This window comes from Ananas comosus, linkage group 12 (genome assembly GCF_001540865.1).
Source record: "Ananas comosus cultivar F153 linkage group 12, ASM154086v1, whole genome shotgun sequence".
NCBI classification, from domain to species: Eukaryota; Viridiplantae; Streptophyta; class Magnoliopsida; order Poales; family Bromeliaceae; genus Ananas; species Ananas comosus.
The window spans coordinates 4396663-4511320 of NC_033632.1; the positions used below are offsets into that span (position 1 = coordinate 4396663).

Consider the following 114658-nt stretch of genomic DNA (forward strand, 5'->3'; position numbering starts at 1 on the left):
TTACGCAGTTAAACGAGAAACGTTCTATCGACCATTAAAATTACAAATTTTGAAACCCTTTGATCAGTTAGCAAATAATATCGAAAAGATTTTGAAATTTGATTTCTAAACATTCAAGTGGTTATAGATCATGTTCAACGGGACGCGATCGTCTAATTGGAAGTTTTATCATCGAAACAAATCGGTAGTAAAACAGTTTGTTTACTATCTGATAGTATTCTAGCTCAAACTCTCTCTCTTCTCTCTTCTCTTTCTCTCTCTCTCTCTCTCTCTCTCTCTATCTATATATATATATATATAAAAAGAGAGCGGGAGGTCATGTGGCTCCAGCGAGCATTCAGCCGCCCGTGGACCCCGTGACAACCCCATCACTGTGAGCCCCGATTTTTTCGGCTCGCCCACAGCCCGCGGCCGTGCCGCCCTGCCGCCGCCCGCCCCGCCCCGCGCCGCGCCCCGCGTCGGCTTGCTCGTCATGCCAGGGGGCGGCCGCTCTCGCAGGCCAGCGCCGCGCCGCCCCCGCCCCGCTCCCGGCTCCGCCCAGCGCCCGCATCGCGCCGCGCCAGCGCCCGGCGCCGCGCCCGCTCCCGCTCACGGCTCCACCCGCGCCAGCCCCCGCCCCGCGCCCTCGCCCGCGCCTCGGCCTCCTCGCGACACGTGTGCAGTTATTGAGGAATAATATGTAGTTATGGATTATAGATTATAGATGGGACCCAGGGCATTGTAGGCTTTACACACTTTCCACCTTTTATGTTGCTGGTGCTTTGAAGCATCTTTCAACCCATTTAGGGCATTCACTAGGAGATGCATGTGTCACTCACACAACATGATTACATGAAAATGTGTCCCTCTTAGAAACCTAGTTTGGCCTTATCTTCTAATTCTACTTCTGTTTACATAAAAGCTTCTACTTAAATAAAAGGCAAGAGCATAATTTTGAGGATCAGAAGCAAAAACTTAATCTAGAGTTTCTACTTTCCTACAGAGACAAGTGCTTAATGTTGTGATCTTTACCACCTTAAATACAAGCTTGCTTTACTGAACAATAACACACGCAACACCAAAGCTAAAACAGCCCTTAGCACCAAAGGATCTGATTCTCTGGAAGAAAGTTCCTTTACATCCCCTTTTATTTCACAAAAAAAAAAACTTTGTATTTTCCTTTTTTCCTTTTGACATTGCCACTATCTCTCATATCCCCAAAACACATCCTCAAAAACCCATAAATATTAAACCCCAAGCCTTAAACTCGAACCCCAAATTATAGCACACAGAGAGGCTCGAATCCCGTTATAGGCTAATAAAACAGGAATTGCTATTGAGAAACTACTGTAATCTTGATCTGATAAGGTTCTTCAATAGGCAAGCTCTATGAACAATAGAAAACAGTCACTAACCCTAATGTAAATAGAACTGTACATGGGAGGAAGAGGAAGAACAAAGATTTGAAAAAGATCAAGGCTTGCTACGTACAGAAGAAAGTGAGATATGAAAACAGATTTCAACCCAGAAAAGCATTTTCTGCACTTTTTCCTTGGATTTCAAGTAAGATCAGAACTAATCAGTTCTCCAGAGAATATCCGCGGAAACAAAAAACATGCAAACTTTTTCCTTGGAACCAGCTACGAGCACAACAAGCATGCAAACAATTTAAAGATCCTCACTACGTAACTCTACATTCAGAAAATAAAATACAACCTCCAACTATTTGGATAATCATAGCAGCAAAAATCGGGATAAACACAAGAATTGTCCAAAGAGAAATGCTTAAAGATCATTGCAACAAGAGATTATAATGGTAAAATATATTTTCACAGGAAACTAACATGAATTTAACTGTATTTGATCATCAGATGCTCAGATACTCTACAACTAGTTAACAAATAAACTCCAAAAAAATAAGAACTAACATTGTAATTGGTCTGAGATCAGCCATATTAATTAATTAACGGAAACGCTAGTAAATTGCTATATGTCTAATGAAGAATTATACAGCAACAATAGTGAAAATTTGGAATCCTCTAACAACACATTCAAAACACGATCTCTATGAGAGATTTACAGCAAATTTAAGGACAACACCTGTTATTCTTTTTGAGCTGCAAGCTACTACTCTCTATACCGACCCTATTTAGGTCATTAATTTGATCCTAATGCCATTCAAAGAAGGGCTAACTAAAAATTCAGTCCTCGAAATTTGACCACATTTCAGTTTCATCCTCGAAATTCCAGTTTCACCAAACCAGTTTCTAGTGTTTTGTCCCGAGTGCCAATTAAGTCATTCCGTTGTCTACCGTCCGACAATAAGACAATAAAACAAACTTCAAAGACTAAATTGTTGCAAACGAAATGCTGAGGACATGGTTGAGTTTTTGAACTTTAGGGACTAGATTTTGTTATTAACCCATCAAAGAGTAAAGGTGCTTATCCTTCTTTGGGTTCAACTGACCCGAGTTCTCTTCTGGCCGGCCTTGCAACCGGACTTTAGGGTTCCAGTGGAGTCCCCTTCGGAAGACGCGGCCACAGACCTACCGAGGGACGTGGAGAGGTCGGCGTAGAGGTCGACAACCCTCCTAATGTTACTGTTGAGCTCTCTAATTAAGCCGACATTCCGGCTGAGATTGTTGGGGATTCTCGATTCGTGGTTTTGATTGATCTCATTGATCAAGAGCCTGTTCTGATCCAATATGCTTTGAACTTGAACAAAGTTCTTTTGAAAGGATTGGATTACCTTGCAGTCCACTTGAGTTGCTCCACTGCCTAATCCTGAGAAAGTTTCACCTTCCATTTCTTCTCCCCCCTCCCCTTTCTCTTTCTCCTCTTAGCAAGGGCTTAGAGTTTACACCATGCCTGCAAAACAATGGTAGATTGTAAAGAACAAGAATTTAAATGCTTTTCTACAGAGCTGCTCGAAAAAGCAATAATAATTTTTGCACTCAAAGAGCAGAAGCTCCGTATTCGAGTCTGTGCTTTTCAAGCGTACTAGAGAAGCTGTTACAAAAGTCATGTCAAATAATAACCGAGTTGAGGAAACACCATTGAGGGAGAAATTATGATACTACTGATAAACTAATGGCTACCCACAAAAAGTACATAGGAGAGGTTTTTTAAAGCAAAAACTCAGCTACAAAACTGAGGATGTGATATAGAGAGAGATAGAGAGAGAGAGAGAGAGAGAGAGAAAGAGAGAGAGAGAATCTGTGGGGAGTTGCTTAAGACATCAGAAAGCATGACAGACAAGGATACAGAAGAAAATGATGACTACCACGTTTTCTTCTGACAAAGGGGGATCAGATGACAATCAGATACTCACATATTTCTATAGCATGATAAACATATATTCCTAGATAATATACAATTCAATTGGTAAAGATACATATAGAACGTACTTGAACTATCATCTAATTTTTTAAATTTTAATTTAATTTAAGCTTTTTGATGAATCTTTCAATATAAAATTTAAACCAAAAATTTAAGTAACTATCAGCACGAGTAATATCTACCGTACAAAATCGTGCCAACAAGATATTGGCACATTATGATCTCGTAACGATGGCACAGCTTAGAACTCTCTTTTTTTTTAATTAGTAATTAATTTACCCAATAAAATTCAAAAAATTGATAAAAATATATAATAAATAATTAAAATATTTTATTGCTAAAAAAAATAAATATTTTATATCATTATATGTAGGCACACATGTATTTTTCCTGTTTTCAGAAAGACCAGTGCCGTGACATTTAAATTCTTGATTTAAACCAATAATATGAATTACATAAAACAAGCTAGTTAAATCCGTTTAAACAAACGACGATGTCAAAGTTTGAGCTAAAAGTCATTAACTCCTTCAAATCACATAAACTAAAGAAACTATGTATTAAAATTAGAAATTTTGAGAGTTATAAATATTAAACAAATTTGAGCTAAGAGTCATTAAGTGACTCAAATCAAATGAATTAAAAAAAAAGTATGTACTAAAATTAAACATTTTGAAGGTTATGAAGCAAGAGCTGATCCTACTCTACAAAGATAACTTCTCTGGCTTTTTTTAGAAAAAAAAAAAACCCACATCAATAGGCCATTGTGAAATAGGTCCTTCAATGCTTTTCTTTTCTTCTTTTTTTTTTTAATTCACATTACTTTTACTAATTAAATTAGAAATTAAAGTAGTAGTAAGTAGTAACACTAGAGGGTGCTATTTCAGAAAATCGTAGAATTGAGGGGGGGTGTTGATACAATTTTCACTAAAGATAATTTACAAAGAAAAAAAAAAAAATTTTTTTCCCCTCAGTAAAAGGACCTTTTTGATTCTGGTAAAAAAGCAGGGGTAAAAGGACATAATTCTTTGTCTCCCTATTGATCCACCGTACCCCAAAAAAAAAAGAAAAAAAAAACTCTCACAAGTAAAAATAAAATAAAAAACCCCTAAAGTAGAAACTAAAAGCAACACCAATAGAGCAATAAAGCCCCAATATTATCAGAAGAAAAAAAAAAAGAAAAAAGAAGCAAAAGCAAAAGAAACCCTAAAGATAGCGAGCAAGATCGAATTTTGACGCGAGATGCCCAAAAAAAACTCTCGAAATTAAGAGAACCCACTTCGCGAAACGATCGAGGAGGAGCAACGAAGCATTGTTTTTCCCAAAAAATTGGGGGAAAAAATTCAAATAAATTAGAAAAAAAAAAGAGAAAAACCAAGAACTCATCTTAATTAATTGTTGGCGTACCTTCGGAATCTGGAACATTCCCTCAAAGCACGGTAGAGAGAGAGAGAGAGAGCGAACACAGCAACAAAGTAGGCGATTTAATCGAATCCGGGATTAACGAAGAGAGAGAGAGATGAGAGAGAGATGAGAGAGAGAGAGAGAGGCGAAGAGAGAGAGAAGAGTCACGCAAGAGCCTCTGCTTTTACGGATTGGATCTACTTTTTATTAGGTAAAAATTGCACTCGTAGCCCCTCAAGTATAGATTATTTTGAAATAGGCCTCCTAACATTAATTTTTGAATAAAAATATATAAAACTTACTTTAAAGATATGATTTTTTTGGCTGTAAAGAAAAAATTTCGTGTGTTTATTTAGCTATAAATTTTTTTTGGACAAATTATTTTTACAGATTTGAGAAAAATAGAGCGTTATTGCTTTTCGCTGATTTTCAACCGAAAGTGAAAATTCGAGCTGCGTAAAAAATTATTTATTTATTTTTTTCAACTAATCAAATAAAGTGTGAATTTATTTTTTTTCAACTCCGGCAAATCAAATATTACAAAGTATAAAATTTTTTCCACCAAATTATTTTTTTACAAAAAATTATTTTTCATAATTTTACGTGCAACCAAACACCCTCTCAACTATCTTACATTTAGCTTTGACAATCTAATCATTAAAAAATTTAATTTTATTACCTAACTTTTTTATTTGTAGCTTTTTAACTTTAAAATTTGAATACATCGTTTATCTTTACAGATTTAATTATTATATTTTATGCGATTTACGTAATTATAAATTAATTAAAATAAGAAATTTAGTTTAAATTTTGTACGAAGAGCTAGTAAATTATTTAAATTAAATAAATTGAAAGATTAGATGCGAAACTAAAATTTTGAAAGGTTAAATAGCTAGTTAAAATAGTCTATAGTTCAAATAAGTATTATACATTTTTACCAAATTTTTTAATAAAGCGACACCTACTGCCCTAAATAGATATCTAAATTACAAACTTCACCCATCTTATTATCTAGAAATGTGTTTAAAATAGTCAAATTTGACAAATTTTTTTAAAAAAATAAAAGGTTGAGAGAAAATAATTAATCACTAAAAAAATAGTTAAGGAATTATTTCAAAATGGTCTATAATTGAACGGATTATTAATATTTCTTCTCCGTTCAGTGTATTCCGATGGAGTTGACTAAATCCGGTGGCGAAAAATGCGGTCGCGCCGACTTCTATCACTGAGCTACTCGGCGCCGAGACATTACGCATTGCCGACTTCGATTTTTTCATTTTTTGAAGTAAGAATGTACGGAGACCCCCTCAGCTATGTGCTATTTTGAATTTCGCAACGGCCATTGGATAATTTTTGAAAAATTTAATTAATTGATTATTTGTAAAAAAATTAAAAATTTTATCAAGTTCGAGAACTTTTATTATTTTTAGTAAATTAATAATTAGACTAATTAATAATTATAAATAATAGAGAAATTTAAATTTTATAAATTCTTTTCTTTGTTAACTAAATAGGCCAATTTGCATAAAACATTCACTTATTTTGGGCTTTTGCAAAATCGGATCACCTTTTTTATTTTTGCAGATTCGTTCCGCTTTTTTAGCAAACTAACCAAAATACCCTTATACATTTTTCTCTCTCCTCTTTTTTTCTCTCGTTCTTTATTTCTTTCTCTTCCCAGAGAGCGGCGAAAGCAGAGGAGGTGGCTTATCCGGCGCATCCTTACCCTCGTCCGCACACCCCCGCACCTTCCTCGTCTTCGACCATGCCGAGGCCGCACCGCGGCTTTTTTTTTTTCCTCTCCGACTCTCCTTCACCATTTCCGACGACGACGCCTCTCTCGCCCTTCCCCGTCTTTCTCGTCCTCCGGCGCATCCTTACCCTCGCCTGCACACCCCTATACCTTCCTCGCCTCCGACCCTGCCGAGATCACGTCGTGACTCTTTTTTTTTTCCTCTTCGACTCTCCTCCACTGTTTCCGACGACGACACCTCTCTTGCCCTTCTCCGTCCTTCTCGTCATCTCCCTCTCCCTCCTCCTCTGCCGCTTCCGACGACGATACATCTCGGCGCCGGCGTCGACACCGTGGAAGTCACTGCGGCATTGCAGCCTCGGAGCGGTGGGTCCTTAGCGGCATCGTCGCCGGCGCCGTGGTCGTTGGCAGAGAGGGGTCACCAAAAAAATTATAAATGAAGCAAGAAAAAAAAATTAAAGATAAAAAATTATAGAAAAATAAGGATGAAGATGAAATTGCATCGTTAACTGAAAAAAAAAATTATAAGTTGTATTACTTAAAATATAAACTGCAGCTTTAAGATGAAAATTACATTTTTAAACAAAAATTACGCTCTTTGAAAAATATTTACACTATTTCTCCTCTGATTGCACTCTTTCAGATGTAAACTATATCCATTAAGATGAAAGTTACACTCTTTAAACGAAAATTATACTGTTTCTCCTATTGTTGCACCATTTTTTCTCTTGTTACACTATTTTTTATCTTAAACTGCACTCATTTAAGAGATATTTATACTGTTTCTCCTCTTGTTGCACTGTTTTTTCTCTTGTTGCACTATTTCTCCTCTTGTTACACTGTTTTTTCTCTTAAAGGGTGTAGTTTAAGATAAAAATAGTGTAACAAGAGGAGAAATAGTACAACAAGAAAAAAAAATAGTGCAACAAGAGAAAAAATAATATAAATATCTCTTAAAGATGTTAATTGTANCTCTTAAAGGATGCAGTTTAAGATAAAAACAGTGCAACAAGAGGAGAAACAGTATAAATATCTCTTAAAGGGGTGTAGTTTAAGATAAAAAATAGTGTAACAAGAAGAGAAATTGTGCAACAAGAGGAGAAATAGTGAAACTTTCGTTTAAAGAGTGTAATTTTTATCTTAGTAAGTACAGTTTATATCTGAAAGAGTGCAATAAGAGGAGAAACAATATAAATATCTCCCAAAGAGTGTAATTTTCGTTTAAAGAGTGTAATTTTTATCTTAAAGCTATATTTTACATCTTAAGTAGTGCAACTTATAATTTTTTTTTGCAATTAACGATGCAATTTTATCTTCATCATTCATTTTCTATATTTTTTTATCTTTTTTTCTTTTGCTTCTTTTATAATTTTTTTGGTCACCCCTCTCCACGGCGCCGGCGACGATGCCGTTAAAAACCCCCCGCTCCGAGGCTGCAGCGCCGCAGTGACCTCCACGGTGTCGGTGCCGGTGTCGGCGCCGGCGAAGATGCATCGTCGTTGGAGGCGGCAGAGGAGGAGGGAGAGGAAGAGAACGAGAACGGTGGAGAAGGGCAAGAGAAGCGTCGTCGTCGGAGACAGTGGAGGAGAGTCGAAAAGGAAAAAAAAAAGAGTCGCGACGTGGGCTCAGCAGGGTCGGAGGCGAGGATGGTGCAGGGGTGTGCAGGCGAGGGTAAGGATGTGCCGGCATATTGTCGGCGTCGGCGAAGATACGTCGTCGTCGGAGGCGGAAGAAAAGGAAGGAGAGGGAGAGGACGAGAAGAACGGAGAAGGGCGAGAGAGGCGACGTCGTCGGAAACGGTGAAGGAGAGTCGGAGAGGTAAAAAAAAAAGTAGCGGTGCGCCCTCGGTAGGGTCGGAGACGTGCGGGGGTGTGCGGGCGAGGCCGCTCTTTGGGAAGAGAAAGAAAAAAAGAATGAGAGAAAAAAATAGGAGAGAGAAAAAGGTATAAGGATATTTTGGTCAGTTTGCTGAAAAAGCGGACCGAATCTGCAAAAACGAATTTTCTTTTTTTCTGAAAACTTCAAAAACCCCCCTATAGTTTTGCACTTCTCACTTTAGGATCCTGCGGTTTAAGGTGCATCAAGTTAGTACCATGTGGTTTAAGGTGTATCAAGTAGTAGTGTAGTACCCCGTGGTTTCGCACTTTCTTATTTTAGTACCATGTGGTTTAATATTTCGTTAAATTATATAAAAAAACTTCAGATACCTTATCTCAGTTCATCGAATATTCATTTTAGTATCCTTTAATTTTAACTTTGTCAAAAAAATATCCCGAAATGAATAATAAAAAGAAAAAAATGAAACTATGGGGTATTAACTTGATACAAAAATAAAATCATAGAGTACTAACTTGATACACTTTAAACCACAAGAAACTAAAGTGAAAAATTGCGAAACCACAGGGTACCAACTTGATACACTTTAAACCACAGGGTACTAAAGTAAGAAAGTGCGAAACTACAGGGGGTATTTGAAGTTTTCCCTTTTTCTTAACTCTCCTCTCGCCGCTCATTTCATCTTCCACCTCTCTCTCTCTCTCTCTCTCTCTCTCTCTCTGCCCCCCCTCCGGCGCCGATCGCCATGGCCGTGCGCTTCAAGTTCCGGAGCTCCGCCGCCTCCGACACGGTGGACCTCGGCGGCGCCGCCTCCATCTCCGTCCGCGACCTCCGCTCCCAGATCCTCCGCCTCACCAACCCCCGCCTCTCCCGCGACTTCGATCTCCTCATCTCCGATCCTCTCTCCAATCGCCGTATCTCTCTCTCTCTCTCTCTCTCTCACACACACACACACACACACACACACACACACACACAGATACATACACACGCATACGCGCGCGCACACGCACAATATTCACCGGTTTCTTAAAAAGTATGCGAATAGGTGCAGAAACGTGTGAATTGGTCCTCGGGATGTGAATTGTAGGGAAATCGCAAAAGAACTATGAATTAGCTATGCTATTGTCAAATAATTCAGGAATTTTTGTTTCTTTTATCTCTTTGAAGGAATCATTAGGTATCTTTCGACTTATTTCACTCTCATAGTAGAAGGAAACAAGATAATTTTGCAAGAAACTTAAATTTTTTAACCATTTAATGTTGTTTATTTGTGTATTTATAACATGAACTACTCATATATCTCTAATTTTTAGCTGAGTATTTACATTTACACTGTACTGAATTAGTATGAACTTTTGACTAAGCTATTGTGGTCTTGTTGCAGCTTATGATGATGAGGAACTTCAAATTCCGGCTGGATCGGAGGTTATAATCAAAAGAGTACCCACAGGCCGATCTGCGTCTTCAAATGTGTAAGATAATCTGTTGACTTTGGTGCAAATTTATTTCTATGTCGAATAGATCTGTAATTTATTATAGTGAGCACTTATCACTGGTCTTTGTTATAACACAGTGATCTTGTTGAAGGACATGAGTTGTCACCTTCGGAGGTGAGATATACCACTTCCGATGGGAAGTTTATTTCTTCAAACAGTTGAATTAGAAATTATTCTGCTTATTATCATCTGGTTATTGTAGTGAAAATTCATGGCCTTCGGATTGTTTAGATGGATTTAAAAGTGGAGTGAAATTTTTTGTGATTTCTAATGAGTTGTTATAGTCAGCCATGTGTGCTTCCTTCAACATATCTATCTCTTTATTTTTCCACCTGTGCATATGTGTGGATTCTAAATAGCAAGGTGAAATGAAGGTGCTCTATTTTCCATAAAACTAGGACTCGACATAGAGCTTGTTTTCCATAAAACTAGGACTCAACATAGAGCTTGTTTGGCTTGATTTTTAGAGTAGTTTCTGTATTCCAAATAGTGAAAGCTTTAAATATAAGGTGTTTGGTACTTTGGCTAAAGGTTACTCTCAACTCTCAAGCTTTTGTGCTAAAATAAGCTTTTGAACTCCCAAAAGAGAAGCTTTAATTCGAAGCTTCTACTATTGATGTAGCATGAACATATGGACATGATTTTGATTAATGGGCTGTTCTTTGAATAGCTCTACTCAAACAACATTCATATGAAAGATCCAGCTTGGCTATATAGGCCCATCACAATCTTCTTCTAGTGGCAAAGTGTTAGTCTGGTAATAGTTATATTAGTAATATGTTATCTTCTCTCGGACCTTTCTTTTGACCCAAAATGATTTATGTTTAGTGTTGACTCTGTGTAACAAGGGTACCTGTATCATGTATTCACCTTCTATGAAAGATTATCACGGGACTTGGGGGATCCAATACTTGTAATTCTACCTGGTAACACATGCTCAAATCAGGTGACCTATACATGCCGGTCTACATAATGTTATTTGATTGCATGCAAATTTAGCTTAGTTCTTTTAATACAAGGTATATCTAGTCTGCTCTTTCTTGTGATATTTTGATTATTACTTAAAAGATCTAATCTATTCTTTACTTTCTTTTTTTTTCTTACAGAAAATTGATGTGGACAAATTTGATGATTTTCGCAATGATTTGAACCCTCTTTGTGAGGCATTATTACCACAGACACATGCTGATATTGTCAGTTCAGATTCCAATTCTGATGAAAAGATTGCTGCAGATCCAAGGTTTGAGACTTCCTGATAAAAATTATTCTGTAGATATCTGTTTTTGGGTATTTTATGTCAACATTTCGTCAGTTTACTTGCTGATCTACTCCTTGAATTAGTTTCATCTATACAAAGTTTCAACATTGTCCTTTCTCTACCTTTTCCTTTTTTTGTAAAGTTTCCATATTGTTTTTGCTGTGGTACTCGAATTAGTTTCTCTACCTGTGTCCATTTTGCTTTTGCTGTAGTTTTACTTGAATTAGTCTGTTCTTTTTGCTGTAGTACTGACTTGCTAAATAGATTGAGCGAGCGGTCCTTTCTTGTGTTGCGCCTTATTACGTGCTTAATTTGAATTACAAACTGTATGCAAATTGAACTTGCTATAACCACCTAAAAGTAGTCGTTGTAGGCTTAGAACAAATAATACTAGCTAGCGACACATGTATTTGACAGGATTATTGCTTTTTCTTTTTGATGTTACTGTTTCTGGTTAATTTTGGACTCGAGTAGATAACACTAGCAAGTGACACATGCAGTTCATGTTATTACTCTGTTTTTATGGTGTTACTGTTTCTTGTTAAGCGCTATAGTTGCACATTTACTTAAACTTTTAAGTCAATTCCTTTAACCGTGAAGTCTTTAAGATGATCTCTTGACCTCTTGATTTCTTACTTTATGCTTTCTATCATTTATTTTTGATGGTATAGATGCTCTGAGATTTCTATCTCAAGACATCAAAACATCAAAGGAAGTGATCTAGGTGAGGCTCAGTCAAAAGGTGAATAAATTTGTTGTTTTATTGTTTGACCTTCTAGAACCCTTGTTGTCATGTCCATCCTTTTCATTCTGTTTTTTTTCCTTGACATGTGTTGGGTAAGCAGAAATTGTTGGAGGTAATTGTAGTAATTTATCCAATATGGAAGAAGATAAGATGGAAACCCAAATGACGTCTAAAATCGAAGAACACAAGACGCTGGATGAGTAAATTCTTTATGTCTCTCTTCATTTTCTTTATGGGTCTTAGTCTTATATATATATGTATATATATATCTATATATAGAATTGAGCTTATGCTCTTAAAAGTACCAAATCATTTGTGCTTGTAGGTTTTTGGCGATGTGCAGTTAGGATGATAGTGGTCCCCTAGGGTTGAGTGAGTAGTTGATTGAATAGTATAATCTAACGGATGAAAATGGCCAAAGGGTAGATCTAACGGTGAAAAACTTACAAGCACCAAATGCTTGGTGCTTTTATAAGCACCATCTCCAGACTCTATACACACACATATATACCTACTAAATCATCTATTATATGTATGCCCTATAAAATCTGAATTGTCCCATATACCTGATAAAAGCACAGGCTTTGTACAAAATTACCCTTTAGTTGTGGAGTCATCCAGTTCATGGAGGGATGTTGATTTTGTGTAGGATAGTACAAGGATATTTATAGATAAGATACAAAGTTTCTGAAGGCATGTATACAATTCATATTTTATAGGGATGTTCATCCAAATTGATATTTTGCAGAGGGATATATGTAATTATCTCTTTAATGAATTAGATTTTATTCGTATTCAACTTTTCTAACATGCCTCTATGACTGTATGGTTGAAATTGATTACCACAGAGGGATTGCTAAGTGCTCTGCAATAATGCTGAACATTGATCCGCCAATGGAATTGAGATGCTCCCTTTGTAGCACAATATACAAGGAGGCTGTGATGATTCCGTGTTGCCAACATAGCTTTTGCGACAAATGTAAGATGTTGCTGAAGAGTCTTTATAGTGTCTCTCTTTTCAATATATAGTTCTCTAATTTGAACTTTGTAGTAATGTCCCTTTCTACGATGCAGACAGTTTTGTGAAAGTATCATACGCTTGGTGCTTGTTGGACCTGGCTTCTTGAGCAGCTTCTATAGTTCAGAAAGCAGAGAGCTTCTAGAAACCAGATGTTTAGCAAACAAATGGTTAGCAACTTATGCTTTCGTGAGAAGCTGAATTAAGTTTTCAGGTATCAACAGCAGAAGCTCTGATTTGAAGTTTCTGCTTCTGCCGTGCGGAGAAGCTGTTGATAAGATTTTAACAGTAAAGTTCATTATGGCTTTTTTCAAACAGCTCTATGCAAACTGAGCTTTTGCAGAAACTCCAGCTAGACCAAATAGGCCCTTAATAGGGTATTCAATTTCTACTTACTCTATCCAGTTGAACCAATACTAAAATTGGCCAACATCTTGGTCTTTCTTGAGTGGAAGAAAGAGTTAGGGATTTGAAATGTGCCAACACATTTTGATATCTCAGTTGATATAATAATTAAGATGTTATTGATTTTGGGGATATTGTAGCAGGTGGTTTGACAAATACTTTGAGCTTTCATCTTATATATTTTTGGTTCAACAACTCATGAGAAAGAAAAGACTGAAATTAGCATTTGCCATATTAATGAATACGTTTGCTATGTAATGATATATAGCTATTGGTTTATCTTGTCCAAAACAATAAAGACCTAAATAGTAAATTACTAGACTTGGTTTTGATAAATATATCTGTTTTGTTTGATCGTTGTGCTATCTCATTTAATTTTGAGCTCTGTGCGTAAGTAAAGAGTTGATAACCATGTACTAGTTGAGCATGCTATTTGTTTTGTTGATGTCGGAGTATTTTATAAATATATTTCTGTAGGTATTCGTTGTTCACTGGTTGAGATAAGAAAGTGTCCTAAGTGTTCCTCCACAAAATGTACAGTCGAGGACTTGTTACCAAATTTATCACTGCGGCAGGCAATTGAACACTTCCTTGAGGCACAAAAAGCAATTGATGGCTCAGAAAACTTAATGCCCAAGTATGCACCAGGTTAGATGAACATAGTGCCTTGACTGGATGTTGCCTGCTTTTCTATGATAAACTTTTGGGTAAAGTGTATGGAACAATAGATATTCCCTGTGCAGCTCGATGTTGTGACTTCCTCAACTTGTAACTAAAAGACTTCAGCCCCTAAACAATGTCATTCCGTGCGTGACTGTTAAAAAATCTATGTTTTTCTTAAATTTAACCTTTTCCCATCTCCTGTTAAATTTTTCTTGTTACAATGAAATTGAAATGGGGTAAAAAGGACATTTATAGGAAAAAGTTAATATGTGGTCAGATTCTTCTAGCGGTCATATAGATGAATCTGAATCTGCAATATAAGAGGAAAATCGGGGATTAAAGTGTTTAGTGAAATGTTGAGGAACTAACTACTAAGTCACAATATCTATATACTACAGGAAATACAAGAAATATCCATACATTTTACCCTTATATATGGAACCCTGTAGACTCTGAATTTTCATATATTTCCCTTATACAATTTTTTAAATATTGTTTCTTACAAAATTACCCGAGTCACTCATTTTCATGGCGGAAGTTGGTTTTATATGTGAGAACCAAGTTTTTCAAGGGTATATATAAAAATTTCGATTTTCAGGGAATAAATGTAAATAATAGGCAATTATATATATATATAGAGAGAGAGAGAGAGAGAGTTGAGCTAGAATACCATTAATAGTATTTGTCCTATTTTGCTATCAAGTTTTTAGCCTTTAAATCAATTCTTTGATCATTTCTAACCATTGGATTAAATATTATAACTTAGTGGGGACCACTCAACTCGAAGGAACTAATATTATCCTAACCCTACAATTTCTCATCCAAGGGCTAAAAACTTGCTAGCAAAAGGGACAGAATACTATCAATAGTATTCCAGCCCAACTCTCTCTCTCTCTCTCTCTCTCTCTCTCTCTCTCTCTCTATATATATATATATATATATATATGTAATATACAAACATCTCTTTCTAATATACTTGGTTTGGACAAATTTAGATGGAGAATCTGGAATTCAAGCGAAAGAGCCATCATATGCTGTTTCAATTCGGCAGCAAGAACTACAAGTTCCTTATTCTCCTGCTGCCACAGGGAAAGGATCCAATCAAATTGTCGCAGTATCTATACCTGAGAAGAAACGAGCTGTTGGAATTAGTATTCGTTTAGGTGCAGATAAATCTGTTAATGCCAACCAAATAAATCTTGGAACAATGCATGACGAAAATAGCCAAGCAGACAAGTGTAAGCAGATGGCTGGTTTTCAAGAAAGGGGTAATTCTGCAAAATTGCCTCAAAATCTTCCTCATAAGGTGGAAGGTACAACCTCTTGCCTTTTACCATTGTCTTTGATAAGGTAATTCCACACTACTACTATATGAAACTATTGGTTGTTTTGCACATATGCCTCTGTAAATATGCAAACCTCCATGGATGCCCGTGTCGTTGCTCTTTGCTCATGAGCCCATGAAAAAAAACTTATTTGTGCATGTTCCCCTGATTGGTTATCTATGCAAAATGGTTTTTTTTATATATGAACCTGACAACAGTATAAATGCCTTTTTTAGTGGCATGCAGGCAAATACCAATTCTGCAAGGGCATTTGCAATTTTGCTTGTTTGAAAAGGCTAAGCATATGCGAATTTTGATAGTTTGTTATTTTGACTATAGTGAAACTTTTCTAACATATAAGAGTGATTTAAATTGTTGGGCAACTTGAGTAGCCAAAATTCTTTAAATTGAAATTCTATTTAGCCAATACAGTGGAAGTTTTTTGTTGGTGAACTCTCTTTGTGTGCTAGCAGTTACCTTTGAAAATAGTAGGTTGGACAGCAGATACATCCATGGCTATAGTAATTGATTTCTGCAATCGTGGCTTCTATACATTTTTTTATTTGAGATATTTTTTTTTGAGTTTCTATTTTTCTCTGTGCTGGATTTCAATCATACACATCTTGTTTGTTTTTCACCTTACATTGTTCCAGCTAATTTCCCTATCCATCAAAGAAAGGGACTTGGCATAAATGCTCCAGGTATTGCTACTTGTTCTATTTGTTTATTTTTGTGTTTAAAACCTTCCATATCAGATAGTTTGACTTCATAATTCTTCATGATTTTTATCCCCCTCCCATTAGATGGAAGTGGAGCAATAGTGCCGCCCATCAAGCCTAGGAAGGTGAGTCATTTTTTGTTGTGCATACATAAATAACGAGGAAGCATGTGAGAAGCCAAGAGCATTCAAGTATAGTTTTCCATGTTCATTGGAACTCCAAATCATTACAAGCCAACCAATAACAAATGGGAAACTAAGCAAAATCAGATATGCGAAAAATGACCAAATTAAAAAAAATAATTGACTAAACCCTAACAAACCCGCATGAATATGCCCTGCATCATCTGTACTATAGGAAAAAGAAACCCACTAATTTAGTATATGCTGGCAACCTGCTGTTCTTGCCTCAGATGAATCTATTTTTCAAATTTCACCAAACTGTAGCAGTTTATTAGCTGCCCTCATAATAAGCTGATATAAGATTTTTTCATGTATTATTTATACCATGTTAGTCCTTCATATCTGGAAAAAATTTCCTTTCAGCATGGTTCTTTTTTTTGGCTTTAATCACTGTATTAATTACAAGAAACCGGTAGTGCTATCAGTTTTATGAACGAATGCATTATTTTTCATTGAAAAAAAAATCTTAATTATCTATTATCTATCCAAATCTCTGAGCTATCTTAAAACTTCATCAAATAAACAGGGTGAGCGAAATTGCTACATGTGTGGCTCCCCAGACCACTTGATTAGAGACTGCCCAGTTGCCTCTAATACATACCCAGGTAGAGAGTTTTTTTTTATTTTTTAGTTGCAATTATACCAAAAGAAAGGTTACCAAGATAAGCAATCTTTACCCTCTTTTTTCTGGGTATGTTGATCCAATCAATTGCAATATTCAGGAGATGTAGCATTTCCTGGACAAATTTCTGCTTATGGGCCTCCTTTTTGGTGCGGATCTCCATTTCCGAATTTTCAGCCATATGCAAGTATGTATGCCCCACCTGGGATAATGCCCTATGATTCTAGAGTCCTCCCAGGAGCACATGCAGCTCTACCTTCATATATGCCACCACTATACGGTGGCATGTCAGCACCCTAGTAAGCAATCCTCCTCTCTTATTTTCCTTTTTTTTTCCCCCTTTTATGTGTGTGGCAAAAATTAAAGGCCAGATCTCTAAGTCTTTTCAAAACAGGTCCTCCCAATTAACAAGTAATTTGACTTCTGAAGATTCCATCAGGTTTAATCAAACTTGTTCGTTTCCATCAAAGAAGGTTTATTAGAATTTTGTTGAAGTGAAGAAACCATGTTAATTGGGGGTCCAAATCTAGAAGGTCCGAGGAGCTTTTCCTGAATGATCTGTAGTTGGGTTATTGCTATACATTTTTTCTTTTATTTTATCGGTAGTAATTTTGTGAATACATAAATGTTAGGGTAATTTCTTTAATTCTTGGAACAATATTTTTTAGTAGTTTCATGAGAACGGGAGGTTTCCCATATCCCGTGTTTGATGGATCAAGCGGCCCTTTTACTCATGCTGACTTCAGGGATCCTCATGGTGGTGAGCAGCATCACAAAATTCGGAATGAAGGCACAGAGAGGTAATATGACTACATTTCTAGCAAAGTACTATAGACAGTTTTCATTTCATCCAGTTAATTAGTAGATAAATCAGAATTTTGAAACGTCACACTTGTTTATTAACCACTACAAATGGCCCATACCTTTATCTAAACCAATAGATGAAATTATAGTTTATACCGAAGCTACGCGTCATGGATACTGACACGGGACACGACACAGACTTGGGCACCGCAATTCGGCAGCTTTCAAAAAATTAGGACACAGACACGACATGAATGCTACTAATAAAATATAATATTATTAATATAATAATATATTTCTATTATATATAAATAAATTACGTACGGTAGGAAATTTCTTTTCTTAAAATATATAAATTATGAATGAAAATTTTACTAACTTTTATTCGTATGAGAAATATAACAATATTTTACCAAAATTAATATTTTAAGAAAAGAAATTCTCTACCATACATAATTTATTTATATTGTCAAAAAAAATTATATGCATTCATCGAAAAGCTAAAATATTTATCATCTTACATGATATGTCTAGAAAAAGTAAATAAAAATATGTATATACATTTTTTTAGTCGTATACGCTATGGATCAGCATTGAACGTACGTCCAAGGAGTGTCCACATCAGACACGTGTCCGACACGGACACGCAAGGCTTACAGAAGTGTCTGTGATACATAGTACCGAAGCATTTGGCACTGTATTGTTGCTATACTAGATATTTTGAAATAGCTTGAAACATTTTATCTAGATTTTAGCATTTGAGAATTAGAAGAAGATAGTTGATTGCAATAGCTTGAAACATCAGCTGCTCGGTTTTTCAGAGAGTTTGATTATGATGACCGATCAGAGGATTATCATCCTGGTGAGATTCGGAGAGAAACTTATGAGCAGAAACATCAATCAGGAAAGCAAGCTTCTAAAACCTTCTCTGATGATGATAAGCAAAGAGTACTCAAGAAGCACCAACAAGATGAATACTATAGTCCCGCTCACCAGAAATCATATAATACATCAGATGAAGATATTCATGGTTCAATTGATAAAAAACATGGGAATCATTCATACCCTTCAACTTCTGGTAGAGATCGAAGATCTTATTGCTCTGAGAAATCTATTTCCGAAGTGCACAACTCATCTGAATACTCCACTAAACATGGTAGAGAGAGAAGCAAGCACCACAATCGAAGTGGTTCAAAGAAGCACGGGGAGAATAAAGGAAAAGGTGAAAGTGGTTTTAGCAAAAAAAGTCATCGCAGGAGTGAGAAAGAGAGAACAGATCACAAAAAGCAGAGGCATAAGTATCGTAATCATTCTGATTCTCTAGATGAGACTGATTTTTCAAAGGACCATGGAAAAACATCCGAGGAGAAAGAGGTGAAGGAAAGTTCGACAGGTGAATGGTTTGAGAATGACAGATGGGAGATGGCTGATGGTGGTCTTGAAGATGATTACGGAGAAGAATACTATCGCAAACGCAAACGAACCCGCTAAAGTTTGGAAATCACAGTTTGGTACAGCAAATGCAGCAATATATCCTCACAGGTAAGTGTACATACATTCTGGAACAACTATCTGGTAACATATATTATTTTGCTATATTTCTAATCTCACATACATGAAATTTAAACTCGTTAGGTTTATGTTTTATAATTTTCTATTTGCTCGTCTGTTATAGAGGATTTAACTATATCTTGTTACACCCTGATGTTTTTCTTCTATAAAACACGACTACTGTTTACTTGACTAAATTAAATGGAAAATGGTTTCTTGTTGCTTCAATTCTATAAAAGCAGATACGTAAGTTGTTTTTCTTATCAGAGGATACGTTGATGTGCAGGCAACTCTGTTATAGGTTTATTTCAGTCAACTATGTTGTAATTTTGCAAGGTGTGTATTCTTGGAATAAACATTAGGGGGCTGTTTGTTTCACAGTTTGTAATATTCTGAAAAACGTTATTATTGTATATCTAAAATGGTAAGTTTGTCACTAAATTACCGTGGCACTTAGGTTGGTAGGTTGTTAAGAACTTCTTCTTGTTAATGGACTAATAATGGTTTATATTTAAGAATGTAAATGAGAGTACCTCTTCAACCCGTAGTAGTGTAATAATACCTACTAATTGGAAATTTATAATGATTTCACTACTTGTCTTGCACCAATACTTTTACAACTATCCGATAAGTTGCATGCGGTAATGATTTGAATATTTTTTATAAAAAAATAGAGGATTTTCATAATATTACAAATTGTGAAACAAACGGCTCTAATATCTTTTCAAGCGGTTAAAAGCTGNTGATTTCACTACTTGTCTTGCACCAATACTTTTACAACTATCCGATAAGTTGCATGCTGTAATGATTTGAATATTTTTAATAAAAAAATAGAGGATTTTCATAATATTACAAATTGTGAAACAAACGGCTCTAATATCTTTTCAAGCGGTTAAAAGCTGTTTTCTTTTTCTTTTTCTTTTTTCTTTTTTAATGTGTGAGGAAGGTCGAAGCTTCTCTGAATGAGCATTAAGAGCTTCAAATTGCTTTGGGACTCCAAAGCTCATTTTTGTTTCCTGTTGTAGCAAAAACTTGTGGCTGGTTATTAACCAAATGCGCAGTTTCTAGAAGGTTCTTTTCTTCTTCTTCTTCTTTTTTGCCGTAAAGAAGCTATTCTTGAAGCTCCTGCTGGACATACTGCTAGATATATAACATATAATCATCTATTTACTTACATATACATTTGATGTATAAAATATGCAGATTTGCGGGAACATAGTCAAATACATGTAGTAGAACTTAATAGTTCATGTTGTTCACGAGTTAAAGGTAAAGACAGTTTAAAAGAAAAGAAATAAAGTAAGTAAGAAAACCTTCGATAATGTAATGCAGTATAGTATGCATTGAATATTTGCAAGGTTTTCTCTTTTTTTTTTTTTAGAGCTCTCATCTATTGAGAGTAACAGATAATGCAAAAGACAGGATCAACCAAGCTAGGAAGAAGTAGCCAACAAGCCTTGTTGGTTCCACATCTTCAGGTTCCTGCACCCAACAAAAATTAAAAAAAAAAATCAATAATTGTATACTTTACTGTATTAAGGAAAAAAAAAAAGAAAGAAAAACAAACAAGATGTTTACAATATTGAACTTATTAGGAGATAAATTTATGTAATGGTGTGTGTACTGCAGTAGGGATCCTCAACCTTTTAGCGCAGTTTTCGTGTGGCGTACAATTTCTTATTAGTCGCAAATTAAACACGAAATGCTATAGAAAAAAGAAATAATCAAAATACTTTTTTTAAGTTTAGGGGTCTGTTTCCAGACAACAACTTGCTCTTCATAACCTCATTTATTTGGATGAGGACAGTCGAATGATATACTTATTAAAGAAGAACATGTTGATACATATACCTTAGGGGGTGGTGGCTGTGTTGGTGTCTCAGTAATGTCAACCTCAAAAGGCCACACATATCTTTCTGGCCTCTCACTCCTTGCCAAACTCCAGTCATACAGTCTTCTCTCTTCTTCAGATGAGAGAATGTTGTAGGATTCCTGACAGCAAATCATGAAAACTTAATGGAGCAAAATAATAACAAATGAAAAGATCAATCTGGTAAGAAATGACTCGGGAGCAGTCTTAACACCCTCACGCACATCAAGCGCATGCTGAAGACTAACAAACCATGACATGTGCACTGGAAAGGGGTGTAACAGAAGAGAGCTTGTAGAAGGGGCATAAAATCTCTGGGGTATTCTTAAACATGGTAAAGCTAAGAAAAACATCAGAGCCTTCTTAGTGGAGCACAGAAATAACCTTCAGAAGTTCTAGCTCCTTCTTGGCTTCCTCTTCATCCAGTTCCTTATTCATCAGTTCTTCCTGCTTCTTCTTGAAGGCGACGTTAACCTGGAGCAAGTTGAATTTCAGATACTGCATTGTGTCGGAGGAAGTGAACAAAAAGAGAACAAGAAGGAAAAGATTCCTACAATATCCAAACTTACATGTATTCATTCGAAAAAGAATCTAATTAGTATCATAAAAAGCAAAGAAATATATCTAGCAATTTCATGAGCAGCCGAGTTCCTGATTCAGCAGTAAGCAGATTCCAATTTCGAACAGAACAAATCTCTAAAAATCTGGAAGGTTGATTAAAACGTGAGTACAAACTTGTATTTTGAAACTCCTACTAAGGGATGCAAACATGAGTAAAAACTTGCTATCTTTTTCTTCATTGCATTATCACAATTAGCATCGCGTGTTTCTGTGTGGTCAAGCTAGATGGAATAAGAAACCTGGAAACACATTTAATCCACTGCTTACAAAAAGCTCAATGTGATTAGTTACCTTTCTCCAAAATAAGTAGATATAATCTTTGTGAATACCACTAAGTTTTCATGATATTCTTAATACCATTACAGGGACATGATTAACATGAAGTATACAATTCAAATTACTTGTTGATCACTTGATTGACCTATGTGTGTATAACTGGAAATGCAGTATCTTTAACTTTTGGTGCTTTTTTATTTAGAGGTACCATAGCTTCAGTAAGGCTTAAAGTATCTATCGGCACCAGTTGCATCCATTGTATTGTATCATGCCGACAAAGTGTTGGCATTATCTAAACTTTCTACCAATTGTACGGCTTAAATCCTCTCTTTTTGAGATTAGCAAATAGTTATCTCAATAAAGTGCTAAAGATTTGATAAGCATGTATAATAAGCAATTAGAATATTTTGGTGCCACAAAAATAAATATTTTATGTCATAATGTGTTGACACATATTTTTGTGACCGGCATATATGAACACTGCACAACACGCACCATATTATACCGTGCCACAAGTTCTCGGTACAACCTTGGATTGAGGGGACAACGAAATTGATTTTCTAGTTATAAAACCATATTGAAATGCATTAACAAATAGAAATCTAGCCCTAACGTATCATTTTAGAAAATAAATAACTAAATATAAATTTCCTACATTAGATTCTTATTCTTCCTGAGCACTCCATTAGCAAGTATACAAATTTTCGCAAAATGTGTAAACCCTACATATATTTTTGCTTGACGAAACAATGGGAAGAAAATTAACCTGATCATATGAAGTGCCTTTGCTGATTCCAAGCCTTCCATAATGATCAACATCCGTAATCGCTGAAATTAACAAATTCAGAATTGAAAAAGAAACTTTTTTGGTGAAAGCAAACCAAAATAAGCAAAATAATGAAAAGGGGATTATGATTGAAAGGGAAATGAAAGAAAGAAAATTAACTATAATTTGGTGGAAAAAAAAAAAACCTTTTTCCATCACAATTTCGGCCCACAAAGTCTGAATTGGCGCAGAGAGATCACGAATTTTTGTAATATTATGGTGAATTTTGTGCGCAACAACAGAAATTTTGTAGGCCAAATTTAATCAAAATTGACATCATATTTGTTAATGAATTTCCTAAAGCCAATCAACATTTCTGGGTCAAATAGTCATTAGTAAACACTAAAAAATTGGTGATACTTCTATGTTATTTATTCTTAGAAATAAAATAAAGAGTAAGGTAAAAATTGTAATGAAACCCCTCAACTATAGCCTATTTTGAATAGCACCCCCACTTAGTTTTTTTTTTATTGGAACTCTCTCAACTGACTAATTTTTCTGATTTGTATTCTCATAGTTAGTTCGATTAAAATCCTTGTAAAATTTAATGACTCTAATCTAATAATTCTATCAGCAATTAACTCTCAATTGTTACAGTTATTTTGCTAAAAAATAAAAAAAAAATTTACCAAAATTTTTTAAGTAAATACATCAACAAATATCAAACTAGTTAGTAAACAAAGATTTAGAATGTACTAACACTAAAAGATAGTTATTTTTTATTTATTCCAAAGCGTATCAACACACAAGCATTTTAGCAACTCTATGCACAAGGCTCGGCACGATCTCATGCCTCGTTACTTAAATCCTTGCTAAAACCGATTACGATCATTAACTTCGACAAATCACCATTGAATCAATCCAATCAACACTAAAAAATAAACAATTTCCACTCATTAAAATGAATCAACCCAATCAGCCCCAACATAAGCAATTCCAGTAATTGAATTTAACAAAATCACCACCGAATCGATCCAATCAACCCTAAAATGAAGGGATTAAGGAGTAAGTAAATGAGAGGGGGGAGTGGACGCACCGAGCCCTCGCAGGGCTTTTTGGACGTTTGCTGCGGAGATGAGGGAGTAGGCGGGGCGGGTGGCGGCGGCGGCGGGGCCGACGACTGTGCGGCGGCGGCGGCGGAGGTGGTGGCGATGGGCGGTGAGCTTCGTCGCCGGCGACGGGATCCCCACGGTGGTGGACATGGTGAGAAGAGAGAAAGAGAGAGAGAGCTTTTTCTAAATTGTTTTCTATTTGATTTAAAAATCAATTATTATTTATTTGTTTGGGAATCAATTTGGGAATGGGAGGAAGAGTCGAAGAGACGGATAAGGCGGGAAGGGGATTAATGATTGGTCCGTTTTCGCCCTCGCTATGCGTACATTTTTAGGCATCCCCATATACAGGGACAAAAATTTTGTGAGCACTGTCCCAAACTATTGCGGATGGGCGCTCCATGGCTAATCCGACTAGTGCTTTTTTTTTTTTTTTTTGGCTTAAATGGGCCAGCATCCTGCACTGTGGCGTGAGGCTCGATGGGTCGAGTCATATTCGAAGTGGCATAAAGCTGGTTGAGTCGAATCACAATCGATATTCGTGAACGCTGTATCTGTACGCTTTAAGTGAATTAGTTGCATATTTCTAACAGCTCGAGATTTTGGGATTACTGATCAGCGCCAATGATCCGATAGCTTTCTCTCTCTCTAAAAACACCGGGCAATTTTTTTTCCTTTCCATTGGTGGCCGTCGGATGGGCTATATGGCGTCCATCCACATAGTCCCCAAACTAATTAGTTTGGGACAATGCCCATAAAAATTTTGTCCCGTATATAGTGTCTTGGTAAGATCACACATTTATTGTTCTCAAACGGTGAGATGGTGAAGCATACGATCCTTTGGATTTCAAATTTTAATAATTTATTATAATTTTTTATTCGAATTTTTTTAATTATTGCAATCAAGTTTCAAATCCAATTTAGTTCGTCAAATACTAGGGAGTGTTTGGTTTGCTTCTTTTTCACCCTAGAATCGAAATCGAAATGGATAAATCCGTTTGTGGGTGTTTAGTACGCGGGAGTTCCATTCCGATTCCGATTCCCGAGTGGAATGGGAATCCCCCGATCACCTCTTTTTTCAACCCGGCCTAGGAGGCCGGATTGAAAGTTGAATCCGGACGGAATGGATATTTATTCGGATTAAATTTATTTTTTCAACTTTTTTAATTAAAATATGAGTTAAAATTTTAAAATTAAATATATAATTTTAAATTTTAATTTAAACTTAAATTAAAAATTAAAATTTAATCAAGTATTTCGAATCTAACTTATGAATTTGAATTTAAATTAAATTTTAATTTATATAAAATGTTATTCAAATTTTATTTCAAACTTAAATTAAATTTATGTATTCAAATTAAAATTTAAATTGTAATTTTAAATTTGAATTTGAATAAATCAAAATTTAGTTTCATATTTTAAATTATCCACTCAACTTCAAAGTTTAATTTTTTTAAAAAAAGTAGATTTAAAATTTTAACATTATTTCAAAATTTTAATGTAAATTTTTAATATTTAATTTTTAATTTGAATTTAAATTAATATATTATAAAGATAATGTTAGTATATTAATTTGATTACATTTTTTATATCCACCTGAACCAAACACCGACAATGGGAATGATTTATTTCGATTCCGATTCAGGTGATGAACCAAACAGAATTAGGTAATGAGTCATTCCGATTCCGATTCCGGCTTATTTTGATTCCGATTCCGATTTCGATTCCGACTTCGAACCAAACGCGCCCCTAATGTATTGCTAATGTAATATATATATATATATAGAATTGGGCTCCTATACTTTTAAAAGTACCAAGTTATTGGTGCTTATAGATTTTTAGCCATTGGATTAAGAGATATACGGTTAGGATGATGTGGGCCCCCTAAGGTTGAGTAGGTGGTTGGTTGAATAGTATAATCTAATTGTTGAAAATAATTCGAGAAGTAGATCTAACGGTAAAAAACTTACAAGCACCAAGTACATGGTGCTTTTACAAGCACCATAGCTGCCCTATATAAATATATATATATATATATAAGCATCTTAATTATTATTATTATTATTATTATTATGATGTTATCTTATTAATTATAATACTCTTTTATTGTGCAGCTCTAGATACCAAGCACGCACTTTTTGTCTTTTTTAATGAATAAAATTGATTCTATGCTGTCCACATAATAGGTGTCACGCCAGAGGATCATCTAAATATTTTACGTGAACATAATAAACTATCTATTGATAGTACATAGGGATAATTACTTATATATTCTTTAAAATTTTTGAAGTATGTTATGTATATTTTTCTTTTTTGGGTTTCAAATATAATTTTAATATATTTTTTTGTTATTCAAAAATAATTCTGTTGTTAGTACTCGTTAAATTATTTCGAATTAAACTCAGATTAAAACTCTTGATATTGAGGCCCATTTGACACTATTAGATAAAATAAAGTTGAGACAAAAGTATATAGAGATATGTTTCTGCGTTCTCCAGTTGGATCGCAAAAAAAATATTGTAACCTGCGATATGTATGTACGAAAAAAAAAAAGAATATTTTTTCTTCATACTTTCTCACTACACGTAACGTAATCTTCCTGTAATTCTAAACGGAGCTTAAAAATTTCTATCAAAGTTAAAAAAAAATAAAAATAACTCTTTTATCCTTAACTTACATATTTTCTTAATAGATATTATCCTTTTTTATAGGATAATTGTTTATATACCTTGAAAAGTTTCAAACTTTTTGATTAAGCCTGTTTAGAAAGCTAATATGGAAAATATCTTTCTAACTTTCTTACTACACATAACGTAATTTTTCTATAATTTTAAACAGAGCCTAAAAATTTCTATCAAAGTTAAAAAAAAATAAAAATAACTCTTTTATCCTTAACTTACATATTTTCTTAATAGATATTATCCTTTTTTATAGGATAATTGTTTATATACCTTGAAAAGTTTCAAACTTTTTGACTAAGCCTGTTTAGAAGGCTAATATGGAAAATATCTTTCTAACTTTCAAATTCTTTCAAATAGGACAGTTGAGTTAGATTCTATTAGTAATTTTATATTTAACTATGAGTTATGAAATTATGATACCGCGATTATTTACAACTGTGTGTTTTTTTTTTTTTTCTGAGAGATAGGTAGTACGCTACCCGCTTCGTTTATTTTATTTAAAAATAAATTTAGCTGGAAATGTGAATCAACTAGGATGCGAACTTGGATCTCGGGTATCAACTACCAAATTCTTTGCCATTTGCTCTAGGAACGGTCAGTTATTTACAACTATGTTGAATTATTTATTTAGCCACAGTAATTTTTTTTTAGTTAAGATTGTACTTTTATAAAAGAAGGTGAGCATTAGAATACAATCATTGGATCATAAATAAGAAAAATATTTGACATTTTAAGAGCAAATATAAAATAGTGGGTGAGAGTAGAAGAGTATATTTAAATGATAAAATTGTAATTTTATAAAAATAATAAATTTTTCTAACAGTTTACTAACCGAATCTAATTTAAAAAGGTATATATGAAAGAACTTAAAATTGTATTAGCCTTTTAAGTGGAGCAGGTAAAAAAGTTTGAAACTTTTTAAGAATATATATAAGCAATTGCTTCTGGTATTTAAATCCAATAAACTAATTATTGTGTTCAAGTAAAACACTCTGTGCTTTTAAAATTCAGAAGAATATGGTAAACCGTTTACAGTGTTTATGCAAAATTTTGTGTTCATCTTAAAATGGTGTAACCCATAGGATTATTTCTACAAATCAAATTTTTTTGGAGTCAATTATGAAATAAAATGTTTTAAGGGGCCAAATGCAAAAAGATCCCAAAAATTTGTCCTGCGTTCGGATATGTATCAATTGCGGATCACTCCAAAACCGACTTTACCCGCCCTGCTTGTGTTTTTTTTTTTTGGGGTAAACTTCATATACCATTTCGGTAGTTTTGCACTTTCTCACTTTAATATTCTGTGGTTTAAAGTGTATTAAGTTAGTGTCATACAGTTTCATTTTTATTTTTTCGTCAGTTTCTCCGTTAATATTTTGTTAAATTATATATAAAAAACTTTAGATACCCCACAGATTTATCGAATATTTATTTTAGTACACTTTAGTTTTAACTTTGTCACTAATTTATCGAAAAAAATTAGTGGAATCGGTAATAAAAAGATAAAAATAAAAACATAGAGTGCTAAATTGATACACTTTAAACTATAGGGTACTAAAACGAGAAAGTGTGAAACCACCGGGTGGTATTTGAAGTTTTCCCATTTTAAAATTTTGAAGGGTACTTATGAAATTGGAACTACTTGGAAGGGTACCGAAGAAATTTGCCCTTTCTTTAATTCTTTTTCGTCGTCTTCTAGGGTTTCTATTCCTCTTTGAGGAGGAGGGAGAAGAAGCGTGCGATCTCTCGATTCCCATTTCTCCCAAAAATTCTCTCATCGCCGATATGAGCAGATCCGGCCAGCCTCCCGATCTCAAGAAGTGAGCTGTTTTTTTTTTTTTTTCCTCAATTTTTTCTGCCTAAATCATCCATTTTGGTGCTTCATACTTCGTTTTTTTATATTTTTTTGGTGTTGCGTTTCTTGTTTTTTATCTTTATTTTTCACTGATTTTTTTGTATGGTGTATTGGTGTTACAGGTACATGGATAAGAAGCTTCAAAGTAAGTGATTCCATTAACTTCTATTAATTTTTTTAATAAGTTTTTATAGCTAAATAATTGTTAAATTTCTCTAGCTATTAGCAGTTAATTAATCTAATATTATCGGCTACAGAGTCGATTAAACTATTAAATGTGATGAATTATCAATCAATTTGGTAAAATCCCCAATTTTATTTTGCTAAAATCACTCAAATTTTGCAAACTTCGAAAGTTGATTATATACTATTGTTACTGTCCTTGGACTGCGGAGTTACTACTTTAATTACACATTCTTTTTTTTTAAACTGGAGCTGTGCAAGATAATGAGAAATGCAAAACAACGTGGAAATATGTAGATATGTAAAGAATATGAGGTTAAAAATACGCAGATATGTAGATTATTAATCTTATTGCCTGTGTCTGTGCAAACTAATCTTTTATTTTTGAAACAGAATGTTTGCTTTTGTTCTTTTATTAAACAAAATCAGTAATTGATCCTGAACAAGTCGATGGGAAAAACAATGTAGTAACTGTGAAAAAACTGACCACGAAAACTCCATCACAAATCAGATTTGATTGTTCTCTTTTGTGTTACCTTAGATGTTTAAGATTGCGCATTTATTTTTGCATTCTAATAGATAAATCTATGCTGTGACGGTGCCGTCTATTTTTAGCTAGACCATCTTTAGTCTTAACTTCTTCGGAATGGCTAAAATCTCATTTTTGTTTCCCTCATTACTAACCTGACACCGAATTAAGTGGTGTTGTTGAGACATTCGAGACATATACGGTCCTAAGGCCGCCTTTAGCAGGTGGAAGAAGCTAGCTTTCTCTATTTTGCCCTTCTGTGTTCCCTAACTCACAACACGTCTAACCTATGATGCAAGACAACTTGTTTTAATTTGCCGTATTTTTGTTGGGTAGGTATTTGATTTTGATCCTCGCCCCGTAAGTGTCAGGTACTCTGTAGAAGTATCTAACATAACTATTATAACATTTCAGAAAAAAATTCTTGATTTAAGGGGGATATGGGAGGGATATTTGAGGTATACAGAGAGTTGTGGACATGGGACGGCGTTTTTGGGGTTTAATTTAGTTAGAATCATCCTTAAGCAGCCGGTTACGGGAGCCTTATAAAATGCGGACACAAAATGGTTAGTTGGTTAATTGTATATGAGTTGTTTTCTTTTCTTTTGGCAATTTACTCTAATGCTTATGGTAGCTGCTAAGTATTCGATAACTGGAACAATTTGTTGCTTAGGTCACTCTTACGTAATATAATGTCTCATCCATTTAAAACTTATGCTAACATGATTCTGACGAACCCAACCATTACTACAGTCAAGCTGAATGCGAACCGGGTCGTCATCGGCTCCCTTCGCGGGTTTGACCAATTTATGAACTTGGTGGTCGACAACACTGTAGAAGTCAACGGCAATGAGAAGAACGATATCGGGATAGTGGTAGGTTCATTTTGTGACTAAATCTGTTTCATTGCATTATCGTTTCTTTCCTATTTATCATAATGCAAATCATGCTGTTTTCATTCTACAAATGCTTGGGAGAAATTCCCACTCTTCCTTTGAAATCTTTCGTGATTAGCGGTTATAATGTTCTTCGAGTAATTTGCATCAGGGGTCCTCTTTTGTCCTCATGAATTCAGTTATTAACTGTTGTGTCCCTAAACTTTGTAATTCGCCGCAGTCATACCCTTTTCGATCGGAGTCCATATATAATCAACTTCTGGACATCTGATATGCTGGTTGCGTTGGCATTTTACACCCAATTCAACCAACAAATTTAGCGAAATGGATGACGCATGCAATTTCAGGGACCATATTGCAGCAATCGGAATGCCGGGGACTAAACTGCAGAATCCCCTACTGCTCTTTTCTAAAGATGATTTGATGATTTTAATGAACTAAAAAATGTTTCACAGGTTATCAGGGGAAACAGTGTGGTCATGATTGAAGCTCTCGAGCCGATCGCAAGATCGCAATAGCTGTTCGAATTCGATTTATGATCACCGCGGTGGAACTGCACGACAGGGGCGATCGGAGAGGCATGTCTCTCTACTAATCTACTCTTTTATGAATCTAATAGATTTGATCTCTTTAATCTTTTTGGCGAATGAAAAATTCGGTCACCGTAAAGTATTAATCCGTGTTAAGAAGGTATCTTGATGTCTTTGTCTTTGTAGTATTTCTCTAACTAGCTTGGTTAGTAAATTTCTGGTAAGAATGTTGTGATGAAATGGTTGGTTTTAGTGTATTTATTATGAAAAATTCTATAACAATTAGGAAAACAAAATTGTGAACATCTTTTAATCCATTGTATTTTTTTTTTTGTTTTACTAGATTAGATCTAGAATGATCAATATATATCAATATATAGTTTTTTTCTTAAAAAAGTTGATCTAGATTTAGCAAAATAGTTAGCTCAGATCGAAACTCCTATATATTAATTTTTTTTTTATTTAACAAAGAGGGTGGTAACTCTACAAATTGTTTTCGGACTATGTGGACTTAGAAATATATATATTTCAAAATTTGGCCTCTAGTGTAACAAGCATTCACAAACTCGGCGTAATTTCGAGTTTGGAAACGTAACGAGCCCATAAATCGAAAAAAAAAAATGAAACAAAAAAATTAAGGCCTGTTTGGTGTCATATTCATTTTATATCTTGTAAATAAAATATTTATATAAAAAGGTGTAAAAACGAAGTGGTTGTTTAGAGCCCTTGTGTTTATTTGGTAATAAAAAAATAAAAATTTTTAAAAAAATTTATATCTAAATTTTTTTAAAAAATTGGCATTTAGGTTTTGTTGGAAACCAACTACAATAAATAATCTTTCTTTTTCTGATGGAACATTAAATTGTATAGAATTAATGGTTTAAAAAGAATTAAAAAAAAATTTAATAACGATGCTCAACGTGACATGAGTTTGAAATCAATTATATTGTAGTGTGTGAATAAAAAGGTGTCAAATCATGAGTAATATAATAATTATATATTAAAGTAATACTTAAAAATTATATTTTTATATAATTAAATAATAGTTAATTAAATACTATTATAGTTTGTTTAAAAGAAGTGTGATTGCACAAAAAAAGAAAAAAATTCTAGCCCTCTTTTCCTGGTGGTCTTTTATGTTACAGTTGCTCACTTGCATCACATTATTTATATTTTAAATTAATTTAAATTTCTCCTCTTAAATAAAAGTATATAATTTTTTAAAAAAATATTATAATAAAATAGATAAACTTTAAAGGCATTATTTGTTTAGTTGCGGACATAGATTATAAGGGTAAACTTTCTTAATTACCTCTTTTAAAAGGCTAATACTAAAAATATTTTTTTAGAGTTAGATTATGTTAGTTAACTGTTAAGAATAATTATTATCTCTGTGAAATTATTATTTAGTCTTTTCAAATATATCCTTCTATTCTCACTAATTTTTCTTATATGCCTTTCATATATACCGTCACCCATTTTTCTTATTTGCCCCCAAGTCAAGAACAAAAGAGGTATATTTTGACTTTTTTTTATTCTGATAAAAATTTAATTCGGATCTTATCACAACCAGAGAATATTTTTAAATAATAAAAAAATATATCAAAAATATATTCGAAATAAAAAATAAAAATATATCAAATATTCAGTTGTTTTGAAAGGTATATAAATAATTATCCATAGGTTAGTTATACAATGCAACTGTAATTTTTTTTTTTCCCCTCTTATCCGTGTAGATAAAAATATGGATAACCTTATCATCACCCACCACAAATCACAACGCTCCACGTCACCCCCCGAGCGCTCCGACGTGGCACTTCCTCGCCCCTCAACTCTCCAACTCCCGACCCTTTCCCCGACCTTAATCCCACATTCCTATTCTCTCATACACCACCCAACTCCAAATCCCCTCAAATCCCTCTCTCTCTCTCTCTCTCTCTCTCTCTCTCTACATCGCAGCAACAACAATGGCCTCGCATCGGCGCTCTTCATCGCCGCCTCCGCCGCCACGAAGCGGCTCTCCGGCGCCGGCGCCGGCGTCCTCCTCCGACCGGCGCGGCCGATCCCGCGCGGGCGGCGCGGGGGCGGGTGGCGGCGAGGGCGTCGGCGGCGGAGAAGGAGGGAGGGAGTGGGCGGCGGGTGGGATGGTGGCGGCGGCGGCGGCGGCGGCGCTGGTGATACCGGAGGTGGCGGAGGCGGCGCAGCCGGGGATATCGCCGTCGCTGAAGAACTTCCTGCTGAGCATCGTGGCCGGCGGCGTCGTGCTCGGCGTGCTGGTGGGCGCCGTCGTCGCCGTCGCCAACTTCGACCCCGTCAAGCGGACCTAGACCTCCTGATCTCATGCACCGACTCGTCATCACCACCACCACCACCACTCCGCTCCCCCTCTCCTCTCTCCCCCTCCTCTCAAATTGTTCGGATTCGATGTGTAATTTGTGTAAGCTAGTTTGGACCCTTTTGTAAAATGCTGTTTCATTGTTTCATCTTCACGCGCCTCCTTGCACTCACCACAACAAATAAAATAACTAAAATAAAATAAAATAAAATAAAGAAGTTAATTTTTTATATAAGTCCCTGCAAATATAGTTAACGACAAATTTATTTCTATAAAGTTCAACTTTCATATATTTTTCTAACAAAAATTCTAATGTTTTCAATACATTTCTGCCGCTAGAATCCATTTGAAAATTTTAGTTAATCATAGGTTAAATACTTAATTCTAGTTTTTTTTTTATATTTTTATCTTTTAATATTATACTGTTATGACTTTTGGAGGGATATATTTGTGATGACAAAATTAAAAATATAAATAGTTCTCTGACGATTATCTAAAGGTAACAAACCATAGGAATATATTTGAAAATATCATGACAGTTGAACCAATTTTGCAGGAACCAATTTTGCAGGAACAACATATGAAAGTTGAACTTTGTAGAGATATATTTGTCATTCATTATATTTATAGTGACCTGTATGAAATTAATCCAAAAAAATTATTGCACAAAATTTTTAATTTTAATTTATTCGGCGAATTATTAATCCTATTCTAAGACCCAAAATTGGTTTGCTAATCTCTAGGGTGAAAAATATTTTATTTTCCCGGATAATATTTTTTTAAAAAAATAAAATTACTAAAAGCCCAAAAGAAAATTATTTTATTTTTTAAGTTAATATATGTATATACTTTTTTTTATGTAAGAGTTATTATTGTTGAGTTAGGGGGTCTACAAAAATATATTTTTTTGAATCCACTAATAGTCGAAAGAAAAAAAAATTCTTTAAATTGTCTTGACATGCGGGATCTAATACCTACATGGTGATGGCAATAGATTCTGACGTCTTAAATGAATATTTTAAGGAATCTTTTTGCACAATTTTTGTTTTTTTTTTTTTTTTGTTTTTTGCCTGAAAGTTGGCCTGCATAAGGAACCAACTTACTAACAGTAGTAACTCACAGTCACAGTAATAACTTTTTAATGAGAACCAGTCCACTATTCCATTAGATAAAGTAAAATTCATCTGACGAATCAGCCTTAATACCAAATGTAAATAATTTAACACGCGGCACAAAATACTTACTCTTCCACTCCCGGCATTTGTTACTATAGCTCTTGATCCTTATATTTTAATTCTGACTATTAGGGTGCCACAGCGTGGCTTTTGAAATAGCTTTTAGTTGAATATTTCATTAAATATACTGTAATGCGTAAATATTTCGCTTATTTTCGTACAGAAACTATAAGTTTGTTTAAAAGGAGAGAATAGGTTGGGTTATGATTTTTGCATTTCCAAAAAAAAAAAAAAAAAAAAAAATTGAGAGAAATATATCTCTATGGTCTTGTTTGGATATATGTATATTTTATTTAATATACTTCTTCACCTTATTCAAAAGAGTATATATAGTATTTAATAAAGAAGGCGTATAGACATCTTGAATGGATATTATATTCTGCATTCAAGATATTTTTTTGGAATCAGATAAATCATATAACGCGAATATTTTTAAGTAGTAAAAATCAAACTCCTAAGTTTTAATTATATAAGAATAGTTTCCGACAAAATAGCTTATTATTGCATATATACATTTTCACTTCGACCCCTCGTGGGCCAATAATGTTTTAGAGGGGATCTCAGCATTAACGTGTGAAACACACAAGCATCCCTTAAGGTACTTCTCATTTCTATCAAAAATTTTTCTTTACATAATAAAAAAAAACTTCAAAGATCATTCCCGTAGTTTCACATTTTCTTACTTTAACATCATATGATTTAAAGTGTATCAATTTAGTGCCATGTGGTTTTATTTTTATATTTTTATTATCGATTTCACTAATTTTTTTTGTTAAATAAAGTAAATATTCGATAAATCTAGATGGAGTATCTGAAATTTTTTGTACATAATTTAACAAAATATTAACGAAAAAAATGACGAAAAGATAAAAATGAAACCAGTAGATACTAACTCGATACACTTTAAACCATAGGGTACTAAAGTGAAAAAGTACGAAACCACAGTAATGGTATTTGAAGTTTACCCNAGGGAGTGGGCGGCGGGGATGGTGGCGGCGGCGGCGGCGGCGGCGCTGGTGATACCGGAGGTGGCGGAGGCGGCGCAGCCGGGGATATCGCCGTCGCTGAAGAACTTCCTGCTGAGCATCGTGGCCGGCGGCGTCGTGCTCGGCGTGCTGGTCGGCGCCGTCATCGCCGTCGCCAACTTCGACCCCGTCAAGCGGACCTAGACCTCCTGATCTCATGCACCGACTCGTCATCACCACCACCACCACTCCGCTCCCCCTCTCCTCTCTCCTCCTCCTCCTCTCAAATTGTTCGGATTCGATGTGTAATTTGTGTAAGCTATTTTGGACCCTTTTGTAAAATGCTGTTTCATTGTTTCATCTTCACGCGCCTCCTTGCACTCACCACAACCAATAAAATAACTAAAATAAAATAAAATAAAATAAAATAAAGAAGTTAATTTTTTATATAAGTCCTTGTAAATATAGTTAATGACAAATTTATTTCTATAAAGTTTAACTTTCATATATTGTTCTAACAAAAATTCTGATGTTTTCAATATGTTTCTGCCGCTAGAATCCGTTTGAAAATTTTAGTTCGTCATAGGTTAAATATTTAATTCTAGTTATTTTTTTATATTTTTATCTTTTAATATTATACTGTTATGACTTTTGGAGGGATATATATGTGATGACAAAATTAAAAATATAAATAGTTCTCTAACAATTATCTAAAGGTAACAAACCATAGGAATATATTTGAAAATATTATGAAAGTTGAACCAATTTTGCAGGAACTAATTTTGCAGGAACAACATATGAAAGTTGAAACTTTGTAGGGATATATTTGCCATTCACTATATTTATAGTGACCTGTATGAAATTAATCCAAAAAAATTATTGCACAAAATTTTTAATTTTAATTTATTCGGCAAATTATTAATCCTATTCTAAGACCCAAAATTGGTTTGCTAATCTCTAGGGTGAAAAATATTTTTTTTTCCTGGATAATATTTTTTTAAAAAAATAAAATTACTAAATGCCCAAAAGAAAATTATTTTATTTTTTAAGTTAATATATGTATATACTTTTTTTATGTAAGAGTTATTATTGTTGAGTTAGGGGGTCTATAAAAATATATTTTTTTGAATCCACTAATAGTTGAAAGAAAAAAAAATTCTTTAAATTGTCTTGACATGTGGGACCTAATACCTACATGGTGATGGCAATAGATGCTGACGTCTTAAATGAATATTTTAAGGAATCTTTTTGCACAATTTTTTTTTTTTTTTTTTTTTGCCTGAAAGTTGGCATGCATAAGGAACCAACTTACTAACAGTAGTAACTCACAGTCACAGTAATAACTTTTTAATGAGAACCAGTCCACTATTCCATTAGATAAAGTAAAATTCATCTGACGAATCAGCCTTGATACCAAATGTAAATAATTTAACCCACGGCACAAAATACTTACTCTCCCACTCCCGGCAAATATTACTAAAGTTCTTGATCCTTATATTTTAATTCTGACTATTAGGGCGCCACAGCGTGGCTTTCGAAATAGCTTTTGGTTGAATATTTTATTAAATATACTGTAATGCGTAAATATTTCGCTTATTTTCATACAGAAACTATAAGTTTGTTTAAAAGGAGAGAATAGGTTGGGTTACGATTTTTTGCATTTCCACAAAAAAAAAAAAAAAAAAATTTTTGAGAGAAACATATCTCTATGGTCTTGTTTGGATATATGTATATTTTATTTAATATACTTCTTCACCTTATTCAAAAGAGTATATATAGTATTTAATAAAGAAGCGTATAGACATCTTGAATGGATACTATATTCCGTATTCAAGATATTTTTTCGGAATAAGATAAATCATATAACGCGAATATTTTTAAGTAGTAAAAACCAAACTCCTAAGTTTTAATTATACAAGAATAGTTTCCGACAAAATAGCTTATTATTGCATATATACATTTTCACTTCAACCCCTCATGGGCCAATAATGTTTTAGAGGGGATCTCAGCATTAACGTGTGAAACACACAAGCATCCCTTAAGATACTTCTCATTTCTATCAAAAAATTTTCTTTACATAATAAAAAAAAGCTTCAAATATCATCCCCGTAATTTCACACTTTTTTACTTTAGCATCATGTGATTTAAAGTGTATCAATTTAGTGCCATGTGGTTTTATTTTTATATTTTTATTATAGATTCCACTAATTTTTTTCGTTAAATAAAGTAAATATTCGATAAATCTAGATGGAGTATCTGAAATTTTTTGTATATAATTTAACAAAATATTAACGAAAAAAGTGACAAAAAGATAAAAATGAAACTGGTAGACACTAACTTGATACACTTTAAACCATAGGGTACTAAAGTGAGAAAGTGCGAAACCACAGAGATGGTATTTGAAGTTTACCCTATAATAAAATTTATAGAGATACTTTATTTCTGCAAATCTAAATCCTATGTAACATCTAATATACTCTTTAAAACTTTAAAACTATTTAATATATGTCCGATTGATCAAAATATCCTGGCTATATATTTTTAAAAAATTTCTTCAAATATGTCCCTAAAAACTTGGGATTTTATAGAAGGATAAATTAAAAAATATTGAATAGTAGTGGGGGGTATATAAGCAAAAGCCTCAGTATTATTTGTATGTTGACAACAAATAGAACATATAACCATCATATTTAAAAAATAAAAAGCTTTTATTCAACTCTTACATTCTTATGATGTCAACTTTTCCGCATTGAACTCAAAATAATAGAGAGATATTGAATAAGATTAATCTCTCTTTTATTGTACAACAAAACTATATTTTAGTTGCAAAGTTTTGCGCAATTCTAGCAATTATAGTTGCAGACGCACGCGTAGTCGGTCGCACCGGCATTGGGGACGCAGATTCCGTTTCCGTTCTTCTGCTGATAGCACTGCTGCTTGCAGGACGCAAGGACGCAGCCACTTCTGCTCAGCACCACCGAGCATATTGCCGCCTCCGTTACTGGCACTGTCGTTGCAACTACAATTCATATGGTTGCATATACAAATTAGCGAAGTGAAAAAAAAAGAAAAAACAACACTAAAATGCTCTTTATCGCGAGATAAACCATGTTTTCCATAAAAACCCTTCAATATAAAGAAAAATTTATCATGCATTTTATCAATTATAAATAATACAGTAATTGCACTCATAAAAGGTTGATACTGATAAAACTTAATACTTTTCATCTAGTCGATTATTTAAGAAAGTTTTTTTTTCATTGAAATTAAGTGCTAAAACTATATTAATTTTTCATTCACAGTCTCCAATGATTTAGGTAATTCTAGTTAGCTAAGTTAAAAATAATGGTAAATGTAATGAATATCATAATTTAACAAACTAAAAACACTCAGATAAAAAAAAATAGAAAGTGTCAAAAAAAATAAATAAAAAAAAAAACTTAAGAGCCCTATTTCAAATTACTCAATATTGGAGGGGGATCTCAATGCATTTATTTATACCTAAAAGATGAGAAACACATACTCTAAAATAAAAAAGCAAGAGTTATTAGAATTACTTGAGGCAAAAACAATGAGCACCAATAAAAAGCAGGAGGAGAAGGAGAGCTTGGCCATGTTCTTCTTTTAAGAGGAATAATTTCTCTTTTATTCCAAGTTTTATTTTCTTTTGTTTGTTTTTTTTTTTGTAGAATAAAAGTTGCAAAGGTCATTATTTATAGTTGAATTGTGCATGCATCCAAAAAAAATAAAAAAATTGAGTGATTAATGATGCATATCAATGTTTAGTAACTATTAATTTACTGTATATGCTTGGATATAGTGTTGTTCATGCACGATTCCTTGGTGCAGTGTCTTTGGGCTATTAGAGGGTTATATATTTGGCTATTTACATTGTTCTCAAATTTTAATTTATTATTTGGTTTTAATATTAGTTTTTTAAAAGAATTAAACCGCGATTGGAGAGACGAAAACTTGGAACGTGAGGGGTGCAATTGAGTTGGGGTTGGGTTTGAGTCGGATTATTTTAGGTCTCGATCACTTTAGATTTCAGATTTTTTTTTTTTTAGAGAAAGGCAGCATACCCACTTCGTTTATTTCTTTTTAAAAATAAATTTAACTAAAAATGTGAGTCAATTAGAATTCGAACCTGGGATCTCGGATACCAATTAGGTTTCATATTATTTTGTTTCCGATTTCGACTTGCTTGCGTTGGAATCATATTGCATTTAGAATTCAATGCTCTGGCGTAGATCAAAATATTTAAGCTATAACTTTGATGATTTGCTTCTTCTTTTTTTTTTTAATGATAGTTTGATTCAACCGAAAAAAAAAAAGGAAAAACTTCAAAAACCCCGCATGTGGTTTCGCACTTTTTCACTTTAGTACCCTATGGTTTAAAGTGTATCAAGTTAGTACCCTGTGATTTCGCACTTTCTCACTTTAGTACCATATGGTTTAAAGTGTTACCAAATTAGTACCCTGTGATTTTGCACTTTCTCACTTTAGTACCATGTGGTTTAAAGTATATCAAATTAGTACCCTGTGATTTCGCACTTTCTCACTTTAATACTCTGTAGTTTAAAGTGTATCAAGTTAGTACTCTGTGATTTCATTTTTGGATCAAGTTAGTATCATGTGGTTTGATTTTTTTTTTATTATCCATTTCGGAATTTTTTTTCGTTAAATCAGTGACAAACATAAAACTAAAGGGTACTAAAATGAATATTCGATAAACCTAGGTAATGTATCTAAAGCATGGTACTAACTTAATACACTTTAAACCACAGGGTGCTAAAGTGAGAAAGTGCGAAACCACGGGATACTAACTAAATACACTTTAAACCACAGGGTACTAAAGTGAAAAAGTGCGAAACCACGGGATACTAACTTGAACACTTTAAACCATAGGGTACTAATATGAGAAAGTGTGAAATCACGGGATAGGTATTTGAAGTTTTCCCAAATAAAAAATCAATCCTTTTCTTTTTTTGGTGAATATTTTTTTGTCTGCATTATAAATAATTTATAAATACAATATAGTTTGAGAGATGCCTAATTAATAATGCATTATGGTTATATTTTTTTTGTTTGATTGGATACGATATAAAGTGCTATAATTATAAATAATTTTTTTTGTTGTACGCACTTAACAATTATGTAGGAGAAATTTTTTTTTAAAAAAATTAAAAGTTGACTAGGTAGGTTAGCTTATGTTAAGTCTAAAATTACTGTTTTTAACCGTTTCAATTGGAACTGCAGTTAATTTGAACAATTGAGTCTTTTTATACAGTTCCGATTGAGCGATAAAATTTAAATATATTAAATCAAACACTATATATATATAGAGAACTAGGCTGGTGTACTATTGGTGCTAAGTTGTTCAATAATGCGGCTTCCAAATCGATGATCGGCTACGTTAGACTTGATCTATACTATTGAAAGTATTTGAAAACTAAATTTTATGATTTTTCGATATCATTTGACTAGTGATCAAAATGTTTCAAAATTGACAATTCCAATGGTCGATGTGATGCGTTTATAATGTAACAGTGTAAAACAATTCAAATCTGATAAAATTTTTACAAAAAATTATTTTCACTATTTAGAGTAAGATCAGTATCTCTTATCTTAAGTTCAAATTTGTTTTATAATTTTTTATAATAATTTTTATTTTCAATCCTTCATTTTTAGTCAAATATATTATATAGTTACATATAGGCACAACAAAATTGTCTTTTTGTGTGTGTATTGAACATCATTGGTACATCAAATTTGAAACTCAGGGGTTGTACTAGAAAATCATACACCCCGGGTTGTACCGAATGGACGTTACACTAGATAGTAAATACTATATACAAACCGGGTTCGGTTCGGGTCCGTTTCGGGTACAACTCGAACCGCTTATCCGAACCCAAACCCTCCTCTCTCCTCTCTCTCTCTCGCTCGATCGCTCTCTCGATCGAGCTTCAACAATGGCGAAGGCGAAGGCGAAGGCGAAGGGATCTACGGCGCACGTGCTCCGCGTCGCCCTCTTCTCGCGGGTCATCCTTCTAACCCTAATCGCCCTGTGGCGCCTCCTCTTCTCCCCCTACGACACCTCCGCCTCGCTAAACCCTAACTGCCTCTCCTCCTCCTCCTCCCCCTCCGCCACCGCCGCCGGCGGCGGCGGCGGCGGTGGAGAGGGGGATGGGAGCCGATCTTCTCCGCCGGATGCGTTGGCGCTGCCGAGCGCGGCGGCGGCGATCGGATCCAGCGTCGTGTGGGACGGCGTCTACTTCGTCCGGATCGCCGAGTGCGGCTACGAGTACGAGCAGAGCTTCGCCTTCCTCCCCCTCCTCCCCGTCGCCATTTCCCTCCTCTCGAGATCCGGTGAGTTCTCTCTTTCTCTTTTTTTGGTAAAATGTACCAGGATCCCCTCAACTGAGCCCTTACACACTCTCAACCGTGGATTCTTTCGATTTAACTTATTTTCATGGACTAAATTGGGAAATTTTTAAATTTAATGGTGAATTTTTTGAACTTAACTCTTTAGAATATCTTGTCCAGCTGATGGAACTATGGATTTTGTTTAGTGTTAATGGTTAATAATAAAATCATAGGAGCCATTACTATTAACAAAATCTTGGTTTAATTTAGGAAATGTATCAAAATAATTGAGAATTCAAGGAGTGTCAATAAAAAAGAACAAAAAAAAGAAAAATGTTGAGGGACCTATTCCAAATTGGCCCATAGTTGAGGGAATCTACTTAAGTTTAAATCCTTATCTTGCAGTTGATAATGACCCTCTTTTTTTTTAATTGATACCCTCTCCTGTTTTTTAAAATTTAACTTATTTTAGTTGTTTAAATTTGAATTTTGTCAAATTTGATAGCTTTATTTGCTACTTGTGGCTAACGATTGCAGTTTTATTTGCTGAAAAGTGACTGACAATGATAAATTGAATGCTATCAGTGTTGGATTTAGGAAATCTCCAATTCATTGAACTAAAATCATTCAGATAAAAGATTAGAAGTTTAGAGGGTTTCACAAAAAAAAAATAAAGCCTAGACGGTCTCCATACATTTTTCACCTTGATGATAATGTCCTTGTGAATTTCTTATTTCAATGTTATCTAGCTAAATGATTGTTGTACCTTTTCAAAGTTACCTTTCCAGAATAATTTGATGGGGAAACTAAGTATGAAAGGTTTAGGATTGTTAGTATTGTGATGGTGGCGTGATGGATCGGTGTGAGAGGTAGCGCACAGAGGTTGTGGAGGCAAAATGACCTAGAAGATTCAAGCGCCGTTCGGTTGTAACAATGACAATCTCAACCTGAGTTGCACAGTGACAATATCGCAGTTCAGTATAGAAAATATAGAGAATTCCCAAAATGTTACAAATTGACGATCCTTGAAAGGTATATATAAAGAAAAGTAGGATGGTTGTTGAAGAACTAATGGACCGATGCTAGGCAAGAATGGATAGGATCTTAAAATTATGAGGACTATTATGATAATTCTGCTGATATGCACCTCAAATTATATATATGTAATTATCCTTACAGCTTTGTACTGATATATGTGTAATTTCCTTGCATATACGCTCCTTGCAAGTTAAAATATGACCCCTGTATGCTCGAAAGTAGATTTGGAAGGCTAAATGCAGAAAAATCCCTCTCCCTTTTCTTTTTCTATTTCTTTGTCTGATCTCCCCCAGCAAATCCTTACTTTGGATCCAATGCTTGCAGTTTTTGCCCCATTAATTCCATTAATCGGGTATAGAGCAGTATTGGCTTTGTCGGGCTATGTGCTGAATAATGCTGCTTTTGTATTTGCCGCTGTATATTTCTACAGGTAATATATGGAAGTTTGAAGTGTTTTTATTACTAATATTACTATTTGTTACTAATGTTTGCAAATTTAGTTTTCCTATGAGGCATTTTACAATTATATTTTAGAAGTGAATCTTATGGTTATTGTTAATATTGATAGTAAAAAAAATTGTTATTTTCAGTAAATGTGCTTCATCGGTATGAATTTCGTCATTGCTTGCTAACGAGGACTGCTTAAAAACGATCAGCAAGTAATGTTTGTACAGGTCGTAATTGTATTTGGGTTAGTTGCAAATTTAGTCCCTGAAGTTTGACTGGTGTTCTTTTATAATTTCAATTGCAACAATTTAGCCCCTAAAGTTTGACTAGGATTTCAATTTCATCCTTCAATGTTTCAATTGTAACAGCGTTATCTGTAAAGATTGGCTTGCATTTCAATATTGTTCTCAAGAGTTTCAATTTCAACAAAGCAAAGTCTCAAGGGTTTCTTACCAGGCACTCTTTGTGGACTATTGACCATCCAAAAGGCTTAATCTTTATGTTCAAGGACTTGGCTGCTGTAACTGAAACTATGAGGATGCAGTTATGATCGATCAAATTTTGAGGACCAAATTTGCCATTAACCTGAGTGTTTTCTACTTTTAATAGATCTACTTGGTTTTTTATCTTGTTCTAAGTTTTGTTTGTATTGTTCTATATTCAGTTCTTAAAATGAGTAAACTTTTTCACCTATGGTTATTGCAGGCTATCTTTGTTGATTCTAAAGGATGAAGCAACTGCCTTAAGAGCATCTATTCTATTCAGCTTCAATCCAGCTTCTGTGTTCTACTCATCAATGTGGTATTCTCATTCTTCTTATTCTTACTCCTGGTTAACCAAATTCCATTGTGGAATATGAGTGATAAAGGGAGGACATTTTTGGCAGATATTCGGAGAGTCTATATGCCTTATTCTCACTTGGAGGGCTGTTCTACTTATTCTCTGGTGCTAAAACTGTAGCCATGATCCTGCTTGCTCTCTCTGGCTCGGCTAGGTCGAATGGAGCGCTAAATGCTGGTTATTTCTGTTTTCAGGCCATGCTACAAGCTTATGGTGCAATTTATCAGAAAAGGAAGCCGATAGTAAGATTCTATATTTTGGCGCTTTTACATATATGTAACCATCCAAAATCATCTTTTTACATATATACCCCTGCTAATATCTGAATTTTCACATAATCCCCTTTAAAGTGCAGTTGCTTCCCAGAATTCCTTTGTCTTAAGTGGGGGAATCATCCAATTCATGGGTGGAAAGATGGTCTTGCATTAGAAAAATGTTTTTGAAATAAGGCCTCTTTTAAGAACAAGGGAATATATGTTGGTATATGAATTTATTCAGATTTCACATGATACCCCCGTAACAAGGAATAAAATGGTAGGATAAATTCATCCAGATTTTGCATGTATACTCTGGAAAATTGAATTTTCATATAAGCCCTTGAAAGTCCAGGCTCTTATGAAACCCCTATCGTAAGTTGTTCATCCAATACAAAGGCAGAATTTAGCTTTGTATTAGAAACAATTTTTCATAAAAGGACAGTTTTCAGAGTACGAGAGTACTAATATAAGGTGTTATTCTTGTAGAAGGCATACATTATATTCAGATTTTGCCTGGATTCTTGGGTGTATATGTGGATATATTGTTTAATTAAATCAATAAAATAACATTCCTGTTCTTATTTTTTGAACTGTCTGTTGCATTAATGAGAAAAAAGAATATCAATGTATTTGTTGTTACAGCATTTGATCGTAATTAGTTTGAATGAAGTTGGCAGTACAGGCTATTGCTGCTGGAGTTGTGCAGTCTCTCTTCGTATTTGTTCCGTTTCTCGCTTTCCAAGCATATGGTTATCTAAACATCTGCTTGATTGGAAATTCCTATGAACCAAGGCCGTGGTGCAAAGCAAAAATCCCTCTTTTGTATGGCTTTATTCAAAGTCATTACTGGTACTTGTACTTTTCAAAATCACCTGTAATCTTTCTTAATTTGCTAACCTTGCTTTTCTTGTAAAGTGTGTTTCCTAACAGAACAATAGAAAAACAAATAATTTCAAACACCTTGTTGGGCTAATATTATCACAAAGTTTTCTGAAATCTGTTTATTTGGACTGCCTAATTTCGAAAACCAAAGCTTGTGTGCAATCTAATTTTTTAGAATAAAATTTCAAAAGCAGTCCTTGAAGTTTGACCGAGATTTCAATCGCATTCTCATAGTTTCAATTGTGAGATCTCTGAAAATTATCCTATGTAATGATCATGTCCTTCCTCTAGTCTACCATGACATCATAACACTTTATTTAAATTGACTTATAATGACAAATAGGAAACTTGAGGTAGGTCAACTTTAGGGGTGAAAATTGAAATTGAAGTCAGATTTCATGGTTAGAATTGAAAAACCTGAGGATAAAATTGGAACCAGGGCCGTAATACAGGTAGATTTAATATGTTTAGATAAACCCCTTTTGTTTAGAATGCTTGCTGTTTGCTTTTCATTGCTATGCATTATTATTTTTTCATCATTCATTTTCATTTTTTGTTTTGTCAGGGGGGTGGGTTTCTTGAGATATTTTCAAGCCAAGCAGCTGCCCAACTTTCTTCTTGCTTCTCCTATACTTTCTCTAGCAGTTTGCTCGATTGTTCATTATGTATCTATTCTATATCGAAAATTTCCATTATCATCTATGCATAAAGAAATTATATATGCCGCTGAGATGAAGTCAATGGGAACAAATGAAGGCTCAGATGATATGTGGATTTCAAATAGCAAGCTTTCATCTAAAAGTACTCGAGGTATCACCTTATCAGCTTTCTACAGATGTCCTGTTGTGTTGCTACAAAGAAGCTACCTTCGTTCTGCTACGCTTCTTGAGTCTGTTCAATTATAAAAAAAAACTCTCTTCCTGCACTTTTCATGTATGCTATAGAAAAGATTAGCAAACAATATATTTCCCTGCAGAATTATTTATTTACATATACACCGAACTTCTCTCAATATAAAACGAACTTTCCCCCATGAATTCGATGACTTGTCAACTAGATGCTTTTTACAAATCTATTTCTTGTCAAGAGATTGCATGTTGGAGCAATTTTGAAGCCTGATAACATTTTAACAGCAGATCATATGGTTAGACAGAGGAAGCAGGAAGGAAGAAATGGGGCTCAATCTTCGCAAGATAAAAAGTCAATGGGCCGAACTCTCCCCGATGGAATGCAGGGAGAGAGCTCTATCATGGTTCTTCCCTTCATTTTGCATCTTGCGTTCATGACATTCACGGCATTTTTCGTGATGCATGTGCAGGTCAGAGTTTTTCCATTTTGTCTTTTTCTTTGGCTTTTGATTTTGAGGTCATTCCAACGTTACAGACTTCTTCAAAACGGTCTAAAATTTATGCAAGTTGATTATTCACTTCGCATTGCTGATTGTAACAAATGTATGATATTATGGTAGTAGATACGTGTAGCGGAAGGCTGCTTGGCTTCATCTTATTTCTACTAAAACAAATTAATGCAAGATTAGCATCGCAGGATAATGATTTTATAACTGAGGAGATAATTCGGAGTTTGAGTTAGAATGCTTTCAAAAGCACTGGAGATCGCTAATTGCATTCTTTTGTATGATGGATGTGCTATGATATATCTGGTGTCGATGCCATCCACATAATGCGCATCAAGTGTAGCATTAGTTTATATTAGTTGCTTGTTTGGATCTTGACGCTCATCCAGCATGCATAAAAGATCGAAGACTTGCCAACAAATTCTTAACTCATGCACAGCATCGTTGATTGCTTGTGCCATCCGCATTCTATTAGCTCTCCTATTTTCAGTTATTTGCAACCCTTTTAACTCAAAATACGTAAGAGGGATTTCAATTGTTATCCGAAGTCCATAACCCAATTCAATTTGGATGATGGAACTGAATCCTGCGCTTTCTGTGATCCAATTTTTCTTCAAAGATCGGCTCACTAATAACGAGAGTTTTTTTCCCCCGCGCAGGTTGCAACACGATTCCTCTCGGTGAGCCCGCCGATATACTGGTTTGCTTCGTATGTATTGGCTTCTCCGAGTAGTTATAAAAAGTGGGGTTATTTAATCTGCGTTTACTTTGTTACTTACATTCTCCTCGGCAGCTTGCTCTTCTCCAACTTCTATCCTTTCACATGAGAAGCTTGAATGAAGCCTTATAATCCCCGATTTTGCTTCATTCTTCGTTTTCTCTCTCTTTTGCCTTGTTGTAAAATTTAGGTTAGAAAAGGTGCTCGGAGATGATTCTACTTTTGCTTTTGATAGTAATACACTTAAGAAATAGCCAGATCTATTATGTATGTTGGTATGTGAGTTCTTTTATTTTGTTTATTGAGATGAATATTTGTAAGATCACTCACTCATGTAGTTAGCTTGTTATTCTCTTGCTTGCAACTATTGAAGACTCGAGATCAAAAGCCTTGTTCTGATTATGCGACGAAAATTTGTTTGGGGAAAGCTAATGGAATAGATGTGATAGAGCAATTGCTACCTATTGGATTTTGTATGTTTACTTACTTGCTCCTGCTACATATTGCTGGTGCTAACTATTATTTTAAAAGTTTAAAATTTTGCGCTGATAAAAAGAAACAACCAATTTACTAATGAACATATATTCACCATTTTTGGTTCTTGACTGTAACTTTGGTTCAATTTGCCTCTCGCAACGCCACCAAACTCAAAATAGCTTGGATTATGAACTTACCAATAAACCAATACACAAAAAGGTGGATTTATGAACCTGCAAACGTGTTCTGTAAACTCTTTTGTTATTTGGCACAAGATATGTTAGGATGAGTAACAAAAAAAATAAAAAAATAATAATAATAAAAAAAAAAAACGTAATATGAAAACCCAATTCGTCTTGAGTTGATATTTTTCTACCAAACTAAAACGTGGAATAGCGCTTCTACTGAAGCTAAAGAAGTGGGTTCTTTTTTCGCATTTAGCCCCCTCATATTTTTTCTTTTTTTTTCTTGTTAAATAGCTCCCAGTAAAATTACACGATCCTATCCTCATCACGCAAGCAGCATGGTAATAAGACAAGTTAAACACAATAACATATTTAAACACGATAAATGAATTATTATATTCTCTGACTTGTTCCACACACTACTAAGGCAAAGAGAGCGCGATAATTCATTTACAAAATTTAAACACAGTAGCATTTAGGTCAAAATTCTATATGGCACAAAAAAAATAATTTATTTCTACAAATATAAATTAAACAATGCTACTCATACACTCCCAAAAAGAATGTATAATATACACCCCACTAATTCTAGGGCGGAAACTTTTTTACTAGCCGCATTGCTGTTACTAGTGAAGGCCACCCCATTGTAAACTTGGGGGTGGACCGTAAATGTACACCATTTTGAGATATACGAGTAAGCATTTACCTCTCGAAAAACTATTTCCTCTGCTTTTCCAAAATGTCAGTGTTGCTGCCACCTAGAGTTCCATGATAGAACAATGAAAGGAGTACATAAAATCACATAAATATACTCTCCAGAGGAGATATGTCACATTCTATTGACTAACCTACTTTCATTTTCATGAAAAAAGGAACACAAATTCTACACGTTGTTCCCTTACCTCGTTTAGAGAGAGAGAGAGAGAGAGAGAGAGAGAGAAACAGAAACAAGCTACAATATAAACAATATAAAATACTGAAATCTAAGTTCTACAGAAAATAACAACACATAAAGGCCTGCTGAGGTGGGCGGGCACGGGAGTGATAAACAAGAAAATAAATAAACAAATCTTCTAAATAAGCTATATCTTAACCTCGCGGACGTCGCTCTGACCAAACGGCGTGCCGCATCCGGGGCACTTGCGGTGGCGGATCTCGAGGTTCCGCTGTATGCACGGATAGCAGAATAGGTGGAAGCATTTGGTAATAACCACCTGAAACCAAAAGGCATGCCAAAAAAGAGAAGCTGAGAATTCCAGATCATTTTTTCCAATTGAGAACTCGAATTCGGAAGTTCGTACAATGGCTTTCTCCATCAATTTCTAGATGATAGTACCAAATGAACTAGAAAACCGATTCATGCGTCATTTAATAGATATGATGGATGTGGCACATAAGATGGAACGTGACTTGGAATATAAGAGAGAAACTGCACAAACATGCTTACGGCGAACAATGGCGGTTAAGTACAATTTCAATACAAGATCAAACAGAAGTTTGATCGATTTCAATTGTGCACCTAGATTTTCAACTTAAACAAATTAGCCACTGAATCTTAAGTCACTTTCATTTGTATTCTGTTCGAAAACAGATGCTTTTGGCAGTGTAATTTTTTTTTTGAGTTTTCAATTTTTAAGGCGACACTGCCATAGCTTTCGTTTAGATGGTCGACTGAACTTTTGGAAGGAACAAAGTTTAGAGACTAGCATATTCATAATTGAAACTTTTTCAAACATCCAGCAAGCAAATATGTAATTAAACCAAGAAAGAGAATCTAGAATAATAAATGCAGACAAGTTAGGTTTCTATATATAATTTCTTCTGTTACCTCCTTTGGCCGGTCAAAGCATACACCACATTTGAGAATAGCCTTGCACTCCTTAATCTCATCCTGTAGCTTCTGGATAGTAGCCTCTTCATTCTCAGAACTCATTTCCATGACTTCACTTTTCACTTCCTCGTACTCTTCCTCAAGCTTTTCTCTCTCATTCCTGAGTTAATTATGTATGGTTAATTATCGGTCATGCAAGAGAGAACAATAACAACAAAAAACATGAGTAATTATTTAGTCCCTGAATTGTAACCCTGGTTTCAGTTCTGCCCTTGAATCCCCAGTCATGACAATTAGCCGCTTAAGTTTGCATGCATACCTAAAACCCTTCTGGTAGTTTAGGGTTTGATAAAGACACCACATTAGCATTATCGTTAGGTTTTGCCGATGTGGCAACTTTTTCTAGTTTTCAATTTTAATGACAATACTGAGGGGCATCTTTTCTTTTTTCAAACTGTCAACTAAATCATTACATGGGGCAAACTCCAGCAACTAAAATGTAACATGGGGCAAATCACAGCAACTAAATTGTCACTTGGGGCAAACTCCTGCAATTAAATGAGTATAGTTGAAATACTGAGACCATGCATCAGGGACCAATCTGTAACTGTGCGAAAAAAAGGGGAAAAAAAAGAAAAATGAGGGCAACGCCACCTTTCGCGCTCTAGTTCCATCTTCAATTCGGCAATCTTTTTCTGGTTTTGCTCATATTCCTTTTGAGAAGAGTCAGCGGCTGATCTGAGCCAATTGAGTTCTTTCTCCGCATCAACTAACTCAATCTTAGCTCTGTCTAAATTAATAACAACATGCCTGCTCTCCAAAGAAGCTTTAACAGCTTGGGTGACATGCGTTTTCATCTGTAAAATGGTTTCACTTTAGAGCACTATGTTAAGGTACATTCTTAGAAAAATGCATGGAACCCCCTGACCGTTTGTGTTTGTTTTCACTAATAAATAGTCACCTGAACATTCAAAAGTTATTTTGTAAACGAAGGGAAAAAAAATGTGACATCCCCTATATGAGTGCAATAACAGATCTTTACCCATATTTAAAAATATAAGATACACAACTCGATAATTGTTTCAAGCAAACCACCTAGCCCCCAAATTCTCTTAATTTTGTTTTAAAAAAGAATCTTAAATGACATGGAAGCCTAAAATTATGCACGTAATCAAAAGAAGAGGGGCATTTGAGATGTTTGACTTTTCATGTGATTGAAGATCCGTAGGGAAACATAACAGAATCCAGAGCTTGATGTATAGGAAATCTGGCACATTTTCCCAGACAGGAAAGAAAATTACCAAAAAATTACTCCCATGGTGAATCAATCATCTACTGTCTGCAGCTGTTACTGCAGGAATCTCATGTGACACTGACAAATCCATGCCATACCCTTCTTATGCCTACATGAGCCAGGGTTATCGAGTAATGTGGTTTTCATGACTGAAAGTTGTTAACGAAAGCTGATAAAAATAAGTAATAGGTGGTTGATGAAAACAGGAGCACAGTTCAGATAGGTTACTTGAATTTTTTAAAGTCCAGGCGGTCATCTATAAAAGATTGATATTTGAGGGGGTCCAGTGCTCTTAAATAAAAAGTTGAAAATGAGTTGGAAAAAAGAAAGAAAGAATCACCTGTTCTTCACCACGAGCAACTTTCATCTTGGAAATTTCTAACGAGGCATTAACTTGCTGGAGTTGCTTCAGCAAGGCTTGCTTTTCAAAAAGAAGAATACCATGAGTCTGCTTCATCTTCACACTGTCCGATACTAGCTGGAATAACATAAGTGGTGAATCAAATTTGCGGCAAATTTCCAATGATAAGAAAATTGCTAACTAAATTTTAATATATAAAGTCGAGACTGCAAAAGATGACAACAAAAGCCCCAGACTAAAAGAACATTAAATGAACTACAAAAATCACATAAAACCACCTGAACAAAACCTCTAGAGGGGGTTACATGCAACAAAAACAGATTGCTCCGGTTGTTTTATGTTGTTATCGAAGTTCGGGTGGCGGTCTCAAATTGCACCATAGTTCAGGAAGTTCTAGGACTTCTTTCTCTAAACAAAAAATGATAAGGTAGAGTTTCCACAAACCTTGATATTGTAATCATCTCTATCAGCAACCTGTTGGAGAAGATGCTGATTCTGAGCCTGCATATCTTCATATGCTTGACCAATTGTCTGTACATAAACGGATAGAAATACGTGAGAGCATGAAATGCATGAACACAAGATTAAATAACATGTAGGTAGCTTTTACCTCAATTTCAGCAATATAAGCCTCTCCTTCCGCATCTTTAATTCTTATGGCCTCTTGAAGCTCCAAAACTTCTCTGCCAAAAAATAAGATAATTTCTCAGTAAAATTTGAAATGCATAATATTTACTAAAGGGAAAAAAAACACGAATGCCAGCATCCCTGAAATTTAGCAGTGTCATAGACCACTGCCAATGTTTAAAAAAAAACCAAAAAAAGGGAAAGAAAACTAAATGAACAATCTGTCCATTTCAGTCAATTGCTCAGCCCCAAATTCCGTTATTTTCTGTAACTGCAGTTACCACTTGACTATTATGTGAACCCATAAAAAGTCCAACACTCTTACCTTCTTTTGAAAGCCCAGATGAGCTCAGGAGCTTTACTGTCATTTGGCTTTCATGGGACTGCTAATTCTTAAGGAAAGTTGACAGATATCAGGGCTTCGTGTTGATTGGGAATTTTACTTTAAACTTTTTAAAGATCGAGACCTTCAGGTTGCAATCTGCAACTGCATGAAACTTAGGGGGATGTAGCATATTTCCACCTAATTTAAAACTTTTGAGTTAACAACAAGGTATCTCACTAATATCATTTATTTTACTCTCCTCACCCCTTTTTTAATTAGCTAAGCTCACAAGGCAAGTATGGTCATCACACTGAGCAATTTGGCCTCCACCTAAAGAAGGCCAAAATGGGCCTTTAAACTGCAAGCCAATCAAGGCATCGGTGGAGAAGCTGCATGCTCTCTACTAATATCTTAACAAGAATAACTGACATTCAGTGTACTATTAATGGTTGTGGAATACAATCCAACTGCTTGACACAGAAACCCTAACCAGTAAATCCTCTGTTAAACTACTATCAAGATTTTTGTGGCATGGGAACGTTGACAACACAATCCTAACTAAAATAAAGCACTTCATAAGGTAATGTGAAACAGCTAACATCTACTTAAAAATGGCGGCTTTTACAAATATATCCCTGCTAAATCAAAATTTTAGTTATCTATCCTACATAATCGAAGTTTCTTAACATATCCCCCCAAAGTGTAGTTTCTCACAAAACTACCCCTAAGTTCACAGAGTCATTCAATTCATTGGGAAATTGCTTATGTACTAGCAAAGGTTTTTTTAACAGGGGTATTTATGTATGAAAAAGGATATATATGTAAGAAATTAATATTCGAAAGACATAAATATTCAGATTTTGCAAGAAAAAAGTGCAAGTATTTGAAAAAACAAATAAAAAAGAACGCAAATGGCAGTAGATAGACTTATGTGCAAATACTATCCACATAAATAGTAATCTCCATGGTGAAAAGATGGGAAGAGAAGATGTTCACCTTTCCGAAGAATCTAACTTTGCCCTTAAATCTGCGATTTCAGCTTCAGCAGCCGAAAGCCTTTGCTGGCAGGCAGCCTCAGCTTCATTTGCTGCTTTCACCCGTAACTCAAGATTATGTTCATCTAAGACAGTTCTCAGGTATTCAGCCTGCATCCGAGCTCTGTTCTCTGATTCTTTGATTTCCATTATCGTTCTAGTTGTAATAAGAAGGCAAAGATAGAGGTAGTGCATACAATTAGAGTATGAAAATGGCTAATTTACCAGTAATATGCCTGTAAAAAAATGATTAAATATCATCCTGAGAAAATTTAATGGTGTAGCTTGAAACATTTTGTTAAGTTTTTTGGGCCTGTTAGTGCCAGGTTGGAACTTTTGCGAAAAAGCCACTTGAATAGAGCTGTTGAAAGAAGCACCAATAGCTTTTTCATTGAAATTCATCCTCCCCACCAATATGGAAGTAATCTTTTTGTGAAGTATAATTGCTGCTTTGAAGAACTCCTGTCATACCTTGTGTCAAAACACTCTTGTCCGTACATTTCTAGATAAGTTTGCAGCTCCTGCTTTTCATTTTCCAATTTCTCCAGCTGTATATTCATTTTAGGTATAAGAACCACATATATAAAAGCATAGAAATTCCTTATAATTTTATATGATCCAAAGTTGAAATTCCTAAAATTAAGAAAATATGCTAATCAAGAGCTATACAGAAAAATGATGAAGAATCATAGATGGCAGACAAGACATACCAAAGCTTTAAGGGACTTGATCTCGACGAGTTCCTCTGCACATTTATCTGACAGAGTTTTGTGTTCAAGAGTCTACTATCATGAAAGACATTTCCATTTAAGTCAGTCCTTCAGAGGTGCAAACATATCTCAATTACATTTAATGCAAAAACTCATGAACTGAAGGGGGGGGGGAAAACATCTACAATACATTATAAAAGCCAAAAGTAGCTTCTATAATAATGATTCTTCAAATACCTTCTTCTCTAATAAAACTCTCAAAGAATTGGCTTCTTCACGTAATGAAAGCGCTTCACAAGCTGCATCCTTATACCTATTAAATTGGGCTTCCATCATCTCCATCTCTTTAGATAGTGCAGATGCCATCACATGAATCTCATCTTTAAAATCCTTTCTCCCTAAATGGTAAAGTTTTAAGCAACCATTTAGAAGGTTTTTGAAAAATGAATCATCCTTCAAAAACTTAATTTCTTACATCCATTCCCTTGTACTTACAAAATAATGAAATATGCCCCCTGTTAAAAAAGTTACTCGAATACAAAACCACTTCCCCTTGAATATGATGACTCTCCAATTTAAGATAAAAAGTATTTTCGCAAAAAACAACACTATCAAGAGCCATATAACAATTTGAATTTTACAGAATTTATAAATGTAAACAGATACCAAGTATATGTGTAAATACTATCACAATTAGAAAAAGGCCCGATTTACCTGTATCCTGCAAAGTTTCCTCCAGCTTGATCTCGAGATTGTTTCTTTCATTGATAAATTTCTGAATTTTAAGCTCCAGCTCTTCAATCTTGGACTCATAATTGCTATTAGATATCTTAAGACTGTCCGCAGACTCTGCTTTTGTGCTTAGTTCCTTCTCCCTCTGGAGTATGTTATTCCTGTCAGCCTGAACTTACAAAGAGATAAAGAGATGTGGGAAAAGATGTTTTAAAATATCATATATAGTCCTCACTGCGTAAAATATAGTATATCCAGTTAAATAAGATATTCTTTTGTAAATGCCTTCTAAATGCATTTAAGAAAACTACAAGCACACATTTAGAGAAACTTAAAATTTTTTGAAGTGCTTTCAGCATATATAATCATAATATAGAAGGGCGCTTGAGATATTTTGCAAATTTTAGTATTTATGCAATTTTCAAAAGAAAATAGTATAATTTTACCTGCAAAAACTCTGTTAATCCTTTGTATCTTTCGAGTTCTGCAGTAAGGTGGTGGAGTTGGTCATCTAGAAGGGAGTAGGGTTTTGATAAGATTACATACTTGTCATCCTTCAACTGGCTCTAGAACAGACAAATAGGTTGTTTAGGAAAAGATTACATTCTATGAAACTGAATTGCAAACACATACAACGTTTTGAAAGAAGATAAACAACAACTAACTTGAAGTTCTTCCAATTGCTTAGATAGGATCAAGTTGTCCTCTTGAGCCTCATGAAGTTCAAAAAGGCGGCTAGCTGCGAGTGTCTGTCATTTGAGGAAAATCATGAATAAAAAGGACTTATATCATCAAAGTGATTATTACAATAATATCTATAGGTTGTGTTGTCAACTCCAACCAAAAAGTAGTGTTGCCAAAAAAGTAGTGGTGTACAGAAAAACTGTTAAACTGTAATACCAAACCGAGCCTTCAAAACTAGTTAGGTTCAGTTCAACTTTTGTTTTCTCCTAATGTTGGCACTGTTTAGGCATAAAAAAATGGGATCAGAATCATTGTTTTGGCGTCAGTTTTCAAACATGTGAACTGACTTTAAAAGCTAAATCAGAAGGATTAGTAGATATAGGAGTTTAATCAAGGTGAACCAACTGTGACTGAACTGCTTCTATGGCTAAACAAGAACACGCAGCAAAGGTCATACATTATTATTTATCCAATACAAGGATTTACTGCCTGCTGGCACAGATCATGTTGGTCTGTTTTAGCACAGTACAGCACAGTGGCAAGTTTCCTAGTGCCGGTGGAAAGAATTATGGCATTGAGGCGTTCCATTGAAGATCAATAAGCATGAGGCCTTTGCTTGAGCCTCAAATGGCTTTGATAAGGCTTCTCAAAGGCATAGTGAGCGTTGATAACAGCAAGGATTGCTCCCTGGGTGGTCGGCAGTAGCGAAGGCGCGTTGGAAAATGTGAGAAAAGGAGACAGCACAGAGGAGAGGAAATTGGAACCCTATCTTGATCAGGTAAAAACGACAAGCAGGTCTCAGATGCAGGTTACAAAATCCAACAAAGTTTCGACCCTGATCAATTTAGAATTTTGAATGGCCTTTTTCTCCTTTCTCCCCTGCTTTTCTATCTTCCTCACACCCACCACCGCAGTCTCATTGTCTACCATTTGACTGTTGCCAATGTCGACATCACTATACCTCCAAAGAAGCCCCATTAAAGCCAAATAGGCCGTACAAGCTGCTGGAGAGGCCACTAGACACCTAGAAGCCCTCCCAATGCCAGCGTCCATGCGTGCCACAGGGTGCCCAATGCCAAGTTCCGGTCCAGCACCGACACTTAAGTCATGGCCGGCACCACAAATCCATGATTCAAAACAACATGGTGAAGCTAGCAGATTGCTAAACCAGACCAATACATAATGAAAAAAACCAAAACCTAACCAAAAGTTCCTTTTGCAGTGCAGTCTGGTTTTCTTTTCTACCTGGCCTGTTTAGGCTCATTCCTACATGATTTTGAAACAGATAAACATAATTTATTTTAATATTCTTTTACTAAAAGCTGATTCGAACCACATTCGCAACTATCCCTATGAAAAGGCATGCTATAGATACCTTAGCCTCATCAACTGAGTCTTTCAACTCTCGCCAACTCATGGTCTTATCTGCAGGTTTATCCAGAGAAATGCTTCCGTTGACAGCAATTCCAATTGAAGCATTTATAAAAGATGGCCCATGCTTTTGCATTTGCAGGATAACCAACTTTCTTCGACTTTCCTCAAGCTCGGCCATGCTTTCTTCCAAGTCACCTAGATAAGAAATTCAAAAAGGTTAAAAGTCACCAGTCGATAGAAAAGGAAGAAAAAAAACAAAAGATCTTACAACTTCAAGCAAGATTGCATATGAGATGATACAAAATGTCTTTATGCATCACCACATCAAGACTAAAAATGTCATTTTTTGCTCTGCAGTCCAATTCCACCAAATGGAAGCAAAAGTAAGCTTTTCAACACCAAAAAGAAATTACATGCTGCTGATACACAAAGCCCAACTAGGTAAATTCCATCTAGTACTCTTTTGGGGGGGAAAAAAATTTCAGAATCCTTAGGTTTCAGTGCTCAGAACAGTGAAATGAATCTAATAAATACTCTTACTTATAACAGTGCTTCCTTGTAAAGTGTTAAATTCATTTAAATGGACAACATGAATCAATGCAACATGTCACATATGACAGCTTAAGGATGGACCTTCGAGTAAATGGAACAGGAAGAACACTTTTTACTACCTGAAAGATGCTTTATTTCGGATTGTTCTCTTGAATGGTTGTCAATATAACAGCTGATTTCATCTGTAAACCTATTATGCTTCAGATGGACAACGTCAATGGCCTCACGCATATTACTGATGACCTCCCTCAAGTAGCCATTATGGTTTCTGAGTTGCACAATAGCATCTATAGCAACATTGGTCGAAATCCAAGAATGTTAGTTGAAGTGCTTAACATAGATAATAATTAAGATACAAACTAAGGGCCTGTCTGGTCTGGCTCAAAAACTGCTTGTTGAGTAAAATTGTTCCAAAAACAATATTATTGTTTAATTAAAATCTCCTCACAGAAGCTTCTGTTTTGGGCGCCCATAAGCTCATTTCAACTTTCCACCATAGCAAAAGATCCAGATTTGTGTTTTCAAACCTTGCCGCTGTTTAAAAAGCCAGGCCAAACAAGCTCTAACAGAAATATACTGCAAAGTTCTAAACCTTCCGAAGATAGGTTTCCATGTAAAGCAGAAGCCAAAAGCTCGTTTCTAGCTAGTCGAGCAGCAATAGCCTCCTGGAGGTGCTTCATTAGATCCACAATTGCTGAATGGCGCAAAGAAAGGGCTTCTTGTACAGCTTTTACAGAAATACTTCCTCTATTCTTATCAACATAGCCTGATCTTAGGAGCCTACAAAGAAATATCTCTTCCGGAGGACAAGAAGCAAGAGCATCATCTAGAGGGACAAAACCAAAGTGAACATGTGAAAACAAGCCAAATTCTTTACATACAAAAAGCTAAACAAAGACATGAAGTTTAAAAATGTAGAACCAATTGAGAAATCTTCATGTTCCAATGCTTGTAAACAGCGTAATTCGCCTCCAGCGCGTACCCCGAAAAGGACTAGGTCATCGACTAGCTATAGCTTTATAGGGATTGAATCAGAAAGCCTCTAAATTGAAAATATAAACAAAATGAGAAGTAGCATAACATATGCGGTAATGAAAGAAGACCTGATTCCACATTTTGTTCACTGCAATCAAAGTGTTGTCGTAAGAAATCTGCTTGTCTCTCAAGTCTTTAAACTTCCCTTCCAGTGCATGCATTTCTGCCTTCTGCGCCTCTAGCTGTTGAATAAGCTTTTGATTCTGATATTGAAGAACCGTAGCATCCACCTGCAAATAAAAAACTGTCAGATAATTTAGAAAGAATATAATAAAATATGGATAATCACAATAAGTGATATTGTTAAGCTATTATTTGGAAAAAGAAACGAAATACTCAAACCCAAAGGGATACCAACATAATGTCAAAAACAAAGCCCAATATGCATTTTCATATAAAAAACAAATGTCTTACAAAGAGCTGTTCAATTTCAAATTAGACAACTAGATCAATCCATGTAGTTGTTAGGCCACATTGATAAACAGAATATGAAACAATAGACAGATGCCACTAACAGTTTCTACACAGCAAGTTGTCAATGGATTATCCTGATATTTGATTACTTCTCGTTTTGTGTTTTTAACAGAACACAAACATAAAATGTTTGATGACTAGATATGATTTAGCATATTTCTGTTTATAATTAATAAGAACACCTTTATAAGTAGTTATGAGGCAACAACTTGTTTGATAGATCCTGCTGCCGAAATTTTTGTTAAATGTACAGGTAGGGTCCACTAGATCTCCCTATATTCAGGGATGGTTACTGGAAAAATATCCGGTTTATCATCTCCCTTTCTTAATGCAACTCAATCAGATATGAAAATGCATGATCGGACTCTTTATCTGGACAGGTAGTTTTCCTACTCAAGTTTTGCAGTAATTTGTTTTTATGTAGGACATATCATCACATTATACAGAAGAATCGCCAACAAGATCTTTTGCACTCATCAAAATGTTCATTGTAAATTATTAATTGTGAATAGCTTGATGCATATCTCTCTTCAACCCTTCGAGTGAAAAGTGACAGAAGGAAAGAAAATCTATGAATTGACCCCCAATGATAACATCAATAGAATAGAATAATGCTTTGGTCATTGGTATCAAAATAACAACTACATAGCTTCATAGAAGTAGCTCTTAGAAATTTTTTCCATTTATCATATAGAACATTTATACCTGTGTATTTCATAAATTCATTTATTGCCCTACCTCATAGTTTCATAAAAGTAGCTCTTAGAAATTTTTTCCATTTATCATATAGAACATTTATACCTGTGTATTTCATAAATTCATTTATTGCCCTACCTCAATTTTTTTAATCCAACTTGTGATTTTCTTCTGTTCATCTCAGATTGAGTTGCATTCAGTGATAACTTATGGTGAACTTGGATCCTTAAATTTATTTTTTGAAACTAATTTTCTTTAAAACTCACCATCGCAGCTTAATTAAATTACATTCAACAAAAAATTAAAAATACCGTCATCAGAGTCTAACAAGAAAAGCAGATTATATAGCAAAGGAATATCACACTGTTTACGACCTGCTCATGCAAAGTGAACCCACATTTACAAAGATCAATTTGAACATTTTCCCGCCACATTCTTATAAGTAGAGAAATAAGACACCAATACTATATCAATATAACCTCTTTTAAGCATGCATGAACAACGATAAATTATACATATAAGCAAGGATTGCCATGCCACCGGCATGCAAGGCTGCCGATTTGCAGTTGGCATGATACGGCATTCTGGCATATTTCGGCAGCACCCGAATCATATATCAACACAATAGGGACGGAAGGCACGTGGTTACCGTGAACTGCAGGGGCAGCACGTGTTCACCGTGCCAGACCGTAACAACATATATGTTCCACCAAATCATCTATTAACATATGCGGTGCCCTGTGAAGTCCGCTTTTCATATAAATATACCCCTCGAAAGCGCGGTCTCTAAAAAAAAAAGCTTATCTTATTTTGGGAAGTCGATCAATTCGTGGAGAAGTAGGTTTCATAAAACAGAAGGATTTCTGAATGCGTTTATTTTCTGCAGCATAAGGGAATACCTCCATATATTAAGTTTTTGATATGCATATACAAAAATTCACATTTTAGAGGAATATATATATGTTAGTATATAATTCTACATGTCAGATGTATATATCCCTATTATGGTGTTTAGAAGTCCCATTCCAAAACAACATGCATTTGTTTATGATCACCATATATGCAAAATTGCAAAATCTAAAGTTTTTATTTTTCTTTTTCTGCCCCCAAAACAGGCATTTGAAGGGCCAATGTTCTTCAGCGTTTCATCGAAAAATTAAGAAGCAAGCCCAATCCATATATGCAATCTCTCGTCCTATCTAATCCAATTCAAAATAATAATAATTAAAAAAAAAAGAGGATAAAGCAATCCATATATGCAATCTCTCGTCCTATCTAATCCAATTCAAAATAATAATAATTAAAAAAAAAGAGGATAAAGCAGCAATTTTCCGTTTTCACGATCGTTTAGCGAGTTAGCAAAGTGGAAATTTTTTACAAGAAAGAAAAAAATATAGATATGAAATCAAATGAGAAGGTTTCCAACCTGTTCGATCTGATCCCCCATTCCGGGCCCTTGGACTTCGTTCTCCCTCTTTCCCGAAGCCATGGCGAAACAAATTGCGACAAAAGAAACAAAGAAAACGAAGCAGGGGAGTGGGGATTAGGGTTTTGTAGGGAAAATTAGGGTTTTGGAGAAGAGATTGAGGAGCCCGGGCATCTCCGCAATCGTGCGTTAACCAAAAAGAGGGAAACATACATATAAGAAAGAGAAGTGCGGGCACGTGCTAGTCACGTGATCCGAGGTGATCGGTGTACGTTCAGGTGGAGAAACTGTTGAGTGCACCGGGTGCATTTGCACATCTGGTGCACCGCTCAATTTCAATCCAACCATCCAAATCACTTTTCCATCATTGCTTGTTTGATGCCACTGAAGCTCCTCTGAATTACAAATTATTTTGAATTTACTATTTAATCTTTTAAAATTTTAATTTTACTGCCAATTTTTTTAATTTATTTAATTTTAGAGGGTCAATGGCACTTTAATTTTAAAATTTGAATGTGGCATTTATCATTATCAATTTAGTTAGTATATTTTTTACAATTCTTATAACTATAAGTTTGTTAAAATAAATAATTAATTTAAAATTTGAAGTCAAAATACTATTAACTAATTCAAGTCAAACAAAATAAAAATTTGAACAGTAAAATTAACAATTTTAAAAAATTAGATAGTCATTTTAAAATTCACAGTGTTTTATAAGTTCTTTTTTTTATATATTAATTCCACCAAAAGTTTCTATACTAAATAAAGAAAAAAAAATGTAAGAAGAATTTATGATAGTAAATTTTTTTATTATTTTTTAGCTCTTTTTTCCTCTAATAAATTAACTTGTCATCGGCTAGGAAGAATCAATTACGGGGTTATAAAAAAAAAGTTGAGTTACAACAAGACTTAATTTATAACAAAATTAAGTCTATGATTTTTTTATTATATTTTTTACTATCTTATTTAAAAAAAAAAAGGTGATAAACTTATATGTTATTTTTTTAGTAGTTGCATGTTTTTTCAACTTTTATTAATTGGATACTCTATAATTTGATTGGACACTCTTAAGTTTTCTTTAAGGTTTAATTAAACTATACTATATTCTACTCAAAGTTTCTCTTTTTATATTAGAGTGTGCTTGGTTCAAAATGAGAATGAAACCGGAATGAAAATCGAAATGGACTGGAATTTAAAACGGAATGATAAAATCTTCCAATATGTTTGTTTCAGATAAACAATTGGAATTGGTGTGGTTGATTTATGCTTTAAAAATTTTTTATTATCAAAAAATATTTAAAATTAAAATATAAAATGTGAAAATAATTTGAATTGAGTTTGCACCTCAAAACATAAAATTAAATTCATAATTTAAATTCAAACTAAATGTCAAATGGTAAAAATTTGCATCAAACTATTAAAATGATAAGCCAAAATTTTTATTTTTTTAAAAAAATAAAATTTAAAATTGAGTGGACAATTCAAAATATAAAATTAATTTTTGATTTGATTCAAATTCAAAATTACTATTAAATTTATATATCAAATTCAAAATGCTTGATTGAATTTATATTTTAATTTAATTTAATCTAGAATTAAAATTTTAATTTCTAAATTTAAATTTATATTTTAATTAAAAATTAAAGTCAAAAAATTAAATTAAATTTTAAATAAAAAATATTAAAAAATAATTGAGATATTTTTATAAAATACATTCTTTTTGCTTGAATTTTAACTTCCAATCAGACTTCCTGAGCCAGATTGGAAAAAATGATGATTAGAAAATTTTTATTCATCTGAAAATCAAAATCGAAATAAGACTCTCGCATGCCAAACACCTATAAAGGAATTCGTTCATTCCGATTCTGATTTTGGATGAAAATGAGGCAAAGTAAATACGTCCTTTATGTTTTTATTCGAAGACATTGTTCCATCTTTTAATATCTATGTTATAAGTAATACATTTATAACTTTAAATAAAAGTAGGCAGATATTTTAATGGCTAATTGAAAATTTCAAAAGCATATACTTGACCTGTTTGGAAATGAAAAAAAAAAACTAAATATAGTAAATAAATAAATAAATAAAATAGTTGAAAACAACTTAATAGAAACGCTCAATAAGCTATATTAGGGACTCATTTTGTTTTTTTATTATTTAACTAGTGTTTTTCAATAAAGTTTATACATGTGGAAAATACTCAATATCCTGTATCTGATTGGACTCAATATGAATCTGATTAAAAATTGATAGTATATTAAAAATAAAATTTTCCATTAAAGTTTCAAGTATAAATCCAAATATCTTATGTCTATACCCTACTTGGACCTGACCCTGATTTGATCCTTTGGTGGGTAGAAGCCACAACAATTTTTATGTACGGATTCCGACCCTGACTCAGATAAAATATCCAACCATTAAAAGTTAAAGCAAAGAGAACAAAATATAAAAAATTGTGAAAATTAAAAATTTTAATACTTATGTTTGAAGGTCGGATAATTGACTTAGGTTTCATTTGAGATTACGAAGAGATTGCGTTACGTGCGGTGAGAAAGTACGTTGAAAAAATATCCTGTTTGTTTTTATACATAATATTGCGTTCTGTATATCGCGATGAGTTGGTTACGATATATTTTCTGCGGTCCCACCGGAGAACGCAGAAACATATCTCTATATGCTTTTTTTCTTAATTTCATTTTATTTAATAGCGTTAGATAGACCTCAATCCCAAACTAAGGCTTAAAGTAGTTCATAGTCCAAGTAAGTTACGATACATTTTTAACTCTTTATTTTAACTATTGTCAACTTAAATTTTTTACCTCTTCTATACTGAACTGAGCATAGTCTTAGAGCTGATTTGGTATTAAGGACCGCCTAAAGCTATTACAAAAAGTGGAGATATATTTTTCCGCCTGCTAGTAGAATTATAGAAATCTTATATGTCGCAGTGAAAAATGATAATATTTATATAAACAAATAAGCTTTTCTTTATAGAAATCATATATGTCGCCGTGAAACATGATAATATTTATATAAAAAAATGACCTCCTTCCAAGTAAAGTCAAAAAGTAAAAAATATTTAAAAAAAGATATATTTTTAGGCTGCGTTTGGTTCGGGTATAAATAAAAACTGCTAGTTCCAGGGATAAGTACAAGTTCAGATATAAGCAGGAACCAGACCAATTTTGCGTTTGGATGAAAAATTGAGTTGTTCCTAGGAATAAGGTAAATAGTGTTTGAATGGTTAGATTGGAACAAGAGGAATAAGAGTTATAATTTGAAATTAAAATTATATTATGCAATTAGTTAACATCAAAATATTACTTAAAAGTAAATAATAAATTAATTATTAATTAATTAATTATAAAATAATAATATCTTATTAATTTAATAATTAGTTTATAAATAATAAATTAATAATATTGATTATCTAATTAATAAAATAATTATTATATATTATTAATTATTAATAAATAATAGTAATTATTAATTATTCTTATTATTAATTATAAATAATAATTATAATAATATTGATTTTCTAATTATTAATAATAATTAAATTAATATTTATTAATAAATAATAATTATTATTAATAATTATTTATAAATAATAAATTAATAATAATATCGATTATCTAATTATTAAGAATACATAATTATAATAATTATATAATAAATAATAATTATTATTATTAATTATTAAATAATTAATTTAAATAATAAATTAATAATAATATCGTTATCTAATTATTAAGAATAATAATTATTAATAAATACATGATTAATAAATAATATAATAATAATAATTTAATTTATTAATAATTAATTATAAATAATATAATAATAATTATCTAATTATTAATAATTAATTATAAATAATAAATTAATTAATTATTTAATTATTAAAGCAATAAATAATAATTTAAATATATTAATTAGATTAATTAATAATTTACTGTCATTAAAATTAAATTTAGATTTTAATTAACCTTGTTCTCATCGAGGAACAAGCTTGTTCCACGAAACAGGTGAAATAACAGTTCCAGCTTTATACCAGCTTGTTCCAGATTTTCGGGAACTACTGTTCCCGGGAACCAAACATACCGTTTAGGAACAAAGGGGGGAACAAGAGCTTATTCCCCCCCTTGTTCCCGATCCAAACGCTACCTTAGGAATTAAACTCTATAAACGAACTCCAAATACGTTAATTTAGACACCATCCACTAAACTCAGTTAAGATATTGACTATTATATAAAATTATAATTACAATTAGTAGTTGTTAAAACCCTATCAACTAAACTTGGTTTCAGATATAGATGATTATTATTAATTAAAATTGAAATTAAATTAAAAATAATCGTGACTAACATCAAATTAAAATTAAAACCAAAAAATAATTGAAATGAATAAAATAATTGAACTAAACTCGAGTTGGAGTATATGCTCATAAAGTAAATTATTAAATAAGTATTACTATTTTTTAATTTTAGATATAGATAGTTATTATTAAATTAAAATGTCAAAATTAAATATAAAATTTTGTTAGACATATATGATGATTATCATTAAATCAAATTTAAAAATCAATTAATTCAAAATTAAAATGTTAAAAAACTTAATTACGCCGTTGCCGGGGATCGAACCCGGGTCACCCGCGTGACAGGCGGGAATACTCACCACTATACTACAACGACTTCACACTTAAAGTTCTGAAATTTAAATTTAAATTTATGTCTAAAGTTTTAAATAATAGCTTAAATTTAAATTTCAAAAAAACTTCTAATTTGAAATATATGCTATAGAGAGAGAGAGAGAAATATTTAAGCTGCGATAATTTGATTTGCACAATGCATTAATTTGGATTTTAGCGATGTCGATGCGATGTGGATATCAGAGATGTGATGTGGATATCAGAGTTTACTCTTTTATAAAATCCGAATTCAGAGTAGAGAGTTGCAGATTAAAACGGACGATGATTTTGGTGATAGAACAAATTAAAATAAATTAGACAAAAGGGGTTCGGTTTATCAACGTTTGATTTCATAAGGAGAAATTTGCCATAGTATCAAAAATGGTGTAATCCAAGTCAATTATAAAATAATAATAATAATTATTAAAATATTAACCTATTTCTTACATTTTTAACTTTTATATTATTCATTTTTTGTTAGACAAATAATAGAATTAGAGGAACCCAGCAAAAGAGAAGCAATTTTCACATGTAATCTAATTTACTTGAAAATCTGATTCAATCTGAACTTTATTTTTCAAGTTTTGAATTTTTTTAGAAATTCAGTCATGATCTTCGACTCTTTTTCAGTTTTTCAATTTTTCTGAAAAACGAAATTATAATTGCAACTCGCCATAAACTAAAATGTTTAGAATTTATCTGAATTATGAACCATTTTGATTTAGTTATTCATCTTTTAAAATTCTGACTTTACTATCTAATCTATCAATTTGTTTGATATCAGTTATTCAACAATACTTTGACTTTAAAATTTAAGCTAATTATTTATTTTAATAAATTCATAGTTGCAAAAATTACGTAAAATATACTAATTTAACTAAATCCCTAAAGATAAACGGCGCAATCAAAATTTGAAATCAAAGTACCGTTGATTGATTCAAATCAAACAAATTGAAAGATTAAATAGTAAAATCAAAGCTTTAAAAAATTAAATAACTAAATCAAAATACTTTATAATTCAGATAAATTTTGTATTTATTTACCAAAATTTGCTATCAATCCCAGCGTACAGCTGACGTCCTGAAATCAAGCTGCTTTAGTTTTGAAACTGCAGGTCCGAAATATTCTCTGTCCCCTACTTTGGCTCCCTACATTATTGTGTAGTACTCTGTAATTTATGAACTTAACTAAATTAAATTTTTGGAAGATAAATATTCAACATCCTGATTTTTCTCCCAAATTGTCACACTACTTATTATTAAGATTGTTCTTGGATCATCAACCTAATTTAAAATTATATGATCGAACCCGATATCAAACCATCTTATTTACTGTTCATACGGTTTTGAGATTCGTATATTTTTCGTGTTAAATGACAAATAAGATTCTCACGGTCAGGACGGTCGTCATCAAATTTTTATTTTGATATCACTATATTAATACTGCATATGGCATTGTTCGACCATTCTCCGATCAAAGTGCTAAAACTATCTTAGTATCTGTTTCTTGATTTGTAGATTAATCTTTTCAATAATATAGTACAAAGAAAGTCTGATCTAATTAAGCGCCTAAATATTATGATGTGTTCTTTATTGTATGCTTGAACGAGATTGTTAAGGTTTTTTTTTTTTTTTTTAGAGATAGGTAGCATTAGGGATGCAAACGGATCCGGATTTGTGGAGCTCCTGTCCCGATTCGTTTCGAATAGAGCAGTAAAGGAGAGAAAATAAACGGATTCAGGAGGTAATTTTTATGATCCGAGATGAATTCGGGGCAAAAAAGGGGAAAACTTTGACCTGCCCTGAATCTGCCCCGAATCCGTTCCATTATGATCCCTCGGCCCCAAAAATTATTTATATTTTAAAAAAATATTTCTAAAAATAATATATTTATAAAAAAGTCAAAAATACAAATAATTTAGTGCTCTCATTTCTCATGTATTTGAAATTTTTGTATTTTGCTTTGAATTGTGATTGATATTCTTAATTTTTATAATTAATGTTGTTAATTATATATATAATATTATTAAAAATTATTAATTTATATTTTACAAAATATTAATATATTATAATTTTATAAAAAATGTTAGTTAGAGCGGCGGATTTGACGCGTCGACGAGAGGCGGTTTACGAGGTAGGGCGGATTATGGGATATATTTTTTAATTTTGTGGAAAAACTTTAAAAACCTCCCATGTGGTTTCGCACTTTTTTATTTTAGTACCCTGTCGTTTAAAGTGTATCAAGTTAGTACCATGTGGTTTCTCACTTTATCACCTTAGTACCCTGTGGTTTAAAATATATCTAGTTAGTACTCTGTGGTTTTATTTTTATATCAAGTTAGTACACTGTGATTTTATTTTTTTATCAAATTAATATCCTTTAAACCACAGGATACTAAAGTGATAAAGTGCGAAACCACAGAGTACTAACTTGATACACTTTAAACCACAGGGTACTAAAGTAAAAAAGTGCAAAACCACAAAGTACTAACTTGATACACTTTAAACCACATGGTAGTAAAGTGAGAAAAAGTAAAACCACAAGGGGTGTATTTGAAGTTTTTCCTATTTTTTAATCCGTCACGCTTGAAACCTCATATACCAACCATCAAATCCTTTGCCACTTATGCTATGTACAGTCGGTATGTTAAGGCTATTTTAAAATCATATTTTGAGAGATTAATTTTTTTTTTATATTTTGGGTTGCAATCACAACAACTCATCATGAGACCATGCCTTCACTTTTATCAACACACCATTATGATTATCTTAATTAAAGTGATAACCATGGGCCCACTGCATAAAAAAAAAGGGGCGTGAATTTATCAATCTTTCCCTTCCGCGTTGAGAAATAGAGACCATATATGTTCACAAAAAATAAATAAATAAAAAAGAAAAAAGAAAACATTTTGTGCCGTAGTACATACTTATAAATAATTCAACCATCAAATATTTATGTAAAAAAAAATCCTATAAAAAATAAACATTGAAATTGAACATGATTATTAAATACCATAGGTTTTTTTTTTTTATATTTAGCCTCTTTAAAATATTTAACTTATAATTATAGAATAATCCTAAGCTGTTATGTAAATGCAATGCCGGAAAAAATTAATAAAAATATTTTGTATAAATACGGTAAATAGTTTATACTATTCAAAAATAATACATAACACATGGTAAATAATTTATTATATTTATATAAAATATTTAGTTGATCTTCTTCTATTGTTCAATATGATGTCTATGTTAACAATATAGAATTATTTTTATATTTAAATTTTTTATAAGATCAGTTATATAATAAAAAAATTTGTAAGTCGTTGAATTGGATGCANAAAAAAAAAAAAAAAAAAAAAAAAAAACCACTCAGTGAGGAAAAAGGTGAAAATGTACAAAGACCCCTCGTCAATCAGCCAATTTGAAATAAGTTCCTTAACTTTCGTTTTCCGTTGGATTTGGGACGGATTTTGAAAAATCTAAATCCGAATCTGACTATCAAACTCGAAATTTGATCCCGAATTCAAATTTTATGAATTTTTAAAAATTTATATCCAAATCTGAGTCCGACCAAAAATTCGAAATCCGAATCTAAACCCGAACCCGAAAATCTGAATCCGAAATAATTATTTCTCTTTACAGTGTTTCAAAATATATTACATTAAATCTAAATTTTTAAAATACAAATTTAAATGTAACATCAAACATTTATATGTATATTATATATAACATAGAATAATTTCAGATTCGGGTCGGATTTGGGTTTGGATCATATACAATCAAAATTCATATTCGAATTCAAATTTGTCGGATTTTCGTTTTTGATATCCATATTCGAAACTATATCTATTTAGTGTCGGATAAATCCACTCCGTTCAATTCGGGTTCAAATAAAATTTCGAATATCCGTATCCATTGACATCTCTACCCTGAACGATCCTCCACTTCCGAATTTTTTATGAAAAAATGCTAAGTGTGTAGGGATGTACATTCAAATAACCAAGGATTCATAAATTTTATTGTTTTCAGAAAATAAAAAAACATTAATAAGAACACTAGATTAATAAGATCATGAAATTTCTTGGTGTGAACTTTAGGCTTATAATTTTATACGGCTTCACACAAAGGTGGAGCATAGCAGATAAAACTATACAAACCTTAAATAATTATATTTATTCCTCTAAAAATTTTATGATTTGAAAATATATTTCTCCAAAAGATCTGATATATTTATATTTATTCTTGTTATTTGATTCACTGTGACATGATCATTTTATCCTTACAAATTTATGCCTACAAAACTAATCTTTTTCTCTCTAGTCTCTCGTCTTTCCAACCAATCACACGGCGCATTTCATCTACGCTGCGGTTGAGGGCCTCATCTTCGACGCTGTCGTTGTTGTAGATCTCACCACCGCCATGGACATAAAGGAGAGGGAGAGAAAGATTACGAGATTTATTTAACTGCAGCTAATTATTTTTTTACTAAATAATATATTTACAGACTGAAGGATTTCAAAGAAACGAATATAATCACTTGAGTTTTATAAGAATATACGTTATTTTTGCAAAATGCCGTACGCAATTGTCCTAAACTTTATAACTACAAAAAAGGTATATAAATAGTATTGCTCGTAAAGATATTCAAATCAATTAAATTCTGGTTAGAAAGTTTTTTAAATAATTTAAAATAAGATTTATACTCATGATCTTGTATATTTATTTTCAGTTGCTTATTTTTATATTCACTTGATGGACAAAAGAAAGATATCGAAAAAATATAAAATTTAATTTTTAATTATTTCAAATGATATATATAGATCATATCCAATAATACTGATCGTCAATTTGGAGGCGTCATCATAAAAAATAATTGAATGACAGCAGAGCTCATTTGGCACTGATAGCATTCTAGCTTAACACACTCTCTCTCTCTCTCTCTCTCTCTCTCTCTCTATATATATATATATATACTCTCATCATCTTTATCATTACCAATTAATCTAAGATCATGGGTAGAGCTAGTGCTAAACTCCCGAGCTTCTGCTTAAGCGGAGTCGCCACCCGAATAAGGATTAGACCACCAGCTGCAGCTGCAGCTGCAGCAACGGCGGCAGCGGCGGCGGCAGCAACAGCAGAGGCCGGCGTCGGGAAAAAACCCGATTCATGTCAGGCTGCCGACACTCGCATGCGGCGACGCGAGGCCGAAAAAGAGTATCAGACGCGACGATGCGGATGCGGCGACAAGGAGGCGAAAAGGAGGACGCCGAGGTGGTGATGGTGGCCGTCGACCGCAGCCCCGACGCGAAGACGGCGCGTGCTGTGGGCGCTCTCGCACGCCGTGCAGAGCCACGACAGCCTCCTCCTCCTCGACGTCGTCAAGCCTCCCAAGCAGAAGTACTGGTGTGCACATTACATTTACATATATATATATATATATATATATATTTATTATATTATATATATTATATACACAAATTTTTTACATTTTTTTTTATTTATTTTTAGAAAAAATTGTCGATTATCGTTATAAAATTCTCAAGTTCTTAATTAAGTATGTTCTTCTGTAAAAATTAATTAAAGATGTGTAGGAAAAAAAAGAAATTTTTAGGAATGTATTTAAAATAAAGGATAAATAAGAAATTAGCGAGTTTTACAAAAAATACGGAAGCAAGATTAATTCTATTTATTTTACATGCCGTTTAATTAGATGGAGGGAAAAAAAAAAGGAGAAATTAATCAGAAAATAAAATATTTTATCGCGTTTGAGATCTAAACTTGTTGAGGAGAGGCAAGGAAATTAAAAGAATGCAGGAGAAAATGATTTTCATAGTAGTCTTTTTTTTTTTTTTTTTTTTTTTTTATCCTTCAAGAGTGGAAGAGAAAAGAGGAAAAAGCCCATTTTCTTCTTTTTTTTATTTTCTTTTAATCTAAATAGTAAAAGAGTAGATTATTATTATTATTATTATTATTATTTTCTATTCTCTTCTATTCTCTGCTTCCGAAAAGACCAGTTAAAATTATTTCTAGAACCGTCCGATTCGAATAAAATTAAAATTATACGTCACGCCCTGAGATCCGCAAGATTTATTGTAAATTCCCCACCAATGCTTTAATATCCGTGCGAGGGCGGTCCGATGAGAGGCTACACATGAGTCTAATAAGCCAATTTCGACGAGGTCACATCAAAATGGTTTTAAGGTTACATTTGAACTATTTTCTATTACACCGATCTTTCAGATAATATTAAGTTTATTTATGATTTATGGGTTCTAATTACGTATGGAAAAATAAATTCTAGCTGTGTTATTTATTTATTATTTATTTATTTATTTTTACGGTGCGCAGATAAGCAGTGTGAAAAGGAGAGAGGTCCAAAGGATTACCAACTTCTCTACGCCATGAAGAGCATTTGCCAAACGAAGAGGCCTGAGGTGATTAAGCATTCCATGTCACCATTCCTCGTTTTCATAAATTAATTGTGAAGTAAATAAATTACTATTTAATTTTTATTTTGATGAGCATAAATTAATTAATTACACATTACAAATTATTAAAATATTGTGAGCATCTAGCAAATGTCTAGAAAATTTTAGCTGAAGTAAAAGATAAAAATTAATTATATGATACCACTTTAATAGGAAACAGGCCAAAAGATATATATTGACAATATAAAATGTAAAACAACTAAGTTTCGAACTTAGAATCTCGAATACTAACAAGTCCTTAGCCAATTGCGCAAAGTATAGTTAGCATGTGTCTATTTTCTAACATCGAGTTTTGTAAAATCATAAGAGGCAAGAATAATAGTTCTATATTGGATACAAATAAAATTTTGATCTGTATATAGTATAGAGCTTTGGGACTGAGCCCGAGCACTTTAATCTGGTATTTACGCTACTTGCGCCTAGTATATGAATTGAATCTCCATTACGTATTAATACGTAGACTTTATGAATCTGTGCTCTAACAGCTTACGCTTTTGGATTGAGACCTCGCCCTTTAACAATAAGTTTTTCTTATGAAGCATGAGCAATTTTCATGCAAATTAAACTGTGGATAGGTAGTGGATATGTCTTCAATTTTGCCAACCACATTATCTGTGTGGGCATCATAAGAACACATGACATCTCAACACATAGTACCCCTCTTTACCTTTTTTCTTTTTCTTTTTCTTTTTTTTTAACCCCCCTCCTCTGACCATTCAGCTTTGTGTCCAACTTTTCCAGGGCCCTCTTAACTATTTAGCAGGTTCAGGTTGGTGGATCTTGTTTTATATTAAAAAGTAATTTGAAGTTTATGTAAAAATAATTAGTCCTAAGCAAATTCTCAAAGTAACTTTTTATAAAATTATGTCTTTTAATTGTTAATTTTTACATGGTTAATTAGATAGCGTTTTGTCACGATGATTTTGATTTCACTAATTTCCAATTCTCTTAACGATCATTTTTCGAAACTGCTAAACTACTTAATTACCCAACACCATTAGCCATCTATTTCATCACATATCTCAATCCCAATCATGTGAAATTACAGATCTTAAGAGTAATAGTTCCATAACAAATATAAAATAAAATTTTAATCCGTATATAATATGATGGGTATTTTTACCTTAACAACTTAAACTTTTGATTGGATCTGAGACCTTTTGAGATGCCCCAGCTTTCCAGAGAGTCATCTATCCTAGAATTACTCCCGTCCTAGCACGTTTAATTCTGTTAACCTATTTGGCCTAGCCACCATCCAAAATATTTAAGCCGTCCTTTCAAGCCCTAATGTTTCCGTCAGGCTCAGATTTACAAGTTTCAAACGATGTGAGACTTGTCCACTAGTCTAAATTGATCTTGTGGAGGAGCCATGCCTACCCACAACAGTCAACAGCATGAAAGTCTCGCTCTTTCCGCTGTACAATTCTGGCTCAGTCGAGATTTATTTCACACTTCCGGTTGGTAATTGGCGCTGATATCATCTATGACGCCCCAACTTTTCAGAGGGTCATCCATCCTAGGACTACTCCCGTACTAGCATGCTTAACTCTCTTAATCTTTTGAACCTAGTTACCACCTAAAATACTTAAGCCGGATTAAGAGTTTAGCCTTATTATATCATATATATATAGGACTATCAGGGGTCTCACAATCTTCCCCCTTTTAAGCCCCAACGTCCCCGTCAGACTTAGACTTACAAGTATCAGGTGATGTGAGACTTGTCTCGCTAACTTAAATCGACATTTGGGGGAGCCGCGCTCTACCCACAACAGTTAACAATATGAAAACCTCGCTCGTGTCAGGCTCAGATTTACAAGTATCAGGCGATATAAGATTTATCTCGCTAGCCTAAACTGACATTTGGGAGAGCCACGCTCCACCCACAACAGTTAACAGCATGAGAGAGCCGCGCTCTTCCCGCTGTACAATCTTGGCTCAACCGAGACTCATTTAACACTTACGGCTGGTAATTGCCTCTGGTATTATTTGTGACGTCGCAGCTTTCTAGTGGATCATCTATGCTTAACTCTCTTAACCTCTTGGACCTAACCGCTATCCAAAATTCTTAAGCCGTGTTAAAAATTTAGCCCTATTATATCTTATATAGGTTTATATAGGACTAGCTGGGGTATTATTTTGTATTACTAGGAATGTAGAGTTTAAGTCGCATTTTCTATTTAGTCATATTTAGTACATATAAAATTATTTGCCCGACATGTTAGTTGTGTCTAGTACGTGAATTGAATTTGTGTTATAAATTAAGCAATACTTTTCCCAACTAAGGAGAGTCAAATAGTCTGCATAAATTAAGAACTTAGGTGTTAGAATTAAATTATTGGTCCCAAACATTTTTCCGATAATTTTTTTGGGTTTTTTTAATCAGTTTCTAATCATTGCTATTTGTTTTAATTAATTGTGTTTTTAGAAAACATATTAACATAGACAAAAACAGTCACATCGAACACCAACCAATATTTGTCACATTAGTCCCTAACCTTTATCTATTTTTTTTTTAATTTGGTCCCCAACTTCAATTCACTCTTTTTATCACAATCAGATCCCTAACCTTTATCTTTCTTTCACTTTGATCTCCAATTTTTCTTTTTTTGTACATATACCCTTACTACGCTCATATTAAATTCTTTCATAAATTTAAAAGCATATTATGATCGTTATCTGTATGAGCAGATAAAGTTTTATTGAGATTGACCGAAAAAAAAAAAAAGAAGAAAGAAAAAGGAACCAAAGTGAAAAAAGTATAAAGCTCAGGGAACTAAATTGCGTGGTTAACTTTGTTTTTCATTTATTTTTTCTTTTTAGTAATAATTAAGGTTATATTGATGGATCCTCCAAGAGAGTTTTTGGGTTACTAAGTCTACAAAAATTTTTAAATATAAAAATAGATATTCAAAATTTGTATTTGTAAAAATAGGCCGATAAAATTGGTGAATCATTCACTGCTTTCTAAAAACGATAAATAATTCATCACTTTTATTCTAATTTATATATATATTTGTTAAATCCAAACTTAAAAGATGTAAAGTATTAAACACTAAAATTAGTTCTAATTTTTTGAAGAAATGATGAATTTATAAAGTAGTAATTCATTCACTGCATAGATTTCGTTACGTAAATAAAATTGTTTTAAAAATTATTTGTATAATAATTATAGTATTTTTTAAGATTATTAATAAAAAAAAATTCTCCGCGAACAACCATAGGTCCACGTGGAGGTGTGCCTAGTGGAAGGGCGGGATCGCGGACCCACCATCGTGGAGGAAGCGGGGCGGCGGCGCGCGTCGCTGCTCGTCGTGGGGGGCCCGCGGCGGCGATCGCCGGCGCTGACGTGGCGTCTCCTCGTGATGTGGGCCCTCGGCGCCGACTTCGGCGGCGGCAACGCCAGGATCGGATCCTCCTCCGTCGCCGACTACTGCGTCCACCACGCCGCCTGCACTGCCCTCGCCGTGCGCCGCAAGGGCCGCCGTGGCGGCGGATACCTCCTCACCACCAAACGCCACAAGGATTTCTGGCTCCTCGCCTAAATTTTACAGATTAAATGCAGCTGAGCGGTCCGAACTTCTATAAATTTGCATGCAGGAATTGATATTGACAAAGCTATTCCGATATTGTCAGAGCAAATATACATACTTTTTTGCTCTGACGATATTAAGAATAACTTTGACAACATCAATTCTTTTAGCATATGGTCATCTAAATTTTCAAAAATTTATAATTAATTACATGAATTTATATTTCATTAATTTAAAGCGATTGATATTAGCCAATTAATCGAGAATGAATGCCATAAATTAATCAAAATTAATTATCATATGTAATTTATAAAAAATAAATCTCAAGCAATAATTTTTATAGTATAAAACTGAACTTCACATAAATAAAATCTCTTCTGCATTGTCGGCATTTATACTTTATTATTTCTCGATCATTTGGTTAATATTAGTCGTTTTAAATTGCCCAAATATAAAATTTAAATTGTCAATTATAAAATTTTGAAAGTTTAGATAGAAGTATAATTTCTTTTAAAGTTTAAGTGATAAACAGAAGAAATTTCGAGTGAGTGTGATGCATTTTAACCCTTATTTAATTACTTAATTAATTAATTAAGGGTTGTTTAGTTAGTTGATTGGGTGGTTGGTGTGAGAAATATAAGTTTGGGTGAGTGTGAATTTTTTTTTTTTTTTCCCCCTCTCCTCTCTCTCTCTCTCTCTTGTGAGATAAATGAGTTTTTGTTTGTAAATGTGAGGAATAAATAAAAGTAAATTATATATGCGAAATGCTATACTAGTATATTTTGCATCTGTCCTACTTGAAATATGTAAAATAAACATAATGAAAAATATTTGTCACACCTTATAAATAAATTGTTGTAAAAATTTACCGTGGACAAAATATTTTTCATATTGAAAAAAAGCTCAATAATTTTTTCTGTAATTTTTTTAATAAATAAAAATAATTATTGGAGCTTAAAAAAACCATTTATTTGGGCCTCAAATTTGTTGAATCTATTCTTTCACAATTTAAGCCTCAGCAACAAACTGGCCTTATATTTTATACGTTAAATGAAAGATTAATTAACTAAAGATGCCTTATTATCTTCTCTTTAATTTTCATTTAACCCTTATTTATTACTTAATTAATTAATTAAGGTACATTTACTTTGCTGTTTGGTTGATTGGTGCGTGTGGGAACTATATGGTTCGAGTGCGACTGTGCGAATGTGTGTATTTTTTCTTTTTTTAAGATAAATGTGTATTTAATTTGTTTGTAAATGGGATTAAAAATAGAACGATATTACATATTGTTAAATACGAAATATATATGTAGTGTCTTAAGCTTTAGATAAATAAATTGAATGTCCCACGTTATTTCACAGAGCTATATACTCTTATTAAAAAAAAAATTTCATTTAATTCAAGTGAACATTTTGAATCAATGAAATGATTTCGATCTCAACCGTAAGAGGAAATGTTGAATATATATAAATAATAAAAATATTATTTTTTGATAAATTAAGTTTTTTAATACAAATAATATTTTTATATAACTTACCATATATGTGGTGTAATTAATGAGTACAATATATAATTGTCATAACATTTGTGCAAAAAGAAGTAATAAGAGCCTGTCACGTTAGCGGAAGTAAACTATTGTAGAATTTTTTAGGATTAATTGTAAACTAGTAGTCTCTGCAAACATGATAAATTATAGATATATCTTTACAAAACTTAACTTTCATAAATTATTTCTGTAAAAATCTTAATATATTTATATATGTCCATGCCGTTAGGGACTTTTAGAGAAATTTCGTTAGCCACAGTTAAAATACTTAACCATGATTAATTAATAAGGTGAATTGAAAATTTTATCCTTCTTCAGCTTCCGCTTCATCTCGCTCTTCTTCTTGTTGAAATGGCCATCGTCGTCGTTGTCGGAGAGGGAGGAGATGCGGCGGGCCATCGCGGTGGAGAAGGAAGGTGAAGATGGAGCTGCAGCAACTGGTGCTCGCGATCCTCAACGACCCCGTGGTGAGCCGCGTGTTCGGGGAGGCCGGGTTCCGGAGCTGCGACATCAAGCTCGCGATCCTCCGCCCCCCGCCCCGTTCGTAGTGTGTCTCGACCCTAACGTTCTGGGCTTCACAGGCGCGTGGGCCTAGCCCTCTTGTTTTAAGCTTCCGAGCCCGGGCCGCCCCGCACCGGGTGCGTGGGCTCGGCCCTCTCGTTTTGGGCTTTCCGACCCGGCTCGTCCGGCACCGTGCGCGTGGACCCGAACCGATCTCGGGAGCGTGCGGGCCAGGCCCGCCCAGCCGGGTTGTAGCGGGCTTGCGGGCGACCTCGTGGACCCTGCCTGGTTGTAGCGCGCCTGCGGGCCCAGCCCGCTCTTCAGTGTTGTAGTGGGCCAGGCCCGGTTGTAGTGGGCTTGCAGGCTTGACCAGCCTAGCCCCGCCCAGCCCGTTTGTAGTGGGCTTGCGGCCCGGCCCGCCAGGCACCGGGCTCGTGGGCTCGGCCCGTTCTTAGTGATATCGCTCAACTAAATTATTTAATTTATTGACTAAATTACTGAAAATCCTTTTATAAATATTCGATTTTTTAATTTTTTTTTTCCCAAAGTTACNATTATATCGCTCAACTAAATTATTTAATTTATTGACTAAATTACTGAAAATCCTTTTATAAATATTCGATTTTTTAATTTTTTTTTTCCCAAAGTTACCGGATCAATATGTCAAATTATTGCATTTAGCCCACTCCATCAATTCTATCACTATTCCTTCTATTTCTTATAATTTATACTGAAAATATTCTTCAAAATAATAGAAACATATTAACAAAATATTTTTTTCTTATAGTACAGTAACTTTGGCTCTTAAAATATTCAAATTTTTTTTTTTCTGTTTTAATGCCTCAACAAAAATAGGCCTATTCGAGTTACTTGACTTTAATTTGTTGATTATTAAGGAAAACTAGCAATTAAACTAACTTTGCTTGTCACAGATAACAACATTGGAATTTCTTCTGTTTTTTTTTTTTTTTTTTTTTNTTTTTTTTTTTTTTTTTTTTTGATATATTTAGAATTTAGGGTTTAGGACCCAAAAGTTGTTAAGACCCCTACTTCTAAAGATGAATTTCTCATCAAAACAAACAAGAAGAGTAACAAAACCTTACTTTCTTTAATTATAATTGAAAATATAAAAATGTATAGAACTTATTTGAACTATGACACATTTTGATCCGATTATCTAATCTTTAGAAAATCTGATTTTAATACCTTATCTTTTAATTTACTTAATTTAAACTCTTTAGTGACTTTAAAATTTCAAAATTTAAATATATTGTTTATTTTCCTGGATCTGATTAGCATATATCATATAATTTATGCAACAATAATTTCATTAAATTAAGTACCATGCCTGAAATTTGTATTGGGAGAGCCATGAAATTGCTTGTATCAATAAATGGAAAGGTTGGGTACCAAAATCCAACTTTTAAAGATGGGGTACTTGTTGAATCAAAAGGTGCCAAAGTTCTCCTAAGTTTTATACATTTTTACGAATTAAAAATGTAACACCCAAAACTATGGGAAAAAACGTAAACAATTTATCTGAATTATAGATCATTTTAAATTTTGGCTACCCAATCTTTCGGAAATTTGATTTTACTATTCCACCTGTTTGATTTGAGTCAGTCGATAATATTTTGACTTTAAATTTTAAAGGCAATTACTTACTTTAATATATTTATAGTTACGAAAATTATATGAGGGGCTTTTTTTGCAAATAGCCTCCTTACAAATTTTTTTTTAAAATTGGCCTTGTCAAAAATTTATTTGCAAAAATGGTCCTGGCCCCGCCACGCAAGCGCCACGCGGGCGGGGCTGGACCAGATGGTTAAGTTGAACACGGTGAACCATTCACCGTGTTCAATACAAAATAGCTAAGATCGAAATATTTGTATTGGACACGGTGAACCATTCACCGTGTCCAGTACAAATAATTGGACACGGTGAATGGTTCACCGTGTCTAATACAAATACCTCCAACTTAGTCATTGTTGGGGTATTTGTATTGGACACGGTGAACCATTCACCGTGTCCAATACAAAAATCTTGTATTGAACACGGTGAATGGTTCACCGTGTTCAACTTAAATATCTGGGCCCGCCCTGCCCGCGTGGTGCTGACGTGGCGCTGGCGTGGCAGGGGCAGGGTCATTTTTGCAAATAATTTTTGGACGGGGCTATTTTTACAAATAAAATTTGTCAGGGGGCTATTTGCAAAAAAAGCCCTTATATGAGGTATACTAATTACAAAATATATGTAAAGTAAAACAACACATTTAAAATTTTAAATCAAAGTGTCGGTGACTGATTAATTGTAACAGCCTAGCACACTAGCAACAATAACTCGTTGTGTCCAATCACTAGCCCAAAATGCTTAAGTCCAGTTATTATTACTAGTGTCTAAATCTTTTATATACCTAATCATATCTCCATTCCTATCCGATGCATGTGAGATTATTGGAGTGTGACATTAATAATATTGAAAAAGTATAAAATTTGGTTTCTAGATGCTTCAAATGGTATAGATTGTGTTAAACGGTGTTGATCGTCAATTTGAAGACTTTATTATTAAAAACAAATGAGTAGCAATGACGGTCATTCCATCGATGAAAACAAATGAATAGTAATGAAGCACGTTTACTACTGACAGTATAACAACTCAACTATCTCTCTCTATATATATATATATATGATTAAGTTCTAAATTTTTTATTATTTTGCACTGCTTCAAGGTGATCTCATCATTCTCTCACTTCATCGTTGCTGTTGTCGCTGTCGTCGCCGCTACTGACATTCAGAAAAATTCACTGTTGTTGCCGCTGCTGACAGTCGGAAGAGTTTCCGGTGGGCACCGCCACAGCAGCCACTAGTGTGGTTACCATGTCATGGTCGTCGCATAAATTAAAATCTTGGCAACTGTTGCTGCCGTCGCCGCCACCACAGAAATAAAAATCTTCGTTAGTGTACCACACAAAAAAGAGTTCACTTTTAAATGGAATTATTAGGTTAGATTATATTTCACAGAGATATTGTTGGATATAGAAGTGGTCTCTATTTTCTGAGAAGCCTGTCGGCATTTTCAGCGATCAATTATTACTGCAATGCTGGAGGTACGTCCCAAAGTGCTTGAAATTTTTTAAACGAAACACTTCAAATTCCACTTCTATAGTTTCACATTTTCTCACTTTAATACTCTGTGGTTTAAAATGTATCAATTTAGTGCCTTGTGATTTTATTTTTATCTTTTTATCATCGATTTCACTAATTTTTTTCGTTAAATCAATGATAAAGTTAAAACTAAAAGGTATTAAAATGAATATTCGATAAATCTAGGTAGTTTATCTGAAGTTTTTTTGTATATAAATTTAACGAAATATTAACGGAAAAGCTAACGAAAAGATAAAAATGAAACCACAGGACACTAACTTGATACACTTTAAGTCACAGGGTATTAAAGTGAGAAAATGTGAAATCACAAAGATGGTATTTGAAATTTGTCCTTTTTAAAAAAAATTTAAAATATGACAGATATATTAATGATGTGGTATTTTCAACCAATCATATTTGACTTGTAAGATTTATCCATCCCACTGTAGTTTTTTTAAAAAAATTATTTTTGTTATACCCTTTTTTCAAATAAAAAAATTTTATTAGTTGGGACATAAATGACGTGTTGTGCTTGCCGTATAGATCTTTATCTCGTCAATATACTGTTTTTTTTAGCATACTAAAACCCAACAAATTTTAAAACCATAGAATGAAAGGCATAGAATTTACATTTTATTTCTAGTTGTACCAATAACTTTTTTTTTAAAAGATAATGAGTAATACTAGCTGTACACTTAGCAACTATGTGTAGATCTTACATTCTAGTCTTTGGATCGTCGGAATCCATCTACTATTATAAAAAAAAAATCCCTAAAAATTCTTTAATTTTTTCAGAACTGTAGAATCTATAGATATCAGATGTGTGATATAAATCTTACATCTTAAATATAAGGATTCAAAATTCCATTAATTTTTAGTTATAAAATAGTAAAAATTTTAGGAAAAACTTCAAAAACCCTTCCTGTGGTTTCGTAGTTTCTCACTTTACCCTCCTATGATTTAAAATGTATCAAATTCCCCCCTGTGGTTTTGTTTTTATCTTTTCGGTAGCTTTTTCGTTAATATTTTATTAAATTATATATAAAAAACTTCAGATACCCATCTAGATTTATCAAATATTCACTTTAGTACCCTTTAATTTTAATTTTATCACTGGTTTAAGAAAAAAAAAATAATGAAATTGATAAGAAAAAGAGAAAAAAGACCACATGGAGACAAATATTGATACATTTTAAACCACAGGGGGGCAAAATGAGAAACTACGAAACCATACGGGGGTTTTTGAAGTTTTTCCAAAATTTTAAAAAGATAAGTGGGTTAATATGGTCCACATGCACAAAGATCTATGAGTGTGTACTATATACCTAAATATTGGGTGTAAAATATAGCTTAAACACTACCATGTCAGTGTCCAATTAGATCCATTTTGCAGCAGCTTTATTTAGTGCCTTTTGGCTTGATTGTTTGATTTCAAAATAATATAGAGAAATAGTTTTTATCAGATAAAAAATATTTTTTTGCTTAATTTTTTTTTAAAAAAGTTATTTTTTAAATTTTATAGAAAAATTGTGCTTTAGTTTTTCAAATTTTTATCTAGAAAATAAAAATGGTAGAAAAAAATTATTTTTTTTGTCTACAAAACTATTGTTTAGCTTGAAAGGGTAAATTACACCGGTGGTCCTCGACATTTTTTTTAAAATTTCAAATTAGGTTCCTAATCTTCTATATTTGTCGATTGAGTTCCAAAATTTTATAATTCATTTCAATTAAGTCCGTACCGTCTATTTCTCTGTTATTTTTAATGATTTTGAAGCGTCGAATTGGTTGAATTTTTGCGAGAAATTTTTTTTTTCTTCTTCCTTCTTCATCCTACCTCATCATCGACGTCATTTTTTTTTATATTTTTTCTCTTCCTTTTTCTTTTTCATTCTTCATCTTTACCTTTATCTTCTTCGCCTCATCCTTATCTTCTTCTGCAACTTGAAAATACACGAAGCACATATGTAAAATTTCGTCAAAAATAATGGAATCATGAATGGGCAGGGACCAAATTGAAATGAATTATGAAGGTTGAGTACTCAAATAATAGAAAAAAAAAAGAGTTAGGGATCACTGGTGTAATTTACCCTAGCTTGAAATAAGCTGTAAACTGAGTTCAAATTCAAATCTAATATCAGAACATGTTCCATCTAATTCCATATCTTGTCTAATTATGTAGAAACTAAAAACCAAACCCACACTTTGCATTAACAAGAAGATCTAATTGAGTATTTGATTACACTTGAAATGAAGCTCAGCTATCAAATAGGTCTAGCTCGAGACCTTTTAATAGGCACTACAACAAAATTAAGCTATAGTGACATATGTTTGGGACACTTTTGTCTAAGTGTCCTATTTATGCCAAAATTTAAAAAAACATCTACTAATGTCTAAATATAAAGCCGAATCCAACAAAAAATAAAAGGTTACTCTACTCAGCCCACCCAACCGAACCCATTTGACCCGATTACAAACAGAAAAGAAAAAATAAAAAAATAATCGATTACCATCTCCCCTTCTCCTCTCACTCATTCCAGTGAAATGCTAGACGAAGGGCCCTTCCCTTTCGTCCTCCTCCGCCACCGCAACCAACGAGGTAAAGTTCCGGTGGTTGCTAGATACTTAAATAAGTGTTGCTAAATTAACAGCATTTTTTTTAGGTTACAGCGACACTCTTTAACTGTCACTATATACCTAGCGACCCCACATATAGCAATACTTTTTAAAAATGTCGGTAATTTAGCCAGCAATACTTTTTTTGACCTGTATCGATATTTAAAAATGTCGCTATAGACCGTTTTTGTTGTAGTGAGATCTAAGATGTTGTTGGGCGGAAAAATTCCGCGCACACATGCGCCCAACTTTACTGATTTGCACTTCGTCCCTCCTAGTGAAGATGATCTGACTCTGTCTCAGGCGCAGATTAGAGAGGAAACAATTTGATCGGGTGCCTTCAGAAGTCTTGGTTTTCGGCTAAAACATGAATGGGTTTTGGCCTCGCTAGGCCATCGGTCTCTTAGATCTCAATTGCTGGTCAAGGCCGATATCGAGCGATGGAAACCGCTAGAAAGAAACAATTTCTAGGATGAAGGGCTGCAGTTGACGGAGGGCTTCTATATATGTTATTGCTATTCTTAGTTTACGTTACGCCTACTACTAAGAAAGATAAAAAATAGAGATATAGGGTATCCGTGCTATTCTCCTTTTTCTAACCATAAGTCTATAAAGGCTTCGTTTGGTTGGGGGTTAAGTAAAAACTAGTTAACTAGTTATTCCAGAAATATGATTAAGTTCAAGGTTAAGGTCGAGTTAGAATAATTTTGTGTTTGGTTAAGAATTGAATTTAGCCCAGATATAAATAAAATAGTGTTTGATTCGAGTAACTGGAATAAGAAGGATAGTGAGTAGTTATAAATAAAAAATAATAATATCGCCCCAATTATTATATTTGAATTTAAATTTAAAATTTAAATAATTGAAAATAATAATTTAAAATTTAAAATTTAAAATTAAAATATATATTTTTAAATCTCAAATTTAAAAACTTAAAGTTACAAATATAAAATATCAAATTTAAAATTTAAATAATTAAAAATAATAAATTTTAATTTTTAATTTTTAAAAATAAATATTAATTTTAAAATTTTAAATTTTAAATTTTTAAATTTAAAATTTAAAATTTAAAATTTAAAATTTATATTTATATTTAAAAATAAAATAGGGGTGGAATTAACTTAATCCCACCCGATATATATTCCCCTTATTCCCCCCTTTAACCCCGAACCAAACGGGGTGTAAGGCAATATTTGCGCGATAGCTATACAACATTTCTCTTAAATTGCTCTTGAAAATTATGCCCATTTTCAAATTCGTCATTGGAATCGCTCTTGAAAATCATGCCCGTTTTCAGATTCGTCGCATCCACTGCTTGAATTTTGCATTTCAAATGTGCCCCAGACTTGTCCTCTCAAGTTTTGCCAAAGACTTCGGCTTTTGGTACGCTTTGTCAATGCCGAAGTCCTTTTGCCAACAAATGCACCTCTGAGATGTCTTTCAATAATAACTGTCTACGGAAGCCCAAGTTGCTCCACTCCTGTAGTCTAGTTCATCATTCCAATGAACAAAGTAGGTAGCGAGCTATCTTTTTCTCAAGAAAAAAGGGTAAACTTTAGATTCCATCCTTGTGGTTTCGCACTTTCTTATTTTAGTACCATCTGGTTTAAAATATATCAAGTTAGTGTCATGTGGTTTTATTTTTATCTTTTCGTCGGCTTCTCCGCTAATTTTTTATTAAATAATATACAAAAACTTTTGATACTCCACCTAGGTTTATCGAATATTCACTTTAGCATCCTTTAGTTTTAACTTTGTCCCTGATTTAATGAAAAAAATTAGTGAAATCGATAATAAAAAATTAAAAATGAAACTACAAGACACTAGATTGATACACTTTAAATCATAGAATACTAAAGTAAAAAAGTACGAAACCACGGGGGTGGTATTTGAGGTTTTTCAAAAAAAAAAAAACCGTCTACGGAATCTCAATCTTATACCAAAACCCTCTCTTCAACCCTACATATCTTTTTTGCAAATTTGTCCTCCTACTGATGTCAAAAATAAGTGTCAATGGATGTAGATTATAATTTGATCGGGGGAAATTAAAAAGGATTCGAACACATAATCCACTCCTTTAATAATATATAAAATAGCTAGTTATCTCAAAAAACTTAAGCTATCAAATACTGGTATTTTAATCATTTTATATTAAAAAACGACCAGATTTGTTACGAAAAGGAATCAAATAGAAAAGTAATCAATAGAATAAGTGCATATATAGCTATCAACGAGCCGAGCACGAGTGAGCTGGGGCTAGCTCAAGATCGGCTCAAAATTACTAGAGGTCAACTTGTGCTCAGCTCAAGCTCGCAACAAGATGGAAAAGTGTAACATGTGATCAGATTGCAATTTAATGAGCTAGATTGTGTTTGGCTCATTAGCTCGATTAGTTTCGAGCTAGGCTGAGCTAGCTTGTATGTAGCTCAAACTGTTTATAGCTAAATTAGAATCTTAAGTTGATTAATTAATTTAAGAAATTATCATTTTTTCGCACAAAAAAATTGATCACAACTTGCAGATATTAAAGGAAGTCAAAATCCAACCTATAAATAAATTAACTTGTGGAGAGATTAATTAAAGTTTATTTCTCATGTAAATTGAGGATCTGAAATTTCAAACATATATAAAGAGCATTTTTTTTTTATTTTCACCAAATACATAAAGAGCATTTTGCTGCATAAATCGTGGGCTTCAACCCACTTTAGAGCATCCTCTCCCTCACAAAAACTCATAATTAATTACACCACCAAAATTCCATACACACATACATACATATGCAAATGTATGTTGTAAATTTGTATCTTGTATATGCGTATACACACACACACACATACTATTAATACAACTTTTCCAAACCATTATTAGTAATAGAAAGATGCATAATTACTTACAAGACAACTCCTACAGAAACTTATGAATATTGAAAGAGATTGAGCGTTAAGTAGTTTATGCTTATCTTTCAGGTACGCAAAAGGAAAGCATATAGTACACATGTAATTTAAGGCTTCATATAAGCAAGGCAAAAGGAACCAAAAAAAAAAAAAAGGAACTTCCTCCAAACCTTGAAAGCTCCCAAAATAACCAAAAAGATAAAGTTAAGCCTCAACCTTTATCCAAAAAAAAAAAGAGTATACAACTTACCTGGAATATGGATAATTTTTAATCGACTATTTAATTTTTCAAAATTTTGATCTTATTACTTGTTTGATTTTAGTTACTCAACGAAAGTTTAACTTTCAAAATTTAAACTAATTACTTACTTTTAATAAATTTATAATTGTGAGAATTACATAAAGTATATTAACTAGACTTGTAAAAATAAATGACGTATACAAATTTTAAAATCAAATTACAGTCGATCAACTCAAATCAAACAAATTAAAAAATTAAATAATAAAATTAAAATTTTTAAAGATTGAGTAACCAACTCATATTGGGCCATAATTCGGATGAATTTTATACAATTTTACCAAAAATAAAAAAAGAAAAAAAAAGGGAAGACATGATTCATCACCTTTAAGCCTTTATGCAGCTTTTCCATGCTTTTGAGGAATAAAAACCTCAAAACCAACACTAAAATAAAGTAGAATTTAGAACCAACCATAATTCAAGTTCCATGGATCCTCCATTTACTAAAACTTCTTGCATATATATGACTTATGATCTATATATAGCATACATTTAGGAGGTGTAGAGAGAGAAAGAGATAACTAAATATATATATATATATATATATATATAGAGAGAGAGAGAGAGAGAGAGAGAGAGAGAGAGAGAGAGAGAGAGAGAGAGCCTTCTTATTGATCATTTTATGCCTTTATATACCCAACCTTGAGCATTTGATTGAGCCCCTGGCTATGTCTATCTCAATCAAGTTATCCTCCTCACTGATCTCTGCTAAGAGCTGATCCATTAAACCATTCTGCTTCAACACCGACTCCGGCGAGAATTCGGAGAGATCAGGCCCATCTCCATCATCACCTGCATAGCTCCCTTCAGGAAGAGCAATCTCTATGAGGCTCTCATCATCATCATCATCATCATCATCATCATCATCTGAGATTGCGTCCTCCTTCGAAGACTCGTCGAGGCTTCGCGTTAGGTGGCCGGTCTCTGACGCCGACTTCTTCGAACTCTCCTTTTCTCCCTTCTCTTCTTCTTCTTGCTCTGAAGAAGGTGGCTTCGCCGCAGATTCGGTCTCGCGAAGCCGTCGAAGCTCGGAGAAGAGGGACAGTGAGCAGGTAGAGAAGGACAAGACTAGCAGTGTGAGAAAAGCTGAAAAGAGAGAGATATTGCAGTAGCAGCTGCACAGGAGGAGCAGAAAGAGAGAGAGTGCAATGGCCAGTGATCTTGGGTGTTTGAGAAGGGAAGGAGAATGAGTACGCATTTTGTGTTGAGAAACTTAAGGAGATGCAGCAATGATGCACTAATGAGTACAATGGATACTAATATAAACACAAAGAGAGAGAGAGAGAGAGAGAGAGAGAGAGAGAGAGAGAGAGATGATAAATCTTCACTTTTATTGTGTAAACTTCTCCATGAACTACTGCACAGAAATAAAGGAAAGAGAAGAGTAGGGTTTTTGTATCAGATGGGTTATATATAAGTAGAACTGTATATTAATGGACACCAGAGCATTTGAAGGAGAATTAGGAAAGAAGAAGTGTTCACTTTAAAGGGGATTTTTCACATACATGCATCCACATATATATATATATATATATATATATATATATATATATATATATATATATATATATANCAAGCAATCAATGGATGTTTATTTATCTAATTTTTCTTTTTTCCTTTATTTATTCTTGTCTTTGCTACCTTCCAGACAAATAATTCTATTCTTGAAACATATGTGTGGAATTCAAATTGACTTCTTAAAAAGAAGTAAGATGAGATAAAAAGTCACTCTCTCCCCTATCAACATGAAATGGCGACCGTCCCTAGCGCAAGTAGCAAAAGATTTGATGATTGGTATCCGAGATCCCAAGTTTGAATTCTAATTGATTCATATTTTCAGCTACGTTTATTTTTAAATAAAATAAACGAAGTGGGTAGTATGCTACCTATCTCTCTCTCAAAAAAAAAAAAAAAATCAAATGGTGCTTAAAACTTAAAATCATTGTGGCTACTGGCTAGCTAGTTAGTGGTATGCCCACTCAAAGTTCTTCTTCTTTTTATTTTTTATTTTTAACTATAAAACATAGGATAATTCTATGTACAAATCATTAATTAATAGGAAAAGAAAAATTTACACAGTAGCAACTCTGCTAAGATCACCCCAAATCCTGTGGAAACTATAAATGAAGTCATTTTATAATTAATTAGATTAGAATTATTTTACTTATTAGATTAGAACATATACTTTATCTGAGATATCTAATAGATTAGGGATATTTTTTGATTTATACTATTCTTACTTAGTTTTCATATTATATTAATTAAGACAATTATAATAATTCTAGGCCTATAAATAAAGTTCTTCCTTTTGTAAATAATGATCAATTTTATTAATAAAGAAGTTAGCTCTTTTTAATGGCTTTTCTTGGCTAAGCTAAATTAGAAGAGAAGCTCTTTTTAATGGCTTTCAAGGTGGCGTAAAACGAACCCAATAAGCTTCGGTGGCGTAAAACGAACCAAACAAGCTTTAGATCCAGCAAAATATGAGAAAGCTCGCCGAAAATCGGTGTAAAAGATCAATGGCGAGAAAGCAGGAAAATGCGAGGTAGAGAATAGGGTTTTATTCTTAGGTATGCCCGGGTTCAGGTTGATCTTATGCAACCTCCTCTAATATATATGTATATATATATAGAGAGAGAGAGAGAGAATATCTATATCTATATATATAGAGAGAGAGAATAAAAAATAGACTAATTAATTAAGGAGATTTTCACATTGTTAGATACAAAGTTTCTAATTCTATTATGTTTTGATTATTCTATTAAGTTAAATTTAAATTATACTTAATCTAATTAAGATATTTTCAGTCTTTATAGATTTATATTTCTAATCATATTAAGATCTAGCCACTATTATAAATATATCTTTTATTCTATTTTTTTGGTGCGGCAGATGAGAGAGAGTATGAGTGTTTTTTTTTGGATTAGGATTTTGTGAGAGAGGCATAGTTTGTATACCACTTTAATTATAATGAAGATCTCCGTTCCGTCTTCGCTCGTGAACATAGGCCAATGGCCAAACCACATAAATAATATATGCTTTATTTTTTCTTCTCTCGTTCTCGATTATTGTTTGGTATTTTCTCACCCGACGAACAAGATCTTTTCCGCTTTAGTTTTAACACACATATATACCGTGGAAAATATGTGAAATTGAGGAAATATTTCTCAGATAAAGTTGGTAATTATGTGTACATCTATATCAGTCTAATTTATTCTCTCATGCACAATGAATATCAGGTAAATCATATCACGTGCGCTAACGAAAAATATAGGAAAGAGATAACAAAGTAATAGGCTTACAGAGTTATACATCATAAAATGTTGGAGTGGGAATTGAATTCTCAACCTTTCAGAACACAAGGAGCTAAAAAATGATTGTGATATCATGCTGCCCAAAAGAGTCATCTAGTAAGAAATGATTTACGAATATTAGTTGTAATAAAAGCATATTGGCATATATATAGATGTGTTTAAAGGGTTTGCATATATATATATATATATATATATATATATATGCTGTGGCTACTATATTCTTATGAGTATAGATCCCCTTGCACTTATAAATTTTTAACCGTTGATTGATGGGATGTGTGGTTAGGATGATGATGGTCTCCACTTAGAATAATAGTGCTTCCCTAGGGTTGAGTCGGTAGTTGGTTGAATAGTATGATCTAACAGGTGAAAATGATCAATGGAATAAATTTAAGAGCCGAAAACTTATAAGTATAAGAGAGCCAATACTTATAAAAGTATAGTAGCCGAAATATATATATATATATATATATATATATATATAAAATATCTGCATGAAAATACAAACTACTACAAAAATATTTGGCATAGTTTTGCGCATTTTAGGTGTATTTATGCCACAAAAAAAAAACTCCTTAAGTAAATGGAGGGCCTTCTTTTCATATGGGGACAGCAGAGAAATTGCTAATTAAGTTGTTTAGATATGCACAACTCCCGTTGCTCCTTAAAGTAAGGTTTTTTTTTTTAAAAAATAAAATATCATTGAAATTTTTATTTCCTCAATATCATGTGGTCCTTTTACTGCCTCTGATTCTCTTGGTAGAAGCAAACCTGTGGTTTTTTTTAGCTGCATAGGATTTGAGCTCCAATGGCTTAGAAAGTAGAGAAGCCATGTGCAGGGAGTTAAGCTCACCACATGGCACTAATTTGCTAAGTACCAATTAGAAAAGTCCAAAAGAGATTAATTTAAGAGAAGGGTTATAATTATTAAAAGCAACAACACTGTACTACTTTCTAATAATTTCTTTTTCCAAAGAAAAGGCTCTCCAAAGTCCAAGAAACCATCTGATCGATAAATTGAAATATATTTTATTTAGCAGCCTCGATCGTAGGATACTATCTGTTTCATTTATTCAGCAAATGAATTTAGCTATAAAAAGTAAGACAACGATATTTCAAATTATCTGCAGAGAAAACTGCACTGTTCTCTCGGCTATCTTAACTTACGAAATTAAGTGCGTTTAAAAGTGATCTTTTCTCTCTTTCTCTTTACTATATTATTTTTTCTTTCTAAAGGAGATTAGTTGCTACTCATTGTCTCTCTTTGGTGGAGGAAACTTTCATTAGCAATATTAAAAATCTCATGGTGAAAAAGAAAAGGTTTAAACTCATCTATCTTTTGAATAGTGAATAGATATATTGGACTCCCCAGAGAGCCAAGCAATCAATGGATGTTTATTTATCTAATTTTTCTTTTTTCCTTTATTTATTCTTGTCTTTGCTACCTTCCAGACAAATAATTCTATTCTTGAAACATATGTGTGGAATTCAAATTGACTTCTTAAAAAGAAGTAAGATGAGATAAAAAGTCACTCTCTCCCCTATCAACATGAAATGGCGACCGTCCCTAGCGCAAGTAGCAAAAGATTTGATGATTGGTATCCGAGATCCCAAGTTTGAATTCTAATTGATTCATATTTTCAGCTACGTTTATTTTTAAATAAAATAAACGAAGTGGGTAGTATGCTACCTATCTCTCTCTCAAAAAAAAAAAAAAAATCAAATGGTGCTTAAAACTTAAAATCATTGTGGCTACTGGCTAGCTAGTTAGTGGTATGCCCACTCAAAGTTCTTCTTCTTTTTATTTTTTATTTTTAACTATAAAACATAGGATAATTCTATGTACAAATCATTAATTAATAGGAAAAGAAAAATTTACACAGTAGCAACTCTGCTAAGATCACCCCAAATCCTGTGGAAACTATAAATGAAGTCATTTTATAATTAATTAGATTAGAATTATTTTACTTATTAGATTAGAACATATACTTTATCTGAGATATCTAATAGATTAGGGATATTTTTTGATTTATACTATTCTTACTTAGTTTTCATATTATATTAATTAAGACAATTATAATAATTCTAGGCCTATAAATAAAGTTCTTCCTTTTGTAAATAATGATCAATTTTATTAATAAAGAAGTTAGCTCTTTTTAATGGCTTTTCTTGGCTAAGCTAAATTAGAAGAGAAGCTCTTTTTAATGGCTTTCAAGGTGGCGTAAAACGAACCCAATAAGCTTCGGTGGCGTAAAACGAACCAAACAAGCTTTAGATCCAGCAAAATATGAGAAAGCTCGCCGAAAATCGGTGTAAAAGATCAATGGCGAGAAAGCAGGAAAATGCGAGGTAGAGAATAGGGTTTTATTCTTAGGTATGCCCGGGTTCAGGTTGATCTTATGCAACCTCCTCTAATATATATGTATATATATATAGAGAGAGAGAGAGAGTTGAGCTATGATACTTTTACAAGTATCATCATCATGGTGCTATTAGGTTTAAGCCATTGGATCTACTTTTTGATTATTAATAGCCCTTGGATTAAACACTATTCCACCTACCACCACCTACCACCACCTACCACCATCATCTCAACCTCACATCTCTCCATCCAAGGGCTAAAAACACACAAGTATCACCCCCATGATACTTTTACAAGTATTCTAGCCCTACTCTACACATATATATATATATATATACACACACACACACACACACATATATGTAACTAGTAGTAGTTTGGTTGAGGAGGCCTTGAGTGTTTGGTTTCGCCGCGAATTGGCGACTAATTTGAGTGAAAAAAAATCACAGGTTTGAAGGTTTCACAGTGCTGGGAATACTGGCGTGATTCATTCGTGAATCCGACGAACTGATTGACCGTTATGGCACGTTGTTCGAGGGAAGGTCGATTCCGCATTTTGGGGTTTTTGGCAAAAGTCCCAATATTTTATGTGCGAAACTGCAAGAGATCGCAGGTGGAGGTGCATTGACGCATTTTTCACGCGCTCTGGGGGACCTGGGATGGAAATCACAGAGTTCGAGGGGTTTACGGCAATTGTACGACAACATATAAGTTGTTGCTCTAGGGTTTTTACTTGACAAACACTAACCCTAGCCTCCCTTGTCCGCATTGCGCTCCAGCTACCTCCTNTCTAGTTAATTTATATTTTCAGCTAAATTTATTTTTTTTAAAAATAAACGAAGCGAATAGCATGTTATATTTGCCTAAGGGTGCGTTTGATTCGAGTTATCCTGGTAGGATTACAGGCAATCCTGCCAGGATAACTGTGCTTGGTTAATCCGCTATGTAATCTAATCGTTAATGTAGCATTACAACTCGAGCAGGATTACATCGAAAATATTAACAGGAGGGGGGTCGTGTATCTTCCATTACGGAAACCCGTTAATACTACATATAATATAAAATGACAATTTTACCCTCAAACAACCGCAAATCTAATTAACAGCATTATTTTTATCTCTCTCTCGCCTTCCCCCTTCTCTCTCGCACACCGCTAACTCTCACACACACACACACACACACTCTCTCTCTCTCTATGTGTGCCTCTCGCACGCTCTCTCTCTCTCTCTCTCTCTCTCTCTCTCTCTCTCTCGCATGAACACCTATCATCTTCTATTGCATTGTCCTCCCAATTAATCATCACGATCTCTTCCCTCCATTCGTCATTTTCGCAAAAAATAATATTCAAATGATCACAATAAGGGCAATTTTGAAAAAAACTATACTTTTATGTTAGGATTGCTAAATTTTATAAACTGAACCAAACGTATTAATGCTATAAACACTGTAATTTAGTATTACATTACTGCATTAAACCAAACGCGCTAATACAGCATCAGTAGTAATCTCACGCCGAAATCGAAAATACCTGGATATGTCGAGATACTTTGTAATATTACATAACTCGAACCAAACGGGCCCTAAGATTACATAGAATATGAATTAAGATTAGGATAAAGATAAAACCAAAAAATAAAAATAAAAATAAAATAAATCGGGTACATGGACCACGCATCGTCGCCTGCACGGCTCGACTACTGCCGTGCGTGTGTGTGTTTAGACAAGAGAATGAAGCAATATATAAATAATAAATACACACCTTTAGTTTCCAATGTGGGACTAAAGTTACTAAACCTCACATATGAAAACTTTAGTTGGACTTCCGAGCAAGGCCCATCAAGTATTAGACTGCCCAAGAGACCTAATAAGTTTTAAATCACCAAAAATCCAATAAACTCTAACAAAAACTACAGTTAAATTAAAGTGAGAGATCCTAACAAACTTGGAGTTATGATAGACAAAAACAACATTTTCACCATGTATTGTGCTGTTTGAACTTTGTACTAAGTCGCAGCTAGCTAAAAAAACTTTGTATTAATTCTAAAATCATCATATATAATGTAGTATTTAGAAATTAAGTGGCATAAACAACTACCATCAAGCCTTTAAAACTTGTTAGTATGTGTCATGGAAGGATAGTGATATATTGTTCAAATCGAAAGCCTGCTTGTCGAAACTAGGAGAAAAATGAGGACACATTTTGAAAAATAATACAGTTTTGAATCTACTAATTAAACCTGGAAATTAAATTCCTATAATAACTTTTGATGCAAAAGTGTTTGATTGATACAAAGAACGACTAAACGATCGATGCAAGAAAAGTTCGACAAATTCTGGTTTGTTTTCCTCAGAATTTCTTAAACCAAGTTTTGTTAATTAAGCTTTGTTTAAAACATGGATTAATTGATTCAAAACCTTGATCTCTTGTTCAATTTGTTCTTCTAATTAAAAGGGGCTTAGGATCAATGGCTTTTGGTTCCTCTTTATCATCTTATCCACTTACAAAACGATTCAATATTTGATTAAAGTTTTGGAGTGGAAGGTTTGTGTCTCTCTTTTATGTTCCCCACTATTCTACATAAGCACTATGTGTCACATTTTATATAACCAAAATGTTGGTTAATTAGCCTACACCAATGCATTCAATTCCCTCTCTTCTTTTTGTTATGTATTTTCTCCCTAATCATTGTGTCTTTAGCCTTAATGCTTTTCTTTGTTAGTGCTTCCTTTTGTATCTAATGCGTCGCATTTGTATCTAATGCGTTTCTGTGACAAGCATTAGAGCCGCTTAATTTCTTCGAGTTCATCGCAACATCAAACAGTTGCAACAAAATTTCTCCTTTAACTACATTAAAAAAAAAACAAGTTATTGCCTATAAATTGTCGAGGAGCGTATGTCGAGATTCTATGTCTTCTTTCAACAACATGATTATTATCATTATTATTATTATTATTTTTCTAATGAAGGTTAAGGCATATATACTAATGATTTTGTAGATTCTACATACAATATACGATTCCCTTAACATTTCCTTAATTTATTATCTTGTTCTGGTGGTTTCTTTTGGAATTATACTCAAAATATATACGATCCATCGCACACGAAACTGCTTCGCTTTTTCTCATTTATAAGCTTGACATAGAGAAGATATATATATATATATATATATATATATATATAAAACTTATATGTTAGTGAAGCTACATGAAGTTACTAGTTTAAAATTTTTTTTTTTTTTTTTTTTAACTCAAATGTTAAACAATGTTGAATACCCCGGTGGATATAAATTTTTAAGGGGCAATTGCCTATATACCTCTGAAAAGTTTTCGATTTTCTTATTACCCCTCGTATAAGACTAATATTGAAAATAAGCCTTCTTTATGTTCCAAGTCTTTATATATTCCTGGAGTTAATTTCCGTCAGTTAGTTGCCGTTATCTCTGAAAAATTATCATTCTTGCCAATTCCAATTTACCCTTGTACCGTAACTAACTTATCTTATATACCTTTCATATAGCAAATATTTTTCTTATTTGTCTCTTCAAATATCAATTAATTAATTAAGCAGATCGGGAGCTGAGCAGACGAAAGGATGAGATCGATCGCAGCTAAACCAACCTTAGTGGCTGGAGGCATAGTTAGTTAATTCGGATTCGGCAAAAATTCGGTACAGATATAATTCGATAAAATTCGTCTTTTAATTTTTAAATTCGTTGAAAAATACGGCTAAAAAACGGATTCAACAATTATTCGGATACCGTGATTTATACTGGTATTATACGTTCACCAATTAAAAATTCGGGATAAAAAATTTGGCTATATAATAAATATATAATAATTAATATACTATATATATTTATTATAATTTTATATATAGATTAAATATATTTAAAATTATAATAAACATATATTAATAATATATAAGAGTTATATATTTAAAAATATTAATAAATAATTACAAATTTATAAATAAAATATTATATAATAATATTTCTCTATATAAATAAAATACTACTATAATATATATTTATAAATAAATTTTATATATATATATATATATATATATATAATATATATATATAATATATTTGAGCTAGAATACTCTCAAAAGCACTAAGACGGTGGTGCTTTTGGATTTTTAGCGATTGGATGGAGAGATGTATGGTTGGGATGATGGTGTAGGTGGTGGTAGGTGAATAGTATTTGATCCAAGGGCTATTAGAAATTAAGGAGTAGATCCAAGGGCTTAAAAACTTAGAAGCACTAAGAAGGTGGTGCTTCTAAAAAAGTTTCTAGCTCAATTATATAATATATATATATATATATATATATATATATATATATATATATATATATATATATATATGTCCACGAGGCCAAATTGGCCTCGTGGACCGTGCACACCACTGCTCCGCCCTGCCGCACGAGGACAAGGATGAAGGCCACCACTCGAGAGCGAGCACAATGGCGCCGCCCTGCCGCACGTGCACTCCATCTCGGCGGTAAACCTCATGGGGAAGAGCGCGCCGGCGAGGCCAGGGTAAAGCGAGGTCGAAGGCGCCGCGAAGAAAGGGAGATGTGGGGGTCGCGCTGGCTGACGAGCGGGGGAATCGAGGAGGTCGACGCCGGTGACGTCGGCGACCGCCGAATCGCGGAGGCGCGACCGACTGGTCGCGCTGGCGGAGACACAAGAGGACCGCGGAGGAGTTTGGAGAGGAGGCGGAAGGCGCGGAGGGAGGAGAACACAGCAGTGGAGAGGAGACGGCTGGCAGGATTGTCGCTGCGGCCCTCTTGCTCTCGGCGCCTGCCAAGGTGGCGGAGGAGACACGACGGGAGCGATTATTTGGCCGAAGAGAAAGAGAGGATAAGTTAAGAAAGAGAGGATAAGTTAAGGAAATAGTTTAATAGATAGAGACAAAATATGTATTTTAATTAGGTTTTAACTTTGGTATACATTTAACCCATAATTGACCCGAGTTAGTTTAATAGGACTAACTGCAAGGGTTATTTGGAATAACGGTGGAACATATGAGGGGCATTTTAGAAAGAAAAAAAAAAAAGGGTAGATCGAATATTTTCAGACCGCATGAGGGGTATATAGGCAATTATCCCATTTTTTAAAATCGAATACCTAAGTAAAGAAAGAGATTATATGTTGCCAAATAAATCCTCCATATATATATATTATATATATATATATATATATATATATATATATATATATATATATATATATATATATATATATATATTATATATATATATATATAATATATATATTATAGTGGGTGTTTGGTCTAGCTTTTGAAAATAATTCTGGGCTCAAAAGTGATTTTCGGTTCAATAGAGTGTTTGGCAATTTTGTTTTTAAAATCTAATTCTAATTTTTAAGAATTAGTTTTAAAAACTTGCTTCTTAAAATTTGATTCTGATTCTGAACTTAAACTTTAAAATTTTATTTTAATTTTCGATTCAAATCTTAAATTTAATTTTAAATTTTATGTTTTGAATTTAATTTTAAATTTTTAAATTTCAAATTTTAATTTTTAAATTTATTTTTAAAATTTATTTTTAAAATTTAAAATTTAAAATTTGAAATTTAAAATTTGAAATTTGAAATTTGAAATTTGAAATTTGAAATTTGAAATTTTACATTTTAAATTTAAATTTTAAATTTTAAATTTAATTTAAAATTTAAAATTTAAAATTTATATTTTAAATTTTAAATTAAAAATTTATATTTAGCTTTAAAAATTGTAATTTCTAAATTTTCAATTTTCAAATTTATTTTTTAAATTAAAATATCAAATTTTAAATTTTGTACAAGTTTTAAATTTTATATTTTAATTCATATTTTAAATTTCTTTACAATAAAATATAGTAAAAATATTATTATATGCAAATATCAAAATCACTTCTCCAAACTAAAATCACTTCAGAAAATCGTTTTTATCTAAACTCAGCCAAATGCTTCAAAATCACTTCTCTAAACTAAAATTAATTATGTAGAAATCACTTTTTTAGAATCTAGGCTAAAAAGTTTTACATGTATGGATTGGTATGCAAAATAATTTGCATTACATATTGCTGTGCAAAATAAAATGATAACTAAAATTAATATGAAAAATTACAAATGATATTAATATTTAAACATATAATAAGATCAACTAAACTTTTATATTTGACACAAATTAGAGTAAGCACACGCATATGAGAGATATACAAACTTTTAAAACTTAAAAATATATAGATGCTGGTCTTCAAGAAAATATAAAGAAGAAACTTTGTTGCCTATTTATTACAAGTTATCTACAATATAATTTGTTTTCGATATAACTGTCAATCTAGTCATATTTAGAAAATCTATATTTGTATTTGAGCTTGACACGTGGCAAACATATAGAAAGTCACGTGTCAGCTTCTCACATAGAGTTCATAAAGGGGTCTATTTTAGTATATAGTAATAGCTAGATTTAGAAAATCTATATTTGTATTTGACCTTGACACGTGGCAAGCATATAGAAAGCCACGTGTCAGCTTCTCACACAGGATTCATAAAGAGTTCTATTTTAGTATATAGTAATAGAAAATCTATATTTGTATTTAAGGTTGACACGTGGCAAGCATATAGAAAACTACGTATCAACTTCTCACATAGGGTTCATAAAGGAGTCTACTTTAGTATATAGTAATAGATAGATTTAGAAAATCTATATTTGTATTTGACCTTGACACGTGGCAAGTATATAGAAAGCCACGTGTCAGCTTGTCACACAGAGTTCATAAAGGGTCATATTTTAGTATATAGTAATAATATTCTAGAAAATCTATATTTGTAATTGAGCTTGATACGTGGCAAGCATATAGAAAGCCACGTGTCAGCTTCTCATATAGGGTTCATAAAGGGGTCTACTTTAATATATAGTAATAGATAGATACTCCTACAGTTATCATCCGTTAAATTAACTTGGATTAAACGTGAGTTAAATATCTACCATAGTTTTAAAAAAAAAATGCCACTTTTGCCCTTAACTTAATTAAGGGTAAAGAAGAAATGCTGGTGATGGTAGAAGAATATATTTGAAAAGACCAAAAAGTAAAATATTTTTGTACCCTTAACTTAAGGGCAAATGAGAAAAAATCGGTACTGGTAGAAGGGTATATTTGAAAGGATAAAATAGTAATTTCATAGAGATAACAGAGTAATTAATAATTTTAACTTTAGAAATATATTTAAAATATGTTGGAACGTAAAAAATATATTTTTAATATTAACCTTCTAAGAGGGATAAATTAGAAAGTTGAAAATTTTTTAGAAATATATAAGTAGTTGCCCCTTTTTTTTTTTGTAATATAGCCATGTGTATATATTCAAAAGCACTCTTCCATAATCCGTCAAATCACTGGTATTCCAAACAGTAAAACATGAGTGAATTGAATCTCGCTCTTTACTCTTTTTCTCGATCAGTCGTTTTCTCTTCTGTAGGTTTAAAACCCTCTGGTATTACATTATTTAGTGGACTGGCCCCCCATCACGAGCGACGAATTGCTCAGGCATATTCCCTGCGTTACTTTTTTTTTTTATCCCTCTTTTCATTATTATTATTATTTTTTTTTTAGGAATTATTTAGTTGAATATAATTAGATATGCATGCAATTAATAAGCAGTTATATATACATTTATTCTAAATAATTTATTTAGTTGCATGCAGTTAGAAATCGTGTTCATAAATTAAATGGAAATAAAAAACTCTAATAATAATAAGGGATAATTACCTATCTATATTCCCTTCAAAACTTTGAAAATATCTATGTATCTCTACTTTTTTTTTCTTTTTAATATACCTCTAATATATATATTCCTTTGTTATTCCAAAATATCCCTACAATTACCACTCGTTAAATTAACTTGGGTTAAACGAGAGTTAAATATCTATCACAGTTAAAAAAATTAAAATATCAATTTTGCCTTTAACTTAAGAGTATATAAGAAATATTGGTGACGGTAGAGGTAGAGGGGTATATTTGAAAAGACCAAAAAGTCAAAATACTTTTTGTGCCCCTCACTTATTAAGGGCAAATAAGAAAAGTTGGTGATGATGAAATGATATATTTGAAAGAGCAAAATAGAAATTTTGTACAAATAATAGAGTTCATTAATAGATTTTAACTCTAGGGATATATTTGAAATAGGTTGTAACATAAAAAGGTATTTTCAATATTAACCTTCTAAGAGGAATAAATCAGAAAGTCGGAAACTTTTCAGGGATATATAAGCAATTACCTCTAATAATAACTAGGTTTAAATATTTTGAGTCAACCGTTTGGGCCCAATAAGTTATTAGAGCTAATAAGTCAGATCGTTATATTGAGAATTAAAGCTAGTTTACCAGCCGAAAGTGTGAGATAGATCTCTTATTGCTTTGTGATCTTGCGCTAGAAAACTCGATCTGACCATAACATGAGTATCTAACGGAGGCGTCGGAGGGAGTCCTTAACACCCTAAAAGTCTCACAATATTGGATGCATGGATAAGAAATTGTGAATGAAATATAAAGACTAAAGCTATAGTTATAATAATTGAGCTCCAGCATCTTGAACTAGTGATTTGGGTCCAATTATTCTCTCAAGCTACTATAATTGAAACCGCAGTCAATCAATTTGGAAAACTACAACCATCCAAAATCAGGCATAGTATTGAAACTATTAGTTTCAATTATTGCAGTTGATTATTCTCTCGAACTACTGTAATTAGAACAATAGCAAAAAATCAATTTCGACATAATTTCAATTATTGCAGTTGAGAGTACATAGTTTCAATTATGTATTTTCATCCTCAGCACTCGAATAATTCAAGTGCTCTGAACCAAACATTTTATTTCTATCCGCACATAGTTATGATTAACGTGTAGTTGAAACTACGTAGTACGTGCAACTAAATAGTCCTTAATTTTGATCATTTTTTCAAAAAGTCTATACAACTATATTAATCCCCAATGTGTAAGATAACATAGTGCTTTCTCCTTAGTTTAGAACTTTTCTATTTTTTTTTCTCTTCTTTTAATTATATATTTTTTTTAACTGAACCAACACGTTTTATATTCATTTAAATATATTTATCTTTTTATGTATAGTTATTTCTTATTATTTAATATTTATTATTTTTTTTCTTTCTGAATGAACTGGTATTATTTTTTTAGTGTTTGAATGCGCTTTTTTTTTTCTTTTCAATTATTTCTTTTTTGAACCTTTCTTTTTCTATTTATTGTTTTTGTGAATTGGATCGACTATTTTGTTGATATAGTTTTGTGTTTGAAAGATTTTTTTTATTGAATCGGTAATCTCACTTTTTATTTTTTTTAATCGAATCGGTGTACTTGTTTTAGATATTTTGAATGATTCTTCTTTTCTTGAAGCCGAATCCGAATCGAAATCGGTTTTTTATTGAAAGAGCTTATATATATTATATATATTATATATATATATAGAAATCGAATCGGGTGTGTGGTGGATTTGTCAGTTGTATTCTTTTCATTTTTAAAATGTTATTAACTTTAAATAATGAAATCATCCAAAATTTAATTCTATGACATGGAGTAAAGTTTTGCAATATATAATTAATATCTTACTATATATGGCATATATGATATTCATGATATATATTATTGAGTTTATTTTTATTTTTTGTCTTTTTTTTCCTGCATAAGAGTCATCTCAAATGTTCATAGGAGGGTTGTTACTATTAATTAGCGAGATTTAACATAAATAAATATATATATATATAGTATTATTATATTTATTATATATTATTATATTTATATAATACTATTATATATTATTGAGTTGAATACTATCAGATATGTAACGAGCAGTTTTGACTTACGATTTATTTTGTCGATGATTAGAGCTTCAAATGACGTCGGCTCGTTAATACTATGATCTACATTTAAACTAGCTAGAATCAAATTTCACGCACGTTTCAATTCTATGTCTTTTATCCTCAGTGGTGATAAAGACTAATATGGCTGAATGGAATATTCTTTTAAAAATAATATGGAGTTCGTGTATAAGATCATTAGTTTAGATCTTGTTTAAATAGTTATAAGAATTTTCTAAAAAAAATTTCTTCTTTGGATAGCTTTATGGGTTAAAAGAGAAACGCCTCCTTACTTTGACATTAAATTAAAATTTTGAGCCCCTTTGTTAGGCAAATGATGTCGAAGAAGATTTGAATTTGATTTTATTATTCAATGGATAGTTATATTCACCGGAGCGTCGTCAATTTGAGCTTTATAAAAAAATATAGTAAACGATTGTTTAATGTCGATTGTTTCTAGCTCATTCGATAGGTCTTATATATATATATATATAGGCCATAGCTACTATACTATTATGAGTATTGGAGCCCTCGTACTCATAAGTTGTTTTTGATGATGGAGCTTCCGAATCGACGATCCACTCCGTTAAATATGATCTAGAGTATTTGAAACTTCTAGAAAATAAATTTCGTAAATTTTTTAAATCATAATAAAGTCTATCAAGTGGGCATAAAATGAACGGTCAAAATCGAACGACATCCTAAAAAAGCATGATCGGATCCTTCAATTCAAGATCGGAGTTATTGATCTTTGTCTATGTAGTGAATAGAATTTTCTATCAAAAAATCAACAAATTCCGATTCTTTTACACCGTTAAATTAGAAAGTATCCCATACCGGCCATTAAAAATTGTCAAATTTATGACCTGTTGATCGTAAGGTAAATGATGTCGAAAAATTATAAAATTTAATTTCTAAAAGTTTTAAATGTTGTAAATAATGTTTAATGGTGTGAATCGTCGATTCGGAAGCTCTATCATCGAAAATAACTTATGAGTACGAGGGCGATCGTACTCATAATAGTATAGTAGACGGACCCTATATATATATATATATATATATGGTGGGCATTCCAAAAGCTTCTGTATCGTTTTAAAACATTTGATTATGAAAGATTTATAAATTAATCTCTCTCATTGCTGCAATTTTTCTTTTTTACTATAAACTTAATTGTTATTACTACGCTCCAGTGGCTTCTACTCAAGCAAATTTTCTCTCCCTTCTCCGGTTCCTATTGCTTCACTCCTACCTCAATTATGGTACCATTTTTTGTAATTAATTAATTGCTAAATATTTGAATTTTAAACTATTTTTGCATAAAAAAATTCTAACTTTAATTTTCTTTATAAATTTAGAAATTGATAATTTCCAACAATATTTTATCAATGGTAGGTGATAAATGGTAAATACTCTATATTTTTGCTTTATTATTACTATGTACAGACTATGTACAGATGTACATTTTTTTTTAATGTTTTGTTATTTGATGTTTTGTTATTTTTCCTCAGGAATTTATTGGTGATCCACTACGTTGATTAATATACTGTTTGGTGTTGCCTTCCTTGGGATTTTCGGTAAATCCTAATACCTATGTGCTCATATTTGCTTTGATTTTAAATATATTTGTAATTACATGAAAAATATTAATATATTACATACAATTTTGTTATTTTTTCTCAGGAATCCATCAGTGATTTACTACGTTAATTTATCTCATGTTTGGTATTGCATTTCTTTAGACCTTCGGTAAGTCGTAGTGCATATGTGCTCATATTTACATGAAATTAAGTTAAAAAAAAAGTCATAGAAATGTGATTCTGAAACCTTCTGTATATGCATTGTTTTTATTCATACTCAAGGTATAAGCAAGAACTAGCTATTACAGGGATAGGTACAAGTATATGGATAAGAAAAATAGCGTTTGGATGAAAATTGGGTTGTTCCCGGGGATAAGAAAAATATTAGAAAATTTTATATAGAAAATGAAGGTGTTGGTGGGGATAACCGAGAACTACTATTCTCGGCTAAAAATTTAGTGTTTGGGTATAAGGGGGGGATAAGGGCCTATTCCTATTCCTATCCCCTAACCAAACGGTGCCTTAGTTTTAGTCTTTATTCTTGACTTTTTTTGTTTTTGTATTTTTGTATTTATGATTTTGCTTTAGTTAGAATTTTATTACTTTTAAATATTTTTCTTTACCTTTATTATTTAATAGAATATGTGTTTAAAGTAAAACACGTGTTAAAACTAAAACAAAAGTTCTGCTTGTATTCTTTGACAGTAAATGACATCAACTGTTAATATCGACATCAACTTTAGCTGTTTACTTCACAAAATCTGCGCACAATTTTCGTTACTTCCTCCTAGATATGGAATTACTATGGTTGCAGACGAACAATTCTGTTCTTTTGTTTTTTTGTTTTTTGTTTTTTGTTTTTTGTTTTTTGAGAGAGATAGGTAGCACGCTACCCGCTTCGTTTATTTCATTTAGAACTCTATTCTTTTGTTAATGTGGAGGTTCTTAGGGGTAGCCGATTTATGAAAATAATTAAATATTGTCATATTAATTATTTGTTTGAAATTTATAATTATTTTAATTTTGCTATATTGTAGTGCTGTTGTTCCTAATGATTCATCTACATCTACAACTTTTTTTTTTATTTTTTATGCTATTTCTGCCCACAAATCAACTTAAATTATTTAGCCCCATTCAAATCCAACTTATAACAAAATATAACTCAATAGATAAATTAAAGTTTAACTAATGATCTAATTTTAGCAAATTGCACTCTAAATTAAACTGTGCAGGATTATCTCTGAACATAAATTGAGTTTTTTGTTGAGTTCTTAACTTTTTCTATCTAATTTTATCGAGTCCTTTTCATCTAAAACTCCATTATATATATCAAATAACATATATCATGCCACCTTCCCAAATCCCAACATATATCACGCTACCTTCATAAGAAGTTTTAAAATATTGGCTTAAAACATCCAATGCATAGTTTATATTTTATTTGATATAAATAGAAAATAACTTGAATGTCCACTCTTATTTGCAGTTTAATTCAATTTTTTGATACCGATGAAGAAGAGAAGTGAAGATTTTTTCAGCAAAACTATCACAAGATCTAATTTCTATAATATTTTAAGTATACATGTAATAAACTTATTTTATTTTGAACTTTATAGTATGAACTTTATATTATGAATTTTAGAATTTGGTAAAATTCTAAAGTTTCTAATCACATTTATTGAAAAATAGTGCTGTTTTGGAGCCATATAACTTTTATTCAAAATTTTATAATTTAGAAAAATTAGTATTTAGAATTCTAATTATAATTTTATTTTTTAAAATTTTAAATTTTATTATCTACCCGCTGCATCGCGCGGGTTTCTGCACTAGTAATTTTTAAAGTGATAGGATTGAAAGAAGAAACTGGACTGAAGAGGCTCAAAAATTAATTAGGGAGTTTGCGACTAGCGCTGTGGACCGGGTCTAGGAGATACCATACTGTTTTGGGGACCATTATGGTGCTGGGTGTATATGTAGCATTTCTCATTGTTTTTTTTACATTGGGTAGTGGGAGAAGTGGACTCTTCATGGACCTAGATAAAAGAGGGTCAATGAACTTTCCCTTTTTAAAATTTCTTTTTTTTTTATTTTTTTTGTGCCCTAATTAAATGTTCCCATCATGGGAGCAAATCCTCCACATATTTCGTGAAAGCCATGATACACAAATAACCCGATAATAATGAATTTCTCTTTAGTACTTCATTTCCCACGTAAAAATATTTTATTAAGTGGAGCTGCTCAGAAAAGCTCTATATATTATATATTTTATTTATTAGATTCGTCATGCTATGTATTCTAAGCTCTGCGACAACAATTTTACTATGATCTGACAAAATAGATAATATTAGACTTACAAAGAGATGCGCACAATCAAATTGAAAGAAGACTAAGCTTTAAAAACTATATTAAAGGTCTCAGTGTCGAAACAAATGCTTATTATGAGATATGCCCGTACATTGTGTATGGGCCAAAGTTCTCAAAATTAACAACTGTGAGATTAAAATTTTAGATAAATTAATTATATTTTTGATCCTCAAATTATGAGATGCCTGACACTTTATTTCTAAAACTTTAATTAGTTATAATTCTGGCTCAAACTATAAGTCATACAATATTTTAGTTCTCGAACTTTCTGAATTATTTCAATCAAGTTCTGCAATTTTATTTTTTTTTAATAGGAATAATTTCATCAATACCCCTCTGAAAAATCATAATTTCATGGATAACCCCCTAAACTGAAAAATATCATCAATACCCCTCTAAAACCCAAAAATATTCACAGATACCCTTTAGCTTAACTTTCAGTCAAATGGTCGTCCAATATTTTGTAAATACCAATTTTACCCCTAGCAACAATTTAAACATTTAATATTTAAAATTAATTATATGATCAATTTTTAACATTTGAATCACATAATAATTTAACATTATTTCTAAAATATTACAATTAAAGATCCATAGTCTATTAAGTGTGATAGTTAAATCTCATTATGATTTTTCGCTTTTAAATTATACATAGTTATAATGCAATTTGTCTATAGTAGAATTCAACATTAACTATTTAAAGATTTATTTTTAAAAATTTTATTTAAATAACTCACATATCTCATGCTAAAAATATTTTGATATCAAAATTCTCTATATTAGAGTATTACTTATATGATCTGTTTGAACAAAATTTTTTTAATTGAAAATTTATTGTTAACAATAGAGTAAAATTTTATGAAAACCCTCTCATCTATAGTTCACTTCGACATGATCGTAACTCAGAAAAGCGTGAAATTTGATTTTCAGATAGTTTAAATGGTTTATATCATATTTAACGGTGCTAATTGTCAATTTGGAAATCCTATCATCGAAAACAAATCATAGTAACCCAAGTTGTACTACCGATAGTATTATAACAAAACTCTTTATATATATATACCCTCTCAACCTAAGTGTTTTTTTTAAAAAATTTTAGCAATTGAGTGTTTTTTTCCAACAAAATTAAAAATTTTATCAAATTCATGCGAGGGATCTCAATTAAAAAACTTTTAACTAAGTAAAGTCAAATAAAAAAAAACTGATAGTTCAAGGTCTCTTTTAGTGTTAAAAAATAAAACTTAAAGGGTTCTAGTTCAAAATGATTTACAAGTGAGGGGTTTCTTTATTTTTTACCCACTAATAATTAGTGCTAGAGATATTTTTTTTAAAATTTAGAAGGGTACTTATGAAATTGCCCCTTAATTATTTCATTATTTGCTATCAAAATAATACCTAACCTTTTTAGGGCTAAATTAGTCATTTTGTAACTCAACTTTTATTTAACCCAACTTCAACCATAGTTTAAGTAACAGTCGTTAGATGGAAGGGTAATTGTGAAAAATTTTTGCATTTGAAGGGGTATATATGATATTTTCAATTTTGTAGGGGTATTTATGATATTTTCATATTTGAGAGGGGTAGTGGTGAAATTGCCCCTTTTTAATAAGTACCGAATGAATTACTAATATCGAAGTGATGCAGCATTTTAATTATTATTGCATCATCAAGTGGTATATTATTATTATAATTCAGAAAGTTTGAGGATTAAAATATCATACGCCTTATAATTCGAGCAAATAATTACAACTAATTAAAATTTGAGAACTAAAATATTTATAGTTCAAAGCCAGAAATTATAACGAATTAAAATTTGAGGACTAAAGTACTTCGTGCATCATAGTAAATTATAATTTTGCCAAAATTTGGAAATTTGAGTGGTTTTCTTTTCTTTCTTTTTTTTTTATTCTATTTTTGCTTAGACTAGAGGATTATGAAACGATGTTAGGTGTTATGGGTTTGAGCCAGCTTGAAACAAGCCCGGATTAGTTTTGAATTATAATGTTAATGGGCTTGGCCCAATCAATTTAAGTATGATAGTGGTGCAATTGGGCTTGATTGTGATCCATTAATGGTCCCTAAAGTATTGCATGAGTTTCGTTTTATTAAAAAATGGGAAATAATAATAATAATAATTAGGAATATAATTGCTAAAATTAAATGGTGAATTTTAATCCGCTTCTTTGTGGTTTAGCACAATTTTACTTTACCCTCATCTAGTTCAAAAAGTCGTACTTTACAATTATATAATAATTTTATTGTTGTTTCATTATAAAGATCTACTGATAAATAAGATAGTAAATAAAGTATTTCCAAACAATAGTGAAGTGGAATATGGTATCTTCTAATTACCAAAACAAAATGATTTGTAAAATATATTATTTTACCGTACTTTTATACTTACAAGGAAATGTAAAAATAAAATCATAGAATAGCAAAAGTAAAAATACGCTAAATCACTGGGGGCAAACTGTAGTTTATCCAAAATCTTGGGACCGGAGTGAAAAATTGGCTAAAATGGTTTGGATTGTTTTGATTAGTTCTTATTAGCATACAATATTTTTTTAAGGCATATTTGTTTTATCGAAAGTGAAGTTCAAATTAAAGTAGACTTTCAAATGAACTAAAATTTAAACAAAAAGTTATTTTTTTCTGGTGTTTATTTGCATAGTTATAAAATTGAAATTTTTTTAATTTAGCTGTTTATTTGACAAAAAGTTAGTAGCATGAAAAAAAGAAAAATAAAAAAATAGCGAAAATGAGTATCTACGCCGAAAATCACTTATTTCTGCTCACAAATTAAAAACGAATCAACCAATGCAAACGGTTCACACCCTCGGTCGTATATTTCGCTACAACCGACGCTGCAGCGAGTTCGAATGTTCCCAAGAAGTAGAGAGAGAAAGGCTCAGCTCTAAAGAGAAAGAGAGAGGAGAGAGAGAAAAAGAGTAGAGGCGAGAGAGAAAGGGAAGAGGAGGGGGAGAGAGAGAGAGAGAGAGAGAGAGAGNAGAGAGAGAGAGGAGAGAGAGAGAGAGAGAGAGGGGAAGGGGATCGCTTCTTTGGATCTTGGGACGGTGGTGTGGAGGAGGAAGGTGGGGGGGCGATAATGGCGGGGATAGCCCTCTTGTTGGATCTCCTCAGGAGAAACCCTAGCCTCTCCTCCCACCAATCCCTCCACTCCCACGGCCTCTTCTCCGCCGCCGCCGCCGCCTCCGCCGCCGCCGCCGCAGCAGCGGCGGCGAGGCCCTTCGCCTCCCGCGCCATCTTCGGGTGCGGTTTTCGCCCTCTCCCCCCCTCGCCCTCTCTCCGCTTAATCCGAGCTCGGTTTCGATTAGTCCGATTAATTTGTGTTTTAGATTGATGTCGAAGATATCTCCAATTAATTGTTATTGCTATTGCTATTGGTTTAAATGTAATCTTGTGGTTAATATGCGTAAATTGGGCTTAGAAAAGGGTATGGATGCATCGCTGTGATGAATCGGCGGTTGATTTAATGTGTCGGATTGTTCATATGGTGCATTTGATGTTTATTTCAAATATTGAATTATTTTTTCATGATTGATTAGGAAATGTACATGTTTTACTCATCTTTTTGCGTCAAAAATCTAAGGCAATTCACATGGATCTTCAATTGCACTAGTTGTTTTTACAGTATTGTTGGGTAAGAAATTATGAAAGGCATTATTGTCCCTCATTTGTTGTTGCATATTTGTTGGGTTAGAAACTATGAAATTAAAAAAAAGTAGTACCTTCCTGGCTTTGAAATTGTACCATCTTTCTTGATGCAAAATCTTGAAATTTGATTTGATTTGGACCCTGCTTTGCTCGTGTTGCAATTGATATCTTATTGGGCCGTATAGTCACTTTGATGCATTGACATATTTATAGTAATTTGAGTCCACAACTTGTGATTTAGGTCTATATGATGATGTGGACTTTGTCTAATGATTAGTTGATGGTGTATCAATTCTTACAGTTTATTCAGTAAGTAAATATTCACCATAACCTACAAACCTTATGGTGGTTAATTTGGACTAACAGTTGTATATTTCACTCTATAATGTTTTGTGCCTATATTTGGCTTCACATTTTTTGATTACTCTTGTATACTATTAATTTTTATACCTCCTTTCATCTACATTGTGACATCTCTTTTCTTGTTTCAATAATTCAGATATTTCTCTTTGTGAGGCTAAACTCTCTTTGTTGGAGTAAATAAACCTTTTCTATTGTTTTTGCTACAATCATTTTGTCTAGGTCTTCCCCTCCCCCAAACAAAAGGGTATATTCCTATTATACCTGTTGCTGCAGCACTCTCATATCAATTTTCTTTATCTCATACTTGTAAATTGCAACTTTGTTGTACTCAATAATTTTTAAGTGAAAGGATCTTATTCTTGTCCTTAGCTATCATTGTATCAAGATGGCAAAACCAAAAATAATATACCTTGAATCTTGCTTAGGCCATCTTTTGTATACCCGTGAAATAATCTGTTGAAGCTACCAAGAAGGATATTGTTACAACTTGAATGAACTATAAAATACAGCATTTGCTCTTCTATTTAAATTGGTTGAGGCTTTTTATGTATATATCCCTACAAAATCATCTATTCACATATATCCACTGGTAAAATCTTAATTTTCATAGTAGTGCTGCTTCTTATGTATTTTTAGCTGGGGAGTCGTCCGATGCATGGTAGAAAATTCAGTATTATACTAATGAAACCTTTTAATGACGGCATCTTCCTAAGTATAAAAATAACTAGATCATGTTTTTGAAGGTCACACATTTATGCCTTATGTGTTTAGATTCTTGTTGGTATAGTTGAGCGACCCCTTTTGGTTGAAATATATGCAGAAGTCAATTATGCTTTTATGATAAAATAGTGATCTAGTTTACAATTTCTTTTGTGTGCTTTAATCAGCGATGGAGGGTTCTCATATGCTTATTGCGATGCTGGTGCAATCCCAACATGGAAGGAGGAAAACCATGATCTTGACATTACTGTTGAGAATATAATTCAAAATGGCTCTGTCACGTATAGAACGAAAGATTACCCTTTAGAGCTAAAACCTCTCTTTTCGGCCTTTGGAGTTAAGGCTCTCGCCATGACATCTCTGAGGTCCTTCTTATTGTTCTATTTGCCCCTTCTGGAACCCCGCTTTCCTGTCGAAGAGGATGATGATTTTGCAGAAGAGGTTTCAGAAGAGAAGAAAAGAGATTTCGTTATTCCATTCCAGAATTCAGTGAAACAAATTATTCGTGAGGTGAGTTCCTTTATATTTTTTTTTTTCGTTGTTTATTTTTTTTTTTACTTTTCTTGGGACTACTACATATGCATTTTCTTGAATATTCAAAACCTTCTTTTTTATTTGTCAAGCTACTATTTGTGAACAGCCTCTGATAATATATTTACACATAGACCCCCGTAAATTTTTCTACTAATGTAAATGTTATTTTTCACTTTCTCCATGTGAAAACTTATTTCTTACATATAAACCCTTGTACGTACAGTAATGCCCTATACAACCAATTCCACTGGTGAATTCAATGATCCTTCAAGTTAAAATAATATTGTATTTTCATAGAAACTTGCACTCTCAAGAGGTATGCGTATACATAAGAAAGTCCATATTACCTGAGCTGTATATATGCACATATATAAATTTAAAAGGAAGCACATGTAAAAGCCCCTTCATATTCAGTACTTATTTGAAATTTCTGGAGCCTTATCATTAACTACAGATTTAAGGCCTATTATTTTCCTCTAAATAAATTTTTATTACCTAGATGGAATATTTACTCTAACCTTCCATCTATCTTTTCATAGATGACTATTTACGATGGTTATGGACAGAAATTATATTTGAAAAATGACTGAATTGTGTTTTTCATAGGGAAATTAAGTGTTTGCATTTTGAATTCAATTATGCATTTCAGACTACTGTTGTAACGACCAGACGTGTACTGGAAAGAGTTGCTGTTCATCATGTTTCTCAAAGAATGGCATGGAAACTTCTTAAAGGTACGAAGCATCACTTGTATACAAAGCTATGTTATTTAAACACTTGTATCAAGCACCTTTTTGAACTTTTCTTTCTTTTTTGATGCATAGGCTAGCACAGAAAGGAAACATTCTGTTTCCGACCTGGCCAACAATGTTAAGATCATTTTCCTGATTCAATTGCTTAGCAGTTGTTACTTTATGTTAAGCATATTGGTTTATTTCGTTTAATTAACATGACTATAGCCTTTAAGATTCATAAATTATTTCTTGTTCATTCCGTTGTTTTAATCCCTTATTTTCTGAAGAAGCTCTAATGTCCTTAGTTAGGATAGTAAGGGCTTGTGTTTCCTAGCTAGGGCTTATGTAGAAGTGCTATTTGAGTATAGATTTGAGTTTGTATTAACAAAAACTAATGAAGTTTGTAGTTAGGTGGCTGATTCAAACAAATTGAAAATTCATTAAGTTTTTTTTTAAAGTTCGGTTAGCTAAGTTTAATCAAGACAAAGTTCACGGGGCCGGCATGTTTTTCTCTCAAAGTAACCATATTCTGTCATCTGCATTAGCTTAGATCAATATATGGTGCAGAAAATATGGTGTATGTTCTGAACTGCTTATTCATCGTATACTTACAAAGGTGTTTCTTGAATAGAAATTTCTACATTTAGAATAGTTAAAGGGTTAAAGTTTCATAATAGGAAATGAATGATATGCACCAAGGGAAAATGTGAAGAAAATTAGTATAAAAAGAGTAAGCAAACATAAAGAACAAGAGTGGGAGATTAGAACCTTGAAATTTGGGAGAGATTATCTAAACACGTTTGGTGAAGCCCCAAACACAAAAGGCCTTCCAAATAAAAACATATGAGAAAAAAAGAAGAGCTTGTAGCGTTCGTGCTATCTTGCTAAGAGCATTATTGTCTCTTTCATAATTTGATTTGATGCAGGAGTAGTTAACTTATAACTAAAACTGAAAATATTACACATTGCCATATAATGGAATAACTTCAAATAGACTCGATTGATTGGATTTTACTCTCTCGATTGGATTTTAACTTAGGCACTTAACCTAAATAAATAGAGGTACTAGACAACTAGATAATAAGAAGGTTAACGGGAGCCTCCTCATGGTCAAACTTGCCCTCGCATGGCATCAAATTTGTTATAATCATGGACGTAAAACTTTCTGCCGAAATGTGTTATCAGTTTTGATTCTGCCACTATTTTGACTTATCTCCCAAACTAAACACTGTCAATTGCTTTTCTGTTAAAAACCTTTGAACAGCTTTCCTCTGTAGAAGAAGCTTCGATTAGAGCTTCTAATTTAGGAGACCTGTAGCTCATATTAGCTTTTTGTCGCAGCAAAACCTTCACATCTTTGATTTGCCAGACATGTTATTGGTGCTGCTTCTTGTAGTGGAGAAGCTATTTCTGGAAGCCAAGCCAATCAAGCAATATGAGTTAAGCTGTGTTACTTGCTAGGAGGCTGGAAGCTGGGAGTTATTAGTGCGTGCATCATTCTAAAATCTTTGCTTGTGTAGCCGTTGTTGACCAATACAATTTGTGCTTTCGACCACATTCAATAAATTGTAATTTTTTTATATCTAGATCTTTCACTGGATATTTTCAGTGTTAACATTAAATGGTCTTAAAATAATCCAAATTAGTTGCATTTTCCTGAGAAAATGTTTTGTGCAGCTGCCTAGATCAAGAATAGTTGTCTAAGAAGCTTATGTAATTTGCAGGCTTCATATTACTCACCACTAACTAGATGACGTTCTCTGTTCTGTTTTTTTTCTTCTCCTTGATTGATTTCTTTTTTTTACCCCCCTAATTTATTAGGTTTTTACTTGCACCTGACGTACTTTAGCTTTAAATTTCAGATGCTTCTAGATCAGCGAAGAGAAAAGCTGGAAGAGGAATGCCAACTCCATTATATGTCTACTGTGTCAGCAGAACAACGTTTCGAGGTTAAATCGTTAAACCTTCATAGTTTTTTCAGTTTCAGGCTATCCTTTTTCCTCACTACTATTCTCTACTTTATGTGTGCAGCACATATGTTAGGGGTAGCTGCATCATGGCTTGTCCAGATCGTAATTGAAGCTTACCGATGCTTCATCCGCAAGCCCAATAATGATGAAGATTTTGACAGTAGAGAAAAAATAAGATTGTATTTGAAAAAGGTGTATGGCACAACTATCAAGTGTGGTGCCTCTTTAGTCTTTGCATCCATTGGAGCGGGTATTGGCGCCTTAATTCATCCTTCAACTGGACAGTGGATTGGTAATTTCCCGCTGAGACCGACCCCCCTTCCCCCTCTTCTCATAATGCATAACCTTTTTACAGTTATTTAACTTTTTTTTTAAAAAAAGACTTAGAAAACCATTACCTGATTCACCATTAGACTCATGTGAGACTGGAAACAATTTTGGCATCATGAAAATAATTTTGGAACTTCAAAAATTGCAGTAACTTGTCTTTTTGCTGCAAAAGAAAGTTACCAATGCAGTAAGCATTAAATGTGATTCTTTTAAGTTTGATATGAATTTGAACTCCGTTGTGTGCCCAGTTGAAAATCCTCTTGGTAGATGGTTTCCCCAGTTATTTCCTGCCAGTGCACGGCTAAATGAAGCTTCTGTAGAAGTGCTGTTTTTAGTCCAGTTGTTTGTCGTATTGTCAACAGTGTTTATATTAAATCTCCTCAACACACTGAGGACCTTCTGCTTTCGGGTTTTAGAAACACATTTTAGCTTCCTGCTTTAGCAAAAGCTCTACTTATTA

At 33.0% G+C, this 114658-nt stretch overlaps 10 protein-coding genes, 1 non-coding gene and 1 pseudogene across 26 annotated transcripts in view; 7 read left to right on the top strand and 5 right to left on the bottom strand.

Moving 5' to 3' along the window:
- On the bottom strand, window positions 1772–4859 carry LOC109718974 (protein ELF4-LIKE 4-like). Of its 2 annotated transcripts, none has more exons than XM_020245490.1 (2): window positions 4702–4859; window positions 1772–2847 (listed from the first exon to the last, which is right to left on the bottom strand). In XM_020245490.1, the coding sequence occupies exon 2, from the start codon at window positions 2783–2785 to the stop codon at window positions 2438–2440; it is 348 nt and encodes a 115-aa protein (XP_020101079.1). In that variant the 5' UTR covers window positions 2786–2847; window positions 4702–4859; the 3' UTR covers window positions 1772–2437. The 2 variants fall into 2 exon arrangements, with proteins under 2 accessions (XP_020101079.1, XP_020101078.1); XM_020245489.1 differs by having other exon boundaries at window positions 4723–4857.
- LOC109718320 (E3 ubiquitin-protein ligase RBBP6-like) lies at window positions 9004–19614 on the top strand. 7 transcript variants are annotated; one of them, XR_002218433.1, is made up of 16 exons: window positions 9010–9222; window positions 9696–9783; window positions 9885–9921; window positions 10914–11047; window positions 11737–11807; window positions 11911–12010; window positions 12659–12789; window positions 13711–13881; window positions 14892–15209; window positions 15875–15922; window positions 16025–16065; window positions 16649–16727; window positions 16845–17043; window positions 17413–17544; window positions 18370–19090; window positions 19386–19614. XR_002218433.1 is itself a non-coding variant. In XM_020244499.1 (15 exons), exons 1-15 carry the CDS (start codon window positions 9054–9056, stop codon window positions 19037–19039), a joined length of 2370 nt encoding a protein of 789 aa, XP_020100088.1. In that variant the 5' UTR covers window positions 9010–9053; the 3' UTR covers window positions 19040–19327. The 7 variants fall into 7 exon arrangements, 5 of the variants coding, with proteins under 5 accessions (XP_020100088.1, XP_020100086.1, XP_020100087.1 ...); XR_002218434.1 differs by lacking the exon at window positions 19386–19614 and having other exon boundaries at window positions 9004–9222; window positions 17491–17544; window positions 18370–18449; XM_020244499.1 differs by lacking the exon at window positions 19386–19614 and having other exon boundaries at window positions 11737–11789; window positions 18370–19327.
- On the bottom strand, window positions 20282–23894 carry LOC109718490 (NAD(P)H-quinone oxidoreductase subunit U, chloroplastic). Its single transcript, XM_020244744.1, has 5 exons — window positions 23729–23894; window positions 22633–22694; window positions 21354–21443; window positions 20951–21091; window positions 20282–20581 (listed from the first exon to the last, which is right to left on the bottom strand). The coding sequence occupies exons 1-5, from the start codon at window positions 23892–23894 to the stop codon at window positions 20486–20488; spliced, it is 555 nt and encodes a 184-aa protein (XP_020100333.1). The 3' UTR covers window positions 20282–20485.
- LOC109718847 (probable small nuclear ribonucleoprotein G) lies at window positions 28087–30731 on the top strand. Its single transcript, XM_020245291.1, has 4 exons — window positions 28087–28245; window positions 28403–28425; window positions 29746–29867; window positions 30344–30731. The coding sequence occupies exons 1-4, from the start codon at window positions 28211–28213 to the stop codon at window positions 30404–30406; spliced, it is 243 nt and encodes an 80-aa protein (XP_020100880.1). The 5' UTR covers window positions 28087–28210; the 3' UTR covers window positions 30407–30731.
- Window positions 32163–32907, top strand: LOC109718492 (annotated as a pseudogene).
- Window positions 34936–35319, top strand: LOC109718493 (photosystem II reaction center X protein-like). Its single transcript, XM_020244745.1, has one exon. The coding sequence runs from the start codon at window positions 34936–34938 to the stop codon at window positions 35155–35157; it is 222 nt and encodes a 73-aa protein (XP_020100334.1). The 3' UTR covers window positions 35158–35319.
- On the top strand, window positions 40880–47317 carry LOC109718841 (GPI mannosyltransferase 2). 5 transcript variants are annotated; one of them, XM_020245283.1, is made up of 9 exons: window positions 40882–41322; window positions 42682–42787; window positions 43510–43602; window positions 43691–43749; window positions 43839–43886; window positions 44579–44750; window positions 45349–45593; window positions 45917–46101; window positions 46797–47317. In XM_020245283.1, the coding sequence occupies exons 1-9, from the start codon at window positions 40926–40928 to the stop codon at window positions 46962–46964; spliced, it is 1473 nt and encodes a 490-aa protein (XP_020100872.1). In that variant the 5' UTR covers window positions 40882–40925; the 3' UTR covers window positions 46965–47317. The 5 variants fall into 5 exon arrangements, with proteins under 5 accessions (XP_020100873.1, XP_020100872.1, XP_020100870.1 ...); XM_020245284.1 differs by having other exon boundaries at window positions 40880–41322; window positions 43691–43886; window positions 44572–44750; window positions 45933–46101; window positions 46797–46931; XM_020245281.1 differs by having other exon boundaries at window positions 43691–43886; window positions 44572–44750; window positions 45920–46101.
- LOC109718344 (E3 ubiquitin-protein ligase BRE1-like 2) lies at window positions 48287–60870 on the bottom strand. Of its 5 annotated transcripts, XM_020244532.1 has the most exons (19): window positions 60673–60870; window positions 58145–58306; window positions 57963–58050; window positions 57634–57867; window positions 57161–57328; window positions 56491–56684; window positions 55097–55180; window positions 54878–54997; window positions 54414–54600; window positions 53937–54097; window positions 53700–53771; window positions 53461–53537; window positions 52952–53146; window positions 51614–51686; window positions 51448–51534; window positions 50983–51120; window positions 50003–50205; window positions 49346–49508; window positions 48287–48731 (listed from the first exon to the last, which is right to left on the bottom strand). In XM_020244532.1, exons 1-19 carry the CDS (start codon window positions 60733–60735, stop codon window positions 48600–48602), a joined length of 2601 nt encoding a protein of 866 aa, XP_020100121.1. In that variant the 5' UTR covers window positions 60736–60870; the 3' UTR covers window positions 48287–48599. The 5 variants fall into 5 exon arrangements, 4 of the variants coding, with proteins under 4 accessions (XP_020100121.1, XP_020100122.1, XP_020100124.1 ...); XR_002218450.1 differs by lacking the exons at window positions 48287–48731; window positions 49346–49508 and adding an exon at window positions 50650–50751 and having other exon boundaries at window positions 50070–50205; XM_020244533.1 differs by lacking the exon at window positions 60673–60870 and having other exon boundaries at window positions 57634–58056; window positions 58145–58280.
- On the bottom strand, window positions 65296–65367 carry TRNAD-GUC. Its single transcript has one exon. It is a non-coding gene; the product is annotated as a tRNA-Asp (tRNA).
- On the top strand, window positions 70374–76158 carry LOC109718494. The gene is made up of 3 exons (XM_020244746.1): window positions 70374–70530; window positions 71711–71796; window positions 75072–76158. Exons 1-3 carry the CDS (start codon window positions 70374–70376, stop codon window positions 75390–75392), a joined length of 564 nt encoding a protein of 187 aa, XP_020100335.1. The 3' UTR covers window positions 75393–76158.
- Window positions 86939–87861, bottom strand: LOC109718776 (GPALPP motifs-containing protein 1-like). Its single transcript, XM_020245177.1, has one exon. It carries the CDS (start codon window positions 87574–87576, stop codon window positions 87007–87009), a length of 570 nt encoding a protein of 189 aa, XP_020100766.1. The 5' UTR covers window positions 87577–87861; the 3' UTR covers window positions 86939–87006.
- The window catches only part of LOC109718870, a 6418-nt gene continuing 660 nt past the window's right edge, over window positions 108901–114658 (top strand). Inside the window, exons 1-5 of the mRNA XM_020245328.1 lie at window positions 108901–109142; window positions 110798–111140; window positions 111814–111898; window positions 113761–113847; window positions 113930–114160. Of these exons, the coding sequence (XP_020100917.1) occupies window positions 108979–109142; window positions 110798–111140; window positions 111814–111898; window positions 113761–113847; window positions 113930–114160 (910 nt within the window). The 5' untranslated portion in view covers window positions 108901–108978. The remainder of the gene's footprint in view (window positions 109143–110797; window positions 111141–111813; window positions 111899–113760; window positions 113848–113929; window positions 114161–114658) is intronic.

Excerpts from the sequence above, each read along its gene's own strand:
- LOC109718841 (XM_020245280.1), top strand. The coding sequence starts at position 40,926 with ATGGCGAAGGCGAAGGCGAAGGCGAAGGGATCTACGGCGCACGTGCTC. Across the intron at positions 43,603-43,690 it reads TCTGTGTTCTACTCATCAAT|ATATTCGGAGAGTCTATATG; the intron begins GTGGTATTCTCA and ends CATTTTTGGCAG. Across the intron at positions 43,887-44,571 it reads ATCAGAAAAGGAAGCCGATA|TTGGCAGTACAGGCTATTGC; the intron begins GTAAGATTCTAT and ends GTTTGAATGAAG.
- LOC109718320 (XM_020244497.1), top strand. The coding sequence starts at position 9,054 with ATGGCCGTGCGCTTCAAGTTCCGGAGCTCCGCCGCCTCCGACACGGTG. Across the intron at positions 12,011-12,658 it reads GAACACAAGACGCTGGATGA|AGGGATTGCTAAGTGCTCTG; the intron begins GTAAATTCTTTA and ends TGATTACCACAG. Across the intron at positions 16,728-16,844 it reads TGCCTCTAATACATACCCAG|GAGATGTAGCATTTCCTGGA; the intron begins GTAGAGAGTTTT and ends TGCAATATTCAG.
- LOC109718974 (XM_020245490.1), bottom strand. The coding sequence starts at position 2,785 with ATGGAAGGTGAAACTTTCTCAGGATTAGGCAGTGGAGCAACTCAAGTG.
- LOC109718776 (XM_020245177.1), bottom strand. The coding sequence starts at position 87,576 with ATGCGTACTCATTCTCCTTCCCTTCTCAAACACCCAAGATCACTGGCC.
- LOC109718494 (XM_020244746.1), top strand. The coding sequence starts at position 70,374 with ATGGGTAGAGCTAGTGCTAAACTCCCGAGCTTCTGCTTAAGCGGAGTC. Across the intron at positions 70,531-71,710 it reads CGGGAAAAAACCCGATTCAT|ATAAGCAGTGTGAAAAGGAG; the intron begins GTCAGGCTGCCG and ends TACGGTGCGCAG. Across the intron at positions 71,797-75,071 it reads GCCAAACGAAGAGGCCTGAG|GTCCACGTGGAGGTGTGCCT; the intron begins GTGATTAAGCAT and ends GAACAACCATAG.
- LOC109718344 (XM_020244532.1), bottom strand. The coding sequence starts at position 60,735 with ATGGCTTCGGGAAAGAGGGAGAACGAAGTCCAAGGGCCCGGAATGGGG. Across the intron at positions 58,307-60,672 it reads TGGGGGATCAGATCGAACAG|GTGGATGCTACGGTTCTTCA; the intron begins GTTGGAAACCTT and ends TTTTATTTGCAG. Across the intron at positions 57,868-57,962 it reads ACATGAAGATTTCTCAATTG|ATGATGCTCTTGCTTCTTGT; the intron begins GTTCTACATTTT and ends TTGTCCCTCTAG.
- LOC109718490 (XM_020244744.1), bottom strand. The coding sequence starts at position 23,894 with ATGTCCACCACCGTGGGGATCCCGTCGCCGGCGACGAAGCTCACCGCC. Across the intron at positions 22,695-23,728 it reads AAAAGCCCTGCGAGGGCTCG|CGATTACGGATGTTGATCAT; the intron begins GTGCGTCCACTC and ends TGTTAATTTCAG. Across the intron at positions 20,582-20,950 it reads CACAGCCACCACCCCCTAAG|GAACCTGAAGATGTGGAACC; the intron begins GTATATGTATCA and ends TGTTGGGTGCAG.
- LOC109718847 (XM_020245291.1), top strand. The coding sequence starts at position 28,211 with ATGAGCAGATCCGGCCAGCCTCCCGATCTCAAGAA. Across the intron at positions 28,246-28,402 it reads CAGCCTCCCGATCTCAAGAA|GTACATGGATAAGAAGCTTC; the intron begins GTGAGCTGTTTT and ends TTGGTGTTACAG. Across the intron at positions 29,868-30,343 it reads AGAACGATATCGGGATAGTG|GTTATCAGGGGAAACAGTGT; the intron begins GTAGGTTCATTT and ends AATGTTTCACAG.